General features: G+C 39.6%; 12 protein-coding genes and 1 long non-coding RNA gene across 21 annotated transcripts; 7 read left to right on the top strand and 6 right to left on the bottom strand.

Moving 5' to 3' along the window:
• Positions 1-2,521: 2,521 nt before the first annotated feature.
• LOC110856963 (flocculation protein FLO11) lies at positions 2,522-14,841 on the bottom strand. 3 transcript variants are annotated; one of them, XM_035857440.1, is made up of 14 exons: positions 14,545-14,841; positions 13,791-14,410; positions 13,242-13,718; positions 11,945-12,144; positions 11,379-11,591; positions 11,245-11,313; positions 10,576-10,748; positions 10,016-10,285; positions 9,074-9,471; positions 8,860-8,996; positions 6,029-7,183; positions 3,533-4,984; positions 2,787-2,886; positions 2,522-2,725 (listed from the first exon to the last, which is right to left on the bottom strand). In XM_035857440.1, exons 5-12 carry the CDS (start codon positions 11,406-11,408, stop codon positions 4,691-4,693), a joined length of 2,526 nt encoding a protein of 841 aa, XP_035713333.1. In that variant the 5' UTR covers positions 11,409-11,591; positions 11,945-12,144; positions 13,242-13,718; positions 13,791-14,410; positions 14,545-14,841; the 3' UTR covers positions 2,522-2,725; positions 2,787-2,886; positions 3,533-4,690. The 3 variants fall into 3 exon arrangements, with proteins under 3 accessions (XP_035713333.1, XP_035713332.1, XP_021961246.2); XM_035857439.1 differs by having other exon boundaries at positions 13,242-13,715; positions 13,791-14,841; XM_022105554.2 differs by having other exon boundaries at positions 13,791-14,841.
• A 7,877-nt stretch (positions 14,842-22,718) lies between these two features.
• On the bottom strand, positions 22,719-23,279 carry LOC118437876. The gene is made up of 3 exons (XR_004836442.1): positions 23,175-23,279; positions 23,012-23,081; positions 22,719-22,929 (listed from the first exon to the last, which is right to left on the bottom strand). It is a non-coding gene; the product is annotated as an uncharacterized LOC118437876 (long non-coding RNA).
• On the top strand, positions 22,855-32,741 carry LOC110856788 (uncharacterized protein DDB_G0271670). Of its 3 annotated transcripts, none has more exons than XM_022105338.2 (3): positions 22,855-23,639; positions 30,264-30,499; positions 30,573-32,741. In XM_022105338.2, exons 1-3 carry the CDS (start codon positions 23,588-23,590, stop codon positions 31,416-31,418), a joined length of 1,134 nt encoding a protein of 377 aa, XP_021961030.1. In that variant the 5' UTR covers positions 22,855-23,587; the 3' UTR covers positions 31,419-32,741. The 3 variants fall into 3 exon arrangements, with proteins under 3 accessions (XP_021961030.1, XP_021961031.1, XP_035713186.1); XM_022105339.2 differs by lacking the exon at positions 22,855-23,639 and adding an exon at positions 29,147-29,330; XM_035857293.1 differs by lacking the exon at positions 22,855-23,639 and adding an exon at positions 29,347-30,114.
• Positions 32,742-32,965: 224 nt separating this feature from the next.
• LOC110856824 (scaffold attachment factor B1) lies at positions 32,966-39,289 on the top strand. 2 transcript variants are annotated; one of them, XM_022105383.2, is made up of 17 exons: positions 32,966-33,161; positions 33,393-33,519; positions 33,832-33,934; positions 34,002-34,630; positions 34,700-34,762; positions 34,842-34,978; positions 35,648-35,715; positions 35,839-35,954; positions 36,100-36,249; positions 36,472-37,194; positions 37,447-37,568; positions 37,645-37,872; positions 37,960-38,137; positions 38,206-38,326; positions 38,401-38,533; positions 38,603-38,726; positions 38,799-39,289. In XM_022105383.2, the coding sequence occupies exons 2-17, from the start codon at positions 33,403-33,405 to the stop codon at positions 38,892-38,894; spliced, it is 3,108 nt and encodes a 1,035-aa protein (XP_021961075.1). In that variant the 5' UTR covers positions 32,966-33,161; positions 33,393-33,402; the 3' UTR covers positions 38,895-39,289. The 2 variants fall into 2 exon arrangements, with proteins under 2 accessions (XP_021961075.1, XP_021961076.1); XM_022105384.2 differs by lacking the exons at positions 32,966-33,161; positions 33,393-33,519 and adding an exon at positions 33,644-33,765.
• A 2,192-nt stretch (positions 39,290-41,481) lies between these two features.
• LOC110856857 (homeodomain-only protein) lies at positions 41,482-48,922 on the top strand. Of its 3 annotated transcripts, none has more exons than XM_022105436.2 (3): positions 41,482-41,763; positions 44,836-45,077; positions 48,534-48,922. In XM_022105436.2, the coding sequence occupies exons 2-3, from the start codon at positions 44,847-44,849 to the stop codon at positions 48,606-48,608; spliced, it is 306 nt and encodes a 101-aa protein (XP_021961128.1). In that variant the 5' UTR covers positions 41,482-41,763; positions 44,836-44,846; the 3' UTR covers positions 48,609-48,922. The 3 variants fall into 3 exon arrangements, with proteins under 3 accessions (XP_021961128.1, XP_021961130.1, XP_021961129.1); XM_022105438.2 differs by lacking the exon at positions 41,482-41,763 and adding an exon at positions 41,902-42,033; XM_022105437.2 differs by lacking the exon at positions 41,482-41,763 and adding an exon at positions 41,919-42,046.
• Positions 48,923-50,079: 1,157 nt separating this feature from the next.
• Positions 50,080-58,355, top strand: LOC110856766 (dual serine/threonine and tyrosine protein kinase). 2 transcript variants are annotated; one of them, XM_022105309.2, is made up of 15 exons: positions 50,080-50,577; positions 53,422-53,687; positions 53,897-54,108; positions 54,192-54,311; positions 54,375-54,560; positions 54,625-54,844; positions 54,906-55,180; positions 55,555-56,025; positions 56,113-56,503; positions 56,583-56,739; positions 56,822-56,984; positions 57,077-57,226; positions 57,293-57,476; positions 57,538-57,735; positions 57,817-58,355. In XM_022105309.2, the coding sequence occupies exons 2-15, from the start codon at positions 53,537-53,539 to the stop codon at positions 58,137-58,139; spliced, it is 3,201 nt and encodes a 1,066-aa protein (XP_021961001.1). In that variant the 5' UTR covers positions 50,080-50,577; positions 53,422-53,536; the 3' UTR covers positions 58,140-58,355. The 2 variants fall into 2 exon arrangements, with proteins under 2 accessions (XP_021961001.1, XP_035713181.1); XM_035857288.1 differs by lacking the exon at positions 50,080-50,577 and adding an exon at positions 53,283-53,303.
• Positions 58,356-58,480: 125 nt separating this feature from the next.
• On the bottom strand, positions 58,481-59,635 carry LOC110856767 (BET1 homolog). The gene is made up of 3 exons (XM_022105310.2): positions 59,354-59,635; positions 59,239-59,295; positions 58,481-58,780 (listed from the first exon to the last, which is right to left on the bottom strand). Exons 1-3 carry the CDS (start codon positions 59,486-59,488, stop codon positions 58,622-58,624), a joined length of 351 nt encoding a protein of 116 aa, XP_021961002.1. The 5' UTR covers positions 59,489-59,635; the 3' UTR covers positions 58,481-58,621.
• Positions 59,636-60,096: 461 nt separating this feature from the next.
• On the bottom strand, positions 60,097-66,244 carry LOC110856741 (programmed cell death protein 4). Its single transcript, XM_022105274.2, has 10 exons — positions 66,091-66,244; positions 63,567-64,145; positions 63,318-63,478; positions 63,134-63,235; positions 62,916-63,039; positions 62,672-62,831; positions 62,369-62,591; positions 62,183-62,293; positions 61,964-62,103; positions 60,097-61,877 (listed from the first exon to the last, which is right to left on the bottom strand). The coding sequence occupies exons 2-10, from the start codon at positions 63,889-63,891 to the stop codon at positions 61,817-61,819; spliced, it is 1,407 nt and encodes a 468-aa protein (XP_021960966.1). The 5' UTR covers positions 63,892-64,145; positions 66,091-66,244; the 3' UTR covers positions 60,097-61,816.
• A 4,009-nt stretch (positions 66,245-70,253) lies between these two features.
• LOC110857065 (TATA-box-binding protein) lies at positions 70,254-72,326 on the top strand. Its single transcript, XM_022105672.2, has 5 exons — positions 70,254-70,407; positions 70,611-71,222; positions 71,338-71,691; positions 71,779-71,873; positions 71,967-72,326. The coding sequence occupies exons 2-5, from the start codon at positions 70,627-70,629 to the stop codon at positions 72,038-72,040; spliced, it is 1,119 nt and encodes a 372-aa protein (XP_021961364.2). The 5' UTR covers positions 70,254-70,407; positions 70,611-70,626; the 3' UTR covers positions 72,041-72,326.
• Positions 72,327-75,714: 3,388 nt separating this feature from the next.
• LOC110857066 (TATA-box-binding protein) lies at positions 75,715-77,789 on the bottom strand. Its single transcript, XM_022105673.2, has 5 exons — positions 77,628-77,789; positions 76,813-77,424; positions 76,344-76,697; positions 76,162-76,256; positions 75,715-76,068 (listed from the first exon to the last, which is right to left on the bottom strand). Exons 2-5 carry the CDS (start codon positions 77,406-77,408, stop codon positions 75,995-75,997), a joined length of 1,119 nt encoding a protein of 372 aa, XP_021961365.2. The 5' UTR covers positions 77,409-77,424; positions 77,628-77,789; the 3' UTR covers positions 75,715-75,994.
• Positions 77,790-80,780: 2,991 nt separating this feature from the next.
• Positions 80,781-83,599, top strand: LOC110856722 (trehalase). The gene is made up of 5 exons (XM_022105248.2): positions 80,781-81,059; positions 81,114-81,917; positions 81,988-82,127; positions 82,369-82,925; positions 82,987-83,599. The coding sequence occupies exons 1-5, from the start codon at positions 80,947-80,949 to the stop codon at positions 83,239-83,241; spliced, it is 1,869 nt and encodes a 622-aa protein (XP_021960940.1). The 5' UTR covers positions 80,781-80,946; the 3' UTR covers positions 83,242-83,599.
• A 1,358-nt stretch (positions 83,600-84,957) lies between these two features.
• On the top strand, positions 84,958-97,214 carry LOC110856657 (collagen alpha-1(I) chain). The gene is made up of 53 exons (XM_022105151.2): positions 84,958-85,706; positions 86,143-86,364; positions 86,431-86,642; positions 86,997-87,018; positions 87,176-87,207; positions 87,295-87,415; positions 87,716-87,769; positions 87,954-88,024; positions 88,087-88,141; positions 88,264-88,344; positions 88,469-88,539; positions 88,726-88,824; positions 88,948-89,046; positions 89,125-89,193; positions 89,282-89,348; positions 89,564-89,625; positions 89,686-89,712; positions 89,860-89,903; positions 89,958-90,004; positions 90,125-90,196; positions 90,332-90,374; positions 90,538-90,638; positions 90,806-90,904; positions 91,012-91,208; positions 91,285-91,387; positions 91,478-91,572; positions 91,672-91,771; positions 91,846-91,922; positions 91,990-92,056; positions 92,240-92,311; positions 92,396-92,503; positions 92,571-92,629; positions 92,709-92,765; positions 92,852-92,897; positions 93,023-93,076; positions 93,225-93,266; positions 93,334-93,372; positions 93,481-93,587; positions 93,671-93,743; positions 93,817-93,852; positions 93,929-93,973; positions 94,073-94,116; positions 94,180-94,223; positions 94,318-94,363; positions 94,487-94,587; positions 94,661-94,758; positions 94,830-94,908; positions 94,982-95,028; positions 95,260-95,330; positions 95,413-95,614; positions 95,708-95,883; positions 95,953-96,174; positions 96,621-97,214. Exons 1-53 carry the CDS (start codon positions 85,472-85,474, stop codon positions 96,765-96,767), a joined length of 4,659 nt encoding a protein of 1,552 aa, XP_021960843.1. The 5' UTR covers positions 84,958-85,471; the 3' UTR covers positions 96,768-97,214.
• On the bottom strand, positions 97,032-109,579 carry LOC110856658 (protein Wnt-16). Its single transcript, XM_022105152.2, has 7 exons — positions 108,696-109,579; positions 107,559-107,881; positions 99,577-99,733; positions 99,194-99,323; positions 98,989-99,129; positions 98,709-98,924; positions 97,032-98,053 (listed from the first exon to the last, which is right to left on the bottom strand). Exons 1-7 carry the CDS (start codon positions 108,782-108,784, stop codon positions 97,952-97,954), a joined length of 1,158 nt encoding a protein of 385 aa, XP_021960844.1. The 5' UTR covers positions 108,785-109,579; the 3' UTR covers positions 97,032-97,951.
• Positions 109,580-114,602: the final 5,023 nt, after the last annotated feature.

A 114,602-nucleotide genomic window follows, 5' to 3' on the forward strand; every position in this document is an offset into this window, starting at 1 on the left:
AAAGTGACCATCACAATATCACTACAACCCTGTTCATACAACGCCATACTTTCCCTCCTCGCTTTCTCTCCGAAGACAAAAGCCACCTAAATAACATTTTCCCTCGAAAACGTCATCACATCCTCCACTCCACTCCACCCGAGAGAAAGCAGACATTTCATTCCGCCGAGTTGCACAGGGCCTAAAAATTTATATGAATGAATGATGACGACGTTGTATGAATATATTCGCACTTTCCCTGCATAGGTGCGTCTTCCAGCAAAGTTCACGAAAGGGGAAGGAGGAAATTTACAGCGAGAATTGTAAAGGTTCGTGTAACACTTCCGCTTATTTTTATCATTTTTCCTCATGGATTCATTCTCTCCTCCAAACTCAAGCACCACTTCATCCATTTAAATTCAAATTTATTTCATGGAATGACTTTCCAGTCACATAAACTAAAAGTATATACGACCCAAAGAGTCAAGTGTGTAGCTCATTAGTTGATGCCTTAAAGAATGGAAGCGAAGAGTAATAATGAACAAGAGAGAGAGACTTTTCTAGGACAAAGAACTCGTCGCTGCTTGAGAAATATTTATCAGGGAACCAAAAAGGATAACGTTTTGGCAGGAAGAGTACATAGTTCGAGATCAGATATAAAAATAGTTTTAGGGCAAATTAAGTCGGAACAAGGGGGAGAAAAAAATAAAGTATTGGCTAATCTGGGAGGAGAGAAAGTTGCGACAACAGGGAAAAGCAAATGTACACGGAAAGAAAATGAGTACTCCGATACTAAATCATGTTCAGAATCAGGGTGAAATTGGTCACCCCACTTTGCTTTCTCCGAGAAGAGATGTAACCATTGATGAGGGAGAATATTACTTTGCGGTGGCACCAGATCGTAATCTCGGTGGTCTCGTGTACATAGTACGCTTTCTTCCCGAAGTGGCCGCGGAAGAAGCCGTGGGGACATCAACATTGTAGGAGGACGGGGATGTACGGATTTATATAAGATGGGCAGACATCGAATACCCGTGGGGACATTGGGTCACATGCATAAAAATAAGCAAATGCTTTTACTTCAAAATTTCCGGCGTAAAAAAATAATTTACCAAGGAAATTTTGGAGTAAAAGCATTTACTTATTTTTATGCATATAACCCATTGTGCCTCTTTCCGCGGCCACTGCTTTCCCTCCCTTTCATTGCCATCCTCCAAGCGGCACGTCAACGGAAGTAGCAGCCATATTTACAAGAAGAGGAAGAAGACCGAATAAGGTCGACCCGTCCATGATATGATACGATATGTACTTTCTCCATCGCATTCCTTGCACTAATAACCACGCGAAAACAGTACTGTCAATGCTGTCGCAGATACGTACATATTTCCACACGAAAGGCATAATGTCCTCCCGTCCCTAAAAGCTCACTGGGAACACAGAACCATTTTATGTGTTGGCTTGGCGTGCAGAGGTGTAATGCACATACGTGTCGCGAGTGTGACGGAGCTGTCAATTCACGCCGTCATTCTATACAAAGTGGTGGTGGATCCATGTGTGTGTGAGTGTAGTCATTGACGAAAGACCCACCGCATCGACATAGAGAGAAAGTTGGAAGAAAATGTGCATGGTGTGGTGGGGTTTTGTGGTGAGTGAAAGTACACACATCCACCTAAAAACTTTCCTCGTCATGTTTCGACGTTTTCTTTACAAATTTATTTATCAACATGTTCTGGCATCATGATCATCATCGTCGTGCCGGTGGTGGTCAGTGGCCGCGGAAGCCATTGGTGGGGACATTAACATTGTAGGATAGGGGAGGGCCGGGTTTATATAAGATGATGCGGACATTGTCCCTCTGTCCCAACCCCCACTTCCGCGGCCACTGTTGCTGGTCATGCTCTCGTCTGCGGCCATGATCTTTTTTGAAAAATAAAAAAAGGAACGGTTTGATGTCCGCATTCAACTTTCTCCACCACGAGAGAGTGATGCTTTCATTCTTCTATACACTCACTCACTCACCCACTCAACTAATCCTAAGCTAAACTACTGCCAAACCTATGTATGTTTGGATCCGTCTTGTTTGCCATTTTGTTGGCAAGCTCTACAAAATTGTGATGATGATGAGGTACAATTACTCTCTCAGAGGAAGAAGGAGCCACTCCTGAAATAATCCCGTAAAAAAAGAGCAGCCCCGAAATTGGGAAACTGAACAAGTTTCTTTATTCATGATGATACGATTCCACACCAACTTTCACTTTTTTTAAATCTAGACAACAAAGTATGCAGTGGTGGTGGTGGTGGTATTACGTAACGTATGTAAATATGCATGCATAATATCTACATGTACGAAATCACCTTCACATTAAGTGCTAAGTGGAGAGAAAGCAAGGGAAAAAAGACGAGACGATTACTCTGAGAGGAAAATACAAAGTCGAAATTATTCTCATGAGTGAAATGAAAGCGAAAAAGACGATGAAACGAAACGGTTGGTTTGCTATTTATCAATTGCCGTTCTGCCGCCCATTAAAGTTCGTGTTGTTGGTTGGTTGTGGTGTGGTTTCAAAATTCAGGAACATTGCCAACAGGAGAATCCAAGTCGGGATTAGATGGTGCGGGAGAGTGTAGAATGAAGGGAGAAAGTTGCTGGGGTTGAAGTAACGGTTGGTCTTTGTCGCGAAAATTTGTGAGGAAAATGTTGGCGGAGGAGGAGGATCTCTTATAGTGCAAGCCATCACCTGCACGAACGCTGCGATAAAAATGAATGGTTTGCATTACTGCAATTTTTACACAGTGAAAGTGAAACTGACCAGTCGTCATATCGACGGAGGAGGATTTGCATCTCGGACCAAGTGCCGGGATCTCGTCGCACCTCGCGGATCAGATCGTTGAGGGAGGATGCGGACGTGGCTGGTGGAAAGAATGAGGCGGTTAGAAATTGACCGGATGATTTAATAGGGCTGCGAGTGAAAGTGAAAGTAAAAGTGAAAGCGGGGTTTGTTATGCTGGTTTTGCAACAACAGTACAAAATGTGCAGGGGTACGTATAATGTAGTTTTTGGTAGTATACATCGCCGCGTGTACTGGATTCCTTCCCTTCTTCTTGATTTATTTATTTCAAAGGACCATCAAAAATCCAGAGTTATACGACCACGGAAGCAATACTCGTAGCAGAAACGTTCACAGACCGTGAAATGAGCATTGCATGCCAAATGATGGGATAGCGGGGAGAAGAGAGAGAGTGACCTTCCACTAGTTACGATGATACGGCGACCAGTGGCCGCGGACAATGTCCCCACGGTTGTTCGATCATCTGCCCATCTTATACAAACCCGGGCCTCCCCTATCCCACAATGTTACTGTCCCCACGGCTTCCGCGGCCACTGGACCACTACCACCATGGAGAGAAAGCGAGAGGGTAAAAGTCCGTCGTGGTGGAAAGTACACGTAAGAAGACGACTTCTTCGTAAAAGCAGCCGAGAAAGTCAATGAGGTAAAGACACGATGAGGCAAAGCACCACGAAAAGCAAGAGACTCGAAGGAAATGATGATATTACCGAATGGACGTGAGGCCGCGGCCAATAGAGCAATTAATGGATGAGGTCCACAAGACTCGACGGATCTCTGCCGCACTCCGAGAGACCCGGCAGCCACGCTCAGGCAGCCGAACACCGTGCCCCACAAAAGTAACAATGACGACCACTGACCCATTACGCGGGATGACAATTCCCAAAAGCTACTTTTTTATGGGGAGGAGAAAGCAGATCTCGTTCGTTGGTCCGAGCAACCAACAGTTTGCAGAGAAAGAATGAAGTGAATGAAACACGGGGATTCTCACTTTTATACCTTGGACAGGAAACGATTAATAAAAATAATAATCAACTCAATGCCGCCGAGGAGGAGGTTCAACAATCAATCTGCCTCCTTAAATAAATTTACTCGGGAAGGATTCATTTATTTCTGAGACAACCTCTCCACAGGGGGAAAGTCGAGTTTCTTTTTTTTATTTTCTTTGTACTCAATATTATTGAAAGTAGAGAGAGAGAGAGAAAAAAAACATGACATAAAAAAAAGTAAATTTGCACTCATGAAATCAGTCCAACTTTCTCTTTCTCTTTCTCTTCAAGTGTATCAATCAGTCGCAATTTTCCTAAGAGAGCGGCACACTTAAGAAGATTTATTTGGCGACAAATTTTGGAACGTTCCCGTCCACGGCGGTAGCAGCGGTGAGGAGGATAATCGTCCCGAATTGGCAGAGAGAAAGCCCTCGTTGCCCATTAGAAAGTTGGTAGGAGGTCTACCTCCTCGTCTCTCGGATTTTTTTTATCTGCACGTAAAACCCTGAGCAATAAGTGGGAAAGGTTATTCATGTTCGTTCTTTTTTCCTGGGCCGTGGTGAAAGCGGGGGGAGAAGAAGAAGGGGAAGAAGGTGTCCAAGATTTGTACATGGTACATGGCACAGTCAGATTTTTATGCCGGCCATATCCACACCACCACTTCTTGTTCCGTCGCCTCGTTAAGACCACTTCTTCTTCGTCTTCGTGTCCTCTTTGTTACGAGATGACGAGAAAGTGAAAGTGTGCCTCGTAAAGAAATTGCTGCGAGATCCGACAGCTCATCAAAATTTACATATTCTTTTTAGGTAGCCATCACTACTCTTCAAAGGAGAAAGAGAAAGCATACGGAGAAAGTGAGAATCTCCGTGATCTTTGAATTCACACAATGTCTGCACAATTTAGCTCGGAGGCCGTGGTCGTGGTCGTGGTATCACATTCATGACGCTGCTCGTTATTATTAGAGTTACTAGGGCTGCCATGGTTTGAAACTGACAAGTGAGTCTGACTTGGGGAAGTGGTGGTGGTATTATTGGGTTGTTGCTGGATGGTGGACTGTGGGCCTGGTGATGGTCTTGGCTGCTGTCGAAGGAATGAATTTTCATCTCCCTCTTCGTCCGAGGCTTCAATCTCGTACCAAGCTTTCCTCTGCTGCTGGGGCTGCCGACGCCCATTCTGCAAGAGAGGAAGAGGAAGAAGAAGAAGTGAATACATGCTTCATACAGACATCATCATCCATCAGACGGGTGAGTTTTTGCGGTTGATTGACACATAATAATAATGCTTTTTCACCAAACCAGACCAACTACTGACACATGGGGAAGGATTCGTTCGACGGAATGGTGGTGGTCGTGGTGTGGTCGTGGCTTCTCAATAATTCGGACGATTGCAAAAATAAAATTGGTTCTATTCAATCTCACTGGATACTTCGGGGAGTTTATGACTTTTGATATTTTGGTGAGTTGAAGAGAGAAAAAATCGCTAACTTTTTGAGGTCATTGGAGGATCCTGCTATTTAGAGGAGAGATCAGTGGCTGCGGAGGCTGAGGGGATGTGGGGAAGTAATCATTGTAGGATAGGGGGAGGGAGGGGTTTGTATAAGATGGGGAGATGATGGGGACATTGTCCCCGACCTTTTCGGCTTTTCCAATTTTTGTTTAAGAATTTTGGAAAGTTAAATACAGTAAAAATTTCGAAAATATGATTTTGACTTTTTATATAAATTTTCGAATTGAAAAAAGTATTTAATTTCTTGCAGGTTTGCTGCATTTCATGCACTGGAAACTAAGAACAAGAAACTGCATGTGGTTACTTGCCCCTCCGTCCCCACCCATCCTCCGCCGCCACTAAGCGAGCGAGAGATGATATATCACAGCGTTCCCAGGAAGGGAGAACATTGATTAAAAAAGATCCATAAAACTTATTGAAGCTAATCTATGCAGCCGTGGGCATTTCTCAGTTTTCCCATCGCCTTCCTTTCTCCTTTCTCCTCCTGCTTGCTTTCTCTCTCACTCTCTCTCGTGTAGCAGATCACACCACGCCGTCAGTTTCTTTCTACTATCTATCCCTACACTTTTTTCTTCAGAAACCAAGCGGTCTCTCTCTCACTCTCTCTGTGTGTCATAAATCTCTGCAAATTGCAGCCGGGTTTTGAAGAATGACATTAATTGAAAAAAGCACATCAATTGTGAATGCAAAAGATTTATGATGTTGCTTTACTTTTGTGACGTAGTGAATGGAGGCTTTATAGATTCTCGATGATGATGATGACGGAGAAACAAGCGGTGGTCGTCCTGGTGGCTGAGGGGCATTATTTTCCTCTTGGTCGTCACGTGGTGGTGGTGGTGTTGGTAAGATTTTTCCTCTTTGGAGCTGATTATTCTCTCCAAACAGATGGGTTTCTTGTCCCGTTTCGAGATGAAGTAGTTCATGATTAGATTTCGTCGTCTCAGTTACAGCCACATGTTCCTCTTCTCTGGCCGACTCGGTGTGAGAGCCGGCATCCCCGGAGGCGTGGGATGGTGGCGGAGCGAGGGCCGACTCGGTGTGGGATGCTTCGGATGATGGTGTTGGGGATGGGGAGGGGTGGGTGGTGGGGTCGTGGAGAAGACTTCTTGACTCGAGACTCATTAGCGGGCAGCTGCCTTGGGTGGTGGTGGTGGTACTTGGGAGGAGGACGGTGCTTGACGAGTGGGAAAAAGATGAGAAAGAACGCCGCAACACAGGTGTGTTTGATGTGGAAATGCTTTCTGGGAGGAGGACGACGAGGTGATCTTGTGGGGCCGAGCTGGTGTAGGAGGAGATATCTTCGTCATAGGGATGATGGAAGTTATGCTGAGTGGTGGTGGATAAGTCAATCGGGTCATGGTCACGAAGTGTGACGACGTCTAAAGTGGTGGTGGTATCGGGTAACCTGGTCGTGGTCACGGTGGTAGAATTCAGTCTGAGTCGCCCTGGTTTCGGTTTATCCTCGGTAATAATAGTGTCAACGTTAACGTCAACGTCAAAGTCAACCTTTGACACTGTGTTCCCCTTGGTGCGGGGTGATGATGATTCCTCTTCCTCGAGACACATTACTTGCCCATGACTGCGGCGTGATGATGGATGAGGTGGCGGTGGCGGTGTGGCGAGCAACACATCTGTATCACGGCACGACGATTGATGATTTTGGCACTTGTTAGAAGGAGCAGCGGAATTGGAAATAATTGGCACACGAGGTTCCCCACCACCACCACCACCGACGAGGTTGCTGTTCTTATTCAGATGCTGTTTCAAAGAGGACGCAGAACTCCCCCTGATTTCGGTATAATTCTTTTTCGGGGAGTCTATCGTCACGTCGCCACGTGTACTTTCCCGGATGAGGTCTGGAGGTCCCTGTGCAAATAAAAGAATTGGGTTACGTTACTTACTTAAGTACTCACGGGGTAGTGAAATGGGCAGTGAAAAGGAGTAGTCGATCTACTACACAGGCAGTGGCCGCGGAAGGTGTAGGGACATATGGGGACGCTAACATTGTAGGAGAGATAGGGGGAAGGGACGGGTTTATATAAGGATGCGGACATTGAATCACTGTGGGGACATTGTCCCCCTGCTTCCGCGGCCACTGATCACCACTTCGTTTTTTAAGAGATTGACTGCACATAAAGTATGACAAGATTCTTCTCCGGAGCAACCGTTACCGTTTATACAAAGCGTTCCAAACCACCGTACACGACATGACATGAGTTGATTAGGTCTGTAAGTCAGTTTATTTCTAAAGAGAGAGAGAAACTGTATACGCATGGAAACGTCCCTTTGGGGGACATATTGCATTCCACCAGCGCCACTGCCTACACTGCTCGGGTGGTGGCAGGAACCATCCGACATTTGGATGAATGGCTTCACTTCTCCTCAAGTGGCAGTAAGTAGGAGTAGCTCTTATGCGAAGAATAAGAAGACCATCTTTTCACCCTTCTTCTCTTGGTTTGGTGATAAACCGGGGAAAACAAAGATAAAAAGGGGTGTAGGAGGACATTACATGAAGATTATGTAGTTTTGACCTTTGACCGCAACCTGACGGGCATGGATTGTTTGCAGGTAAAAAATATTTACGGGGTTGATTTCAGGGCGAAATTTCCTTTAAAATGATACCCCACATGAAAATTAAGACTAAATTTAATTCTGGACCACACCTCCTCGTCTCATGGGGATGGTCCGATTATCGAACTCGATAGATAACTAAGAATGATAAGAACAATGGCGAAAACGGCGTTGAATTATGTTAAAGCGTTCTCAAAATACGGACCGACGGACAAGCAGGCAGACAGACAAAACCATCACAAAAAGCAGTTTACCCCACGTAATAACATTGCATTCCTCCATCACTACCACCACCACCATTGTAAATTGTAACCTCTGACCCTTACATTCCGCTATGACAATAGCACTCAAGAAACTCTCCACTAATTTTCTCCTTTCTCCTCTTCTTCTTCTTCCTGTGCATCAAAACTCCTCTTGACGGTTTCATTCACGTCTTATGACCACCACCACCACCGTCTTATCTGCTTTCTCCTCATCCTTACATTACAAGTGGTGGTGGTGGTGGTGGTGGTGCAGTGCAGAAGGGAGAGAAGATCCACTTTACCAAACTGTCGCTCTGAGTGCAGCCCAGAGAGAAAGAAAAGAAAACGACGACCGCCTCGTCTTTTAATGAAAGTTAGACACAGATCATACCCACCCACCCGCATTTCCTTCCTTCCTCGCCAGCTATCAAACAACGTGCGAAAGGAGGCATTCAAAAGAGAGAGAAATTGGATGAATACATAGCAGTGGCCGCGGAAGGAGGCGTGGGGACATTAACAGGGGAGGGCCAGGTTTATATAAAATGGGGAGATGATGCCGATATCGAACAACCCTGGGGACATTGTCCCTCTGTCCTTCCGCGGCCACTGGTAAAGCGAAAGAAAAGCTAACTTTGCCCCTTTCTTCATCTTCATCTTCGTCTCAAGTGCATGTAAATGTTGGTGCTCTGCTCATTCAACGAATCATCATCAACATTTAATATTTTCTACCTTAATGGACACCAAATTTGGCTCGATGACTTCCAAAATGGTGGCTGACACGACTTTCTCCGCATTGTTGTAAAATGCCGGCGAACTGAGATCGTAACCTGCTCCACCTCCACCTCCACCTGTTTCGTAATTTCCTCCTGTTTCAACCCAAAAAAATGGTATAAAATAAAATGAAATTCATCCTCAGGTGGAATTATTGTCATGTTTCTCTCACGTGACATCTTGGTCGAGGAATACGTCGACGAGGACGACGAGGACATTCGCACCGCTTGCGGAGGAGTCTCAACCACCAAATCGAGTTGATTTAGTGGCGAAGGGGAAAGAGAAAGCACGTCGTTTTCTCCCAGTCTCGACTTGTTATTCGGCAATAGCCACGGGGCAATGGAGGACTTCTGATCAGGTTGTCCCCATTTTTGCACCTCCACCTGGTTGGAATCAAAGTAGGGGAAAATAGGCACCGGGGTGCGGAACGTGGTGGTGTCGTCCTCCTCGTCGTCGCTGCTGGAGGCGGCAGAACTTTTCCTGGCGCGGTGGTGGTGGTGGTGGGAGAGGTCACCGAGACCACGACCACGTGGGTCGTCGTACCTTGGTTGAGCAGCCGCCAGGATGTGTCTGCATTGCATGAAATGAATCACATATTGGGTGAATGAAGGGGTGAGATTGTGCATAAATGAATAGGAAATGGGACGAGTGATTTGTTACGAGTAGTGGTGCGAACATGGTATGGACAAGCAATTAGTTGACGTGGTGGTGGTGGTGGAGAAAGTAAGTGAAAGCAGGGGAATTGGGGTAGGTTACCAGTGGCCGCGGAAGATTGAGGGGACATGTGGGGACATTAACATTGCGGGATAGGGGAGGGACGGGTTTGTATAAGATGATGGGGACATTGTCCGAATTACTGTGAGGACATTGTCCCTACATCTGTCCCCTCAAGCTTCCGCGGCCACTGTTACCTTACGACTGGCACTCATAGGAATTGGTGTAGGGTATGAGTGGCCGCGGAATCCGTGGGGACATCTGGGGACGTTAACATTTTAGGATAGGGGGAAGGGACGGGTTTATACAAGATGGGGAGATGATGCGGACATCGAATAACTGTGAGGACATTGTCCCCTCAACCTTCCGCAGTCATTGTTACCGTACGACTGGCACTCACTGGAGATTAAATGCATCGCCGTTAGCAATAAGAGACTCCGTGGCGATGGTGCTAATGTTGCCGGTGGTGTTCTTGTTCCTGAGAAGAAGATGCTTCGAAGCCTGTTCCGCTTGTCCCAATTTATGCTCCATGTCGGAAAATCGTGTCCCAGCGAGGTTTTCACCACCCAGAAGGGAAGAGGAACTAGCAGACTTGAGTCCGATGGAGGAGAAATTCTTTATCAGATCCGTCCTCTCCTTCGCCAACCATTTTCCGACGCGGAGCAGTTCCCTGAAATTTTATTGAATCGTATAACTTTCATCTAGATGTATGTTATGTGTGTGCAGTGGCCGCGGAAGGGTGAGGGGGGACAGAGGGGCAAAGTCCAAAGGGTTGTTTGATGTAGGCATGATCTCCCCATCTTATATAAACTTGGCCCTCCCCTATCCTACAATGGCAATGTCCCCCTATGTCCCCACGGTTTCCGCGGCCACTGATGACAGCCCGACTTAAAAGTAGCGGAGGCATGCTGCTCCACCACAAAAGTGATCGTTTTCTCACTTTAAAATAAAATTTCATACCGAAAATGACCCCGGAGTGAGTCGTGGTCTTCTTGCAGGGCTTGAAATTCTTGGAGACGGGCGTGTAACATGGTTCCGAGGGAGGCCGCGGTTTCCGCCATGGTTAAATAATTGGCGCATTCGATTTGATTGTGACGGATCGCGTAGTCCATGGGTCGCCAGCCAAGCTCTGTCTGGATAAATAAGGGAGAAACTTGTTGTTCAGGTGATAAGTCCGTAAAAAAGGTGATAAAACAGAGGCGGTATTATGGTGGTGTCATGAGTGTCGATGGTAGTACATGACATTTCACTTACTTACAATGTGATGTTTTTAAGTGCAACACTCGGATTTTGTTGAAATTTTGGAATTATGAAGTTCAATTCAATATAACCAACGTTTCTTGACGCAATTTGTCCAATGGTTAGAAATTGTCTAAATATTTTAGGCCAAAGTTGAAAAATGTGCGATTTTAACCAAGCTTAAGAAAAAAACTCGAGTTCCCTTGGTAAAAATCCCCCCGTTTTTCAACTTTGACCTGAAATATTTTGATAAATTCTGACCACTGCGTCAAGAAACATTGGTTGTATTGACTTGAACTTCATAATTTCAAAATTTCAACTAAATCCGAGTGTTGCACTTCACACCATCACATTGTTGGTTATGCATATGACGTAGCACTATGTTCTCACCTGTTGTAAAGGGTTCGCCCCACGTGAGATGAGTTCATGACATACGAGCACTTTTCCGGCCGAGGCAGCCTGAAAAAAATTGGCATGTGTCACTTATCATATTTTTAAAAAATTTAAGAAAAAATGTGCCAAACCTCGCACAACGGTGTCATCCCGGTTGACATGTCTTTCAAGTCGAGGGAAACTCCCCTCTCGGCAAGAACTTGGGTCAACCATTGGACAGCGACCAGGTTTCCGTCGCAGGCCGCGTGATGCAGGAGGGAGCGTTCCCTCTCCACCGGGACGAGCGCCTTGCCCCCAGCCAACGTTTCTAGCACCAACCATTGGAAACAGGGGAGTCTCTTTTTCTAAGGAGGAAAAAATATGCTTGATTTTTTTGACGTGCAATTAACCTCATTTAGACCAAACACGTCATATCGCGTATTTTTAAAAATTTCAGATTTCTCAAAATTTCTCATAATACGAGTGGTTTGTTGGTATTTTGTGGAAAACTCTTTGATTTTTTATAGTTTTCTTCATAAGTTTTGGAATTTTCCCTATACCGAACAATGCCAAAAAGGGGATTTTTCGTGATTTTAGGCAAAAAACTTAGAAACTGGTTGAACTAAATATTGGTTTTTTTATTGGAAATCATGAAAGATTAATTGGTTAATTCAATATTTTACTCAAGGGAGATTTCTTCTAGAATTTGCATACGTACTTTGAGCGCTTTCAAAATGGGGGTCCGTCCACTCTGGTCACGGTCGTTCAGCGCCGTGTCCGCCAAACGTCCCAGGATGGAAACTAACCACTGCAAGGTGCCAAGCTGCCCCCACCGGCCGCACAATGGAGCAAGTTTCCTCCCTTGGCGTTGACCAAGTGGCGAATCACAGTGGCGTCGAGGCCGGTAAGGTACATTTTCTAGAAAAGGACAAGAAGTATACAAATGAGAACAAAGTTTTGTCTCAAGTAGGAGACAATTGCTGCTCGGATCAGTGGCCGCGGAAGCTATGGGGACATTTGGGGATATTAATATTGTATATAGGATAGCATAACATGGGTTAAATAGCATGGCGAGATGATGCCGACATCGAACAACCGTGGGGACATTGTCCCTCTGTCCTTCCGCGTCCACTGGCTTGGAGGACATGACGCGCAAATTGATTCAATTTACATAAGATTGTTGTCTCAAGTTATGCGAAAAGTTGGCATGATTTCGACCGACGCGTCTTTCTTTCTCCTTAAACTTGTAAAACACATTATGAAAATTGTCATCAAGCTTGTTTAGCATTTCTTTTTTCGAGAGTCAACAGCTTGTCGGTCTCGTTGAAACGGGATCTTCATCACCGTCTGACGCGTGTCCTCCTAGGAAAGAGCTTTGCAAACCCAAGCAAAGTTTTCCCTAATTTGCAATACATCTCTGCCAAGACGGGTAATCGGGGAAATTTATCATATCCTCTCCGTCTCCGAGATTCCTATGCGGGAGGAGGGAGTGCAACACGTGAAAGTGAGTGGCGTGGCATACAACAGCCAGCTCAGTCTAATTAGGCACGTGCACTGGTAGAAATCTGGTGTAGTCATTGATTTCTCGGTGTTAAACTTGCTACCGGTTGGTATTAAAATTATACCAAAATTTTGCTACCGATATGGTCAAATTTCAATACCAAGTTATTAGAAGGTATCACTACCACTTTTGTATAGAGTCATTCATGAATACCGCTTGGTATTAGTTTAATACTGGATTTCTACACTGTTCGAAATCTGTTATAGTCAGGCTTCAGGCAGCAATTGATTTCTCGGTGTTAAACTTACTACCGCTTGGTATTAAAATTATGTATATACCGGTCCATAAAAATTTGCTACCAAACTAGTAAAATTTTACTACCGAGCCATTAATTACAACACGATATCGCTTATCAATACCATTTTGGAATATAGACTCATACATACATGAATAAATACCGCTTTTAACACCGGATTTCTAAGAGTGTCTCCCTGCCTGAAAAGCATGCACCTACCAATTCATCCAGCCTTCCAGATTTGATAAGCAGGAATATCTTCTGGATCCAGTCTGGTGGTTTTGGCGTGTTGAATTCGACACCATGCAATCCTCCTCCCACGTGATCACTTGATCTGCTTGAGGAGGATTGTGGTCTGCGAGGAGGTGGGTGGTGGTGGTGGTCCTCGTGGTGGTGGGTGAAAGCAGCCCCGGAAAAAAACCCAGTCTCATGCGGAACAGTGATACGGTGCGCCTTTCTCTGCTTGGTTGCCCCTTCACTGGTGGTTATCTGGTGGTCTTCCGCTGCCACACGTCCCGGGAGAGAAAGCTCTTCTACCCCATTGTTTCGCTCGAGATAGGACACTTTGTCAAATATGGACAGCTCATTCAACGCACTTAATATTGAAAATGTCCGAGGGCCTGGACCCAAAGGTGGTGGTGGTGTGGTCGTATTGTTACTCGAAAGTCTTCCCATTTTTGAGGTGGTTTTGTACTGCTGCGAAGAAGATAACATTGATTATTTGTGTTAACGATATAAAAAAGGACAGATTTTTGTTATCTCACAGACCTTATTCTTTTTTTTCTCCATGTTAATTGCACCACCATTCTGACCCTGGAATTATTTCAGGGGTGGTGTAAGTACGTAACCACGTGGTGAAGAAATTCGCGTACCTCCCAAAGGGGCAAGATTTGTGATAATGCTCTTATCGAGTAGATTGTACCACGACGACGCTTTAAAAACTCCTTTTCATCAGAACTTTAACGTATAATATTTCACTTATCTGGGGAAATGTGAGAGAGAAACGATAAGCTTCTGAAATGCATACGTATAAAATGACCCCACAACTCCATCAAACATCACACTTTGCATCGCATTACTTATTTCACTCGACAAAGTCACCACTCGTCGTCCTGATTTAATTTCCAGACGAATTTCAAATCGTTATACTTCACGTTGAACAGGACACACTCGGCTCGTCGGATGGATGGATGGATGGATGGATGTGGAGAGAGTATAATGGCAATTGTCAGAACAAAAGTTATTTACTTTCTCCTCGTTCTGAGAGAGAGAGAAAGCTCAGAGAGTTGGTTGCCGTCCAGGAGGACGTTCATAATATAGCCAACAAGTGAAGGATGATGTTGGTTGCCTGGCTGGATTTGTTCTCCAAACTGTTCCAGCTCCTTTTCCTGGAAAGTTTTGCAATTAATTCACTCCCTACAAAACTATTGTATTGACAGCGCTCTGCTTTACTCTGCTCCTTGTTGTTTGTTGAATCCGAATCTACATGATTTCATCAAGGGGAGGGAGTAATGTTACTTACTTACTTTCGGATTCTTGAATCTTGTACGTACACTTTGTCGGTTTATTTAGTAGATTACATTCCTGATTTATTATTGGTTTACCGAAATTTGTAATTGAATAATGCCCATTAAACCGCTACTACAGCCACGCTAACTGGAACGGTTTCCCTCGTTAGCGGAAACTTGTCAATCTTCTTGTTGTTAAAGGAAAATTAATTCTTGGTGTGGTGTTTGCAGATTTAAGGCGTAGGATTGGATTGGATTTATTTACGTTGTTATTACGTGGTGTTGTGTTTGGTTAGAGGTTGTGAGTGAAGGCAGGTGTGCATGCAGGTAGTAGGTAGTAAGTTGGTGGAATGGTATGCATATAGATAGACTCCTCCTTAATTTGTAGATACGGCATCTTAAGAAGAAGAAGAACGTGCCCTGGAGACAGGTAGTAAGTAGGTAGATGTGTATGGAAGGTATGTAGTAGAGGTGAGCGGGGTGCGGGTTAAACCGGGCTAAAATCGACCCGACCCCCCGTTATCTGGTCGGATTCGGGCGGATTAGGTTCAGAAATAATCGGGTCGGGTTATATCAAAATGTGTGACCTACTCAACTATAAGAGGTGGGTCGGGTTACGGGTTTACGGGTTAAAAAAACGACCCGCCCGTAATCCTGATCGAGTTCGGGTTCAGAAATTTATCTGGTCAGGTTTAGAAATTTATTGGGTCGGGCGGGTCGGTTTTTCAAAATATGTGACTCGACTAACCTCTAAGAGATGAGTCGGGTTTCAGGTCACCCCGATTAAACCCTACCCACCCGTAACCCGATCGGATTCAGAGATTTATCTGGTCGCGTTCAGAAATTTATCTGGCCGGGTTTACAATATGTCTGACCCGACTCACCTCTAGTACGTAGACAGGTATTAGCATGCTTGGTGGAGTGGATCAGGTGTACATTTGGGCGAAGGGATTATGTATTTGCTGTAAATAGTTATGTGATGTGATATCTGCATCGGATTCATTCCTCAGCCCGGAGTTTTATTTAGTTTCATGGTCTCGACTCCCTTGTTACGGGGAATTTATCAATGAAGCGAGATATTTTGGTGCCTCTGGCAAATTGTGGGACTCACAATGTGTGTCTGTATGCATGCCTACTTTGTACTTACACAATGGAAAGAAAATGAGGGAGGAATTCTGAAAATTTAAGTAATTATAGGACATTTTGAGGCTTCTTTTGTTAACTTTTCTACTACTCAAACAGACCGAAAATTGTGTGAATAGATGGCTATTAAAAGACACACAATCATGCACAACAGACTTTCTCTTCAGCTTTCTCCAAGTTGGTTGTCTTGTTCAAAGAAAGTTTTTGAGGAGAAGGTATTTATTTTAGCATGTTATGTAGCAGCAGACTGACTTCTTTACTGGATGGATGGATGATGAAAATGCCAATACTTTCAGAATTTGGGGCTTACCTAGATAGTTCTAAAATAGAATAATATATTTACTAAAAAGTGTATGAAATTTGGGATACAAGTTTCTACAAAAAGCTGGATTCCCGACTTTTACTTATGTAATAAAAGTTATTAAATTAAGATTATGATGATTTTTCTTTTCTTATCTTGGATCCATGTAAAAATTGTGTTACTCAGCAGCTTAACGGATCGGCTGATGTGGGTTTTGGTGTCCGTTTGATGAATTTATTGCCAATTAATTCGCAAATTTTGAGTATCTCGTACACGGCGAGAAAAGAAATTAAGTGGCCGCGGAAGCTTGAGGACAATGTCCCCACGGTTGTTCAATGCCCGCATCATCTCCCCATCTTATACAAACATGTGCCTCCCCTATCCTACAATGTTAACGTCCCCGATGTCCCCACGGTTTCCGCGGCCATTGAAGAAATTTGGTGTGTATGCGGTTGCTTGTATATATTTTATGGCACGCTCTGTTGATCGTGTCCAATCAATATTGTGTAATTATTCCATGAAATGAGACGAAACCACTGTTTCTTTTCGAGAGTCAAGTGAGAAAAGGAACACAATGCGGAATCAATTAATGTCCTGTCAGCATTGTGAAAATTTATGGGACTTGTCACTCCAACGTCATTTTAAGCGTGGCCCTTATTACACGACTTTCTCTCCAGGATGAAAAATTCCGTCATTCATCATCACCTATGTACGGACGCACTAACTGGCTGCGTGTGTGTGGTTTATGTGTGTAGCTCCTGACTTGACTTGACCAAAAGATTTTTGGTCAAGTCAAGGAATGAGAGAAGAGTTAAGGAGGTATTGTATACGGGTTTTGAATTTAAATTTTGGTGTCTCAACTTTCCCTTCTTCTATGTATTTAAATGGCGATTTGGGTTTTTTAAATGAAGATTTTATAAAGTTCGGAGGTTAGAATTTCGATTTTTTTCTTCCATGAGAAAATTTAAAAAAAACACAAAAAGTAATACGTAGAAATTGAATACTTTCTCATAGAAGAAATAAAATCAAAATTTTAGCCTCCTAATTTTGATAAAATCCTCAATTTTTAAAAAACGCGATGAATTGGTTTCAAAATCGCCATTTGAATACATACAAGAAGGGAAAGTTGAGACAAAAAAAACGCACTCAAAACCCGCATACAATAGCACCTTAATGCAATGTGCGAATTATTCTACGTGGGAAAAAAGTAGACTAGTAAAACATCGCATTTTTTATGACACGTTGCTTTCTCTTCTGGTTAGAAGAGCAATCTTTTTTTACACAAACTTTTTTTTTTCGAGAAAATAAGCGTAAGCAGTGCGAAGCGAAACGAAGTGAATGCGATATGATAAAAGTTGTTTGCATTTTGTGACAAGTTAAACAAATACGTAAACAAGGGGAAAGGTGTCACTTTTGCTAAGCTGTAATTGTGTACGTAGTCACTTAAGGATGCAGTGAAGCTGTCAAGAGACTCGAGGACACCCTTTTAACATGTCCTCATTTCAGGGGGGGACGACACCAAATTTTATTTTGTTTGACGTGCAAATTTATTTTATTTATTTTAAAACTTATTTATCTTACACGGGATCAGGTTAAAGGTCAAATATTGACGTTTTTAGGGCATGAATTGGAATATAAGACATGATTCTTCACATATCTTGTCGACAATTTAAATTAAAACTTATTCTCCAGTTTTCTATATCAAGATTTTATTTTATTTATTTTAGATATATTTAGCTTGTTGTATCACGGGATCAGAGATCAAAGGTCAAAATATTGACGTTTTTAGGTCATCAATGTTATCTCTGCTAGAATTTAATACATGATTTTCCCCACATTTAGACGATAATTTAAATTTGACCCGTTTTCTATATAAGGATTTCATTTTACTTATTTTAAACATATTTAGCTTGTTGTATCACGGGAGCAGAGGTCAAAGTTCAAATATTGACATTTTTAGGATATGAATATAACTCTACGTTAGAATTTTATCCGTGATTTTGTCAATTTAAATTAAAACGTGTCCAGCCTTCTACACCAAGAACACACCAATTTTTAAATATGTACATATCCCTCAGTAAACACATGTATCTCCTCATCTCGGAACTTTCACAAGGCGAAATTTTTGATCTGTTTAGCAACTTCCACCCGACACATTTCTTCCTCGTTTCCTCCTTCCTACTTTACATTTCAAACCACCAGAGAACGAGAACCAGGACAAAGCGAAGCGAGGAGCACCAGTTGGTTGGAAGAAGAATTTTGGAATTTGGAAATCCCATTTTTAAAACTTGACTCAGGAAAAAAATGTCGTTTCAAGTGTTTTTTCATGTATGTGCAATTCCGAGAACAAAAGTCACACGAGGAGGAAAAGGAATAGAGTTAAACGTCACGGGATGCGAATCCCATCGCGTCCCGGGAGTCGAAGTGCTCCTACTTTTTTGTTACCTAAAAGAAGAAGAAGAAGAAGAAGCAGGTCAGAAAATGTTTGGCAAGGTAATTGCTCTCTCTCTCTGAATACATACACGAAATGCGATACAATTGCAACTATTGCCTCGTTTTCTTCTTTCTTCTTCTTCTTCTTTCGCAACAAAACAAAAGTTTGACAGCATTGTACATCAAACAGTGTGCGAAGTGGTGGTGGTTTGGTTTGGTAAAGTTTTAGTAGGTTTTCTTCTTCCTCTTCTTCTTCTAATTCTGTTACCTGTTTATTCTTCCCCCCATTTTTGGGTGGATGTCTGTTTTTGTGTAGGTATCCTCAGTGGCCGCGAAGCTGTGGGGGACGTTAAGATTGTAGGATAAGTGGGAGGGGACGGGTTTATATAAGATGGGGGGATGATGCCGACATCGAACAACCCTGGGGGCATTGCCCCTCTGTCCCCTCAAGCTTCCGCGGCCACTGGACATCCTTCTGTCTGGAGAGAGAAGCAGTAAGACACAGAAGAAGAAGAATAAAATACCAACGAAATTTTATGTTTTACTTTTGTTTTGTTAAAAAGAACAATTTCAAATGGATGTGTGTGTGTGTGCATGAATTCGCTTCTTTTTCATGTCTGTTTTTGTCATAAAATACATGTCATTACTGACACAGCATGAAGGATGTCATATGTACAATGACGTCAGAAAGAATGCATTACAATGTTATTGTTGTGTGTACACGGAGAGAGTGAAATTCCCAGATTTGTGTAGGTACACAGTGGCCGCGGACAAAGGGACAATGTCCCCACGGTTGTTCTATGTCCGCATCTTATATAAACCCGGCCCTCCAATGTTAATGTCCCCACAGCTTCCGCGGCCACTGGGTGTACCTAAATTGAAAATGTGGCCAATAAGTGAATACAAATTTAGTTTAGTGGGGGGGAATAAGAAGGAGAAGGATTACGGGGAGAGAGAAGAGAGCCTTTTAGCCCCATTTTTCGTCTTCCACATGGTCTCAATTTTCTCCGTAAAAGTTAAGTTAAGAAACGCTGACAAACGATGAAAGAATAAAATCGTAATTTTTTTTTGTCAAGACAGCTTTATTAGAATTCATATAACGATCAGTTTAACTCTGGTGGATGTGTATTTGTATATATCTGCATAACAATGGAGAGCACCTCATTGTATGTGAGCTACTAACAGGGGAGGTTTCCCAGGGGATGCTGTCTGGTTTTGGGCAAAATCGAGAGCAAATTTAATTAATATGAAATTTGCGAAAGACACGATCTCCCAATGGGCACGTTTGGCCGAGATATTTGCATCCGAAGAGGAGAAAACCCACCCAAAAAGTCGACAATTTTACACCTTCCAAATTTCCCGCGCGTTTTCTCCTCTTCGGATGCAAATATCTCGGCCAAACGTGCCCATTGGGAGATCGTATCTTTGTCCAAATTAAATACTAATTAAATTTCCCCTCGATTGACACTAGTTTGCCCAAAATCCGAGAGCATTCGCTGGTTCACCACCCTTCTAACTATGTAGGCTTGTACCATGTATGAGAATATAGTATAATTTAAAACTGGCAATCCTCATCTTCATTCAGTGAAAGGAAGTGGAGAAAGAAAGAAAGAAATCAAATCTGTTGGATTTAGTGAACCAAATCTTTAAAAGTATTGAGAATAGAGGAAAAAAATGAAAAGAATACTAAAAAAATCAGATATAGACACGAGCAGAAATCCATTTACGACTTGAACATTTCCAGATTTAAGATTTTTGTTTGAATGAATTTTACTCAAGATGCAGGATGGTTTGGTCATGCCTCCCCCGCGACGACGACGACAACTCCCACTGCCGGCCTGTGCATACGTGGTTTGCATGTACAAACATTGGGTCCTGATTTGCATGCAATTTCTCTCGTGGAAAAGAGAGAGAGTTGCTAAAGTAGACAGTGGCCGCGGAAGGAAGCCGTGGGGACATTAACAGGGGAGGGCCGGGTTTATATAAGATGGGGAGATGATGCCGACATTGAACAACTGTGGGGACATTGTCCCCTCTGTCCTTCCGCGGCCACTGTTTGTACAAGTCAAGCATCCCCCAAATAAAAAAATCGGCTTTTATATCAATGCCCAACAATTTCACTAGTGTAATGTCAACTATGTCGATTTCCTTGCGTACTTTTCTTACCAAATTCATTCAATGAGTGTGCTGTGAAATCGTGTCCCAACTCCCAAGGTGGGAATAACCAGTGGCCGCGGGACAATATCCCCATGCTTGTTCGATGTCCGCATCATCTCCCCATTTTATATAAACCCGGCCCTCCCCTATCTCTCCTACAATTTTAATGTCCCCACACGGCTTCCTTCCGCGGCCACTGGGAATAACAAGGGAAGAAAAATGTACTATACACAAGGTAAATTCGGGGTCGTGGCAAGATTTGGAATTTAAATCAGCGAGTAGTCTTCTCCTTAATGGATGGAGGGGGGTGATTTCCGCTGGGAGTAGATTGATTTTAAGTGGGTGCATACCCATTTAAGTGGATAATTCGATATGGAGCAAGGTGACACGTGATGGTTGGGTTGCTTACTTTTAGTTGTAGATAGGCGAACAAAAGAGAAATGGGTTGATGAGGGTGAATAATTTAGTTTGCATATGTTACGAAATGGAATAATAATATGTGATGTTGACTTGATTTGAATGGCTATTTGTCAGGGAAGGGATGAATTATAGATGAATTAGATGTGTTATTCGTGGTGGTGGGGGTTGTGTGGATAAGGATAAAGTATGGATGGATATTTTTCATGGAAAAATTCAGGGTGTCCATTTGTCCTTTACATTAGTCATTAGTGATAATTATGCAGGGGTCATTTTGGTATGAAAAATATAATTTTGTAAATTTGGTAAATATTTTGATCCACGTGGAGTGAAACCATATCGATTTCATAAATAAATAAATTTCTTTATCAAGTAGCAGAATCTTGTGATCAATTTGTCCGTCCGTCTTTGTCTGTCTGTCAGCATACATCAATTTTTTTAGTTTCATTTTTTGATAGAGACATAATTGTGTATCCAAGGTGGAGTTCGTTGACAGGTCAAAAGGTCATGGCACCAGGTCATAATAAGCATTTTGCTTCCGCTACTTCCTTGTATCTGCTTCTAGCTGGAGTTTATGTACATATTTCGTTTCACAGACATCCCATCTCATCACGAATGAATGGTATATAGCATTGAAAATTTCAAATTCAGAGATTTATATTCCCCACTTTTGTAGGATTTCACTTTTTGAACCACTTCCCAGAACAATTTGTATTGAAATGTGCCCACAAAAAGAGAAGGATTGGAGTCTCAAAGTGGCATTGTGTTAGATAATATGAAGCCCAAGGAAATTATCTCTCCCTCATCAGCATAATATTCAAATAATGTGGTTCTCTGGTCTCAAGTCCCGTTAAATGCGCTATTTTGTGGCCATCGTAGTAGATTTGTTTGTGGTAAGTACAACTTTACGAAATACTCTCTCTCTCCCTGCCAAAATGCCAATTGTGATGGATAAACCATTTTCCGGCCGTACTTTAACTTTCATTTTGCTCCTTCCGGTTGCTTCAAAACGACGCTATTTTATTTATACGGCACACACAAAATCCTAGTTTTGTGCGTAATGTTGCTGAAAATGAAAATGAGGTAGAAAAAATCGCTACAATTTATTTAACACTTTCCACTAGAGCAGATCTACATTGCCACTTGTTAGTTGCATACATAGCACGAGGAAAAAAATAAATTGGCAATGAAAAAATTCATGCAAAAATATTAAAAAATCGCAATAACAAAAAAGAATCCCAGACATTAAAGCATCGCAAATTCTCAATGGAAAACTAAAAATTTACAATTATCGCAACAATTGGCAATAACAAAAAAGAATCCAGACATTTTTTTCAATAACAAAGCACATTTTCAATAACAATGAATAAATACATACATACATAAATTCAAATCCTTCCCATTGTAAATGCAGTGAAATGCGACACCCTGACCATCGTTGATTTGATCGTATCGCTTAGAAAACAAGGGAGCGAATGTCAGTCAGGTTGGGTGGGTGTTAATTCGATGAGAACACCGTGGTGATAATTCAATTAGTCGAGTTAGTCAAATGTCCGGATAAATAAATCGTTAAGTGAGTAGGCGAGCTGCTGCTGCTGGTTCTCGTACACTGTTCAAACACCAGTCCGCCGGGTAAGGCCAAGGTCAAAAAATCAGGGCAGCACCACCACCAACCACACAAAGACAACGAGAAATAGGTACATATTTACTGTCCAAAAGTGCTACTGCTGCTGCTGAACAAGGAAACGCAAACAAAATTCAAGTAGTAGCATTACATTATTATTATTGTGTGAGTGTTATGTTATGTTGAGCTGGGTTCACATTTGCATAATAATGCGTGACATATGGATGCTGCTACTGCTCCTCGACTTTGGTTTGGTTGGTTATTAAATATTTACCAAATGGGAGACCAGACGACCAAGAAGACGACGACGACGACAGTGACTTCCTACGTACAGCAGATGCTTAAGGCTACGTAGATAGTTGAGCTTTATTAAAATTTAAATTTATCTACCAAGAAGAAAACTTACCTCAACGACTTATATATAAATGGAGAGAGAGCATATGTTCTTATCCACCACAAGTTTAAGCCCGAGATTTCTTGGTCCATCCAAAAGAGAAAAAAAAGTACAAGAAAAATCTCATCATCCATCCCGATTCAATTCATACTTGATGACACAGTTACTTACTTACTTTTACGAACAAAAGTAGCAGAAGGAACAGCAGGCAGGAAAATTGTCCTCCGAAAGTCGGACGAGTTGAACTCTCCACAAAAGTTTTGAGTGTTTCAAAATTAATAACACAGATTCGTTGGAGTGACTAATTTCAAAGAAGAGATTTAATCTCTCTTTACACAACTTGCTCTCTAGAGCTTGGTGACAAATTGTGTTTCACGTGGTGGTGGTATAGATAGTTGTGCCTGTAATAAAATGCATACTTGCTCCTTCTTGCTGTAACAGCAGCCTTGAAGCCGTGCAATCTGTGAAATCTTCTTAAACGAAGACGTTCCTCCTCCACCCTAATTTCCTCGAGAGGAAACATTTCGAAGGGGAAAATCACCACCACCGCCACCCGTTCGTTATTGACATTTCTTCATCCTGGGCGAAATGTTTCTCAACAAGCAGGACGTCCTCCAGTTGCAGAATGGACATCATCCAAGTAAGAATTTTCATTACGAGATGATACCCATGATAATGCAGTGGCCGCGGAAGCAGGGGGACATTTTCACCCAGAATTCTATGTTACTTAGCCCCCCCCTCTTCCCATCACGGAATGCGAATGTCCCCAGTAAATGGCTTCCTCGGCCACTGCATGATAATGCAAAGTGTATAGAAATATCGTTATCCTGTGCTGTATCTCGGGAGAGAGATGATAATAATAACGGGGTAATGGGTGCTAGCATAATAATAATGAAGGAAGGCGAGTGTATTATTCGGTGGTATGGTTAATGAGGAGTCGTCGTCGACTGGTGGTGGCGACGGGGTAATGAATTTTATAAAAGATTGGAACTCCAGCTAATCGAAATTTATTTGGGAAATGTTATAAATTCTAATTGCGTGATGTGCCCTTGCGAGAGAGACATAGTTTTTTTCCCACAGAAGAAAAGAAGTTTTAGTGTGTGTGGCGAAATTGCGGAGGGGAGAGAGATTAGAAACACTCACTGACTGGGTGGTGTGGTGCATTATCAGTGGCCGCGGAAGGTGTGTGGGGACATTAACATTGTAGGGCCGGGTTTATATAAGATGGGGAGATGATGCCGACATCGAACTACCGTGGGGACATTGTCCGCGGCCCCTGCTTCGTTGTGGTAACGTAATAATGGCGAACAATGGAGAAAGGATGAAATTGATGAAGGCGTTGATTCATCTTTACGCCAATTTAAAAGTCCCTTAATGACCTTTCACGCCAAACTTAATTAGCAATTATACCTCGAATGTCTTCCGCTGCAGGGGAGAAAGAGAGAGAGAGAGACTGAAATTTGGAAGAAGAAGATGGTCCATTTATACATAAGTAATATTCTCAAAAAGTTTGTTAACACTGCGGGATTAAAAGATTATAGGGCGAAAGGGGAGAGATGTGTCGGTGAAGTATTTATGCCAAGATAATACGAATATCTGGTCCCCACCAACGCCAACAAGCAGGCAGGCATTGTACGTGGTGTAAGACCACTCATTTCATTAGCACATTAAATGGCGTTCCAAAAAGCTCGTCGACCTCGGAAGAAGAAGAGAACCAAGGATGAACTGAATTATTTTTCCGTCCTATTAGTTTACTTACTTATTCGGACTATGCTAAACTACCAAAACGGAGGTTTTAGCAGAGTGAAAGCTTTGTAGGACCGGGTGAAGGTGGTGAAGGTAGGAAGTAGTGGTCCTTGTTGGAGCTTTCTCTCTCTGGCATACGATCATGCAACGTATTTTTGCACAGTGGCCGCGTAAGCTGTGGGGACATTATTAACATTGTAGGATAGGGGAGGGACTGGTTTATATAAGATGGGGGATGATACGGACATCGAACAACCGTGGGGACATTGTCACTCACGCTTCCGCGGCCACTGTATTTAACAGCAACAGTGATGTGCTGCGTATTTATACGAGAGGAAGCATCAGGAATGAGAATATAGCGACCCGTGCAAATTAAATGTTTGCCTGAGCTGACATAATAATAAGAAATTTAAACTTTCTCTTTGTTGTTGTAGTTCCTCATTCATTTTGAAATCCCAGTATGCCAAGAATTCCGAACTTTGCTTAACATTCAACGAATTCAACCCTCACTAAATTAGGGATAGATGTGGCTGAATAATTAAACTGGGCACCGGTCCTCCACGTCCGTCTTACTGCCTCTTTTACACAATCTGGCTGGCTGGCAAGCACCCCACCCGAGTTATTTTCCGCACCCGCAGTACCACCACTTTCACCAGCATCGTTAAATTCTATGGGCCGTGTGCATATGCATGTCTACCTCTTTCGTGGCGTGGCTTGTGATCTGTACATGGTTCATCTCATGAGAGATGATGATGATTAAAGGCACTCTGGGAAAACAGGGGAGACAAAACTCGGAAGGAAATTAAGTACATCAAACAAAGGTTTCGACATTGGGAAGGAAGGAAACATGCAATCGTCGTATCCAATTCGCAGAATTCAGTGGCCGCGGAGGGGACAGAGGGACAATGTCCGCATCATCTCCCCATCTTATATAAACCCGGGCCTCCCCTATCCCGCAATGTTAATGTGCCCACAGGTTCCGCGGCCACTGGGGGTGGTGGTATGTGCAGGAGAAAGTACACATATTGAGTACAGTGGCCGCGGAAGGGTGAGGGACAATGTTCCCACGGTTGTTCGATGTCGGCATCATCTCCCTATCTTATATAAACCCGTCCCTCCCCTATCCCCCAATGTTAACGTCCCCACCCCTTCCTCCGCGGCCACTGCATTCCCATTAGACGTAGTTTGGCAGTGAGGAGAACATAATAAAAAACGAAGCATCAATGAGACATCACATCCTGTATAAATTAACATGTATAAATTAACACGGAAATAATTTATCTACTTTTTGCTGACATTGGACACCATGTTTACGTACGTACGTAAGTAGTCTGGCGGCGTCAAATTTCCATCTGCCAAACAGGCAAATAAATATGTACTTGCTTTTTCGGGGGAAGAAAGAAGAAAGGTGGTTGGAGGAAATTCGAAATGTTGCGCTGCATCAATCACTCACTGTAATTAAATTAGCGGACTAAGAGCATCCCAAAATACGTCGAGGAGAAAAGAAGGCTGGTCTTTCTCTCTGTAAAATAATTAAATTTTGCAACTAAGCCAATCTTCCAAGTGCACTTTACATCATTGATGTATGGAATTTGGTGGTGGTGGTGAAAATGGAAATTGTTTGTGATTCGAGAAGAAGAGTGAAATGTTGGTGGGTTGGTGAGGATATGCTTTATCAGGTGGAAAGGTATTTCATATATGGATGGAAAGTTCCAATTTTTCTATGTGGGGTGGTGGTGCATGCATATTATTATTATTATTGGTTCAAAGTGAATGGAGGGGAAAGTGGTTTTGATCAAATATTTTATAAAAATGTGGGAACAGACTTGTAAAAGAGGGTTAAACTCGTGGCTAAACTAGATTTATGGAGAGGTGCTTGAAATGAAAACGTGGGATACGATGTGAGATATGCAGGCATGCTTTTCATTGTGATGTATGAATAACGAGGTGGATACAATGTATCCCAAATATGTATGCGTAATTTCAGATGGATACAGATAGACTTACTGTAATAACAATGGAGGTCTTCCAGCGTATGCTATCCGATTTTGAACAAACTAGTGTTAATCGAGAATAAATTTAATTAGGGTGAAATTTGCGTAAGACACGATCTCCCAATGGGCACGTTTGGTCGAGATATTTGTATCGAAAGAGGAGAAAGCGCGCTCTAAAGTTAATAAATTTTACACTTTCCAAATTTACGATGTGCTTTCTCCTCTTCGGATGCAAATATCTTGGATAAACGTGCCCATTGGGAAATCGTGTCGTTTGCAAATTTCATGCTACTCAAATTTGCCATCGATTGACACTAGTTTGCTCAAAATCGGACAGCATACGCTGGGAGATCTCCATTGCAATAGCTTTTTAGATACAGATTTGCATATTCTGATATAGATATATAAAGATTTAAGGTAATTCTAAGGTATTCATGTAAATAACACCCAGAATTACAAATAACCATAGCCATTTAGCCATTTCAAAGTGAAAGTTGGCGAGGACTCGTGGTCAGCACACTTCCGCCATCTCCTTCCACAAAATCCCACTTTCACCACGGATACAATTTCATAAGCCTCTTCACCACGGTTTATCACATGGTCAACTCCACCTGCTTTTTTCATATGAAATCAAGCCAGCCTTTATGCATTTCCGTGTTAAAAGTTATGCCAAGAAGTACAAATTTCATTTAGCGCTAATCAACCAAAGCATGCCGAAACAGTTATTATTTTGACAGTATTTAAGTACACAGTATTACCAAAGAGCGGATATTTATTTATTTTGTTAATAGTTGTGATTCCGACCGATGATTAAACTTTGTGGGTGTGTTCCCTAACTTGCCTAGATCACAAAAATTTCAAAATATTTTTTACATATTGTTACATATTTCTAGGTTTTCAGACATATTTTATAAAGATTTCCGCTATTATTTCAAATGTATTTTTTCAAAAATACATACATTTTTAAGCATTTATTTCGACGATATGAAACGAATTTTTTTCCAATGAAGAAACAGGATCACAAAAAAATCCAAATTCAAAAACACAGATTTTAGCAAAAATGTGTATCCTCATGTTTTTTAGGGGCATATTTCGTAAACATTTTGGCGTTTTTGTCCTGCATATTAAATACATATTTCAGCGATTTTTCGTCAATACATATCCTCCCTCTGATTATTAATGGCTGCGTTATGTAGTCAACTACCTAGTTACATAAGTCTGGATGACTTGATCATTTAGCAGACACAATTGTGTTAATATGTCACTTACTTAATAAGCCCATGTTACATATGAATTTTCCATGTGCATTGTACACACACACGTATGTAACCAAGTAGGGAAGTTAGTTCTTATATATGCATATTCAATCATTGTTCTATTGTTTGTATGACGAAATTACAATAACAATTGTATATGCTCCATTTTTCTCATTTCAATATCAAAGTCATGCACGTGACATTCCATACACATTGGGCAATTGGCAGTTCGAAAAAAATTCATTTTGAGAAGACGGATATTAATTCCATAAATTTCTCAACTCCTGTCCTTCAATTTCAAATTCAAGGTTGCGCAATACTGCAGCTTTTAACATGATTTTTAAACGGTTAGTTTTGCATTTAGTTAGTTAGGCGGAAATGTTTATAAATGCGGGGTTCCAATTAGGCGAGAGAGTGCAAAATTCATGTAATAATTATTATGTTACGACTTGCAGCAGTCATTTTTATTAGTGTTTGGCTGAAAGTGCAGTATCACGGTTTTATGGGAATTATGTATTGGTATATTAATGTACCTGTAATTGCGTGTGGCCTGTTGACGTATGTCTGCATATAGTTAAAACGAATAAAATAGCGAATTTTTACTGTTTCCAACCATATAATCATGTCAATTAATGACGCAATTAACGAGATGCATTGTCAAAATATTTCTGGGTAGGTTTGACCCACGTAATGGCGACGTGACGTGAAGAAGGGGATCGATTTCTGAACTATTATTAGTAGTGACATGAAAAATAAATTGAGACTGAAAAAATTCGTATATAGAGCATACAACAAAATATGGTTTTGAACATTGTACTAAATCATAATACATAGTTATACATTCCTCTGCGACTTGTTTGGTGTCTCATTTCACATTTATTTTGTGTGACTGCCTGGGATAAAAGTATCTACAAAACACAAAGCAGTCATTACCAGTCACAAGCTATGCATCGAGCAGGCGTATGGATGGATGGAATATGAGATTATTATTATTATTCAGAATGGAATCACTTATACTTAAAACTTTACCAGCCAGCTACTGATATTCACGTATGCATGTGCAGGCTGGAAGAATAATACAAGCAGGATGGAAGACCTAAATTATCATCATTTACATAACAATTAAATGCGTTTAAATACCATGTCGTCGTCGGGATTATCATATAACGATTAAATAAAAGACATAGGAGAGAAAGAAATGTGCAGCCATGTCAAAATTCAGCCCAGAAATTTGTAACTTATAATTAGAGCAGGAAATTATTACGGTGCTTGATTTTGATTTTTTGCCACAATATTTCGTACGGGATTTCGCACTTACTTTACTTACATGTAAAAGTAAGTATGATGATTAATAGCAGTGTGGTTTGGCTTGGATTCGCGTTACATTTTTTTTCGTGACGTAGAGTAAAATACAGCTGGCTGAACTGAAATCTCAACCCTTCTAAAAGTTGTTTGCCGTATGCCGTATGCCGAATTTATTAGACATATTCCTGTTCGTGTGTCACATTGCATTGATTCCTGAGCTGGATGGACCAGACTCATCATTCATTAATAATCAGGATTATTAGTCAATAAAATCTGGGAGAAAGGTGGTGGCGGATTATTATCGAGAAGTGTAGGAGGAGACGACGGTGACGACGGTGATAATAAAACAATTTCCGTCAGACGAGACAATCCACGTCGTAAAAATTGAATGATAAGTATTTAGGCTAGTTTTTCTGGTTTTCAAGAATCTCTAAAAGTCGTTAAAATAAAAGTAGCGAGAAAGTTGGTTGGACGATAAAAGAAATAAAATTCACTTTCTCTCACAATAATTGTTTGTCAGTGTTCTGTTAATTTATGTGGGTCAGATTGGAAAACATCTAAAAGAAAGTCGTTAAAAGTATTGAAAGTTGGTGGTGGATTGGATGATAAATAAAAGAAATAAAATTCACTTTCTCTGTGTTAATTTAACTGGGTCAGATTGGAAAACAGGTCTCAAAGTTGAAAACAATACCTCTGGCTGGAACTGGTTCTTCTTTTCGTAAATAGAAAGTTAACGTGGTGGTGAAAGTGTGCGAATAATTTGATAAAATACTTACACACGGATGCCATAAAATTTTGGATAAGTAACGTGAAAGTAAAGTAACTAACCGAGATTGACGAGATTATTAAATAAAATTACGCCATGAGAATTATTATCGTTGAACTTTCTCCACGCCAAAAAAACTGTTGACGTTGACGAAGCCGTAATAAATTAAGACTTAAAAACTACTTTTGTTTCCACAGTGGTGAGTCTATCCGGCAAGATTGCTCGGTACAAGATATTCGTCAATGTGGGTGGAGCAGATATGGCCTTCAACAACGGAGGTGATGAGCGGATCGCGTTCGGACCGATGGCGAAAGGACAGAAAAAATATGGGTCGACGACATCCTCCCGAAGCAAAAAGAATGAACAAGTCGTGGTCTACAATGTCCAAAAGGGCGACACCCTGGCCGGGATTGCGATCAAGTTTGGGGTCAATGTGGGTCACAATATTATTAATAATTAAATTTAAGACAATGTTAATTAAAGTATTGTTCTTATTTTTTATACAGACGGAAGCAATCCGACGTGTAAACCAATTGTGGGCGAACGACAGTCTATTCCTTCGTGATAAGTTATTAATTCCCGTCGAGCAGAGCGAAACGAATGGAGAATTGGACAGTAGAAATAGTAGCAATCTCTGCTCCCCACTCGATGATTCTGGCGGATTTAAAATGCAACCCCATTGGACCCACCCACTCTGTGATTCCTTCGAAGAGGACTGTATCGTTAGTCCAGAATCGGTTAAGTTAGGCTCAAGAAGTTCCAACATGGATTTGAACAGTTCTGCAGACACGTGGTGCTCGAGTAAAGATAGTTTATTTGCTAATAATGTGGATGGTTTGTCGAATGGGACGCATTCTTCGTCCCATTCACCGCTTGCCTCCACCAAGTCGAAACATTCTTCGATGGATAATGGAACGTCGTCGTCATCCTCGTACCAACACTACTATTCGGTGAATGATAATAGTCAACAGCAGAACAATAGTCATCATCACCACCACAACAATCATACCGCATCTTCGTCAACAACAACAGCGCCAGAAACGCCAACCTCACCCTCGTCCGCGTCCGCGTCTTCATCGAGAAACTGCAGTATAGTGGATCATTCGGAGAAATCCGCGCAAGAATTTCTTTCCAGGATAGATTCGGCTATTGCATCGAGTAAAAAACAGGCAAAGAACAAGGCTGACGAACAAGATAAAACTGCCCCTTGGGTTACGTTTGACTCGGACAGTGAGTCCAGTGATCATCGCCACTCTTCCGCGTCTGGGACATCGATCACGAGGCAGGGGCGACATTTGCGGTATTCATTGAGAAAGTTGGAGAAAGCGCAGGAAGAACTGTTTCAACTATAGCGATAAATTTAGTAGAGTCGAAATGGTTTTAGATGAAAAATAATTAGGCATGATGGCAGCTATTACATCGCTCATCCGCCAAAACAACAACTGAGTCACCGTTTAGGAAAATTGTAATTAATGTTAAACAATAACTAACATTCAAAATTCACCACCTACAAATAATGTGTACCTATTTACAAACATGCATCTTCTTTTGGCAATGTCAAGTTGAAGTTCTAAGTCAAAATGTAACTATATCATGATATACCTAACTAAATACAGAAGCACCGTTTATGCCCTATATAAATGTTATTATATTCTTGTTGCAAGCATTATTTATTTGCTAGCAATTAAGTATGTAAGTGAATTATTTATGTCCGTAGATAAGTATCTTGAAAACGACACACGCATGAATTTTATGTATTATTATTTAAGTTACAATTTGACACGTTTCTTCATTTAACAAAAGTAACTAAACGTGTATCTCAATCTTTGTATCAATACTGTTTGACAAAATGTGTTAATTAATATCTCAAAAAAATTCTATTGCTCAGTTTCATTCAAAAAGTCAAGACCCAAACGGAAATTGGGTGAATATCGCTAAAATATTTATTGTATATTAGATTATATCAGTGTTATCCAAGATAACTTATCTTTGACAAGATTGTATATAGTGAGATGGACGGATACCGACCGACCGGCAGCAATGATCATCATGATGGCGACAGATTTCCTGAATTAATTAGATATGCACTGCACTCATTCATATTTAGAAAAACGGATACTGACTGATTCTCATGATAACTGATTAATTAATAGAAAAAAGGCAATCACGACTCTAATCAAAGTAATGTTTATTGTTAATTAATTATCCATCTTTATAACTAACTTTAGTAGTTTCTTCGTTGTTCATTGTTCCTATACTTGTAAAAAAAGAGAGACATATTTCCAAGCCAATTATTAACCCCTTAAATATATTCTTTACTAATTAGACTAATAAATAATTAGATCACACAGAATTATATTAAATATTAAGTATCTATTGCATGATAATAATAAATAATGATGTTATAACTATTCCGAAATGAAATACCTCTAAAACTAAAATCATCACCTAGTCTACTTAACTTTTACGACATATCTATTTACCAAGAAATCTATTTACCAACAACGTATCTGTCTCGATTATCATCTTATCTTATCTTATCCATCTATATATGTATTTATAGATATAAATATTATGTTGTTGTTTTCTCTGCTGATCTGGTCATTTCCTATTTAACCCACCAGTCTCCAGCAGAGTTGACTTAATAAATAAATAAAAATATATACGGAAAAACATTTACCAATTTTTATTACGTCATATTTATTGATTTGTAATAAATAAGTAAGTAATTTGCATAAATGCGAACCTCCAGCAGATGCGTCGTCATTTGCATATCCATCATGTATAAGTACTTATCGAAACATTGGTTAAGCTTGTCTCATGATGTAAAATTGAGACAATTTTTTGTCCGGATTGGTAAGAAAAGTCGCAAAATGCCCGTCTGGCCGCTGCTCAACCCACTCCTCACTCCATTCCATCCACCATATTATTTACGACTCTTCTCATTTATAAAGATCTCCATTCACTAATAACTTGATGACATTTTGTGATTTTCTTGTTGATAAATGACAAAGGAAAAGATAACGTTAATTGACCATTGATTGATAAGTTTAACGACTATTGTATTTCTTCCAGAATAATTAATTAATTAAAAGGTGAGAAATAAATTAGATGAGTGATGTGTTGATTAAAATAGGGATATAATATTGTGTAATGAATTAGATTTTATGTTGTACTTTATTATTTTCAACTATTGACGACAAAATTGAAAATTTCGATTTGAAATAAATTAGATGACTAAAAATAGGCATAAAATGAATTAGATTTTTATGTTGTGTTTATTAATTGTGTTCAACTATTGACTATAAGGAATTGATTTTGTGCAGGATTTTCGCCATGGGAGGAGGGAGGAAGATTTCTGACCTTCGTGTCGTCGACTTGCGCAGCCATTTGGAGAAGAGGGGCCTCGACACGAAGGGCAATAAGGCTGCTTTGGTGGAAAGATTGACACAGGTGGGTGGAGGTATTTGGTAAAGGATGAGAGATAAGTAGGGGGACATAAGTGGTTGAGATAATGAGTGATGTTTAACCATTATATTATTGCGAGTTTGAGTAAGATAAGCGAGATTAGGAGACGATGTGCTGGTGGGTTGATGATAAATGAACGATGCATGTTGTTTTTAAACGTAATTCAGTCTGGTGTTGGATTTGTAGTGGAAAAAATCTGGTTAATTTGGCTATTTACGAATTAATTTTTGCGTAAGATTGAAGGTTAAAGTAGAAGTATTTTTTAGGAGGTATAATTTTTTGTTTTTATAATTCCAGGCTCTGGCCGCAGAGGGGATAAATCCTGAAGAATATTTGATGGGTGACGTAGAAACGGCTGGCAAAGATAAGCCTACGCAGTCTTCCGGAGGCGAAACCACCGGTAAGAATTAATAAAAACGAACATATAGGTTTTATGCTTGTTTACTTTATAATTATGAAATTTTCAGAAGCTGATGCTAGTGAAGAACTTCCCCCAGAATCGGAAGAAGGCCCAGAGGCGTTAACAGTCATGGAGGTTGTAAAGATCACGGAGAGTGAAAAACAAGAAAATGAAGGACAAGAAGAAACTGTTGATAAACCAACGACAGAGCAAGAAAGTGTAGTTCAGGACCTAAATAAAGAAGAAGAAAGTGTAGCTCAAGCCCAAAATAAAGAAGAAAGTGTAGTTCCATCACAAAATAAAGAAGAAGAAAGTGTAATTCCATCACAAAATAAAGAAGACGAAAGTGTAGTTCCATCACAAAATAAAGAAGACGAAAGTATAGTTCCACTACAAAAGGAAGAAGAAGAAAATGTAGTTCCATCACAAAATAAAGAAGAAAGTGTAATTCCATCACAAAAGGAAGAACAGGAAAGTATAATTCAACAACAAACTGAAGAACACGAAAATTCAGATCACGAAAACAAAAAGGACAAAAGTCCAGACCAAGAAAGAGAAATTGATAATTCAAATAAAAAAGACGAAGAACAAGAAAAAAAAGATGACTCCAAAGCATTGCCAGAAAAGAAAGATCCTGTAGAAACTGATAAAATAGAATCTAAAAATGATACCTCGACCGATGCTGGGGTTGACGATGTAAGATAAATAATTAACTATGAAATACTGCGCAACAAAATGGATATTAATTTTTTATCTATAATTCAGGACAATTACGCACTAAACCTAACGATTGGGGATGAAGAGGATAAATTTATAATGGATGGAGAGGTATTAAATATATTGCAATTAAAGGTTTAGTAACGCCACTATAATAAAACATGCATAAAAATGTCCTTGTTTTGTGTAGGATGGAGCTGAAAGTGAAACAAATCCTGATACAACTCTTGACAACTCTTTCCATTTGAAACTAGCAGTTGTGCCATTATCATCAATCACATGTGAAAACGCCGACGAGTCCAAGTCGGCATCACCTGGGCCTATCAAGTAAGTGACTTTTAGATTTGTCTGTTTCGTTTATATAATTTTCAGGTCAGGTCAACGTGGCATATTCTAAGAGTAAACTGGGGAAAATATGACTAACTGCCTATAAGTCGGTTAATCAATCATTGGACCAAGAAATATATCAAATAAATTGTGGAAGATTCGGAAGATCTAATCAAACAAGCAGTGTTTCAACAACTGATAACTTGAAAAATAATTATCCTGCTCAACGTTCGACGATATGTTTCAAATGGTGCTGTTTTGAAACAAAAATGTGACAACATCAAGTCAAATTGGATTCAGGATTTCTTAAATATTTAATATTTCACTCCATGCTGACTGGGCCGTGACTCATAAAACTCTAAATCATTAATAATATTAAACCAAACTTGTTAAAAAACTAAATAACATCATCATCATTACCAAGTTGGATCAAGTTAATTAGAATTCAGCCCTATCTGAGCAACAAGATGAGAATTCATTAACAATTCAAGACTTTGTTAACTTGAGAAAATCTGAATAAACGCTACATTGACTGACGACTGACTGGAATTTCCATGCAGAAACATTTTGGAACCTTTGTCAAGTTTATTTCGTTCGTCAGAACATCGACGGAGATTTAAAAATTATCATCTTCTTCCAATATTTATTAAACGATGGATATGTTTTTAGTGCTACACAAGCGGAACCTTCATCCGAAGAAAAACAACATACTGAAAAATCATCCGAGGAAGGAGGAGGTATTTCAAAATATCATTTTTCACTACTCGTGCTGCAAGCAATTGAGACGACCGAGTTAAAATAAATATATATAATTTAAAAAAAAATGTTTGATACATAATCCTACATCATGCTGACCGCAGGAAACAAGCCGCCACGAAAATCTAAAGATGAAGACCGAAATACCCTTCTGGTCACGGGCTTGTCGTCACAGACTGCAGCGACGGAAATCAAAGCGGTGTTTAAGAAACATGGAAAGGTAGCGTCTGGTTGTTGGCTCTTGGCTCTTCATTTTTAAATCGACGGACTCTTACCTATAGAGTCTTGGCTTTTTTACATTATCAATCATCGTGATATTTTGATCCCGATAATCGAGCGTTTATTGGTCGATATCTCTTATGTAGATTGGCGGCGTTAAGATAATGTCCAATGCGAAGGATCCCGAGGGTAGTCGATTTGCATTGGTGTCAGTAATGTCGTCGGAGGATGCCACGATCTGCATTAAGAATCTTGATGGTTTCGCACTTAATGGACACATCATGCATGTTGAGAAAGTATTACACGGTTTATTTCAATCTCTTTTCTCTCTCACTCCCTCCACTTAATTATTTTGTAGGTGTAAAAAATACGCCTGTATAGATTTCCATATTTCCCCATTTTTAATTAATTGTCTGATTTGATCATGCACTTAATTTCCGTCTCTTTCAACTCTTTATCTCGCCCGCTCTATTTCCCCAAGAAAAACGGGAAACCTATTGATTATGTGGTTATGGTAGGCTCGGGACGAAATGTTGACTGCAGATTGGGTGAACAGTCATTCCTCCAAGAACAAAAATAAGGACGGGAAAAAATCGGGGAACGGAATCCCACCTGGATTAACACCACCTCCTACGCCCAAAGAAGACTCGGCCAACATTTCTATTGATCCCGCAACCGAAAAATCAGATAGTTCGAAAGACATTGTTGAAGTTAAATCAGTCGATCAAAAACCCGACGTAGAAATGCCTGCTACTAAATCAAGTCCCACCGGACCAGCCGTGTCGTCATCATCCGACGCCGCCACCAAAGCAAAAGTGGAATCAAAGTCGAAACGACGATCGTCCAAAGATTCAGGATCCGGATCCCACAAACACCGGCTTTCGAGGAGCCCTGAGGAGAGAAAGGGACGAAGTAGGGAGGTAGTTTTCTTCAAGAGACGAGAATTCCACCCGTCACCATTCCGAGGCGGGATGAATTCACGCCTGATAAGAAGTCGTCATCCCAGATATCGCTACCACGACGAGGACGAGGAGGAACGAAGGGAAGAATATCGTCGGCGACTGATGGAACGCAGGGAAATGCAGCACCGTCGTCGCCACGGTTCTCCACATCGTCACCACCGCCACTCCCTCGTGCGTAGAAGTCGAAGTCCATTGCAGCGAATTCCTTTCCACAGGGGAGGATCGTCACCAGAAGGTCGGCGGAGCAGGCAACCTGAACTTACATTTGAAGAAATCTATGTAATTTTTATTCATATTTTGCTCATAGTTTATATAAAAGTACAAATACTTATCTCTCTATCTCTCAGTGCTCTGAATTTGTTAGAATGCTGCCACGATTCAATAAAATAGTAGTAGTCGTCATACATACATGTTAAGATCGTCAAGACGAGTGCTTGATCGGGAAAAAGTGTTCATTTTTTTTATTTCTAAGGGTAAAAATGCTATAATTTTTGAAATATGCTAACTAATTTTACCCATCATGTGGTACAGGACACTCATCAGCGTGAAAAGGATCGCGAGATGGAGAGGGAACGACGAGAGATAGAGCGACGAAGGATGGAGGAAGCACAAAAACAGCACATGTTGGATGAAGAATTTCGCCTCTTGGCCAAGTAAGTGAAGAATATGAATAATAAGTTTGGGAACTTTGATTTATGAATAACTGTTTTTGTTAATTTTGTAATGCAGGGAGCGTGGAAGGATTGAGGCGGAGAAGGCGGAATTGAAACGTCAAAAGGAGAGAATGATTATGGAGGAGAGAGAAAAGCAGAGAATTGAGCAGGCCGAAATTGAGAGAGAAAAGGCAATATTGGCACGAAAGGTCAAGGTCAAACGGTTAAATTTGGAAGAGCAGTATAGAAATTTGGAGGATAGTGAAGAATCAAAGAAGGCTGGACGACATAGCTTTGTGGACCCGTAATACATGAACTTTGTTATGTTTGATCATCGTTGGAGTATGAATAAAAGTTTAACGGTGTTTTTCATATTTATAAAATTATTTAGACGATCCGACAAGGATAAGATGCGACCGCATCCATATCGTAAAGAGGACCCTGCTCGATTTTTGGACCGTACTTCAGGAATTCGAGGTGCACCGATTAGAAGTGCTCCGGTACGCGAAGTACGTGATCACGTGTCACCAAGTTGGGAACCTAATGAAAGGAGGGACACTAAAACAAGAGTTAGTATATAAATAACATGGTTATGCATTAAGTGAAGGAAGTATTAAAATAAAATAAAAATTTATAGGGGCACGTTAAAGGTCGTGACGATACGGCAATTCCATCAGGTTCCGGGGGGACCAGATACTCCGCTCCATTTGATACTTCTGGAGCTGCACCTCAACGCATTGTGACCACTCTCCCAAGAAGTAAGTAAAAACATTACATTTGAAGTAAGTAATTAATGAAGAAAAGATAACAATCGTTTACTCTATTTTTTTAGCTTTAGACTATTTATCTCGGGACCCCTCCTGGCGACCGGGTGGAACTTCGTTCACCGGAGATTCATCAATGTCCATATTACGCACAGAAAATTGGTTATCTAACCGAGAATCGACCTGGGGTGCTTCAGAAAGGTGTGTATCGCAATGATTAATCACAAATGAATAATGAATTGTAACCAACCACGTATTTTTATATTATAGAATTGCCAGTCGTACTGGGACCGAAATCCCTGAGCGTTGGGGGGGCGGTACTTCCAATCTGGGAACTAGTGCCGGGGCACGCCTTTCAATTCCAGTGGCCCCACCTCCGCCTATTTTCTCTACTGTAATTTAACATATTATTCGACATATGTTGCAGTAATAAGAATAATTATTTTATTTTTGTTTCATTTTACAGACTAGCGACAACTTGAACTTGAATTTCAACACGGGAATGTACAACAGCAACTACAACTATAAACTTCCTTCATCAATGTCATCACATCGTCGTTAAAAAATTGTATTCGTGTCTAATTTTATTTTCATAAATTGTTCCTGATGACGCTAAAATGTGTATTTACGTTTGACTCTAGTGGTATTAACGCTATACTATCTTGACTTGATTCCCGAATCTATATTTATTTTAGGTAGTAGCGACTTTGATCTGGTTCTTGTATACATAGTTAGCAAAATGGAATAAAGTTCTACTAGTTAGTTACCTAAATTTGTTAGTGCATGAAAAAACATCATATTTTAATGTTATGTCTTCATTTTTTTATTACAACTTCCTAATCAATTGTATCGTAGTTTTCATATAGTTATTTACTAGAAAAAGTGAGAATGTTTGTAAGTCAAACACTAAACAAATAAATAAAATGTTTACCTTATTTCTGCATAAAAAATAATAAAACAATTTGCGGTCGGTAGCTTACTTATTATTGCGTCAGTCATTCAAATACTTAATTGTAAAAGTATGGATTCAGCGTCCTTCACTTGGCTTAATGACTCATCCGAAAGGTAAAACTTGATAAACATGACATCATAAATATTTAGATAAACGACGTCCCATTCCTCAGAATTACGTACGTATGTAGCTAGTTATTGACAGGAAAGGTAAATCGAGTCATGATAAATAAGTAGTCAATCCATTGCATCACTTCCACTTTTGTGGTGATCACATCCGATCTTCGTTTCTATTTTAGTGTCGGTTAAGTGTTAATAAGAGCAACGGATGGAATGGAAATCCCAAAATCAGAAGCAATTTTATGCCTGAAATGAATACCTATGTATCCTTCAACTTGTGGAGATTTGCTGTGTCCAGTAGTTCAACGGTCATTTATCCTCTTACTTAATTCGGCATAATTAATAAGCACTCATCCATTTACAGAGGTGGGCAAAATACTACGTCAAAATATTGTATTTTGAGCTCTAGGGTTTCGATTTCCGGGGCTGTTACACCCACAAAAAGGTGAAAATCTACTAGAGGTGAGCGCGGGTCCAAATTTTAAAAACCCGACCCGAACCGTACCCGAAAATTTCCAAAACAAAAACCCGAACCAACCCGAACCCGCGGGTAACAAAACCCGAACCGAACCGAACCCGAAAATCATAAAAATGTAAAACCCGACCCGAACCCGAACCCGAACCCGACCCGAACCCGAAATTTTGTAATGACAGTGCAAATATTATAACATGTCAAAATGTTAATATGACGTTAACATTTGTGATAAAAATCAACGATGAATTTCCCATTAAGAAATCCTGTTCGAGTTTTACTGCTAAATTTAAAACCGTGTAATAATTAATACCGACTCAAATCTTTTGTCAAATATGAAAAGTTAATAATTGCCATCAAAAAACTGTTAAAAAGTTAATAAGCTTATAATAAAGTAAGTCTTAAACAAATAAATTAAATAATCAAATGCAGTTAAATAATGTGCAAATATATTTCTGTACATACATTATTTGCAATATATGTACATATAAGTACAGAATATCAGCACGACATAAGGACACAAGTACAAACAATAATATGCGGCGAAATTAAACAAATTTAGGGTTTTCGGGTTTTTCGGGCCCAAACCCGAAAACTCTTTTTAAAACCCGAACCGACCCGAAACCGTTATCGTTGAAACCCGCCCGACCCGAACCCGTTCGGGTTCGGGTTCGGGTCGGGTTTGCAGGGTTGGACCCGAACCCGCGCTCACCTCTAAAATCTACATGCAGAAGACGAAAGAGTACAGCTATTGTACAGAAATTAACTTTTTACCGCTCTCAAAATATATTGTTTTCATACGATTTTTTAAGAATCAAGATTTATTTTGACCCCGATAAAAAGTTAATTTCTTCAGAAAACCTGTATAATTTTCGACTGAATGTAACACTCTCGATGCAGATTTTCGTCTTGTTGTGGGTGTAACAGACCTAGAAATTCAAAAATCTAAACCCTGAGCTCAAAATACTGTATTTTGCCCACCTCTGCCATTACAATTATTCCGTTTACTTCATCTCAGGCACATCTGCCATCACTTATTTAATTTCTGCCGTCTTTTGTTCCTCCATGCACGAAATGTGAACCAGTTCTCTGGCCATTGTCCCTCCTTCTCCTCCTCAATTTTATTACCACTCGTTAAATTGATGTTTCTCGTTTGATTGTCAATTCCACTTATATTTAGTGTCTCGATTTGGTTGGTGGTAGTTTCTAAGTAGTTAATTAATCGTGAAACAAGACAAGACAGGCCATGCCACCAACCAACCATACATTTCTGCGCCCTGGAAAGTTAAATGACGATAAGCAGACAGGCAACCAGCAAATGTGTTCTGCTAAATGCTGCATCGCAATTAAGAACAAAATAATGGCACCCATTAATACAATTTGAGCACAATTACTAAATATGCATACATAATAAAGATAGCAACATTAGCGTTGTTGTCATTATTAAATACGAGCTCATAGTCAGTGATGTAATATCGAAAAGAAGAATGAGTTTGCAAACTCACCCACAAATTTAAGAAGCACGTTTACGTTTGGTTTGACGCAGGGTGGCTAAAATCCAAGTGAAATTATGTTCGTGTGCATGTAAAGGATTTTGCGAATGTTGGTTGAGTCTCAGTCTCATTTTGCACTCGGATCCTCCAACTTGCTTACGATTGGAACTGTGCATAGCTCTCTATTCCTTTATATATTTGCACAATTGGCGTCTCACCACCACTCTTGCAAAATATTTGGTCCAGTGGATTAGTTAAATTAAAAGTTGTGACCACAAATTAATCACTTTTGAGTGAAAATAAAGCCACTTAACGTACTTTATTTGGCATTTTTTTGTTGGTGCTGGTGCAATTCAGGACACAAATTTATCTACAACTCATCCAGGACTTTGCAGGTATTTATTTATATCTAATCTCAATTCAGTAGCAGTAGCAGCTACTTGCATGAATGATTCAATGCAAATATTTATCGTGAATGATTTAAAAGAATGAATTAAATCAATGGAACGTCAGAATCAGCGGAATATTTCATTTATCATCCTCGTTTAATGTGATTATTAAGATAACTACTTCCCTTCCATTTTCATTGAATTTAAGCAAACCCTTCGAATAAAGAGGGCAGTTTAGTTTAATATTTATACCGTTTTGATATTACCTGGAGGACTGTAAGTATTTTTGGTAAAAAAAGATATATAATTATTTAAAAGGACATTAATTTTTATCTGCATGAATAGTTTTCTGACCATCTTTATTTATTATTATTCCTGCAACAAATGTATCGTGTTCAGTAAATTATTAATTTACTGAACACGGTTTATCTTGTCTATCTTTGAGTAATGGAATTGTTCGTGGTCAGGGTTAAGAAATACACGACTCATCAATTTTGGTTGTCTTATTAAATCTCTCTCTCTCCCCACCTGCAGAATAGCTGGGGTGACATTGTTTTTTTTGTGTTCCACGGACGGAAAGGGAAGTTGGTAAAATTGTCAGAGGGAGATGTTTGCATATGTAAATCGTGCAAATAATATCGCAAATATTTTTTGGAGCCATATTTCTGCCGACAGCAGTTGCTACATGTCCAGTGAATTCTCGACCTTTGGTTTTTCCTAGTCTCAAGTTTCACGATTTGTTGTTGAGTTCCCCTCAAAATGAGAGAAGAGATTATGTATTATCCTTTTCCCATTGTTGCACGAATATTGCGTTACGTTGCGTTGCAAAAATTTGACGGTCAGATTGTTTAACAATTTGTTACGTACGTACGTATTTACAAAGTGGCGTCCTTGAATTTATGTATTCAGCGTTATTAGCATAACTCGGCTGTCTTTATCTGTTTGAAACTTGATCTATCTTTTGTTTGGAGAAATTCCTACGCAGGAGGAGAGGAATGAAAAAAATGGGAGGTTAACAGACCAGTGGCTGCGGAAGGACAGAAGAGGGACAATGTCCCCAAGGTTGTTGGATGTCGGCATCATCTCCCCATCATGTATAAACCCGGCCCTTCCCTATGTTAATGTCCCCACGGCTTCCGCGGCCACTGGTCCAGAAAGAGAGGACAAATTGCCAGATTGTTTGGTTAAAGTGTGAAATTGTGATGTTCAGTCAGTTCTGTCTGCTGCAGATTGAAATCGTGTACATAATCTATCTTTAGAGAGAAAAGGTGCGTATTCAGCAGCAGCAGAAGAAGGAAGTCGAAGAAGTGTGTAGATTTTTGAAGAGAAAAAAAATCCTAACCAGAAAAAAAGATTAAGACGACGACTTCTGCGTAGACTTTAGAGTTTTGTGGGAGACGAGTTTTTTAAGAATTTTGGGCGAAGAAATAGCCTTCTCCAGCAGTGGCCGCGGAAGCCGTGGGGACATTAACAGAGGGCCGGGTTTATATAAGATGGGGAGATGATGCCGACATCGAACAACCGTGAGGACATTATCCCCCTGTCCCCTCAAGCTTCCGCGGCCACTGTTTTCCAGCCTTCCTTCCTGAGGAGGGGAGCTTGCGAGGTTGATAATAACAGATATTGGTGCCCTTTGGATATGTGGTAGGGACCCATGAGTGTACTATAACCCTGAAGTAGTTTGACTCCATGGCCACATTTGCGCCCGCCACACCCACTCAAAAATGTCCAAAAAACGCTTTCACCCCAGTTTTCACTCACTCAAATCCACGCCAAAAATCCAATTTTACTCGGATTTTGAAATTTCTTTCACCATTATACTCCCAGATAGTTGCTTTCTTCAATCCAATATCAAACTCAATTTTTTCGAAATTTTTAGTATTTTTAAAATTTAAAATTCTGAATGAGCATTGTTGTAGTCATCAACAAAACAAAGTATGTTTGCGAAATAATCATCAATAAAATTGAGTTTGATATTGGATTGAAGAAAGCAACTATCTGGGAGTATAATGGTGAAAGAAATTTCAAAATCCGAGTAAAATTGGATTTTTGGCGTGGATTTAAGTGAGTGAAAACTGGGGTGAAAGCGTTTTTTGGACATTTTTGAGTGGGTGTGGCGGGCGCAAATGTGGCCATGGAGTCAAACTACTTCAGGGTTATAGTACACTCATGGGTCCCTACCACATATCCAAAGGGCACCAATATCTGTTATTATCAACCTCGCAAGCTCCCCTCCTGAGTGAGTGATGGCAGTGATTTTGCAGCAATTCGAATGGTTCAACGGCAAAAAAAAAGTGTTGGGATTTAAGTTTGTGCATGATTTCCTGTAGCTTAAAAACTTTGTGCCAACATTTGTCTGTTGGTGGATATTTGACTTTCGGGTGTGATTTCATTGCAAATTTAGTTTTTGTCGAATTTCTCTTTTCTTTTTTTTGTGGGTTAGATAAATCCGTCGTGTCATTCATTTCATTTCGAGGGATGAGAGAGACAAGGAGATGCGTACATATAAATAAGTGATTTTTTCGTCGGAATATAATGGGCTCCTTCTTCTTCTCAGGTTTTACATGGTGGTGTTTTATTGGAAAACATTATTAATGCCGGGTCATGAGCAAGCTGCTGAACTCACAATAAAGAATTATGCGATCATTTGCATATTGCTTCCTTCTTGCAAAAGAAGTGCAAAATTTCCAGCCGCAATTCGCTCCTTGGTATGAAATTCATGAGGATAATCCCATTCCAAATTGGCATCAACCACTGGCCGCGGAAGCTGTGGGGACATTAACATTGTGGGATGAGGGGAGGGCCGGGTTTATATAAGATGGGGAGATGATGCGGACATCGAACAACCGTGGGGATATTGTCCCCTCAAGCTTCCGCGGCCACTGGTACTGGATAGCATCACCGGTCGCATTATAGGTCATGAGTCATCACAATTTAGATAATATGCATATAAATTTTTGTTTACTACACCAAAATTGTGGTCGAGAAAAAATATTATGCACATTTTAAAGGAAAAGAGTATTATTTTTATTGTTTTTTTTTTGTGTCAAAATTTATAAATAGTTTAATATTTTGCAGACTAACCTAAAATGGCGACCGGAGCAATGCGCGTCGTACCAGAGTTGCAACAGCAACAAAAACAGCAACAACAGAGGCGGGAGGAGCAGGAGGGTCGCGGCGGCAAGATGAACCTTGACCTCCGTCTGACCGAAGAGCAGGAAGAGTATTTGGAGCTGCAGTTTAAAAAGTCGAAGAATCCACACCCCTCAGAGCTCATGCTCACCGCCGCGGAAACCGGCCTCCTCGAGGAAGAAGTTCAAGTAAGTGGGGGTCACACCACGCTTTTTCATAAGAGAAATGCACAAGCGACCAGAAATTATTGTGAAGAAATAAACCGCATGTAACGAAGGGGCGAAACCCGAGGGGTGTGCCCATCTTCGAATTAGAAACACGTTGCAAAAAACCGCATGTCTAAATTCGCATCCGTTCAAGCGTTATCGGACCAACAGACGGATAGACGGACGGACATGACGATCTTATAAAGTGGTTTCACCCCTTAATCAATAGGCAACTATACATAAATCTAGGACTTCTTACATACAACAAAGTTCTACATACGTACGCAGACCATGACAATGATATTCAATGTTAAGTGCACAGAATTACCAAGGATTTCGTTCATGATCCATCCATCTCTTTTACTTAGCTTACCTTTCATTGATATTAAGTATGATTAGTGAATTTTATCCCATAAAAGAACACACACATACACCTTTGTTATTGTCAACAATGATCTTTGTCTACGTTTGGCGTGTAGCATTATAGAGTTTATCCCATATTTATCTCATGTATTTACTACTTACTATTATTTACTTAGGGGCGAATTAGCTGGTTTCTTACTAAGAAGTCAGGTTGAAAAATAGTATACTTATTTTTGCATAGAGTGACAAAGTTTAACAAGCGAATGATTAGATTATGTAGTAAGTAGAGAAGTACGTGTACAGTGGCCGCGGACAGAGGGACAATGTCCCCACGGTTATTCGATGTCGGCATCATCTCCCCATCTTATATAAACCCGTCCCTCCCCCCATCCTACAATGGCAATGTCCCCAGATGTCCCCACGGCTTCCGCGGCCACGGCGTACGTACATGTGTTGGGTTAGGACGCCGATCATGATCATGACTTCAAGCAGAAAAGGAGAACCAAAACCAAAATCAAGCCACAACGAGAATGCGAAGCCTTGGATGGAAATCTCGGCTAAGGAGGGGAGCTTGCGAGGTTGATAATAACAGATCTTGGTGCCCTTTGGATATGTGGTAGGGACCCATGAGTGTACTAAAACCCTGAAGTAGTTTGACTCCATGGCCACACCCACTCAAAAATGCCCAAAAAACCCTTTCACCCCAGTTTTCACTCACTTAAATCCACGCCAAAAATCCAATTTTACTCGGATTTTGAAATTTCTTTCACCATTATACTCCCAGATAGTTGCTTTCTTCAATCCAATATCAAACTCAATTTTATTGATGATTATTTCGCAAACATAATTTGTTTTGTTGATGACTACAACAATGCTCATTCAGAATTTTAAATTTTAAAAATACTAAAAATTTCGAAAAAATTGAGTTTGATATTGGATTGAAGAAAGCAACTATCTGGGAGTATAATGGTGAAAGAAATTTCAAAATCCGAGTAAAATTGGATTTTTGGCGTGGATTTAAGTGAGTGAAAACTGGGGTGAAAGCGTTTTTTGGACATTTTTGAGTGGGTGTGGCGGGCGCAAATGTGGCCATGGAGTCAAACTACTTCAGGGTTTTAATACACTCATAGGACCCTACCACATATCCAAAGGGCACCAATATCTGTTATTATCAACCTCGCAAGCTCCCCTCCTAAGAAATTGTCTTGGTATTATTTGCATAAGGAATATAAGAATGCCAGTTACTTATTATTCCTTGATGGGTGTACAGATCACGATGACGATTTTATTCGCATATTATTGTTGTGCAGAAAGTTGACCCTGTAACAAGGCCACCGCCACATTTTGCGAATATGTATGACTCAAGTCTTTTATTAAATGACACAACAACGAAAACTCCTGTGCTACTTATGCCGTCGTTACTTGAGTGACAGTTAACAAGGCACAATTAATAATATTCTGATGTGGTTGTCATTTTATTAGATAATAATTCGCGAATTTTTTTTGCAAAGATTTTTTTTTGTAAGGTTACGCACCACCAAGTTTACATACGTCATACAGATATTTACAAGTAACGACTTTTGTCTTTGCCTTATCGTATAGGCGACCCTTAACTCTTTCTTATCGTAAAATTCCACCATTAGTGAACGGTAAATATGCTGGCTGGCTGGCTGGTCACAAGTATTTTTACGATAAAATCGTCGTCACAGGGTAGATAGATTTCAGACGAGAAATTTAATAGCTTTTTATTGAATTATCGTGTTCAAGGGGAAAATCGTCATTGTTGTTAAGAATGGAATGCACACATATCGACCAACTTTTCGAAGGAGGAGGGAGTTTTTGAGTGCTTTAATTAATGGTGTCAGTTATCTATATCGGTAATGAAATTTAAGCTGCTTCGTCTGGTTTAAAGCGATAAGAAATTCTCAAGTTTCTGCCATTTTATTTCTTGATGCACTTTAAAAACATGTTTTGCAGGAAAATATTAACGTATTCAGTATGAAATTGAGAGCAGAAGTAAACCATGCAAATTTACATGACCATTTTACATACGTATGTACATTTCTTCCTGCAGTTGCAACGAGTCAGTACGAATTATGCATGTTTTTTTATCTTTTTTTTTAAAAAAAAATATCATGTATTTCGAAACTTATGACTATATTTGCAAATTTGCAAATTAGGAAAAAAATTCAAACTAGTCAAGAAACACATTACATTTTTGCAAGACTTGCTTACACAAAGTCACTTATTTAATATCCCCATTTTCAAACAGGTTGGATAGCAGCATGACGTGAATATATTGTAGAATTAATTGGTGAGCGGATAGAGTTAGTCCAAAAATAAGTATTACAACTTCTCATCAAAATCTGTTTGAGGGTTTATGTAAAAGAATTATACAACTTTAACTTGTGGGTCATGATCTAGTAATTTGTTGGTGATAAGTACGACATTTGTATGTATTTACATATCTATGCACGTAACATTTTATTATTATTGCGTTCCATGACATTCTTATTATTCTCTGTCCGTCAATCTTATCCACATTACGTAATTGGCATAACAGTTAGAATTTTATCCAGTAAAAAATTACGACTGATTAATGTAACTAGTTTTAAATCGAGTGAAACTGCTTTATTTCTCAGTTTTGAAGGTTAACTCTTCACTTTGAGACAACAATATGTGTTCATAAAAGAGTGGATCAAATGGCACCCAAGTCTGGACTTTGTGATAAAACGGAGCACATATCTGTATTAGTGCAAATATTTTTGCTTTGTAGAAAGTTTCGGATAGGCAAAAAGAATCAGTCAAGGTCTGAAATTGAATCCTATTCAGCAGTTATTGTTTTTTAAGAGAAACTTGGGCACATTAATAATCTGCTCTGTTTTCTCATATTCTTTGTAAGGGTGGCATTAAAAACTTAATCTGTTTATGTCAACATTTGAAATTTTAAACGGTTTCTAAATCATTTCGGGCAGTACTAAATAATATATGTGGCTAAAAAGTGTTGTAAAATGGATTTTTAAATGTAGTAAAAGTAGTAAGTTTAACATAATGTTCTTGTTTTTTTCTTTGTAGGCTTGGTTCAAGCAAAGAATGGCCATGTGGAGGAGAGATCAAGGCCTGAATCCTGTCAGTAGTCGAATTTGCTAAAGAGGAAATTTAGCACATGGATGGATGGAATTTGGACACCAACTTCTGTTTTATATTATTGCAAAGATGTCAATTATCACGAACGAGAGAAGAAAAAACCGGACAGAATTATATACACACACAAAAATCCTTCAATTTGCGAATATTTAGTGATTGATTATTATACCATAAATACAAACATTAAAATTAATGAGCTTCGTTTAAGTATTAAGTTAATACCTTTGAAATGCATATTATTGAAATGTTCCCATGAACAAATTAATTAATGCAAATTATAAATATTCATGTAATTAATTCCTGGACATAATTGAATTGATGGATTATTGCTAAATAAATTATTCCATGAAAAAAAATCTGCAAGTATTTTATGGGGAGAAATATGTACCATGCCAAAATGGGAATTGGAGCGTTGTCCTGTTTAGAATGGAACGTGTTTATTCGAAACCTGGAAACCTGATAAAAGAAGGAATTTTGGGAAGGAAAGTAATCTAAATATTTAACTGGGCCATGCCATTTCATGAATAAGTACGAGTTCATTCCCTTACATATCCAGTTTCAAAATCCACATCTGGTTTTCGTTTTTGTACTTAACGTCTCCAATTTCGGAGTTGAAATGAAAGAGTTGAAACGATTCATTCATTAATTTCATGGATTTCGATGAATGCAATTTTTATTCTATTTACTTTCACTGCTCATCCAACAAAATATGCAATTGATGCTGCACAAAAGTGCAAAAAACACGAGTCAAAGGGATGCAATCTCCGAAAAAAATGGGACACGAATAAAGAATTACGCCATAATTCGCTAATGACCATCTCAACGTTTATTTATTTACAGAAGATTAAGTAGCAATTAAGTACTTACCTAAAAACACTAGCTTTGAAGAAAAATACAGTTTCGACACTATTAAAAACACACCATGAATTGAAAGTGAATGATGTTATTCTGGATGAAAAATATGAGATTTTTTTTACCCTAATTAATCACCCATATCCAAAAATAAGTGATCATTCCTCTCATGTAAAATTTTCCTAATCGATCAGAAAGCATGAGACTCTCCACTCCACCACGTGCGTCAAGTAACCAACGTTTGTATTATCTCTCTGCCAGTTAACCCAATACATAAATATCTACTTACACAAGTTTGTCCCATGTTTTTGTCCTGTTTTGTCCTTTTCTGTATTAACAGACCACGACAACATCAGCAAAGCATATGTACATACATACATACACATTACATAGCGTTGTTTGGTACCGAGCCAGATAGAACGGCGTATCATCCTCAAAAACAACATATGCATAAAATAACAGCGATTGGATTGGATGGATGGACGTGGTTTTGCTATTTTATACATGTGAGAGTATATTATGTACATTTTATATGTTGGAGATAGCATCAAATCATCACTATTTTATAATACATTGCATTACCATGTGATGTGATGATACTGTATTTTGTCCAAGCAGTTGTACTTCTTCTGTTGTTTTGCACGTATGTATGGGTCGTGTAGTGTTTTGAACGTAAAAGTTAAAAAGCAAGTTCAATATGTATTATTATTAGCATTTTTATGTACTTTTTGTTGTGCGAGGTTTCAGTAGTAGCTTGTACAACGGTATATCTGCGGGAGAAAGGACGTGCAAAAATAATTCGCAAGTGCAATAATAAAAATAGCAATAATTAATCAGTAAGCTTTTCACAGTTATTTAGTTCCTGGCGAACAAATCAATAACTTATTAATTGTTGTGATGATAAGATTGGACATTTTTTAAATTTATGATCAAAATAAGTGTTTCCAGTGATGGGGAGAAGAAGAAAGGGGTTGGAAGGTCATATTATTAACTAGTTGGTTTAGGGAATAAAAATTGAAAATTGTTGGAAAAGTGGGATAAAAATTGTATAATTACCGGTCGAGGACTATTTTCTTGTCAACTTTAAAATCTACACGAGCAGTTCGTGCCTACATAACAAGTAAGTCAACATTATTCTGTCATACTTTACTTAATTCGTAGGTATCATTTTTATTCGTCGACAGTTGTTGGCGACATGCCGTATTATAGAATAATCATGAAAAGCACACATGTACGGGTGGCATATGTATGTTTTGAAGGGTAAAGTGGATTAATTAATGAAATATGTGTTACATTGTAATTTTCAATTTGCTGAATTAATTTCGTAATGGAGACGAGTTACTAGAATTTTTGGGAAAATGAGAAACTCTAGGTGGAATAATGTAGCTGAGATTTGAGATTTTGGATTGAGATTGATCGATTGATTTCCCATCTTCTCTTAGGAGGGGAGCTTGCGAGGTTGATAATAACAGATCTTGATGCCCTTTGGATATGTGGTAGGGTCCCATGAGTGAACTAAAACCCTGAAGTGGTTTGACTCCATGGCCCCATTTGCGCCCGCCACACCCACTCAAAAATGTCCAAAAAACGCTTTCACTCCAGTTTTCACTCATTCAAATCCACGCCAAAAATCCAATTTTACTCGGATTTTGAAATTTCTTTCACCATTACACTCCCAGATAGTTGCTTTCTGCAATCCAATATCAAACTCAATTTTTTCGAAATTTTTAGTATTTTTAAAAATTGCAATTCGGAATGAGGATTGTTGTAGTAATCAACAACGCAAATTATGCCTGCGAAATAGTCATCAGCAAAATTGAGTTTGATATTGGATTGCAGAAAGCAACTATCTGGGAGTGTAATGGTGAAAGAAATTTCAAAATCCGAGTAAAATTGGATTTTTGGCGTGGATTTGAGTGAGTGAAAACTGGAGTGAAAGCGTTTTTTGGACATTTTTGAGTGGGTGTGGCGGGCGCAGATGGGGCCATGGAGTCAAACCACTTCAGGGTTATAGTACACTCATGGGTCCCTACCACATATCCAAAGGGCATCAAGATCTGTTATTATCAACCTCGCAAGCTCCCCTCCTTAGTTTTTAATCAAGCAAATGGATGGTCTTTAGAGGTTGGATGTATGGAAGGAAGCACGGTCATTCATGTCCGTTGCATTTGAACAAGGTATGGAAAGATAAGTAGGAACTTGGCTTTTATGTACATATTTACGACCACTGCAATCCAAGGTCAGCGACATGGGCATTTCTTAACCCTGACCCCGACGAGTCGTTTCCATCGATTGAATTTAAATAAAAAAACAACAATACTGAAATAGAATTGGGCAGAATTTTCCATGAACTTAAATCTCTCGTTAAGAACACTGTTGGTTTAATACCTTGACTTAATGTGACTCCTCCTTCTTTTTAAATATGTAAATCTCCCAGATTACACAGATGACCTTATCGATCACAGAGTGAGTTTAATAAAATGCCACTTTGTTTACTTTACACGATTCCATAGCTCTTTCCTCCTCCTGTCCGGGTGCACTTGCATAAATAAATACGACTTTTTGATCCTATACGAATGTTTTTGGTAAAATATTTAAGACTTAGGTTTCTTTCTGATGATCCAAATTACCCTTTTTTCTGAAAATGTGCATGGAAATGTACCCGTCTACTAGCTGTTTTATCATGAGATAGAAAATTCTCACTTTTTCATACCAAGTTGGTTGAGGTCTTGTTTGCATAGGAAAAGGGTGCATGAAAAAGGTCTACATTTTTATTGATTTAAGAAGATATGTAAATATATGGGTTAAAAATGCATATTTTTCATATATCAACAAGTACAAAGTTTAAGTTCATATCAATTTTCCCAGGTATTACGTTTTGGGGACAAGAACAACTTGATACTGTTTCGGGGACAATTGTACTATTGTACTTCGTACAATTCAATTACACAATCCATCCGTATATGTAGCAATTACATGAATTAGTGTTATTATTTTTCACTGTTGACTGTCTGTGTTTATTATCATTTCACGAGTAAAGTATTATATCCAGAGTTCAATTAATCAAAAATTGCAAGCTTATTACTCTTTAATAAATAATTACGACAACAACAAAAACAAAAAAAATGTTATCTGGCGAGACACGGGGGATAAAAATGCTGATTGTCCGATGTTTATTATACATTATACATAACCATTTGCAATAAATATTCCCATTCATGAAAATATGGCTCGAGTGGATTAATATCAATACTAAATGTTGATACACATATTTACATACTGCACGGGGGTCGGGTACATGCGTCTTATTTTTATGGACACACATTTTTTTATGGTGTGGTGCCTCATTTTTGATGATGGATAGATAAGCCGCGTATACCTACATATTTATACCGAATTGTATTTAAATAAGTATACAAACACTTGAGTGTATGTATTGCGGTGTAAAAAAATCTGTGGGATCGGCTTTGCAATAACAGAAGTAGTCGCAATTTACACGGCGGACGTCAAATGTATCGATTCAAAATTGTAGGTCAAGAAGAAGAAGGAATAATAAATATCTCAGATTTACTTAGAGGACAGAACAAAAGAGAGGGTTTGGTTTAGAAGAACAGACTTCTCACTTATGGTTTTGGTGCCTTATTAGCATAACATATGTACTTACGTGAAAGATACATATGTATTTGTGTATGTACCACCATCATGAATTTTTACTTAGCTTATCACCACTTTATGTAAGTATAGCTGAGAGTAAAAATGAGGAACTTAACGTCGCTCGTAAAGTAATAAAAGTTGCACTCTGGATTGGAATATGTAAGACGTAGTCAAATCACAGGCTGGACTTTTGTACGAAATAAAATCTGAGAATATTTATTCATCATCAAATCTCTGTGAAGAATGTTTTGCAAGAATTGGTGAGTGAGTAAGTGAGTGAACTAATAAATAAATATTTCCTGTATTGCAGAACTTGGTGAAAAATATCGGAAATTGGAGAACAACTTTATTGCCTGCATGAAGAAGCGGCGGACAAAGAATTAGAAATACTTAAACTGGACAAAAAGTGCAATTGTTCGGCAAGAATGGTGGCCTTAACGGAATGCTCGCAAGGAGCGGTGCTACTTCATAATGAATTTCGACGTTTCACCAACAATAGTACAAAATTGAGGAAGATTTATTCCGAAACGTTACGCTCGCTTGATGATATTTCTTCCAGTGGGGTTGTTCCCAAGGGTAAGTGGAACAGAGGATAGTGGGTTCGATTTCTATTTTTTGGAAAACGGGGAGAAGAAACTTCGCACGATCTCGCCCCCGCTTTTCCGGTGTCTTTCAGCGTCTTTTAACGTTTTTGCACTACAAATCGAACCCACGCTAGGAAAGATTAAAACTTGATCAGACCAGTATTTGCAATAATTTGCATATGTACACTTATCTGTTTACAGAGGCGCTTAAAATGCTGGAAACGAAGATTAAGGATGTCCAGCTTCAACGACCTTTGGTGGGGAGGCCGCCATGTATCATCGTGCTGGGTCAAAGTGTCAAAGTTAAAGCTATTTTAGTCAACGAGTTGTTTAGTCAGACACATTTGCCCCTCATGGAACCTGACCAGAGTGCTTGGAGGATGGTCAAGTTCAGATATGGGAAGAAACCGCAGGTATTTACACACTGCAAAAATTTATAGATTGCAAAAATATAAGGTCACGTAATTTAAATTTTTACCTGTTCTTCAATCTTCAGGTCCTGTTGACACTTGGGTCAAGCTACGAGTTGGTGGAAAATGTGCAGGACACGCACTGGCGAGCACCGAGACAAAGGATACGGAAAGTGGACTTGGCTGTTCCGGATGTCGAGGCAAAAGTGAGAATTAATTCAATTACTTCTTATGAAAGATTGACTAATTTAGTTAATTCGTGAATACAGGGAAATGTTGACGAATGTGCCGTCGTGGAAATGCAGTTGGAGCATCCAATCCTTTGCGACAATGCGCAAGTTGTCGTCCCTCCGACTGGAAATCTTGAGAATTTTCAACAAATCCTGAAAACAACGCTGGATTCGGTGACTCCCATTGTCATGTATGGCATTTCAGAGGATAAACTGTCCCCTGAGGTAAATACTTAATTATACAAGACTTTATTTTATTTTATTTTTACTTTTCGCCTATAATTTTTAGGACGAGCTTCAACTACTAATTCTGCGCTGTCAGGCCCCCACCATTCCAATTTTCTTTGTACAAACCCCATCTTCCGAAGAAACCTCCGGCCTCACGGAGGCCGATTGCAACGAAATGATGAAACATGGACAGCTAAACTTCACCTCGGAAAACGATAGCGTATCGAAGAATCCAAACGCGCAAAATTGTGCCTCTATCGTCGACCAACTTGTACCTCTTGGTAATATAAAAAATCACATTACATAATTTTGAAAAATTTCAAAATTGAAATTTTTCTTCAGGATTTCTACACGAGACGAAAACCTTACTGCTTCGACCCTCCAACCGACATCATCACCATCATCATGCTCATGCTGCCAATTGTGGGGAAAATTCCACCCCTTCGATTCCTCATGACAAAGAAGGATTTTGGTTGCAAACGACAGAAACTTATAAACCTGCCTGCGTTACCAGTGAGTACATTAGCTGCCTGGATGATCTCCCTGTAAAATTGGTGGAATTTGTGCGACACTACTTGGAGTCGCATTTGATCTCATTGTCAAATCATTTGCATGGGGTAAATAAATTCGAGTAGATTCAGTTTAAGTAAACCGTTACAACGCATGTAACCAAGGGGTGAAAGACGTCAAAATGAGTATCAGCTTTTCGAAAAGCTGTTAAACGTGTCTGACGTGTTTTCGGCATTTGTGACATATGTATGCAATTTAACATTTAGTAACCTTTTTGCGATCTTTAGTCACCCTTAAGGTCAAAATAGAGGTCACCATTAAATTCGTTAAATTTCCGTTCAAATTGATATGCATGTGCAGCTTAACTTTTTTAAACCGTTTTTGACCGGACAGACATAATGATCTTATAAAACACTTTCACCCCTTAAAAATACTTTAGATGACGGTTTTACTAATTATTCCGCTCTTTTTGTATCCGCAGGTGCACAACAGTTGTTTACAAATGTTTATCCTGGCTGCATTTGAGATGGCTCGAGAAATGCAAATTACACCTAAACGCCTGGAATATGCTCGTATGAAGGAGTCCGAACTGTTTGAGAGTCTGATGCAAATTGCGGAGAAAAAGCAGGACGAAATGTGCACCTTGATTGCCGACACTATTGCAGAAAGGCGAGAGGATATTTTACAAAAAGCAGAAGGGCATCAATTCAAAGGGCCAATTCTTCGTGAGTGGGAGGGCCCACTGTCTGGAAAATTAGTATCTCAATGTATGCAAGAAATCAGAGAATTGGTAGTTTTGGATCTAAACAACATTGTGGCACAGAAACTCATCAAATCCGTGTACTGTTTACATGACACTTTTCTCGGAACGTTAGAAAGGTGTGTTAACAGTTTGGAGAAGAATTTAGAATCTGAAGATGACGGAGGATTAGCGAGTGTGGCGTTAAAACAGGTTCGTTCCAAAAATTTGCGGATTTATTATCGATGTGACCCCAAATTTCCTATTACAAAACTAGCAAATTTTGCACACTTTTTGCAGATCTTAACCTCCGCATATCAAGTTGAGGTGCCTAACCATCAATCCTCCTCAATTCTTCGAGGTCTGTATGAAAAGATGAGACAGCTCCTCAGCTCTTTACCTTGGTCTTCCGTACCAGCCATTGATGCCGCGTGGCGTCGAAGCGTAGCCACCGACATGTTGAATTCTCTCTGCCAGAAACGTCTCGCCAAAGCGGTTTGTTCTCAACTGAGGGACAAGTTGAAAACTTCTCATGAAACGTTTGCCGCTGCGCTTAAAAATCTCGAAATGCATCACAACGAAAGATTGGAAAGAACGGGAGAGAAAGGATTTCGACTCCGCAAAGTGCATGCTCCAAGGTTGGCAAGACTGGCGTTGGAAACGAGCTCAATTGTTGATTTTTTGAAATTTGGTAAATCAATTATATAACGTTTTTAGTCGGTTTTACATTGTCGATATAATGATCTAATTGTATTTCTTAACTTGGTCAGGAATGCCTCACTGTGGAAAAGAGGTGGGAAGGGGTCAGTATGGCGTGGTTTATGCGTGTGAAAAATGGGCCACCTTTTCTCCTTGTGCCATAAAATCGGTGGTTCCAATGGACGACAAGCATTGGAATGACTTGGCCATGGAATTTTACTACATGAGGTTTGTAATTCATTTATTTGTCCAAATTTGACCTTTCCTGTGAAATATTTTGACAAATACTTTTAAATTTCATGGTTTATAGAAGTATCCCTGAACACGATCGGATCGTTCGCGTCCGTGGGTCTGTGATTGACCACTCGTACGCTGGTGGTTCAATACCTGCAGTTCTCATCGTAATGGACCGACTGTCTCGAGATCTTTATTGCGCCTTAAAAGTTGGTCTTCCTTGGTTGAGTAGATTACAGGTACATATACAACAAGCTAAATTATTATACCTGTAAAAATGGTATGAATTACGAATCTATTACCAAAATCTAACCAATATTCTGACATTTAGGTCGCTCTCGACGTTGTGGAAGGAATACGATTCCTCCACTCGCAGGGTCTCGTACATCGGGACATTAAGCTTAAAAATATTTTATTAGATTCTAACAATCGTGCAAAATTGACTGATCTTGGGTTCTGTAAACCGGAAGCGATGATGTCGGTATGTCATTATTCATATTTGATTGACCAATAATGTGTCAATTCTTAAATTTCATACTTGACACAGGGATCCATCGTTGGCACTCCGATCCACATGGCACCAGAGCTCTTTTCTGGCCAGTACGACAATAGCGTTGACGTCTACGCATTCGGGATCCTGTTTTGGTACCTCTGCTCCGGAAAAGTAAGACTACCCCATGCGTTTGAACAGTGCCAAAATAAAGAACATTTGTGGACAAGTGTTCGAAAAGGTGGGTCATTTACTCTATAAATATACTAATACAGTGTAAAAATATCAAGTTTTATGTGCAGGTGCAAGACCCGAGCGATTGCCCTACTTTGATGACGAATGTTGGCGACTTATGGAGTCATGTTGGGCAGGAGAGTCAGCACAACGACCCCTCCTTGGCGTCGTTGAACCAAAATTAAAGGGGATTAAGAAACGATTCTCGAAACTCTGGCTTGACAGCCAATACCAGTCCGCCGTCCATGACCCATCAACCACGGACGGTAAGTAATGAAATGACACCCTAAAATTCAACCCTGTTCCCATTTCCACTCTAATAATTTCTGTTTATCTATTCCTCACAGAATCTGTCGGAGTAGATTCCGAGCAGGAATTGGAAGAGAGCAGCGATTATCTAAATATTGAGATCCCCTCACAGTTCAAAACTGATATCGAAACATTAAGAAAACAAGTTCCTTCTTCTTCTTCCGGGAATGCTGCTCAAGCTGTAACACGGAGCAAAGGCTTAGTTGAAGAGGAGGTCCGAACGGGTGAAGACGACGACGACGACACCAACGGTAACAATACTGGGACACGGGAAAGATATCAAAGGTTGACGAACCCACCAATTAAAGAAGGACGGAGATTCAGTAAGGAGAGAGAGAGACTGTATTATAATTCCAATTAGTATGTATGTATAATTTAGTAAATATATATATATATATTCATAATAATGATCATTATTAATTCATTCAATTTGTGATACAAGAAAAAAAGTGATCTAATATGTTATTATTTGGCAATTGGCATGAATGACACATTTTTAGAACATGACATTTTTGCTTAAAAAATGAGACAATATCGCAACTTTCTAAATTATACAAAAATAAAGTAGTGTTCTTCTCTCGTGTGTTTTTTGTTAGTAAATAATCACATATAAATAATTAACCTTATACTCAATACTTCTACATAATTTCTAATAAAAAATGGAAATGTTTTTTTTTGAAAAAAATATTGAAGATCTTGTAGTAAGTAATATAGTGCGAATAGTATTGCGATTTATTCATTCATTCATTCATATCCTATCATGCATTTGTATATGTCAAATTTGTCACATGATAACAACCAAAGAGTAGTTATCTTAAAAAATCTATTTGGAATTAGTGGACTCTAGCTCGTAAATTTTACGAGCAGCCATATAATGAAGAATACGGTAAATGAGAAGAGGGCGAGGTACACGACAATGTAGGACTGATGACCGCTCGCCAATTTCTTTACGCGACCCATCGCCTTGCCCAGGAATCCGCCAGCAGAGTCAAACTCGTTATCCTGAAAACATAAGATAAAGGATGTCATTTTAGACATGTGGACAAATTAAGAATTAAAAATGGAATCTAAATTGCAGGGATGGTCAAAATACTTTGTCAAAATACAGTATTTTATTTGAGCTCCGTTCTTTCAAGACTTTGGATTTCTAGGATCGTAACACCCACAAAAAGATGGTAATCGACATGGGGAAGATGGCAGTCATAGGAAAATACAGGTTTTGTTAATTAATTAACTATTTACCGCTGTCATTTTCACTATTTTATAAAAATTATTTATTTGACAGCGATAAAAAGTTATTTTCTTCACAAAACTTGTATTTTCGTATGACTCTTGCTTTCTCCACGTAGATTGTCGTCTTTTTGTGGGTGTAACAGCCCTGAAAATCTAAACCGACTCAAAATACGGTATTTTTGACAAAACATTTTAACCATCCCTGTTAAATTGTTTAGTTATTTTACCATATCGCCAAGATATCTGTTTTGGTCTCGAACTTCCGACCCTATTTCTATCGATAACTGCGAATCGAAAAAATATATCAGTAAATAAGGCTTATCAATTTCCACGTGAACTTACGGATTTGAGAGAATTAATTTTTCCTTTGAGTTCGTCCGTCATCCTATCATTTTCCGGTTCCAGGACAGAATCTCCCCCATGTGTTGACCCATTCCCGTAATGCGGGTAGTTTCCTCCTCCAGCGGCACGACGCATTTTTAATTAATAATTTGTTAAATAAATCTCACAGTTAATTTTAATTTGTCACGACTAATATTAATTTCAGCAGTCTGTTAATCATCATGCTTTTACAAAAAAGTGGTTGCAATTTATATAAGCTGACGTGTAATATAAACATTCCTTTAATCAAGAGAAAGTAGTCATTGAGCAAGCTCGCGGTTGAAGGGGCAGTTTTGAGAAGAAAAAATTATGAAATTTTGAAAATAAATTTCATCAAAATTTTTTTTGTATACCTTTTTTGGATTTAATTTAGAGTGGGTCAGGCCAGAAATGTGCATTTACAAATTTAATTTAGATACATCCACGGCTAAAAAGACAAGTTTCATCGCGGTTGAATGGACAATTTTGAGAAAAAAATAATGAAATTTTGGAAAAATCTTATCAAAAATTTCTTATGCCTTTTTTGAATTTAATTTCTAGTGGGCCAGAAACGTGCATTTCGAAATTTAGATGAATCCACAGTTAAAAAAAACAAGTTCCTCCTCTCGATCTGAAAACCTTTGCGGCCATTGAGGCCGCAAAGTCCCTTATTTTTTCCTTAAAAAATGCCAACATTTACCAAATAAAAAAACCACCCCGTCACATTTTTAACTTTTAAACAATGGTGTTTTGTTATTAACCAAAGGCAATGTGTTAACATCACTGCATACAATTTTTTTCCTGGTATTATATATTATTACATGGTAATTTTGACATTTTGCTCTTGTTTATTTGTGTCATCATCCTGTCATCGCCGCACGTACTAATTCGTTCGAAAGCCAGAGTGAGGTCACTCGCTCGCTCAGAATTAGTACACACTCAATAAAAATTACTTGGTTGGTTGGTCCTAGTTTTTTTAACAACAAGTAAAAACGAAATAATCGAAGTACAAAAATTTAATGCTTGGTGACAGAAAAATTGCTTCTTTTCTTATCCATCCTGTAGGTGTGTCGGTCCGTTCGGGGTGTGTCTGTCGGGTATTTAGTGGTGGTTGGTGGTTATATAGGAAGGGAATTTTTTAATTAAACAAGTATCGTTTTGTTCAGCAGTAGCAAGGGGAAATTTCACTATAAATTTAGCTAGGCGTTATATATTTATATATATTTTTTATAGAGAACATAAAAATATGTGGTGTCCTTTTTTCATATTTTGGTTGCGATGAAGAAGAAGGAGACCAGTACAAGATTGCGACTTGTGTGTGTTTTATCATTATATAATTATTTTGGGTAGTATAATAATTTTCTAAGTATGATGATTATATTCACTATAAAGTTTCTTTCAGTTCTCTTTTCTTAACCCAATTTTTTCATATATTTTAATACTTTAATTTGAAAAAAAAAATTAAATCGATGAGTTATATAGGGCATCATCATTTCAACTAGAGAAATTACTTTGATAAAAATTAACTGAAAAATGGCGGAATATGGCTCTTTTTTGGGAAAAGAGTTTTTCTTTGCCATTAGTAGATTGCAACAATTTCAATAACCACCGTAGTTAACGTTTCATATAATATTTTTGCACAATTCACTTGAAAAAAGGGATTTTTAAAGTATTAGGAAAAGAAAAAAAAAAGATTCTGTTATATACGTGTCCATATTCGTTTTGAAAAATACTGACTGGAACACCACTAGTCATTCATTTAAATATTATATACTATGTCTTATCGTTAATGTTGAGTCGTTATTAAACCAATAATAATTATAATAATATAAATCTCGCATCCACCACAACGAGCAAGGCAGACCTAGTAAAATAAATATTTCAAATCTACTAGAATTTAAATTTTTTTTTAGAGTAAGGTACATCATTTTGCATTCGATTCTAGTCTATAAACTTGCCCCCCATTGTGTGAATGGAGTAGTATGTAGTTGTAGTTCATGGTGAAGACGGTTGTCTTCTAGTTGACTAATTACTTAATTTCAATTAAATATATGTATACGTTATATATATACTTAATGCTTGGAATAAAATAATGCGGTAGTAGGGCTAAGATCTAATCTACCAATAACAATTATAACAATAATAACAACAGAGATGACCGGATGCGTTTTGTGGGTAAGGGTTGGATTTCAATATTTTCACTGGTTCATTACATTACAGACATGAAGAATTTGGCAACATATATCAATATCAATTATACTATTTAACTAAAAAACAAACAAATTTGGTTGTAACACGTAAAGTGTTTTAAAACAATATTGCCAATTCAAAAAAATGTCGTAGTGGTGATTTCCGGACAGATATTCAAAACGGGTGTGTGTGTAGATGGTGGTGTTAATTCCGTAATATGGTGGTAGCTTTTTGAATGAATGGGTGCGTGTCCAGTTACAAAGTTTCCTCTTTAATTTTTCCACCGTCACCTTCGGAGACGAAACGCTTTCGGCCACTGGAAATTAAAAATATGAGTATACTAGTTAGAAATATGTTCACTACAGAAATACAACTAAGGAAGTATGATGTTGCAAACAATACCGAATTGGAACTTCGAGCACGAGTTCCTTCGTAATGATCTCTGCAGCCAATGCCTTGTTAGCGAAACGCTCAATAAGAGAATACACCAATGGGACATCAATGCAGATATCCGGAAGATCGTCGAAAACACGCTGAAATCCCTGTAACACAAGCAAATAATTTAAGTTAGTTAAGTTCAATTAATTATTATAGCAATGATGATGACTTATTTTCACTTACTTGTTTCATCTGATCGGGAGTCACTAGGCATGACGTGTACAGCGACTTTAGCAATCGACAAATACTGTCCTCATTAGTTTCCAACATTGACTCGAGGGCCATCACAATCGCCTATTATCAATCAAAATTGTTTAGTATTTATGTATTTATGTTATTTAAAAAATACTGTAAAAATTGTATGCGCACTTCGTAAACAAGTTCATGATGGTAATGCGGTACTTCGAGCTCGCTGAGACAACGAGCCGCTTCCGTGGCATCATTTGAAGAGAGAAACTCTTTAAGAAGCATATGAATCCGCTTGGACAACGCTTTGACCGGCTGAGCCCCACCACCAACTCCCCAGACATTGTGCAGACGAAGCATGGCAATCTTATCCAAAAGTAAGACTTCAGCGTGAGTCACGGCGGCCCTGGTAATTAAAAAATAATAATTAAATCTTACAATGATGAGGATGGTTAAAAGTGAGGTGATAATGAATTAATGTCTTACTTTGCGTGCTCATTCTCCATTACATCTTTCCTGGAATGAACAAAACCGGCAGAGATGCAGTCATCAGCAACAGCCCGAGCGATAAAATTCCCAAGAATTGTTGCAGCATCTGGGGCATCCAAAACCAAGTCGGGCAGGTTTTGCAAAAGCACATCAAATGCTACAAAAAAATAACAAAATTATTATTTTAAATATTCATGTGCAATAATTTAAAAGTAATCAAGGCAAATCAGTTTTAACAAACCTTTGGCAACGTCCTCTTGCCCAATGCCAAGTTCATCATCAGCCAATTCAGAGATCAGTACCGAGGTCAGTTCGCGGTGCGAAGGCTTATGATCCATGGCTGCCTCGACAGCAATTACAACAATCTAAGGAACAAAACAATCTTGTTTAGCAATGTATTTAAAATTGGGTGAAAACAAACTATTCTAAAGTAGTATTTTATTTATTATGTTCTAGTACCTGATACTTTTTCTGACCAAAGTTCAGATCGGAAAGAGCCGAAAATACTTCACCGGTATCTCCCACCTCAAAATACTCCAGAATCGTAGATTCAACGTTTTTCTATAACACAATGTCAGGAAAGTTAGTTGAAAAAGAGTACAAAACAAGCACAATTTCTGAGATATATTTTTAAAATGTATACTTGAATTTCATCATCAGACATCTCCGGAATGATAGCCTCCAAATGAATATCTCCGTTATCCAACGATTCCGAGTCGTAGTTGGGATCCTTATAATCAAGAGCCGCACCGTCAGACCCTTCTGAGCCATATGCACCCCACGTGTGCTTGCCACCAGCACCGCCTGCAATTAAAGTAACAGATATTAAGTGTATGAGTAAAATTTGTAAACAAGAAATAATGAACTAACTAATCAGTTAATTTATATCTACCTTTTTTGGGAAGTCCACGTCCAAACCCGTTGCGCGGCTTGCGTGAATTTTTCAAGTATCGAGACACAGGAAGGGGAGCAGTCCCATTCAAAACTTCCTTCGACAAGCCTTTTGTCAATCGCCTGGCCTTACGTTTGATACGATCCGCAGGTGAGTCCTGCATGACGGCGGCCGCCCCACCAACGCCACTGGGGCTCTTGGATCCTTCATCACCTTCTCCATCGATCTCCTCTCCCTCGCCATTTACTAGCACCGGCACAGTGGGCTCCTCGTCCAAGGAGTTCTTCCTTAAATCCCCATTCATGAACTTTGCTCCGTTTTCCATTGTATCAGCGATTCTTGATTATTCTTCTTGTACTACAACTAATTTTGCAATGATGATGATAATGACCTGCGTTTTATTGCTGATGATTCTGTCTGACTTGATCTTGTTCCCTACGACGATGATAACACACCACTCCCAACTTACAAATATACTACTGTCTACACACACACACCTTTTGTACTTTCCTCCGAGCAGCCCCTGGTGACGGACGCCCAAATAATTAAATTTCAGTCAATGGTACATCAATTAGTCACCTAAAACCAGGAAGTGAAAATTTTTAGGATACAATGCATAATTAACAATTCGTTTATTATGTAATTCCACATAATGTACAATCGGACCATTAATTAATTAAGAATTGAACGAAAGTGAGTACGAAATAAGACAAAGTTTCGTTATTTAATCCAATACTTTCATTTATAATTCTATAACAATAGAACCAGTAAACTATATTATTCAGCCGGTGAATAATAATTTGTGACCAAAATACCTTTATTATTTTCATATTTGCTCTATTTTATATCAAAAACTAAATCAATCCATCCACTTACCCACACACACGCTACCTCAAAAAAGCTACTCCTATAACCAACCCGGTATTCAGTCAGATAGCAACAAACTACTTTAAGTTGCCTACTAACACAAAGAAATAAAACCAGAAAAAACTACCCACTCACGACACGACAAAAATATACAAACACTCAACAAGTCCATGACGCCTTTTCTCATCCATCGTTATGTTACTTATCATGCATAAGGCATTCAAAATCTCAATTTTTCTCCGTATGAAACCATATATATTCTCCTACAAATCTAATATGATGCTTGCACCTGGAGAAAAATGTGGAAGAATGTCATCATCATGCATGTATTCTCTAGAATTTAATCAAATCGCTACACTACCCGAATATCGGATAGAGTTTGAAACCAGATATGATAATAATAATAATAAGCCAGCATATTGCATACTTTTGTCCCAATGTCCCAGAAACACAGAGACGAACGGATTATTATTATTATGCTGCTACGGGAAGAAGAAGAAGGCAAAAGGGTAAAAGAGAAGAAGAACATACGAGAACATGAGACTAGCTTTGGATTTGTTGTTGCTATGCATTGGAGCTCGGAGAAGAGTGAGTTGGTTAGTGTGGAACAACAGATGATAAGTATGTTTTCCAAAACAGTGCAGCTTTCCTCCCCTCAGTTTCCAAAGTGAGAAGGTGTTTAGTTCGTCCTATTGGTTTTGTCCCCATCTCGGATGATGAAACTCTGCCCATTTCACCATCATTGTTGCCAAGTCGCAAAACTTCTACGCATTTCCAACCAATGCTGCTGCTGCTGCCCAGGCTCACATCACGTCTCCCTGTCTGCTACCTTTTCTGCATGAAATGAAAACCCAACCAATGCAGCAGGCTGCTGGCCAACCAACGAAGAACGCAAATGATTGATACGTATGCATGAAATGAAAATCAACAAAGAATTTGATAACATTGGTGGTGTAGTGATTACATATGGTAAAGTTGTTGTCAAAGGGAAGAGAGATGCGGAATTTGGAGGATGGATGGATGGAAATGTAACCGATTTCAGGAAACCTTAGCAACAAGCCGAGACAGCCAGCCACCCTCACCAGATTTTTCTCTCTGAGAACTTTCCAGACTGTCGGGGTCATTCGAAATTTTATGCTTCACCCCGAAAATAAATATGTTTTCGATATGAGTGAGACTGATTCTGAGGGAATAATGTGGTGAGACATGACATATGACATAGGGAATCTCATCAATCTTTTTTTCTCTCTCTCTTCTCCTCGTACAAGAACCTTGGCCTGGTTAAGTGCCAGTGACCCATGAGTACAATCCTACCAAAAATGACCTCTGACTAGCACAATATTTCCAAAAACTTGCCGGAATCTAAACCCAACTCTCAATGACGTTAACCTAGTGAGAAAACTGTCCCCGGAAGAGTTGACCTTGACGTGAAAAATTCGGAAAAAAAGTTTTTCCCCCAAATAATTCCTACTCCCCCGACTAAAAAATGAATCAAAATATGCCCCCTGACCAAGAAAAACTTTTCATTTCGGCCAGAAGCTGGCCTTGAACGTGAAAACTGGAAATGCGTCTCGCCAAGAAATGCCGGTTGGGTGAGAAAAGGGTGAAATTGGGGATTTTTGCAATTGTGATGCCAATAGGGGGGGGAAGGACTTACCCGAGTTTAGAAGAGGGCTTCACTGCCACGGGGGACGAAAAGAGGGGATTGCAAAAAAGGACGAGATGGACACACCAGACAAGAGTTGCTTTTCACCGGACGACGCAGAATAGACTGAAGAGAAGAAGAGTGGCTGCTGGCGAGAAAAAAGAGGAGAGCTGCTGCTGCTGCTTGTTTACGAAACATGGCAACCTCACCATCGCTCGCCACCACCGGCACCACGACCATTGGCCGCGGAAGCGTGGGGACATAGGGGCTATGTCACGGAAATTGAAATTTTGACGTGGGGACACGCAACGCATTTGTCTAATGAGACTGAAATACAAAAATATCGATAAAAACTCAAAAAATAATTAAAAAATTATATAGCACTGCTAAATCCAATTCTAAAATATTTAATTAAATTTATATGTAGTGCCATTCAAGTGCATAATTCATTTTGTAAGAATCTGTCATACTTCGGTTATACTCAAAGTGAGTTAGTTAGTCTCTGTGCGGGGGGAGCAAAATAAGCGAGAAACCCTGGCCTCTTGACAAGATAGTTAAGGAGGCCGTTGGTTCTCGCTTATTTTGCTCTACCCGCACAGCGACTAACTAACTTTGAGTATATTTGAGAACATATGGGGCGGGTTGTGCGGCTGGGGCCGAGTAGCGAGAAAGCAGCAGCTTTGCCTCAGTTTTTCAGTAAAGCTGAGGCGAAGGTATTGGTTCCTCGCTATTAGATTAGCCCCCCCCCCGAACAGTCCTTACCTCTTTCAACCAAAGTATATTTTTATTTTTCTAACTTTATTTTAAAATTTTTATGAAAATTATTCGTTTTTTTACTTTCGAATTGCTGTTTTATCATTATTACCAAATATTAAATTTTTTTGCAAATACTGATTTTTTTTAGTAAAAACATTTTTCTTGAAAGAAGGCAACCGGAAGGAAAATTTTCGCAAGCTTTATAAGCACGAGCGGCTTATAAATATAATATATCCCCACTGTCCAAACTACTTCCGCGGCCCCTGACAACCACCACCACCAGCAAAGCTGCAGCCCTGCTGAACTACGTAGTTGTAAACAAGGGGACATCCATCCCCCACTGATCAAGCCTTATCAAAATAGTCGCCCTGTTCTTTTCCGGATCATTTAACGAGCAAGGACAAAATTTGACCCCGGAGAGATTCGACCCAGTCACCCTTATGTCGACAACGCCACGCATGGAGGTATCCTGGGTCAATCGCTACTGGTGTTTTTTTTTCTCATCTCATCGTCTGCTTCATTTAGCGTGTCGTCCTTTGTCTCCGGTAGCAAAATGATGATGAAGATGCGTGTCGCATATCGTCAGGTCAGCATGGTCACAATGTATGCAACAATGTATAATAATAATGATAACCGTACATAATAAATACGAAGGGTTGTACGAAGGGTAGGTGCACTTGAAGGGGTCGATCTAGTAAAAAGCGACCTGATCCTGAAGAGACTTCTAGTTACGTGATCTCTTTGTTCAGTTCTCAGGAGGAATGGCCATATGCCAACAAACTACTACCTGTATTGTATAAATTGCACCGGACAAAGTGTACTTACTTGTATGTATAGTAGTATTATATAGTACACTTTGTTGTATTATTGTTATTGTACGTACGTTTTTTATGTGTGTTGTGTTGATTTGATGATGTGTATTTACACACGTATGTACATACATATATCTAAGTAAAGATAGATAGAGAGAGAGGGTTGTATTTATATTTAAGGCCCTGTGTGTCTCGTCCTCGTCTTCCAAGTTGTTTACGACGAGATGTACATTTACAACAAAAAGTGAACGAACGAACGCACTTTTAGTTTAGTTTATGTTGATCTTCTCATCTTCTTTATCTTGTACTTTTTTTATTGTTATTGCGTGTACAGTGAGTATTTTAGTGAACGGAGGAAGGAACGGTCTATTTATATATTTTTAGGATTGGATTGGATATGTATGATATTTGAAGTGGTCTGCTGCTACTGGGCTTAAAATTGAGTCTGCTTATATAGTTTTACTTACATTTTAGTAGTCGAATTGTTTTATTATTATGATACATACAATGACTATCGTAAATCCAATCCACGCGTCATATCGTCAGACAGTTAAGGATGAGTCAATTTTATCAGGCATGAGTTAAATTGTTACGGAATAATTGTCCATTATTATTTACATGACATGTAAATTCCAAAATCGGAATCTTCCTAAATTTTGGAAGACGGATATTATCCGTCTTCCAAAATTTTCTCAACACTAGACATTCCTAGACAATTTGCCTACAAATTCGAAATGACACATCAAACCAAAACTTGATTTTTTCCACTGGTTCCACCGGGGTGCAAATTTTCAGCAAGATTGACGGCGGGATGACCACGTAGCATGAAAATCCTCTCCTAGACACGGTCTGAGCGTGGAACGCTACGACCGGCATTTTCCAGACTTCGATCTGTGGCATGACAAAATATTTAACAATTAAAGTTATTCCTTCTTTCAGTTACGATTTTTTAAATCACCTGGTCTTGCCCGTCGTCCATCTTTTTGAACAATTTCAACTCGAATATGTACTCCGCGGCGATTTCCAGACCGCCTAACACGGTCATCCAAAAGTAGACTGTGTCATCGCCACGAATTTCATTATGCAGCAGAAATATTTTTTCCTCCTTCTCCAAGATTTCTACCGGCCAAGACCCCTCAGCTGAGGAAAATTAGAATACAAATATTGAGGCAATTCATGCAGGGCGTGATAACATTGTAAAATTAGTAATTTTTACAAAATTTGATATTTGTGTGGAAAAGTAGCTCACAAATTTTTGAAAACTTGTACAGATCAAGGTGGTCGGATTATTTGGTAAAAGTTTGTAGCATTGCATTACATACTTCACAAAACGCACGGATTTTACAAATAACCAATGATTGACAATCATTGGTTGCGTGAATTGCCGTATTATAATTCGCATCCGTTTTTGTCTAAATTACTGCGAAATTTAAATACGTACCTAATAACTTGTCATCTTCCAAAATTGACAGCCAACGTCGCGCTGATGATCGCAAGTAGTATTTGTGGCGTTGAGTTAAATGCTTGACGCAATCCGACATGACCTATCACGCATACTCAAATAGTGCACAATTCCATGAAATGTGCGTGTATTTAAGTTGTTCATGACCAGAAATTGGGTCGAGTCCAATTTGAAAATTCCAAGGGGTTTGTATTTCACTGTGGACGGAATATATAGAACTCTTTATTATAAGAACAGGATTATATTAATTTGGAAATTAATACAACAAAAAAATTGATCCGTAACTCGAATGCATTTTCATCGTTGAAATATGTCGGGCCTGTCTTTTGCACAAAAACTGTGGCTTTTCGTTCCTCAAACATGGGAACCTTACGGACCGTCGCCAAGTGGAGAAGATATTCGCACATGGGAACATCTTCCACTCCACATTCGACATGACAATCGAGTTTGATCCTGCACAACGATTGCTATTTACCATTTGTACTTACCACCTTAACATTATCCAATTTATGACTCTTTGAAACTTACCGATAACCGCAAGTCTGTTTGTGAACCTTCAACTCGGAATCTATCTGTATAACAGGACAGCCATCGTAAAGACAATTCTCAATGACTTCGTTTGATGATACTTGCATATTATTACAAGTTTTAAAATTGTAGTTATTAGGGCGGAACAATCAATAACTCTTAGAAATCTCAGAAATCTTGGAAACTTATTAACTTTTAAGTAACTTGTTAACAGTCGAGTAAAAGGAGACAAGCACAACCTTATCGCAGCATATCGGCGTGGCGTTCATAGCGCCCAGATGTTTCCTTTGTTCAAATTAACTACGGAATTTGTATATGTTTCGCTCAAATAGAATCCAGACCTTATTTGTGTTCTTATCCAACCCCTTTGTGAATTCAATTCGTACATATTATTATTTAAAGTTTAGAATGTATGCTTTATAATTTACTCAAATAAAATTTAGACCTTCTTCCACCCAGTTAAAAAGTGGGGAGCGCCGATTGAAAATAACTTATCAATCTAAAAGTTATCAAATAATTTGATTAATAATTTGCATGCATGTTAAACAATATTATGCAAACAAAGACAACAAATCTGTGTCGCCTCGGTGTCTGGCACAATCTCAAATCCATCTTCTCCTGCGCCTCCTTCCGTCTTACTAAGGTGTGAGAAAGACCGTTGATCTCCTTCCACGTCATCCATCCATCCATCTTCATAGTCGAGCAGCTCACTGTCGAAGGGACGGACGGATTTTGAGACTTCCTCAAATTTTGTGAAATTTAACAGTTAAGGTAAACCTCCTTTTAGTAATTAGTGTATTAAGACAAATTGGGGGGAGGTGCTAGATAGTGCCGAGCAATAAAATTCGTCCCCCCACCTATTAATAGTAATAAATAGTGATGCCGCATTTAATATAGGAGTAGTAGTAGTCCTTTTCTATTCAGGGTCTTCCCTCTCTCTCTGATAAATTAATCACACCTGTATTTATTTGCAGGTCCTAATTAACCATTATGGCAACACAAGGGAACTTCGCCGTGGCCGTGAAGGATGAGCCCAAAAGTTCTAACGCACCCATCATCTTCTCATTGGATGAATTTGAAGATGGGTGGTTACCCTACGAACTTGTCCGCGTTGACTCTGGAAACTACCCAATTTTGAGGGGTCAAGACAAGAGGAAGCGACTACGAAAAGAGTGCTTGGAAGCTGTCAAAGCAGAAAATCAGTTTTTCGACGACTGCCAGAAGGATGAATTGGCTGAAGGAAACCTCAAGGGCAAACGAAAGTCGGCAAGAAAACCAAGTTTGGTGGCGACTGAGACAGCTCGGAAATTGCCACTTCGGGCGACTCGACGAATTGGAACTGCAGGAGAAGGAGATCCACCAAGTTTCGTGCCATGCAATCTGCCACGACAACGGCCTGCATTTGAAGTCAGTCCTGCCAACTTTGAAGCCAACGGGATTCTCGGAAATGGGAAGGGCACTGTGTTTCCCAAGTATGAACTTGATTCGCAGTACAACTTCATCATTCCCGAGCCGCACAAGTTGAAGAATGCTCCGTGGAAGCAGAGTCCAATTGAGCCGCCGAAAGGGTTGGAACCAACCGTTTTGTAAGCTCTTGCAATTCCAGTTAACATTATTCTTAGTATTATAATTATTATGTGAATGGCAATAAAAAGTTAACTGATGGTGTTTTAATTCTGCTCTTATTACTGTTGCTTGCAGATCTGTGGCGGCGTCGGTGAACTTGGGTGCAGATTTGGACCTGAAAGCCATTGCTGATGCATGTTTGGATTTGAGCTATAATCCCGAGTCATTCGCACCCTTGGTCATGCGTCTCAAAGATCCAATCGCCACGGCGATGGTCCACCGAGGTGGCCGAATGACCGTGGCTGGAGCCAAATCGGTGGAGGATTGCAAGATTGCAGTGAGAAAGTTCACAGCGATGGTTCGGTCGGTGGGATTCAATGTGAGACCATTTGGAATGTTGATTAAAAACATCTCTGCCACCTTCAGTGTTGGCTTCAAGATTAGGTTGAGGCACCTCTCCAAGAATCGAATGCTCACCCCACAAATAACGTGAGAAACCCATTCGACCAAATCCATATTCAGTAATAATCCATCTACTTAATTAATAAGTACGTTTATCATTTGATTGGCTGACAGATATGAACCTGACTCGTTTACCGGAGTTTCGATGGCTTTGCCATTTCCGAAAGCTAATGTGATGGTGTTCCGGACTGGAAGCGGGATGATACAAGGTAATTATCATATTTACCTACATTTATTTTGGAGGGAGTGATTTGAGATCTTTTTCAGTTGGCACTACAATTATTCAATATCTTTATTTACAGGAGTTACCACTTTCAAGGATCTCGATAAGGTCTTGAAGATTATTTACCCCCACCTCAAAATGTATGCAATGTAGGAAGGTCAGGATCGCAAGAAACTATTTGGCACTCGAATTCAGGATAATCTTCAACTTTGGAAATTTTTTTTGGAAAACTCGTAAACGAGGATCAAATTCACATCAAATTAAAATAACTTTAATTTCATCTTATTTTATTTAAATATATTGTTACTATTTGATAGAAATTTGCATACCAATTCTAACCAATGGTAAGAATTAAATATGCACTTATCTTATGTATTATAATTGTTCCATATAAAGTATATGCAATAAATAAAGCGAATCTCCGATAATAAAATTGAGATAATTATATCTTAAGAAGTATTTAATTTGTAATATCTAAAACACGGAATTACAAAGGTGATGATGATTTGAATCCGAATTGTGACAACTTTCACTACCGTCTTTGTTAAAATATCTCGTTAGAAGGTTCCGTTTTTGGATTTTTAGAAGAATAAGTGTGGATGCTGCATGTACTTCTTGGAGCTGATGATTGGAACAATTATTTTCTTGTCGTTTCATTTTTTGTAACAAAAATTAACGGGAAATATTGCAGAGTTGAGGAAATTTAGACCAGGTATTCCCCACGGGCACAACCCCATTTAGACAACATTTGTAGGCCTGCATAGCAAACAATTTTATCAATTTATTACCAATATAAAAAGACATTCATGACATTCATTACAATTTGTATCCATTTTATCACCCACCAGAGCAGGATAGTAGCTCGTATATAACGGAAGGGAGCAAATTTCATCCGCCCGGAGCGTCAAAACTTGATCAGCATCAATCAGTTGAACTTTATGGCATGGAATTTCACGCTCAGAAACATTAGTAACGTTCGATTCTAAGATGACACCTCGGAGCCAAGTTCGCACGCCCTTTTCCATATGCCTCACAGCGACCAGTTCCGTCAAGGCGTAATGGGCTGACTGGCGTTGACGCCATGTCATGTTGGGTTCCAAAAGTTCGTTCAGTTTGGCTTTAATCTTGTCAAACGCCTCGACTCCAGTGCCTAAGAATGAACACGAGCAAGAAATTCATGAAATTGACCACCACATCCTCATTGTAGATTTTAAGAGATCATATCAAATCTATATTGATTACCAAACTCTTCCGTCACCGTGTCTGGAACATGCTTCATCGACCCATTATGCATTGTCATTGGATTCATGGGTGGTGTACTCTTTGAGGTTGCAGATGGAAATGCGGCTCGACAAGTGCATTCTGCCGTTTTTCTAGGAATTACGTAAAACTCTGAGGGCAAAGCTATGTGCATAACTTTAACATCTATCCACGTTCCATGTTGCAAAGGGGGCTTGTTGTCCAAAGTGTAAGAACTGGTAACCCTTTCCTTTCCCAGATCAGCGACTGCGAAAAAGACAAGGAACAATCATTATCTATCAGTTGATCATTTATGCCACCAACTAAATTTGCATAACTGACAAACTTACCGTCCACCACTTTATGCAACATTCGACACCTCATCCCCTTCCAGCAGTACTTGCCCTCCCCTTTGTAAAACGGACATGACGTCTCAGTCCATGACTTCTCCTTGTGCTTGACTCCCATGAAAAATGCCCCCGCACTCTTGTCGATATCGGCAGAGATCACATTTTGTGCCGTGTCGCAGTCAGTCTTCTCTTCATTGGGTTCCATTCTCTGCGAGTAAGATCTCCTCTGAATCCGGTGATGCAGAAATGGACACATTTTCTTTTTCAGAAGTACCAGAAGATGTTCTGGTTATTTTTGTCGTGTGATATAGTTTTTGAATGTGCTGGCTGGGGCACACACTCATCGGAAGATGTGTAGTAGGAAGACAAGTCGTCGTCGTCGTTGTCACGACCGTTGGTCAGAGCATTATTATCACTGTCGACATTAGCATGATGACTCTCCGGTGGATCATCTCCTTCTCCTTTTTCATCCTGAATGTTATCCATCCTCCTGTGTAAGTAAATAACAGTTAATATAATGTAATTAAATGTAATAAATAAATATGTCTATATTCAATAATTACATTATATTAACTGTTATTTACTTACACAGGAGGATGGATAACATTCAGGATGAAAAAGGAGAAGGAGATGATCCACCGGAGAGTCATCATGCTAATGTCGACAGTGATAATAATGCTCTGACCAACGGTCGTGACAACGACGACGACGACTTGTCTTCCTACTACACATCTTCCGATGAGTGTGTGCCCCAGCCAGCACATTCAAAAACTATATCACACGACAAAAATAACCAGAACATCTTCTGGTACTTCTGAAAAAGAAAATGTGTCCATTTCTGCATCACCGGATTCAGAGGAGATCTTACTCGCAGAGAATGGAACCCAATGAAGAGAAGACTGACTGCGACACGGCACAAAATGTGATCTCTGCCGATATCGACAAGAGTGCGGGGGCATTTTTCATGGGAGTCAAGCACAAGGAGAAGTCATGGACTGAGACGTCATGTCCGTTTTACAAAGGGGAGGGCAAGTACTGCTGGAAGGGGATGAGGTGTCGAATGTTGCATAAAGTGGTGGACGGTAAGTTTGTCAGTTATGCAAATTTAGTTGGTGGCATAAATGATCAACTGATAGATAATGATTGTTCCTTGTCTTTTTCGCAGTCGCTGATCTGGGAAAGGAAAGGGTTACCAGTTCTTACACTTTGGACAACAAGCCCCCTTTGCAACATGGAACGTGGATAGATGTTAAAGTTATGCACATAGCTTTGCCCTCAGAGTTTTACGTAATTCCTAGAAAAACGGCAGAATGCACTTGTCGAGCCGCATTTCCATCTGCAACCTCAAAGAGTACACCACCCATGAATCCAATGACAATGCATAATGGGTCGATGAAGCATGTTCCAGACACGGTGACGGAAGAGTTTGGTAATCAATATAGATTTGATATGATCTCTTAAAATCTACAATGAGGATGTGGTGGTCAATTTCATGAATTTCTTGCTCGTGTTCATTCTTAGGCACTGGAGTCGAGGCGTTTGACAAGATTAAAGCCAAACTGAACGAACTTTTGGAACCCAACATGACATGGCGTCAACGCCAGTCAGCCCATTACGCCTTGACGGAACTGGTCGCTGTGAGGCATATGGAAAAGGGCGTGCGAACTTGGCTCCGAGGTGTCATCTTAGAATCGAACGTTACTAATGTTTCTGAGCGTGAAATTCCATGCCATAAAGTTCAACTGATTGATGCTGATCAAGTTTTGACGCTCCGGGCGGATGAAATTTGCTCCCTTCCGTTATATACGAGCTACTATCCTGCTCTGGTGGGTGATAAAATGGATACAAATTGTAATGAATGTCATGAATGTCTTTTTATATTGGTAATAAATTGATAAAATTGTTTGCTATGCAGGCCTACAAATGTTGTCTAAATGGGGTTGTGCCCGTGGGGAATACCTGGTCTAAATTTCCTCAACTCTGCAATATTTCCCGTTAATTTTTGTTACAAAAAATGAAACGACAAGAAAATAATTGTTCCAATCATCAGCTCCAAGAAGTACATGCAGCATCCACACTTATTCTTCTAAAAATCCAAAAACGGAACCTTCTAACGAGATATTTTAACAAAGACGGTAGTGAAAGTTGTCACAATTCGGATTCAAATCATCATCACCTTTGTAATTCCGTGTTTTAGATATTACAAATTAAATACTTCTTAAGATATAATTATCTCAATTTTATTATCGGAGATTCGCTTTATTTATTGCATATACTTTATATGGAACAATTATAATACATAAGATAAGTGCATATTTAATTCTTACCATTGGTTAGAATTGGTATGCAAATTTCTATCAAATAGTAACAATATATTTAAATAAAATAAGATGAAATTAAAGTTATTTTAATTTGATGTGAATTTGATCCTCGTTTACGAGTTTTCCAAAAAAAATTTCCAAAGTTGAAGATTATCCTGAATTCGAGTGCCAAATAGTTTCTTGCGATCCTGACCTTCCTACATTGCATACATTTTGAGGTGGGGGTAAATAATCTTCAAGACCTTATCGAGATCCTTGAAAGTGGTAACTCCTGTAAATAAAGATATTGAATAATTGTAGTGCCAACTGAAAAAGATCTCAAATCACTCCCTCCAAAATAAATGTAGGTAAATATGATAATTACCTTGTATCATCCCGCTTCCAGTCCGGAACACCATCACATTAGCTTTCGGAAATGGCAAAGCCATCGAAACTCCGGTAAACGAGTCAGGTTCATATCTGTCAGCCAATCAAATGATAAACGTACTTATTAATTAAGTAGATGGATTATTACTGAATATGGATTTGGTCGAATGGGTTTCTCACGTTATTTGTGGGGTGAGCATTCGATTCTTGGAGAGGTGCCTCAACCTAATCTTGAAGCCAACACTGAAGGTGGCAGAGATGTTTTTAATCAACATTCCAAATGGTCTCACATTGAATCCCACCGACCGAACCATCGCTGTGAACTTTCTCACTGCAATCTTGCAATCCTCCACCGATTTGGCTCCAGCCACGGTCATTCGGCCACCTCGGTGGACCATCGCCGTGGCGATTGGATCTTTGAGACGCATGACCAAGGGTGCGAATGACTCGGGATTATAGCTCAAATCCAAACATGCATCAGCAATGGCTTTCAGGTCCAAATCTGCACCCAAGTTCACCGACGCCGCCACAGATCTGCAAGCAACAGTAATAAGAGCAGAATTAAAACACCATCAGTTAACTTTTTATTGCCATTCACATAATAATTATAATACTAAGAATAATGTTAACTGGAATTGCAAGAGCTTACAAAACGGTTGGTTCCAACCCTTTCGGCGGCTCAATTGGACTCTGCTTCCACGGAGCATTCTTCAACTTGTGCGGCTCGGGAATGATGAAGTTGTACTGCGAATCAAGTTCATACTTGGGAAACACAGTGCCCTTCCCATTTCCGAGAATCCCGTTGGCTTCAAAGTTGGCAGGACTGACTTCAAATGCAGGCCGTTGTCGTGGCAGATTGCATGGCACGAAACTTGGTGGATCTCCTTCTCCTGCAGTTCCAATTCGTCGAGTCGCCCGAAGTGGCAATTTCCGAGCTGTCTCAGTCGCCACCAAACTTGGTTTTCTTGCCGACTTTCGTTTGCCCTTGAGGTTTCCTTCAGCCAATTCATCCTTCTGGCAGTCGTCGAAAAACTGATTTTCTGCTTTGACAGCTTCCAAGCACTCTTTTCGTAGTCGCTTCCTCTTGTCTTGACCCCTCAAAATTGGGTAGTTTCCAGAGTCAACGCGGACAAGTTCGTAGGGTAACCACCCATCTTCAAATTCATCCAATGAGAAGATGATGGGTGCGTTAGAACTTTTGGGCTCATCCTTCACGGCCACGGCGAAGTTCCCTTGTGTTGCCATAATGGTTAATTAGGACCTGCAAATAAATACAGGTGTGATTAATTTATCAGAGAGAGAGGGAAGACCCTGAATAGAAAAGGACTACTACTACTCCTATATTAAATGCGGCATCACTATTTATTACTATTAATAGGTGGGGGGACGAATTTTATTGCTCGGCACTATCTAGCACCTCCCCCCAATTTGTCTTAATACACTAATTACTAAAAGGAGGTTTACCTTAACTGTTAAATTTCACAAAATTTGAGGAAGTCTCAAAATCCGTCCGTCCCTTCGACAGTGAGCTGCTCGACTATGAAGATGGATGGATGGATGACGTGGAAGGAGATCAACGGTCTTTCTCACACCTTAGTAAGACGGAAGGAGGCGCAGGAGAAGATGGATTTGAGATTGTGCCAGACACCGAGGCGACACAGATTTGTTGTCTTTGTTTGCATAATATTGTTTAACATGCATGCAAATTATTAATCAAATTATTTGATAACTTTTAGATTGATAAGTTATTTTCAATCGGCGCTCCCCACTTTTTAACTGGGTGGAAGAAGGTCTAAATTTTATTTGAGTAAATTATAAAGCATACATTCTAAACTTTAAATAATAATATGTACGAATTGAATTCACAAAGGGGTTGGATAAGAACACAAATAAGGTCTGGATTCTATTTGAGCGAAACATATACAAATTCCGTAGTTAATTTGAACAAAGGAAACATCTGGGCGCTATGAACGCCACGCCGATATGCTGCGATAAGGTTGTGCTTGTCTCCTTTTACTCGACTGTTAACAAGTTACTTAAAAGTTAATAAGTTTCCAAGATTTCTGAGATTTCTAAGAGTTATTGATTGTTCCGCCCTAATAACTACAATTTTAAAACTTGTAATAATATGCAAGTATCATCAAACGAAGTCATTGAGAATTGTCTTTACGATGGCTGTCCTGTTATACAGATAGATTCCGAGTTGAAGGTTCACAAACAGACTTGCGGTTATCGGTAAGTTTCAAAGAGTCATAAATTGGATAATGTTAAGGTGGTAAGTACAAATGGTAAATAGCAATCGTTGTGCAGGATCAAACTCGATTGTCATGTCGAATGTGGAGTGGAAGATGTTCCCATGTGCGAATATCTTCTCCACTTGGCGACGGTCCGTAAGGTTCCCATGTTTGAGGAACGAAAAGCCACAGTTTTTGTGCAAAAGACAGGCCCGACATATTTCAACGATGAAAATGCATTCGAGTTACGGATCAATTTTTTTGTTGTATTAATTTCCAAATTAATATAATCCTGTTCTTATAATAAAGAGTTCTATATATTCCGTCCACAGTGAAATACAAACCCCTTGGAATTTTCAAATTGGACTCGACCCAATTTCTGGTCATGAACAACTTAAATACACGCACATTTCATGGAATTGTGCACTATTTGAGTATGCGTGATAGGTCATGTCGGATTGCGTCAAGCATTTAACTCAACGCCACAAATACTACTTGCGATCATCAGCGCGACGTTGGCTGTCAATTTTGGAAGATGACAAGTTATTAGGTACGTATTTAAATTTCGCAGTAATTTAGACAAAAACGGATGCGAATTATAATACGGCAATTCACGCAACCAATGATTGTCAATCATTGGTTATTTGTAAAATCCGTGCGTTTTGTGAAGTATGTAATGCAATGCTACAAACTTTTACCAAATAATCCGACCACCTTGATCTGTACAAGTTTTCAAAAATTTGTGAGCTACTTTTCCACACAAATATCAAATTTTGTAAAAATTACTAATTTTACAATGTTATCACGCCTTGCATGAATTGCCTCAATATTTGTATTCTAATTTTCCTCAGCTGAGGGGTCTTGGCCGGTAGAAATCTTGGAGAAGGAGGAAAAAATATTTCTGCTGCATAATGAAATTCGTGGCGATGACACAGTCTACTTTTGGATGACCGTGTTAGGCGGTCTGGAAATCGCCGCGGAGTACATATTCGAGTTGAAATTGTTCAAAAAGATGGACGACGGGCAAGACCAGGTGATTTAAAAAATCGTAACTGAAAGAAGGAATAACTTTAATTGTTAAATATTTTGTCATGCCACAGATCGAAGTCTGGAAAATGCCGGTCGTAGCGTTCCACGCTCAGACCGTGTCTAGGAGAGGATTTTCATGCTACGTGGTCATCCCGCCGTCAATCTTGCTGAAAATTTGCACCCCGGTGGAACCAGTGGAAAAAATCAAGTTTTGGTTTGATGTGTCATTTCGAATTTGTAGGCAAATTGTCTAGGAATGTCTAGTGTTGAGAAAATTTTGGAAGACGGATATGTATTAATTAATGTTTCAAAAGGCAAAAATGATTATGTAAAGTCTCTGTGATGTTGAAATACGCTTTTTTTGAACTATTTCGAGTGTACCGCATGTACATTTCATTTTAGCCAAAGTTTGTGTACTTACTCTTTAGAAACACTTGATTTAATTTAATCGACATTAAAATAAACAGCTTGTTCGAATTACATTTTACTAGGTATGTTTTTATTGAAACGGAAATTGTGTATATTTTAACCTAAGAAAATGTCGTTATTAAAATAGTTGAAGGCGACCGACTAACAGTTAATCATGGGTTTATTGAGAAGGATTTATTTTTGCTTTGTTCGCCATGTTCATTAAAAATTTGTAGAAGTTAACCCACAAATCCGTCATTGCGAAGTGGAGAAGTAGTGATAAAGCGTTGTGAGTGTTTTTTAAAAGAAATACTTTCATTAATGAAATAAACATGCGGATGTCTTCGATAATTAAAATGCAGGTCAAAGTACTTTTTTGCTAAGCTCGGGTAAACTAACGAAGATTTTTAATTTTTTTAATGGCCAAAATGCCCTACAAAATAAATGCCGGGTAAATAAGGCAAATACCTGATGCCATAAATGCCTAAATGCCGAAGGCGCTGGCATTCCTCCAACCCTACCCATCAATCTTTAACATTTCATTATGATAAAATTTTAGTAAATTCGTTGATTATTACCAAAAGTTTAAAGTTGCCAATATTTTGGTTCTTCTTCCATATCATAATTTTAAGATATCGCATCACCAACCACAGAAAAACGCACCTTTGACCTCTCTAAATAAATTCGTCGTCACATGTTTAACGCGTATTGACGAACGTGTTTTGTTTGTGGCATGCGAATCTGGATTGAGCGTCACTATTTTCATTCCAGGTTAATAAGTGTGTTGAACACTAAAAATAACACTTCTCAGTAATGTTTTTGATCAGTCCTTTTGAGATAATTCAGCAGCTGTGTTTATGATTAATCAAGTAAATTTGCAGATATTAAAGTCATGTTCCTGCTCGTGTAGTAAAATTCCAACCGGTTTGTAGCACAATTAATTAGTTGTTCTTATCATTTAGATAAAATTGCCGATAACTTGCATAAAATGGGTTGTTCAACCACTTGTGTTTTCTGTATATAAAAAGTATATATAATATACATAACATATATAAAAAGTTCACATCCTCGTCATTTCTGAAGGATCGCCAATAATTTTGCTCAGAAACGTAATGTTTTCTAAAACCTTTGTCACATTTTGGGCGTCAGTGCTTCTACTGCAAGCTCTCTGTGTTACAAAAGTTGATTCCCAATCTGCCGATGATTATCCACTACCATGTAGCAGGTAAAAAAGTCATAAAATCCCATTTCTCCCTACTAAAAGTCAACGTTTTTACAGTGAAATCTACTGTCACGGTCCCCTCCTCGAAACTGTTCAGCTCAGTCGTCGCAACATGACCGACGCTAGCAAAAGTTTTGTCGACATGTCGCTTCGACACTCTCCCGAAGACATTCTCGCCTCCTTCGCCAGGCTCAACTTCACCGGCGACGTGTCAGGAAACGCTACCCAACTTGACCAGCTTAATGTCTTCCTGGCCGAAAACTTTGCCGGACCAGGGACGGAATTCGAAAATATTACTTTTCCCGATTGGACCGATTCGAATTCGATCCCATTTTTCGATACTATTGTGGACCCCGATCTGAAAGATTGGGCTGTGCGGCTGCACTCCATTTGGAATGAGCTGGGTCGTCAAATAATTCCGAGCATGAACAACTCTGATCGCACTTCGATTATTTATTCCCCCAATCCTGTCGTTGTTCCGGGGGAACGGTTTCGTGAATTTTATTACTGGGATTCCTACTGGATTCAGAGGGGGTTGCTTGTTTCTGACATGGCAAACACGGTGAAGGGGATGATTGAGAATTTCCTCGACTTTGTGGACCGTCCCGACCTGGGTTATGTGCCGAATGGTGGTCGCATCTATTACGAGAGGAGTCAACCTCCCCTACTGATTCCGATGATTGAAGCGTATTACAACCACTCGGGGGACGATGTCTTCATTCGTGAGAACTTTGCCGTGATGCAGAAAGAGTTCCAGTTCTGGATGCAGAATAGAACGGTCACTTTTGAGAAGGATGGGGCTAATTTTACCATGGCGAGGTATGCCGTGGATAGAAAGGGGCCAAGGCCGGAAGCGTTCCAGTGAGTGGTTGAGTCGAATTTATATTTACGTGGGGATATATTTATTGTTTACTTTTGTAAATATATTCAGGAAAGAATTTGACCAAATCGACCCCCTCGATATTAGCAATACGACCAAAAACGAGATTTATTCACATTTAAAATCTGCATGTGAATCTGGCTGGGACTTTTCAACGCGGTGGTTTGTTGTGGAGGGTTCGGAAATTGAAGGTGGTGTTCTGAATGCTGTGTTTCTCACAGTGGCGGCGGAACCAGGAAGACATTGTCCCCCTCAGAAATTCAGCAAAATCGTGTTAATAAGTCCCTCCTCCCCCAATCTTCCTAACGTCTATTTCTAACGTTTCTAACGTTTAATTTCTAACGTCCCCACATGTTCCCCCAACTTCCGCCGTTACTGATTTCTCATGAACTATAAAGTATATATAAATCTTGACCTATATTCTTATCTTAGGTAATTTCTCCTCAACCCGAACCCGTGACATTATCCCGGTCGACCTCAACGCATTCTTGTACTGGAATGCCGTACTTCTCCAAAGGTTCTGCCTCCAGGTCAACATCCCTGTCGAACAATGCGCCTACTACGGGAACAAGGCGGACGAGTTGAAGACCGCGATTCACCAAGTCCTCTGGGATGAAGGGACTGGATCTTGGTACGATTACGATTATGTTAGAGGAACCACCCGAAAGGACTTTTACACCTCAAACCTTACCCCTCTCTGGGCGAAGGCGCATCACGACGCAGCTAACGTTTTGCCAAAGGTCATCAACTATTTGGAGACCAGTGGGGCGCTCGATTATCCGGCCGGAATTCCAACCTCGCTCAGAAACGAGTCTTTTCAACAGTGGGATTTCCCCAATGCTTGGCCACCCCTGGTTCACATGGTTGTCGAAGCCTTGGAAAATTCTGGGAATGAAAATGCGAGTCGGATTGCGTTCAAAATTGCGCAAGATTGGACGGACGCGAACTATATCGGATTTAAAGTTTCTGATGAAGCCATGTTTGAAAAGGTGGGCTGAATTTGAGTTAATTTTATCATGCATTTTTAATAAATACGATTTTTCCGAAAAGTATGACGTGCGAATACCCGGCTGTCGTGGGAGTGGAGGTTATTATGAAACCGTGCTTGGTTTTGGATGGACGAACGGCGTGATTTTAGACTTTTTTCAAAAGTACGGGGATCGATTAGTGGCTCCAGTTGTGCCTGAAAATCTACAATGTGGAGATGTTACGAATGCTCAATCCCAATTAATCCCTGTGAATGGCGTTTATCTAATTGCACAATTTTTTCATATCGTAACTTATTTTATCTACAGGCTAATTTAACTTAACTTTAATCTTTTAGTAAGGTTACTTACAATTAAAAACTTACAATTAGATACTTACAATACTGAAATATTAAGTCTTATCTAAGGTTATCAATGACAATACATGATCCCACCCCCAAGAGTATAAATAATTCTAGAATTTATAACTAAATAGTGAGCAATTAGTATAATATAAAGTTATGATGAAGATACAAATTGAATAAAACAATGTGGTACTCTTCGATTTCAAAGGTTATCATTCGAATAAACATATATAAATTTGCACAATACTTGACTTACAATAGTTGAATCTGATAAAAATATATGACCAAAAATAGCACGTTTTACCAGAAATAAAAACAGACCTAGCAAATTAATCATGTCATTATTTATTTCTTTTTTTTACTACTTAACGAAAGTATAAAGCAAATGTATGCATCAATCTCAATGCGTATTGAGAGTCTCAAATTGGGGAAGAGGAGAGGAGAGGAGGCAAGTCGAGAAATAGTCTCAACTTGCCTCCCATACCAGCTTCAGTGCGTCATGTTGAGGCCATAGCACCACAAAAATACAGTCCAACTGCTCATTACAGAGAGGGATCTGAGAGGTTTCTCTCTTATCGGGACGTATTACGTACGACACGTACAAATTGTCATATGCAGAAAAATGAAGGAAATTTGTGTCAAATTTCACAAAATTTCTAAAAATGAAAATTTCACAAAACTCCCAAATTTATATACTTTTATTAGTATTCGTACAAATGCAAATTTTTTATCATACTTAGAAATCAGGAAATTTTAAAAATGATGTAATTTCTAGACTAATATTTTTTACTGTACAATTCTACATTCTTCTACAAGACTATTTTATGGTTGATATCATAATGATTTTGCAATCAAGTAAAGCTTAAAATTAGCAAAGGTTTTATATACATGCAAATTAATTACAATTAATAATTATCCGCATCCAAATTACAAGTAAGAAGCATCTCTCTCGCCTCACTGGAATAAATAATACGCATCCATAATTTTATACCCAGTGCAGTTTTTAATTTACATCCAGGCAATTTAAAAAAGTGACAAGCCAATTAATTATTTTGGGACACTGGAGATTTTGAGTGAAATGTGGACGGTACAAAAAAATGTGTTCATTTACTGCTTAAAAAATACAGAAATGTGTCTGTTAAATTTATTAAATGTTTCTTTCCAGATAAAATTTGACAAGATTGTCAGTCAGCCACCGTCGTCGTCGTGCTGGACTGAATGAAATTGACAAAATCCTCATATGCGCAAACATGTCTAATTTACATTCCAGTAAGTGTCTAAGTAAGTCACTAATCCAATCCTATACAAATTTCAACCAAAACATATCAATCCAAATCCATCAATGCATCCAAGCCATTCGCTGCAAATGTGTGGCAAACGAATAAAAATGGCTTGGAATAATAATAAATATACGGAAATGAGTATAAGTCAAAGAATTGCATCTCTGATGGATGGATGGACCTCGACGACGACTTCGACCAAGAAGACTGATGAGATATCAAACTGTCTACTGTCAATATATATGCCCGTCTGCATGCATATATTTACATATATATAGGTACCGACCGTTCCTGCATATTGGGGCTTTTTTTAACTGGAGGATAAATAATAATAATAATGAGAATAACGAGAGTATAATGTCATCATGATGAAATTATGGAATGAAATATTTTGAGGACAGTTACAACCTATCGCCATCACAGATCAGACTCGGACAAGAAAAGAAACGACGACTTTTTCGACGATCTTAGTTTCCATTTGGTCACTGGATTCTTGCTGGAGAAATGAAGAGTTGAGACCATAATTAGTGGTGATTTCAACCGGGTGTACGTAAATCAGTCCAACTAGTTACTGCATGGTTTCGAAAAGTGCTGTTCCAAAGGAAGAAGAAAAACTAGTACAAGTATTTCTGGAGTCGTCAGTCGTAAAAAAAGAGTGTGCCAAGAAGAAGAAGAAGGGTGAGCAAAAATAAATACTACTGGATTGGATCTTCTTCATCCTTCTTCCAGTTGTTGTTCTTCCTGGCCAGTAGTGCATTTCATATTTGTGAATAGTACAGTTTTGTGGATAAAATTGGGGGAAAATTGGCCCCAAATTACGTCGTGTTCGTAAATAAATTATGGAAATCCTCCTCAGTTAAGGAAGGGACGCCAACTGAAGGGGTCCATACATAAAAATATATCTCTCGTTCCTAAAACCCACACGATGGGGAGACTGAAATCTAAAGGATGGTGCTACGTGTGTCTAATCGTGTTCATTTTGTGCAACTGGATCTCAACTGCAAGTGCTCAGGCCGAGGGGGGCGGAGTTCATCACGGGGGACGGGGTAGAAACGGGAACGGTGGGGGAGGTGGTGGAGGTGGTCCTGGTGCTGGAAGTGATTACAACGGTGGAGAATATAACGGATATGAAGATTACGACTATGGCGAATATGACGAGAGTAAGTTAACCACCAGCATTTGGTTTACATATAGGGTTTAAACAGGTCAAAGTTTTTGGGTTCTTTGACCCATCATACATACATACCGACCAAGAAATATTCAGCATCATAAGTAAATGATTCTACTGCACCCACCACTTACTGACCACCCAACTAAAAGAACCACTTCCCTATTGATCATCAATCCAATCAGACATGTAAAAGAGGAGCTGACTGGAAGGGCAACAGGGTCAGAGCAAGTACATTCATAAATGGTGTCAGTAATCCACATTTTAATCTTGAATGAAAATTGATAGATTCAGACTGCATTCTTTAACTATAAATAATACTTAATTCTCATTTACAACACATGCACCAAATTTAAAGCAATTATTCTCATGAAATGTATTTATGTAAATAATTTAGTGTGACCATGTCCTAATTTTTTTGTATGTAGCGAGAGGAGTGACTGGCGGTCGACCAGCGACGACAACAACGTCGAGACCTGCAGTCGCACCGGAAACGGGGACACGGAGAGAGGAACCGAGTGCCGTCACGTTGAGAACGTGTCAATTTGAGGGACGGACTTATCAAGACGGGGAAGATTGGAAACCGGACAGTTGCGCGATTTGTAGGTGTATCCGTGGGAAGGTGGAATGTAGTCGGGAAGGTTGTCCAGGTATGGAGATCACTAATGATCATCAATAATGTGGTGGTAACAAAATATGTAAATGGGTACGAATAGGTGCTAATTGTGACGATGTGGAATGTCCCGATATTCAATGTGCTACGCAACAGTACATCCCGTTAGGACAATGCTGTCCCATTTGTGCGGATGATGAAGATCAAAATGGTAATTCGTCGTCCGCCACGCCATCCGTGCCTGCAGGACCGCGTGGAGGAGTCGGATCAAATGGACCAATTGGAATGAAAGGAGACCCTGGAATTCCCGGATCGGTATTTTGTTGTTACTAAAGAATTGGTGTTATGCAATGTCGAAATTTATTTTAAAGTCTACTAAGGAAAAATATATTTGTCAACGTGAGCGTCTAAGGTCACCCAAAATGAAAAATTGATAAAAAATGTAATTCATGTGACCTACAATTTCTAATACATAATACTCGAGAAACATTTTTAGGTAATATTTTTAAACGGATATATCCTCAAAATTTTAATTAAAAAAATAGACGGACAAAGCGTTAGCATAAAGTAGTTCGGCTACTTGCTAATTTGTTCATTACACATTTTCTAATAAGTCTCGACATTGCATTATCAGGAATCAGTTTTTTTACTGGTCATTTCAATTTATAGGTTGGAATTCCCGGAGAACCTGGTATTTAAATTAATTGAAAACTTGTTCTACCCTCCATAAAAATTCCTTAATTCCCACCCACGTTAAAATCTACTTTATATAACGTCAATTATTACGCTCTGAACTTAATTGTTGTTTTGACTCCTCTGTTAAACTGCTTATCCATTTATTAAATTAGGAAATCCTGGACCGCCCGGACCAACGCCGGATGTAAGCATCACACAATTGTCATCCTGCATTTTTGTTGAACTCGGAAGTATATGTATATTTTTATTTTGTGTGTTTCAATTAAAATAGATAACCCCGTTTTTTAACCAACTGTCAGCGTCTCAAGGCGGTGGGGAAAAAGGCCCAGCTCCGGACCCGTTTCAATTTTTACAGGCACAAGTTGGACCCGTAGGTCCTCGTGGTCAGCCAGGTAATTCCGCTATATTTACAAATTTGAGTATCTTCCTACTAAAATTTTCGCACCCATTTTTTAATTTTTCATGACTGGTCTCGATGTTGTTCCCAAATCATAAATTTTTGTTTTCTATGTATACAATTTGTCGGCTTGGTCTTAATTGCTATACATATTTTTGCGCTTGTATTTAAAGAGAAAAAGATTAGTATTTTTGCACGTCAACATTTCTCGAAATTCCCTTGAGAATTATTCGATTTTATTGAATTATTGAATTTTATGTGCACTTTATTACTCTTTTTATAACAATTATTTTAGGTCCGCCAGGTCCAAGTGGTCCTCAAGGATTTCAAGGAGTCCGAGGAGAGCCAGGTATAGCATAATAATGTATTTACATATGGGCTAATAAATGCAAATGATATTGCAAAATCTTTAATTTTTGACAAATGCGTCGTCCGAGAGAATTTTCTGACTTGTTTGACCAAGATTTATCATCGACTGCAACCAATTTCAAATTGCTACCTCCTGCTTAACCACTTATCGTCTTTTTTCATAGGTGATCACGGACCTGCTGGTGCAACAGGTGCAATTGGACCAAGAGGATTAATTGGAGCACCAGGAAAAGACGTTAGCCTGCTAATTCTAAGTATTTCAATCTGGATTGGCGTAATGATGATTTATTTATTTAGGGAGAACCTGGTGACGACGGCCAAGCTGGACCTCCTGGATCAAGCGGACCTCCGGGTTAGTTTAGTGATTAATATGTTTGTGTTTGTAACCTGCAGATATCTCTCGTGAGACATGGATGTTCATTTCATAAATACAAAACTTGCCTGACAAATAAGTGTTTGTTTGTCTTTAAAAAGGTGCAAGGGGTCTGCCAGGGATGCCTGGGCTACCAGGAGTCAAAGGTCATCGAGGTTTTCCTGGTTTGGACGGTTCCAAAGGTAAAATAAACATAATACAAAAAAATGTCGAAAAATTACGAGTACTACGGCAAGCTTACGAAATTTTGCATGGACTTGGCTTATTTGACTTTCCTCCTAATTTTTCTAATCTGGTTTCTAACAGGTGAACAGGGCAGCGGTGGAGAAAAGGGAAGCTTAGGACTACCTGGAGTTCCTGGACCTCAAGGACCCATGGTAGGAAAAATAGAATAACAATATGACGTTATTGTGCCATAATGATTCCAAGTATAGTCTCAACTTGCCTCATTTTGTACGTGGTCGAGTAATGTTACGCCAGGATGATCCTAAAGCGGAAAGTGTCGCCAAGAAATGAATAGTTATGAAGAATCGTGAACACTACAGAATAATTTATCGTTACAGGGGCCTGGTGGACCGAGGGGGGAACGTGGTAGAGAAGGACCCCCTGGAAATCCTGGATTGAGAGGAATTGATGGTGTCGCCGGCCCACCCGGTTTACCGGTAAGCCGGACGATAGCTTACAACAAATTTTTTGCATTCTTAATGCTTGCATTCTCTCACAAAATTGATCGTTTTCATATTTCGAAGAACTTCACAATCCCATTTTATTCCTATTTTTGATAGGGTGCAATCGGAAAACCTGGTCCCCCCGGATTTCCTGGTTCCGCTGGAGGAAAAGGAGACCAAGGAAGCGCAGGCCCAAAAGGATCTCAAGGGTTACAGGTAAGGGAATTCATCCAAAAGTGTCAATTTTGCTAATTATAATTCCCACAATTTTGCTAATTGTTTCAACAATTACAGGGCCCCCGAGGAGAAGGGGGAAGACCCGGAAATCCCGGAGATGGTGGTCCACCTGGACCCCCTGGAAAAGTAATTTAAAGTAGTTCCATTTAATTTGTCAGTTTCAAACGCTTGTGCAATTTCTAAATCAGGTATTTTGTTTTGAATGGCGTTATAGGATGGTCAACCTGGAGAAAAGGGTTCGCCTGGCTCAATCGGATCTCCTGGAGGGCAAGGATTCCCAGGTGGGCATGCATGATGGGTTCCCCAAGTAAAATGGCCCCAGTAGTTAACCATACTAACTAAATTTCTGATATGAAATTCTAAACTTGACCTTTGACCTTAACCCTTAGTTCTCGTTGCGATCCATAATGTCCCACTGTACTAGCTTCCGTGTCTATTTTCAATATCACTCACAAGATGAGCAACAACTTGGTACAATCAATAATGCTCTTTCTAGGTGCACGGGGTCCACAAGGTTTATCTGGAAGTCAAGGCCCAGCGGGAGCAAAAGGAAATCCTGTAATTACTTTGCAATGACGTAATTAATTCCAGTACTCGATATTTTTTGTGATTATTTAGGGCGGAACTGGTGAACCGGGAATGAAAGTAAGGAAGATATTTCATACCACGTACATATATAACCTTAAAAAGCCTGAATTCTCTCACAGTAAATAAATATGTGAATCCTAATTGGAATCCAATTCGAAACTACAATCCTTAAGACTATGTACTATATTATGCAATATTTTATAGGGTGACTCAGGACCGATGGGAGAAAACGGAGCCCCAGGAGCCAGGTAAAACTAAAGCTTTAGCACCTCAAGTCATTATCCTTACGCTTGGTTTTTTAGGGGTCTTCCTGGCGTTGCTGGAGCCCCAGGAAAACGAGGAAAAACGGGTTCGTGCTATTTATGATAGATACATATTTGCATATTTACCTTTGTAACTTGTGGTGGTACGAAAGATCACCAGTCGGAAAATGGGTGTGACATTTCAATTAGTGTTTTATGTCTCTCAGGTGGAAGAGGGATTTCTGGACCGGCTGGACCCCCTGGGGAAAGAGGGTCACCTGGAGGAAGAGGTTTACCAGGTGGGTAGCAACAAAATCTTGTACAAATAAAGCCACCTTACTTTCACCGGAGCTCACCAAACAAAAAATATATTCATTTCTTGTAAATACAAAAGCTTGATGCATTTATTTTAATCGTAATTAATTAATTATTAGGTCAAGATGGAGCTCCTGGACCAAAGGGACAAGCAGGAGAAAGGTAAGTACGTATGACTGTATGAGGCGCTGATTAGGACGCGTATGGATATGAAAATGAAAATATTTATTAGAAAATTGGGACAAAATCTTTGATGCTTGTTCATCCTCAGCACTTATTTGATACAATATTTTGTTTTTTTGCTATCTTTGACAATTAATTACAGGGGTCCGAATGGTGTTCCGGGTTTAAAGGGAGCTGGGGGCGAACCAGGTCGAATTGGACCCACTGGTCTTCAGGGTTTAAGGGGTCCCGCGGGACGAGCAGGTTAGTAGAGTGACGATGGCCTACTTATTTATTAGTTATCCACCCTTAAAAAACGGTGATAATTTTCATACGGATTATACATGAATGATATGCACATGTATTTGGCAGCTTAACTATCTTCAAGTTAAAAATTACACAACGTTTAAAATATTTTAATGCTTTAATAGGGCTACAAGGGAAAAATGGAGCACCAGGAGAAAGAGGGTTACCTGGACAAGATGGCAAAAACGGTGATCAAGGTCAAAGCGGAGCTCCCGGCTTACCAGGTGAGTAATTAAATCGTCAATTAAAGTGTTCACAAATAATTTACCGCGTTTTCACGTCTTAAATTGTGTCCGGAAGTTACTTAATCGCTTTACTACTCTGATTAAAGGTCCCATTGGTCCACCTGGTGACAAGGGTTTAGTTGGCGACCCTGGAAAAGATGGAGAAATGGGTGGTATTGGTCAACCAGGTCCACGGGGTGACCCTGGAAAAGATGGCAGTATGGGAATGCAAGGACCGCCTGGTTTAGCCGGCCCAGATGGGGCGAGAGGACCCCCAGGTCCAAATGGTCCCAGGGGCTTTCAAGTAAACCACATATCATAGTGTTTCTGACGCTACGTACTATATTTATATCCTCCCGCTAATGCCAATTTGTTCACAGGGTCTGCCCGGAAGTCCAGGAAATGCAGGCAGTCCAGGAAAGGATGGCGAAAATGGTTTACAAGGCCCGATTGGAGCTCCAGGTTCAACTGGAGGAAGAGGAGGTACGCCTATTTTTTAGTCTTTACTATGTTACGAAGACGACTTTCCATTCATCACTTTGAATAACTGTTCCTTAATTTTTCCCATTTTAGAACGAGGCTTCCCAGGCGAAAGGGGTGGAGCAGGTCCTCCAGGCCCCCCAGGAAATCGGGGCGAGCCTGGAATGATGGGTCAAGATGGACCACCTGTAAGAACACAAACATAACGCGTCGGTTCTGATTTCAATCGTGTGTGCACGTATGCACAGAAACATTACACAAAAATAATTTTGATGTCACTTTTGTAGGGTCCCAATGGCCCCAAAGGAGATAAGGGTCACGCCGGTTCTCCCGGACTTTTAGGTCTTCCAGGAGGAAGAGGACTTCCAGGCTTGCCGGGAGAAAAAGGTGGGTGGCAATTAAATAGCATATTATATACGGAACAAAATTTGTTAAATTAATTTTTGACCTATCCAAAAAAGGTGAAAGGGGTTCGAATGGAATGATGGGACCGGCAGGACCTCCTGGCCGCGGAGGAGATCAGGGAGCAGTGGGTCCAGTAAGTACAAGCTTATTCAATAGACCTACGTCTATCGACATGACGAATTTATGTCATCATTTTATAGGTTGGACCGGTAGGACCACCCGGCGAACCTGCAGATCGAGGAGATCCTGGCCCTCCAGGACCTCCAGGTGATGATAATTAGACTCATTTAGGCATAAGTAGTCATATTATGAAGTCATGTATAGTCATTAAACTACATGAATTAACAATTTTCATGAATATATATGTGCAGGGATGAATTTACATATAAAAGAAACATTAAAGAGGCAACATGCTTCACAAGATTCGTACTAATTATGTTGGTATAATAGGTGAGGCTGGTGGAGCTGGAATGCCTGGTGAACGTGGACTCGGAGGACCGCCAGGTCTGCAAGGTTTCCCTGGTAAGCAGTCACAAGATGACAATAATGGCACGATTATGCACCAAGTGTGTTCCCTTCGTACATCATTTCGTTTGTGATTTTCAGGTCCTCAGGGTGTTGGAGGTGCCCCCGGAGGTAAGGGCGAAAGGGGTTTGCCCGGATTGAAGGGAGAACAAGGTGGAATCGGAAATACGGGAAAACCTGGAGAACAAGGTAAGCCACAGAACTAATTTCTATTTATGTGCACATATTTCTAAGTATGTGTTCTTAATGGTTTCAGGACTCCCTGGACTTGTCGGTTTGAATGGTGCAAAGGGAGGTCGTGGTGAACCAGGACAGGTAAGGTCACTGTTTATGAATAAAACTTCAATAATTTTTCGATTTGAGTAATTTATGAATTATTATTTTTTATCCTTAGAGAGGTGAACATGGCCCTCAAGGCTTGCCTGGCCGTGATGGAAGTCCTGGACCCCCTGTAAGTTGAATGCATGTGAAAGCAAAAATTTCTCTGAAAAACTTGATAGAAAGGACAAAAACTCATTAAATTGATTGGGTTTTCAGGGAATGCAAGGCTCAACTGGCCCAATCGGACATCCTGGACCTCCAGGTTTGTTACTAACCTCAGAAGGACACAACGTGTCACATGCGCATATCTTTGGGCATATATACAGATCTGTAAACGTTTGAGTAAAGGTCAGTTTATTGAATTTTTTGTATTATTAATTAAAACAGGTTTGAAGGGAGTGCCTGGAGATAATGGACGTATCGGAGCTCCTGGCCCGTTAGGTATGTATGTACTTGCGATAATTTTATGAGGCTGGGGGACAAATTGTTTCTAAAAATTAAAATTTCGAATGACAGTTTGAAAAATATAAAATATCAAAATCCCTGAAAAATTAAATTACGAGGAGATTTAAATCGTCGTCTTTTTCAGGACCTCCTGGCCCACCTGGAATGGAAGGACCAAAGGGTGAAGGTAAGTTCGTCTCACAGATTTACGATCTCAAAAAATTTTACGTAATTTTTTCATAATTTTTTTAAAGGCGGTTCTGAGGGTGCACAAGGAGGCGTGGGAAAGCCAGGTATGTCAAAATCGCGGAGTACAAATTTCGATAAATTATTTTAGGCAAATATACTCCTACGAATTTGAAAGATTTAGCAACAATGGTGCGTATATGTTTATGTGTTAGGTGCCAATGGGCCACCCGGTGATAGAGGAGTTCCTGGCTTGCCTGGCCCCACCGGAGCGACAGGGGGACGTGGACCAAGAGGGGCGCAAGGAGAACAGGGCATTCAGGTAAATCAAAAAATAAATCTCACTTTACCTTTTTATGTATTCCTCTCAATAATTGTTCTAGTAAAAGTTTGTTACTCTTCTAGGGAAAACCAGGAGTCGAGGGTGGAAGAGGTGAACCAGGAATGATGGGTGCCCCTGGAGCACCAGGTCCCATTGGTATGTCCCCTTTACTAACAGTGATTAATGTGTCGCTATGTCCGACTCACGTGCTTTACTCACTTCCTCTCAGGTGAATCCGGACCAGAGGGTAGTCCAGGCAAAATAGGTGATTCTTAAGATAATAAACTCACTGATAACGATCATGATTGGAACTAAAATTGACTAATTGATGTAAAAAATAGGTCCTCCGGGGATTGGAGGTCGTCCAGGAGACAAAGGCCCTCCAGGTACGCATATGTAAATATGTTAATACAAATATAAAAATAGACTGTACACGTGCGTGATCGTTCAGAATTTGCATTAATTAATCTGATCCATAAATTTAGGCCCACCTGGAATGATGGGATTATCTGGGGGACAAGGATTACCGGTAATTTAAAACAAGTGAAAACTTTTCATGGCTTCATACTCATATATGTATGACTCTTTGCAGGGACCTCCTGGAAATTCTGGACCTGCAGGAGTAACAGGAGAAAGGTATGTAGCATAAGACAGCGCGTCACTCTGGGGAAATAATGCTACGGTGTGAACGGGAGAGACGTTAAAACACCAACTTTAACTTTCACTTTAGGGGACCGAGAGGAGAAAGTGGTCCGCAAGGAGTTGAAGGACAAGCGGTAAGTATGGGTACATTTCTTGGAAATAATTTATGTAAATTGATCTCCACGTCGGTTTACATGCTTATCTATGTCAATATATTTATATATGATATGTGCTTATATATTATTGTCGGTATAAAGGGACCACGTGGAAAAGCTGGACCTCCTGGACCACAGGGCGAAAAGGGTGAAAAGGGCGGTGGTGGCGCAAAGGGTGGCAAAGGACATCGAGGTTTAATTGGGTATGTGATCCACACTAATTTTTGTCTCTGTTCCTACGACCTGAGGTAAAATTGTATTTTTATTGCCTTACAGGTTGCAAGGTTTACCTGGTCAACAGGGTGAAAGTGGTGAGCGTGGAATTGTGGGGTCCCCAGGACCCCCGGGAAAACCAGGAGATTCAGGACCAAAGGGTGCGCCAATTTTTCATTAGTCTGGCATTCTCGCATCTTCATTACAACTAATAATATAATACCTTTAATAGGACCCGCTGGTAGAGATGGCATAATGGGACCACCAGGACCGTTGGGACCGGTTGGACCAAGAGGACCGCCAGGAGAAAGGCAATGCTCAACATTTACTCTCATTTTTTGGCATTCACACAAAAGGCACATTATTTATTTATTTGGTTTATAGTGGAAAATCTGGAACGCCTGGAACTAGCGGGCCGCCGGGTCCCCCAGGTGAGTGAAATATTATCTTATCGGATCCGCTTGGTTAAGTTTATTGTCTCTTACAATTAGATGCAGTTTAATAATATCATAAAATGGTTTTTCGCTTAAGCCCGATTTATAATATTTAATATGTGCATTTTGATACGATGGTCATTTTCTCTGAGCGTTAAAAAAGTGATAAAACACATCCGTTTATGCATTTCAAGAATTTTAGTTAATTAACACCAAATACTAATTTAGGTCCACCTGGAGAATCCCTTGGTTATGATGCTGCTGCTCTTGCTGCCTTGTTAAATCAAGGAACCGCTAAGGTGCTTAATTTTTGCTACATTATTTACATAATTAACCAAATTCATACATAATAAATATATGCATAATTTAATACGTTTTCAGGGCCCTGATCCTCTGGCTGGCGACGAACCTTACAAAATTCTTGGAAAAGAAATCACACAAGAAGATCGTCGTAAATTAGTTTTAACCGCATATGAACAGCTCATAACAACATTTGAAAAATTCCAGAAACCAGCCGGAGACAAAAAATCTCCTGCTAAAACTTGTAAAGATTTATCTGTAGCGTATCCCGACTTGAAATCTGGTACTCAACTTGTGCACACATATTTATGCATTTCTATTCCTTTAAATTTATTTATGCCTCCAAAAAAATCAAGCATTTTCTCTGAATGTACAGGAGAATACTGGGTAGATCCGAATGCGGGTGACCCCAAAGATGCCATTTTGGTCTACTGCCGCATGGAAGACAAAGCCACGTGCATTCATCCCAAACCGGAAAAGTCTCCAGTCATGAATCCCATCATAAAGACTCCAGGAGAGTATTGGATATCTGACTTGGAGGGAGGATCACAAGTATGCTGGGCTTTGTCCCATTTAAAAAATCCGTTGAAATTATATTTTATTTTCTCTCTTTATTTGCAGTTTACTTACAAATCGGATGGAACTCAAATGGCATTCTTGCAATTGCTGTCGTCAACTGCGGAACAAAATATCACATATCACTGCTTTAACTCAGCTGCTCATTATGACTCTCAAAAGAAGAATTACCGAAGCGCATTGAAACTCATGGGATGGAACGACTTGGAACTGACTGCCAGGGGGACGAGGAGAACACGCTACAACGTGGTCGAAGATGAATGTCGGGTGGGTTTAACTACTAATTAATTATATATTTAGGAAAATATCTTGTCCAACTGAGAATGGAGGTCTCCCAGCGTATTCTTTCAGATTTTGATTAAACTAGTGCGAATCTATGGCAAATTTAATTAGTGTGAAATTTGCAAACGACATTATCTGCAAATGCTCAGGTTTTGCAGAGATATTTGCATCCAAAGAGGAGAAAACGGGCCTAAAAAGTCGACAAATTTTACAGTTTCCAAATTTACTGTGCGTTTTCTCCTCTTCGGATGCAAATATCTCTGCAAAACCTGAGATTTTGCATATAATCCCGTTTGCAAATTTCATACTAATTAAATCTGTGTTCAATTGACACTAATTTGCTCAAAATCGGATTATGCGGCATACGCTGGTCGACCTCCATTCTCAGTTTACTATAATTTCTCATATTTTCTATATTTCCATCTTTGCAGTGGAAGAAATCCGAATGGGCCAAGACGTTAATACAATACCACACCGATAAGGCCGCCCGCCTCCCCATCGTGGACATATCAGTGAAAGACATGGGAGAAAAGAGTCAGCAATTTTGGGTTGAAATAGGTCGCGTATGTTTTATCTAGGAAAAAAATCCCTTAAAATAATGTATACTATTACGACTTCATATCCATTTTTATATCCATTTTGAAATCACTTTTTATACCGTTAAAATATTTACTCGGATTTTTTTTGTTTAATTGGAACACGAGGTATTATTATTTCACGTATATACGAATTAAGATTCTCAACAAAATAATGCTAATTAGGTCATCAGGGGGATGGGAAGAGGGGGACGATAAATATTAAAAGGTTGTAAGCATGTGCAATATTTATTGAATGTATGAATGTTTATATCACTGCCATTTTTTTTACATTCTTATCTTTTTGTTTAATAATAATAATAGTAATTAATTCCCATATTTTTAGTATTAATTAATTGCCTCAGGAGTTGTAACTTTCACTGCCAGCCGATTTTTACACGCGCAAAACAAACCTACACTGCCAATAAAATATTTTGATTGCAAACTTCATGACATGAATTATAAACGTACAATTTATTATTCACAAATATTGAATCATTGAATTGGTAGTACATATACGACGACGATGACGATGAATATAACATGCAACGACTTTTACATTAATTATGTAAATATTTAGAATTACGTACAGTGAGTATAGTGATGAGACATTTTATTAATATTTTACGCAATTGCTTGCTAGCCGATACCTACTTATCTAGCTACAAAGATGAGATTATTATTAAAACTAGCAATAGATAATTAAAAATTAATCATAAAATGGTTTCTCTTCTAGCGCCCATGTATATACGTACACAAGTATTTTTGTAGTTGAAAACAGTGGCCGCGGAAGGGGGCAGAGGGACAATGTCCCCACGGTTGTTCGATGTCCTCATCTGACCTGCCGATCTTATATAACCCTCTCCCTCTCCCATCCTACAATGTTAATGTCCCCAGATGTCCCCACGACTTCCGCGGCCACTGGTTAAAAAAGCAAATTAACATGATTCATGGTGGTAGATATAGTTATAGCATCATAACATAACGCTTGTTGACTAAATGCCTGACAGTATCTGTATAAATTTAAATCAAACTGTGCATGAAATAGTAAAGAGGATTTATTTTTTGAAGTAGGATTTTCTTCAAAGCATTTCTTGTCCGTGTTCCGTGTTCTTTTAGAATCCGCGTTCTTCTTGCGGGTGGAGAAGCTCCCCAGAAAAGGACATATTCTTTTTACTCGTCCCTTATTATTTACATGTATGAATGTCAGTCCTCGTAATGCAAGGTTTGCATTTGACATAACAGCACCAAATAAATTTACATTGGCAGCGCTCCACCTTTTTCACAACCTTTAAAAAAAAGAGAGAAAAAATATGTATGAGGATTTTATTTTCCAGCCATGTTGTGATGCCACTCAATCAGTTCACTGTTCGCTCAAGTGGGACAAATATTCTTTTTAGTACGGACGTGCTCAAGTTGGTAAAAATAAGAAAGTCACAATGTCACAAAAGAGAGAAATGGGGGTGTTTTACGTTTCAGAAACATATTTTTTGTGAAACTTTGCAATATTTGGTGGTTATCAGGGGACGAAACAAGTATTAATTTGCATATGTATTTACATCCATCTGAGGTTCACTGTTCTTACGTAGCTACATGTGCTACAGATACCTTAGAGTCAGTGTTTCACGGTGGTTTTAAATGTCTGTCCGAAAAAGTCGTCGAAACCGGTTTTAATCACCGAATTTTGGACGTCCAAAATTGAAAATGGAGAAAAATGTTACAAGTTGTTCATTATTGAATCTTTCGATAATCCGTTGGTGTATGTCTCCCATTAATTTTGAGCATTTTGCATAGGTACACACACTTGCGAAAAAGTCGTTAATAAAGAGCTTGTAGCATTTTGCCCCCTTTTCCGGTGTTAGACGCTTTTGGACATTTTGGACAGTTTTAGACGTCAAAAACGAAACACTGATTATGTAGATTAGACTATTATTTATCAACTACCTTTGTATTAAAGCCTCTCCCACAACACAAAACATTGCATCTGTCCGGACCATCGGATGTTTTGTTGCAAACTCTGCCCGTCGTTCCAGTAATTCCTTTGTCCAAGTCGAGCTCACAATAATCCGGCGACTTTCTCAAGTGAACCAATTCTCCCTTGCTCACGGGGAACTTTCGCCCACTTTTTCTCCTCAACCGTTTCTGAGACTTGAGTGGAACCTGAGAAACAGATTATTTTTCGGTGCTTATCATCCTTATTTTTATCAAATCTCCTCCTCCTCACCTGAGTTGACTTTTGATATTTCTTCTTCAAGTAATCACCCACTTGAGTAAAACTAGGGATATTTTTCCAACAAGTTTTCAACTCACAGGAACCCGACACTCCGTGACACCGACATTGCATTCGCATCAGATGGGCGACAGCCTAGGCAAAAAAAGAACATGTAAAATTTGGCAATTTGTAGAAATATGCATGCTTATGTACACACCTGACGTCCGGCTTCATTGTTATGCAAATTCATCAAATTTTGAACATTTTTTGGTGCATATTCAAGCTTCGTTTTGTCCGGAGCGTCAACAAATTTTCGGGAGAATTGGATTCCAAACTTCATGTTGTCACTAAAAAACGGGGGTCAAAGAAGGCATAAAATTTGTCAAAAAATCCTATGAGGCAATTCACGTCACCCTTCGTAACTCCGTAAACTTAAGAAATTTACGAACTTTTGACGAAACTTAGGAACATTTCCAAGGTAATTTTTGCTTAAGAAGTTACAAACCCTTACGAAGATAACAGGCATGATTTTCGTTCTTTGTAACTTTACGTGGTTACCGACTTTTACGAAATATCTGTACATTTTCTGCAAAAACGCACCTGCACCCGCCCCACTTCCATCCTTCCGGGGTCGTTCTGCCCTGCTTGCTGAGGTCACAAGAACACTCGTTTAGCGCTCCGGAACTGCAAGATTGTGTGATGGCGTGGACAACTCCGGCACTCGTGACGGCATAGATGAAAGCCGTCTCCTTGCTCCCTGTACAAAATTTTAAGAAAATCGTTAAAAAACACGGTCATTTAGCTCGAGATTTCGGTTAAAATGCAAACATGCAAATGTTCCTACTCGATACGATTATTAGTGCATCATCTTCCCAGAAACTAATAGAAAAGCAATTTCCCCCCTGTATTTACATATCCAAATCGGCTCCGGAATAATAAAGGAGGCAAACTATTTGAATTATGCAGATTCCAGTGAACGGATGGCCTGTCACAAATTCGAGATTTTTCATAAATCCAATCCACACACACAAAGTGTATGATATAATAGTAATAATAATAATATCGAGTTAGACTAATGTGCTGACACAAAATCCATTGAAAAGTGGTAACATCTGCTGCTTGCTAGCCAACTAAAGTGACTCGAAGACGGAGAAAGTGGTTTCCTTCTTCTTTCTCTCTTCCGTTCCACTGCTCGGAAAATGGAAATGATGCAAGCAAAGTGTGTACGATGTATAAAAGTAAAAAGCATCCAACACCTCGCTCTCCCCAAAAACGGGCTTCGTCTTCTTCTTCTTTGGAGCAGAAACTTTTTGCAAATCCAATAAAAGCAAAATCTGCTTTTTCTTATCCGTTCGGAAGCAGGATTATTTTAAAAGTATAAGAAAAACCTTCTCTCCAACTAAACGAATCATGTTCAGCTGACGCTCTGTTCTCATCGAAATTTAAATGATTTCAACATTTTCGACATCCCTTCGCCTCTATGGAAACAGGGGCCGCGGAAGGGTGGGTGGGGACAGGGGGACAATGTCCCCAGGGTTGTTGGATGTCCGCAAAATCTCCCCATCTTATACAAACCCGTCCCTTCCCTATCCTCCAATATTAACGTCCCCAGATGTCCCCACACCTTCTGCGGCCACTGTCTACAGCGGCTTGTGCCTGCTGACTTGATTTTCGAGGACAATTCTGCTCCACGAATAATTTCGAATATATCAAAATTTACTGTGTCAAAGTTTTTGTTTTATCTAACCAAACAATATGATACATGTCCCCGCATGCATGGGAACAACTTTCCTCCCATGCGACTTGATTCTTTTTGCAAATATATCCTTTCTCAGAAATGAAATGAAATGGAATCAGTAGCCAAGAAAATATTGTTATTGCTATTTCGTCCAATATTTTATGTTTTTTTGGATACGAAATAAAATAATTTGTCCCCATTTGGCTATGTACCATGTACATGGAGAAAGTACGTACAATAATAAATTAGAATTATCTGTACACAGTTATCGGTCCAAGTTGACAGTCCAATTCGCTTATTGCAAAAAATCGCATACATAAATGTGCGACTCATAAAATAAAATGTACAAAACCACACCACCCAACATCAAATTCGTCATTGACTTCTTCTTGACGCCAGAAAATGACGACACGTCGTCGTAAAAATTTTAATCGTTCCGACGTAAAAAGAACTTAATTTTCTATTGAAACAGAAGAAGCCGCAGTACGCAACCTACCATTATGTTTCCGTACAGGGTGAAATTATAGCCGTGGGGTGAAAAGAGGAGGAGGGATGGACGTCGACAAGAAAAATACCATTTTCCTTTCAAGATTCGACTTTTTGGTATGTTTTGGTGGAGAAAAAAAGTCAAATAAAATCCCATTCATTAGAGTTCACGACCACAATAATGAAAGTGATACTAAATACGACTCGGTCTGGTTTATATATAATCTTGTGGCGACTTAACAAAAAGAAAGTATTCTTCACCAGTGGCCGCGGAAGCTATGGGGACATTAACATTGTAGGATACGAGGGTTTATATAAGATGGGGAGATGATGCGAACCGTGGGGACATTGTCCCCCTGTCCTGTCCGCGGCCACTGCTTCCCACTCGAGAAAATTGTGCCCATCGCGAAATACATGAGGGAGGGGTCCCAGTTGAGAGTATGAGACACTTTATTAATGGCATGGAACCAACATCTTCGACCCGATCGGTAATGTATCACTTTGACGGATATAATATTCCAATGCTTGCCGTTACCCTGTATCGCGGCACGTTCGCCTCGAGTTAATCCAAGCAAGAATTACTTTGCTCGGAATTATAGTCACGATTTCAAGCACGAACAGCAGTAGTAGCCCGGTCAAGTTGGTGGAATCGTAATGATGCCAAAATAATAATAAAAAAATCAATCACATATATACATCAGCACTTGGATAAAATAAAAAAATATAATGTAAAAAAATCTGGGGGATTTTATTTCATTTCCGAAAAATATTTGCTCTTGATGTGAATAGAATATTTGATATGTACAACTGACAAATCTGAAATTTATACTAGTGCGTAAAATTGACAGGAGAAGACCGTGAAAAAAAGGGGACGTGTCAATCATTAAATGTGTACAGAAGAGATACAGTTTTCTCAGAATTCCATTGAATTGTGGCAAAAAAGTAGTAGCCAATAAACCAAACTATGTACACACATCCGCACAATATTTATCTATGAGACGATAACAATGGAATTTTTTTTTGGAGAAGAAGACAAGCGATGATAAGAAGAACAAAAAAATACGAGGAGAAAGTCCAGTCCATCGATATTTAGTATTATTATTGAGTTCGAGTGTCTGTATTGTCGTCTCATCCTTATCCATTCGTCAGATAACCAGAAAAATAGGGAGCCGAAAGAAAACAAGTGATTTCGATTGCCAAGAAAAATGCTCACTTAATTGTCAAACAACTCCGGAAAAAAAACTTGACACGGGATCCCTTCCTACTACAATTACAACTCTTTTATTCTGCTTCTGTGGGCAATAATGCGAGCAGCAAAGTGACAATCGCGTCGTAATTATATCGCACCCTCCGCTACCTTTTTTACAATTCAAATTCCCCGTCCCCCCACACACACGGGGACAAAAAGCTATTAATCACTCTGGGTAATGTTCTTTTAATGAGATTCCTGTTACCCTCTGCTGCAGTTGACAAATTCTAACCTCCGGGTTTCAAGTTTTCCGAATATAAATAAAGTTTGGGTATGAATCTGGGCGTCCAAAGTTGTATTCCCAACGAACCCACCACCACCCCGTTATTGCTTCCGTGCTTTATGCATATTAATAATAATGGGAATGTCAAGTGAGAATTTCGGGAAGGGTGTCCATCCGTCCCGGAGTTAATTTGTGCTTCCATTTTATTGTCGCATTCATTGTATAATGAAATGAAATGGGAATACAAAAGTCAGTCGGGTCTGAATTATTGGTATGTTTATGTCCCACTATACGTGCAATAAAACCGCTTCTAATAATGGAGGTCTCCCAATGTATGCGCACAGATTTTGGGCAAACTAGTCTTAATCGATCATAAATATAATTAATTGCAAATTTGCGAAAGACACGATCTCCCAATGGGCACGTTTGGCCGAGATATTTGCATCCGAAGAGGAGAAAACGCGCAGTAAATTTAGAAAGTGTAAAATTTATCGACTTTAAGACGCATTTTCTCCCCTTCGGATGCAAATATCTCTGCCAAACGTGCCCATTGGGAGATCGTGTCTTTCGCAAATTTGCAATTAATGATATTTATGATCGATTAAGACTAGTTTGCCCAAAATCTGTGAGCATACGTTGAGAAACCTCCATTGTTAGTAATAAATAAGTAGGAAGAAATCACAGCATGCAAGATCAAGTAATTATCTATCTATGATACAACTTTTGTTCTTGGGACGTCTAAAATTAACACGATTTTAGACGTCCTCACACACCTCCTCCGTTAAGTAGTTGAACTTGAATTAGTCTCCTGCTTGATGGATAATTAGTGTTCCATCCGTTTCGCCGTGTATATGACTTAATAGCACCACGAGCCGGATATTTATTACGCATTGTGTCAAACATTCCGTCACTGATTCGGGACAGGAATGTTGTTGCCGTCAAGTGACAATTACGCGCAAGGGTGAATCTCATCTCATTCGTACATGAGCCATTAGACCCAAAGTAGGAATTCATTAAGGTCAATTCTACTCAAACTGAGGTACGAAAGGTGGACAAATGAGTGGATATTTATTTGTGAGACATGCGAATATGTGTAAACGCACACGCACGCTCCATATGTAAGGCAGAATGTACAATGTAGTTAGTCAAGGCGGGGGAGATGATGACTATAATTCTCGATTTGTTGTTGTTGCTCGAGTCAAAAGAAAAGGCCGCATATCTAAAAACTTGACAGACCTTTTTTTTCATTCTCGTATAGTTTTTTTGTTACTTTTAAAATGAAACAACTTTTCACCACATATCGGAAGAAGAGATAGAGCTCCTCGCATCGTACCACTCACTCACTCAGTCAGGAGGAGAGCTTGGGACTGAGAGACTCACAGATTTTGATGCCTTTTGAATGTATGAAAAGTAAAGGAGGGGTTTATTCCATTTGTGCTAGCCACACCCCTTAAAATGGCGAAAAATACCTTGTTTTGGGGAATTAAAACCTCCAAAAATCTGATTTTGATCGGATTTTCATAATTTTAGAATTTTCTTGATTGATATTGTTTTACCATATCAAATATTAAACTCGAGTTTTTTGAAAGTTTGACTTCTTCGAAGGGATACATGATCAGAATATTTTCGAAAATACTGAATTTTTTAAATTAAGCTTGATGTCGTGTAGGATAAAATTACTATCTGGGATCACGAAACTTTGAGAATTCTGAAAATCTGATGAAAACAAAATTTTTTGTGAATTTCCTTCACGTTTTCTAGACTCATCTCGTATGCACTACAACAACTCGTATCCAAATGACCCCAAACTCCGTCATTCCATCATTGCCAAGCTCTCCTCCTTCCTCCTCACTCTCTCTCAGAATGGAATAAGTGGCTTTGATAATTGCAAATGTTGCATATCGCACACGCATTAAAACGACAACTAAAAACCTTTTTGGTTCGTTCATTTGCAACCTTTTGTGTTGCACGCATGACATTTTTCATTACTCCACGTATTAATTTGCATACGTAGGACCACATCGCATCCCGTTTGTAGGAGTAAGTATCTATATAAAGTAAAGCTTCATATGTACATCCACATTATTAACTATGTAGATGTGTAGGGTGGCGAACTGTGAACTGAGTGGCACTCATCCTTCGCAAGGAAAAAGAAGGAGATGAAGGCTTATGGTGTGGATATGAAAATTGAAATTTTGATGTGAAAAAGATTACTAAGAGAACCATCATCTCATCTCTTGGCTGGCACATTCCTTGGGATTGGTTTTACTTACAAGGCTTTCTTGGACAATCTATCATTCATCCTTCCTCGCTTTATCGAGTCTCTCGAGGAGTCAACCAAGCGAACAAACTGACTGGGAAACATTCCCTCAAATCATACCCATTCCTTATTTTCTTAAATTTCCGAGTAAAATCCATCCTACTTGACGGATGAATAGTAACAGTATTAAAATGTGGATGAAATCCGATCATTATTTTCTCTCTACGACACAACACAACCAGCAACAGCTTCATTTCATATCAGAGCAAATAATATAACACCACTTCATATTATAAGTTACGTACTCTGTTTCAGACACTTTTCCAAGCCAACAGTTGCTGCTGCTGCTGGATGGATGGATCAAATGAAGTATCGAGTCATCATGTCTGAGGGAACTTTGTTTTTTGGGACCCTTTTCAGATTTAGGATTTAGTCGAAAGAAAGCGTTGAGTTGTGAGAGAAAGTTGTTTGGAGAAATTCGTTCCCAGCATTGGTTTTGGTTATGAGAAGGATGAGATGAGCGAGAGAGGGGCGGAAATCAGTGGAAGGAAAGCTTTCCCTCTGGATACTTACTTATGGATGGCTATATGGTCTGGTGATGCATGTAATTTCATTAAAAATTCAATCTTGTGTAAGCTTATCCGCCATGTGATGCAAGTACCGATGTTTACTCATTCATAATAATACCCATTACAAAGCAACTCTCTCAGTGCGACTGGATGGCTGGGTTTGCTATTTCGTTGCGGGGACGACGACGATCCGTGTCATCATAATCCCACAAAACGGTCCTTTGCCGTTGTCGCATCGCATCGGATCGGATCGCATCTACTACATCGTATTTTACTTAGGCCACAAATTCTAAATTCGGATTGGGAGGATATATTGAAAGCAGACAGAGTTTGCCAGACCACCACCACCACCACCGCTACCTCCAACCACTTGTAATTATAAATTGGAAATTCTCTCGAACCCAGAGCAAAGATGAAATCGTGTAGGAAATATTTCTGATGAGTTTCATCCTTTTTTTGGTACTGTCGCAAGTTAACCTCATCGCTATGGTCTGCGCATTAAAATTAGACCCTTTTTGTACGTGTTTCTTAAGGGTCAAATTATAAAATACTACTATAGTCCTGCTGCTCTTACATTCTATATAAATAAATTCCCACAGGTCTAGATCCTTGCGACACCAAATCAAACCAGAACGCCCATGGACGAAGCTCTCTCTCTCAGAATAATCTGATACTGGAGGTAAATGAAAAGAAGGGTATTATTAATTAAGGTCGAGAAAGACGACTTTATACTCACTCATCCCCCTCCAGGAAATATTATCTCATTGATCTGCCAAATAATCACCACCACGAGAACCGGGTACAAAGTCTCCTCTCATTATATTTATTATTATCGTACATACGCACAATCGTTCGCATTGTACGGATGAATGTAACACGTGCCCTCCGTTTCAAATAAGCCCGTCGTCGTATACAGAATAGGAAAGTTGTTAAATGTCATTATTATTCCTGGGAATGAGGGAGATATCAGTCAACACGTTTTTGTTTGCACTCTCCATCTGTTCCTCCATCATCCACTTCCCTTCTTCATCTTCTTCCGTCATCGTGAATTCGAAGCCTCACCACCTGAACTTCATTATTAACTTATCCTACGATTTTGTGTGTCTAAATGCTTATCTCGAGAGGAGCAGCCGGGTGCAATGCAACCAAACTCTAAAACAACGCCATGGTCACTTCACTTGTATGATTTTCCATTGTCATCAATTTCTTGCCATAAACAAGGTAACGTAACGTAATGTAACGTTTGATAAGGTTTTTCATTTAATTGGGAAGTAGAAGTACTATCGTCACCACCACCACCACGATTTTTTCCAGGATGAGCCCATGGAATTGTCACTTTCTTATTGTCCCCTGCTCTACATGGACACGAGGCATTGTTGCTGCTGCTGCTGGCGCATAATGACCAAGATAATCATGACGATGACGATACTTGGACATTTACATGTATGTGGCTACGATACGCATCTTATTCTCGTGTCAGAGTATCTCAAGTGTTATCAAACCAACGAATTGATGACTTTTGGCTGCTTTACCTCACTGTCCAACGGTGAAGAGGAGATGACTTTTTTTTATTCGCGATGACTAAAAAAGATAGCCTTCCGTCACAAAATCTCATAAACACACAGTCAAATCGTTGTCAATACGATTTCCATATTTGGACATGTCCAATATTCATCTAGTCCAATGTTCAACCCTTAAAACCCGACATGATTCCAGGGTTCTGCTATCATTGCAAGGTTGTCAATGGATTAAAAATAAGGACAAAAATATATTCTAAAGGAGCAGTGGCCGCGGAAGCGTGGGTGGGGACAGAGGGACAATGTCCCCACGGTTATTTAATGTCCCCATCATCTCCCCAATGTTATATAGACCCCTCCCTCCCCTCCCCTACAATATTAATGTCCCCCGATGTCCCCACAACTTCCGCAGCCCCTGTTCTACCGTACAATTGAATAAAATTCCGTACTTCATGATATCACAGGTGCTACATCCACCATCAAAAATTTGGACAACATGTCACCCATTTATTAAATAAAACTCCTCTTTCTTTCACCAACCTCTGGACAGTTCATGTCCAAAAACGGAGTAGTCGTCGTCCTCCTTGGTGGAACAGTTCCAGCGCTCATGTCGAAACTGGAACTGGCATTCACGGATTCCTCTCCGAGCCCCGTCAGACACGGCTTGAATGGTGTCAGGGTAATTTTGGCAGACGTCAATCTGCTGGGCTACGAGGCCTGGGAGAGAACTGCACACCAGGCCGGCCGAGTAGCGGAACGCTTCCTCCGGATTTTCAGGCGCGTCCCCGGCCAACTGCATGTTCACGTCGCCCACGGGCTGGTCCGCCGGCACTGTCAGGGATTTCGTCGATATTCCCAAATACCTGTCAAATCAAGGCAAGAAGATGACGCTTGTTTTTTTACGACACTAATAATAAACAGGTCAAAATCTCGTCCATTTAGTTGGACGGATTAGTCGTCCAGAGCCATCAACAACCTTCTCTTCTCTTAGCTCCAGTTTAAAAGAGGAATCATCACGGTGAGTGAGAATTGGGCATAAAAATATGTAATCGGCTCCTCTTTTCGAAGGAGGAGGAGGACGAGCCAGTGAGCCGACAAACAACACAATGGGAGAAGAAGAAGTGTATTGTTGTAAAGGACGCATTGTGTTGAATGTTGCTCAGAAAGAAAATGGTCCGACTTGCTTTTAACCGTTGTGTAATAATAATAACTGAGGAGAAGCTGTAATGCTGCACCCAACCCACCTTCTTTCCTTTTAGTTAAGACCAGTCGCCGCGGAAGGGTGAGGGACAATGTCCCCACGGGGTTGTGCGATGTCGGCATCATCTCCCCATCTTGTATAAACCCCGCCCTCAGTGACAATGTCCCTACACCTTCCGCGGCCACTGGTTAATACCCTTCTCTCTGTGTCGTCTCTTTCCAATAATGCTTGCCTACCTGGAGGCCGAATCGTTCCGCCTAATTAGTATCACGTTACAAAATCCAGACTCTCATTTTATACCCTGCCTCCGGTCCCATTTTACAAATGACATGTCGCATAATGTACGAGAAGTATTCTTTTTTTGTGTGTTCTCGTTTTTTGACAGAGAGGAAAAATCTCGCTCTAATTATCCATCCACCATTTCTCCAAGAATATTATGCAAATTATGAAAATTTACGAGTACTGTAAATACTTACATCCATGATGCGTGAACGGTGGAGGCAACAAAAAGTATGGAAAACAGATGAATTAACCAGTTGCACAAACAACAATCTCTTCTCCACATTATTCTGCAGACAACAATGCAACACTTTACGGCACAGTCAGTCAACTTCTTTTTTCGAAAGGGGACGACGATCGTATTTTAGAAAAACTTGTATTTCTCTATTGTTACTGGGCATACTTTTTCTGGTCATTATGCCTTTATTGGAATCTCTACTTCTTTTTTTCAAAGGTTATATATTTCCTCACACAAATCTTTCTGCGGTTCAGGACGACGCAAGTTTTCCAAACAAATTACCACCACAATTCGGAGAGAATCCATTCATTGTGCAAAACAAAATTTTCACATTTTCGAAAAGTCCCTCAATTTTTCAAATTTCTTTTATTTTTTCGGAAATCTCACCCCCACACGCACCACTTCAGTCCATGCTAAACACACAAATTGACACGTCACTTAACACGTTTCGCGTCGTATGAAAAACCGAATCTCATCCCAGGACTGGAGCGTCTTTGGGCGAGATGGTGTTCAGCGTAGGTCAACTGCGGGACTAATATCTCGCAATCACTGCCGCACTGCTCGGGGTTTCGTTTCCAGAGACGAAACGAAACTCACTCAAGGTAAAAGGAAGGACCCACTCTGCTCACTTCTTCTTCTCTGAGGAATTCAATGCTGCTCAATTTGGGAATAAATGCCGAATAATGTTATGTATCTGCCTCTTCTGCTATTCGATTTGAGAATGAAATGTCGTCCTTTAATAAGTAAAATAAAACTATGTATGCATATACACCATCAATCCCTCATTGTTGCTGGCTCTCCTCTTGGGAAGAGCTCGGCAGGCAAACTGAGGAGCCAGCAGATCACTAAACAACAAACCAGCAGCAGGAGTATCACTGCAATCTCCAACTAAGCTTTTCCACAGCACGAGGGCAACCAAACCAAACCACAACCTCTAAAACATCATCAGTCAGTACCACTCTCGAGATGTGAAAGCAATTCAATGTTATTGAGAATCCTGCTATTACGACGAGGACTCTTTGGTTGGGTGGGTTTTGGTTGGTGGGTGTCTCACGCGGTGAGGGTGCATCTCGGTTGGGAACTTGTTTGGAAATTAATTTACGAAAAACATTCATTTATTTACCAATCTCAAGTTTGGAGAGGTAGGTAGTAGGAAATATTAAATTAATCGGATTGGTTTTCTGGAAAATTTTGGGACACACTTTCTCTCTCCATTTTACACTTCATCAATCTACACAGTTTTCCTAATTAATTTGCCCTGTCGCATTATTCATTGTTTAGTCAGGGATGAAGACACACACCACGCACAACAACTTTGCTTTCTTAATTCATCGAATCACACACACGGCCACGGCCACTGCCGGAAGAAGAAAACGGGGGAAAGTGAGGAGGAAATTGTAGCAGAAGCAGATCCCGAAAACGGAGATGAAACCACATCCCATCCACCAAAATTTATTTATTTCCTTCTAGAATCTCTCCTCCTAAAGCAAAGCATCCATTGCACAGAAATAGTTCCAGAAGAAGAAGAAGAACGGCATGCAGAACACAACTTGGACAGGACACCGACGACGAGGACGACGGTGCTTCTCATCCTCCTCCTTCCACCTCTGTATCCATCTATCTACGAGATCTCGATTGGATATGACAAGGAAAATTTATCTCGTCTTCTTCTTCTCATGGGTGACTTATCTTTCCTAAGATTAGGCCCAAAGTAGTCGCCCAACTATTTCCTATAAAGTTTATTCGCCAATTTCTAAAAGAAGTGGTGGTGGAAGCAGTTAAGGAAAAGTCTCTTTTTTCTGTATCAAGCAAGGAAAGACTAAAGATCCGACGACCCAAGGAGAACATGGGAAAAGTGGGCATGATGAGGAAACCCTTGCCTTTTTGTATCGAAAAGATCCTTCTGACAATAGGGGTGCAAACCAGGTTCAACCCGGATTATTTTGGGACCAGGTTAGTTCGAAAGGGGAACTCTTTAGAAATAACATTTAGTGCAGAAATTGAGCAAATGCGAAAAATTGAGCAAGTTCTGGGCGCCGCAAGCTCGCGAAAGGTCCGAGGTGCTGCCTCAAGGCACAGATTCCGAGCGTTTTCGCGAACTTGCAGCGCCCAAACCTTCCTGAATTTTTGTCATCTGCTCAATTTCCGCATTAAATATTGTTCCTAAAGAGTTTCTCTTTCGAACTAACATGGTCCCAAAATAATCTGGGTTGAACACGGTTTGCGTCCCCACTCTCAGTGAGAAAGATCCGTTTGAAACCCTTCAGTCGCCTCAGAAGAAGATCGTTCCCATTTACTCCGACACAGAGGCGGTCGTTGGAATTCTCTCTCTTTAAAAAAACGAAGCTCCTTCGATTCAAACCACATTTTTGATAAGGATACCGAACCAGAGAGAGAGAGGAACTTTCAAGAAGGAAGAAACTTCTTTTGATAAGAAGAAGAAGAAGGGATTGATAGACGAGGAGGAAGAGTTGTGTGCGTTCAAAAAGGTAAATCTTCACTCCTAAATGGTATAGTTTCTCCTCTTTACGAGATGATATGGAGAAGAGATGTTCATACGTAAAAGACGACGACGATGATGACGACGATGCCGGAGGTTTTGGTTAGTAAAAAGTCTGAGCAGAAGCCTTTAGGGGTCAGTTTCTCTTCTTCTTCTTCTTCTTCTAAATACTTCTTACGCGTATGAATCTCATCTCTTTTCGTCTAATCTCATCTTCATCGAGTCACAAAATTTAATCAAACTTCACTCCAAGAGATACATCCCAACTTTCCACATGTTGTGTGTGTTAAAACATATTATAATAATTTTGAAATCTTGCATCACATCTTTACTCGTCTCACCTACATGAGAACATAAATATGCGCGTATTAAAATAATGTATGGCAGGATATCGTAAAGTATATGAAATGATGATGATTGCTGTTTTTTCTAGCTCCGTAATCTTTCAAGTATGCGACTCGGGTGAAAAAATTGATGAAAAAGATACACGTTTTTTATGTAAGTTTTGTAATTTTCATAGATAAGGGCATAACGTTGTCGTCCGGATAAGTGTACAAATATGCAGTAGTATTAAATATGAAAGACTCCGTTTAGTAGGTTTGCCGTTTTTCTTCTTTGACTGCTGGCTATTAGACGACTTTTACATATGTAGGAATCAATGGCCGCGGAAGGGTGAGGGGACAGAGGGGCAATGTCCCCACCGTTATTCGATGTCCGCATCATCTCCCATCTTATATAAACCCCACCCTCCCCTATCCTACAATGTTAATGTCCCCACGGCTTCCGCGGCCACTGGTTCGGCATCCTTCCTCTGTATGAAAAAGAACGGTTTTTAGTGTTCCAACCGTCTTTCTCGAGAGGAAAAATATCCGAAAGAAGCAACAATCCAGCCAAGCATGGAGAGAGTCAAGACGAAGATCGTTTCAAAACAACAAGAACACTTACTGTTCTGTTCCGTACACGACCATCCATCCATCCTCCTCCAGGAATGAATTGAATCCGGCATTGAACTGACTGAGAAGAGAACTGGGAATGTTTCAGAAAATTCCTGATATTCAGACAACAAGAAAAATTGCAGAGAAAATGGGAAACGAGAGAAGAAGAAGAATGAATCAGAAGAGAATGTCATGTCATTCGAATGCATACACAGATCTACAATGTTCTCGTCTTTGTGTTCTTCTTATTGTCCTTGTATTTGGTCCAGTTTAGCAAATGGGACGATTATTCATTCACATGAGAAAGAAAGGAGAGAAAATAATAAAATGTGAGATTTCTCTGGAAAAAATGATGGTCTGGAATGGAACCTCTAACCCAACAACACATTTACATTGCGGGCGCACTGTGTATGTATTTATATCCCAGTAAACACAGGGGATGCCGGCCCCAGTACGGAATTCCAGGGTCGAAAGGGTGCCAATTTTCCAATATGCACAGAATTACATACGTATTTGAACCTTAAGGACATTTTCTCGTCCAAATTTTTTATTAAAGTAGTGTTTTTTTAATTGTAACGGACTTGACTAACCTCGTCGAGATAAGTTCTTACGTGTATAATTCGATAACACGAAGGTTTAATGAAAAGCAATGTGTAGTTTGACTTTATTATGGATTTTCGAGCCTTTTGTTAATCTACATTAATTCATTTTCAAGATTAAGAGAAGATTCAATATTTTTTGAAAAATTTTCTACCTGTTTAATCAGTGTTTATTTTCGAAATTCACAAACGTATATCATACACACAAACGGGGCAAATTGCCGTTAATCCCGTAATTCTGTGCTGTTTACTGGGATATGGCTTATTTTCTTTTACGATAACTACATATATACCTCTACCACACATGACAAGTTTGGGAATATGAAATTATTTCAGATCCAATGGACAATACTACCATTTTCCATAATCATTCATCATGACCAGAAAGAGACACGTTACTATTATGGATGCATTCGGATTATTGCAGATATTATTCCCCACAACATTATCAAATTACTTATTGGACAATTAACTTTAATTAAATTGGTGCAAATAACAATGAGACTGACTCAGATTTTGTGTCCTAATAATGCGTATTAAGCCGTAACAAATTTCATTTCGAGTAATAAGCCCCCAATAAATTTTCGTTATTTGACCCTCTCACTTTTCTCGAAAACTTGTCAAACTTTGTCCATATTTCGAGTGTCTCACTTCTCCTCCAACCTCACATCCACCCAGCAATATGTGAAGCACTACTAGTGATTTTTAATTGTCCCCTGATTACATCAAGAGTCAGGATGATACGCACGTTTTACAATGTCATCATCATCCCCGTAATGAATAGCCTTCACCCCTCCGACTCTATCCACACATACGCACAAGTTCAAAGAAGAACAAGAACACGGCTTTCATTTTACTCATTTATGCATGAAAAGTTAAGCATCACAAGAGCTGCATTAATTTGCATTCAGTTAAGTCTCCTATCCCTAAAAACGAAGTAGTTATCAGCATGAGTATCTTGTTCCCAAAGTATGATCAGAAATAGGTTGCTCTGCACAGTGGCCGCGGAAGCCGTTGTGGGGACATTAACAGGGGAGGGACGGGTTTATATTTAAGATACCGACATCGAACAACCGTGGGGACATTGCCCCCCTCCCCCTTCCGCGGCCCCTGGCTCCGCAGATTCATCCCGAGAAGAAGAGGAGGGTTTTACGTGGTATGAACAGTGGCCGCGGAAGACGGAGGAACAATGTCCCCACGATTATTCGATGTCCCCATCATCTCCCCATGTTATATAAACCCTTCCTTCCCCTCTTCTACAATGCTAATGTCCCCACATGTCCCCCCACCTTCCGCGGCCACTTCGTATGAATGAAGCTCATTTCACGAAGCGGTCGGTCCATGTTCACAGGAAAGTAAGCCTTTTATGAGCGATTTTCATGCTGCCGTATGCCATCTTCCTCGCAAAGAGACACGTGAAGGCCCAACGAGAAGGAAAATATCCGACTCGCAGTCTCATAGTCACATCCGTTGCACCAGCTCATCAAAGTATTCACAGACATCGTGTGTCCGTCCAATTTCGCCGCTCTCGTACTTTCATAAGCCTGCCCTGCTGAATAGTTAAGCTGGCTGGGTGGGCAACGGGTTGGGGAAATCGGACGGGATTCTCTCGTCCTCCTCCTCTTTTATTTATGCCCCGTTCATAATTCGGTTATTACATTGTAATAATAGGAATGAAATCAAGAGGACTCAAGTGCTGTGGGCTTTCTAGGCTCAGATTCGCTCCTTCTATGCAACAATGTTGCACCAGATGCTCACTTGTACACAAAATTCGCAGCAGTAAACTTGTTCCCCTGCACATTCTGGCTGATTCGAGACGGATAAATTTCCAG

The sequence above is a fragment of the Folsomia candida genome, unplaced genomic scaffold (assembly GCF_002217175.1).
Source record: "Folsomia candida strain VU population unplaced genomic scaffold, ASM221717v1 Fcan01_Sc017, whole genome shotgun sequence".
Taxonomy (NCBI): Eukaryota; Metazoa; Arthropoda; class Collembola; order Entomobryomorpha; family Isotomidae; genus Folsomia; species Folsomia candida.

Bases quoted from the DNA above. Each gene is read 5' to 3' on its own strand.
- LOC110856767 (XM_022105310.2), bottom strand. From the start codon at position 59,488: ATGCGTCGTGCCGCTGGAGGAGGAAACTACCCGCATTACGGGAATGGG. The intron at 59,296-59,353 runs GTAAGTTCACGT...TTCGATTCGCAG, and splicing joins AAATTAATTCTCTCAAATCC to TTATCGATAGAAATAGGGTC. The intron at 58,781-59,238 runs GTAAAATAACTA...TTATGTTTTCAG, and splicing joins ACAGATATCTTGGCGATATG to GATAACGAGTTTGACTCTGC.
- LOC110856766 (XM_022105309.2), top strand. From the start codon at position 53,537: ATGGTGGCCTTAACGGAATGCTCGCAAGGAGCGGTGCTACTTCATAAT. The intron at 54,312-54,374 runs GTGAGAATTAAT...TCGTGAATACAG, and splicing joins TTCCGGATGTCGAGGCAAAA to GGAAATGTTGACGAATGTGC. The intron at 54,845-54,905 runs GTAATATAAAAA...ATTTTTCTTCAG, and splicing joins CGACCAACTTGTACCTCTTG to GATTTCTACACGAGACGAAA.
- LOC110856658 (XM_022105152.2), bottom strand. From the start codon at position 108,784: ATGTGGAGAAGAGATTGTTGTTTGTGCAACTGGTTAATTCATCTGTTT. The intron at 99,324-99,576 runs GTGCGTTTTTGC...CCCGTTTTTTAG, and splicing joins TGGAAGTGGGGCGGGTGCAG to TGACAACATGAAGTTTGGAA. The intron at 98,054-98,708 runs GTAGTTGATAAA...TTTTTTTTAAAG, and splicing joins GGAGAGGCTTTAATACAAAG to GTTGTGAAAAAGGTGGAGCG.
- LOC110856722 (XM_022105248.2), top strand. From the start codon at position 80,947: ATGTTTTCTAAAACCTTTGTCACATTTTGGGCGTCAGTGCTTCTACTG. The intron at 81,918-81,987 runs GTGAGTGGTTGA...AAATATATTCAG, and splicing joins CCAAGGCCGGAAGCGTTCCA to GAAAGAATTTGACCAAATCG. The intron at 82,128-82,368 runs GTGGTGTTCTGA...TTCTTATCTTAG, and splicing joins GGAGGGTTCGGAAATTGAAG to GTAATTTCTCCTCAACCCGA.
- LOC110856788 (XM_022105338.2), top strand. From the start codon at position 23,588: ATGTTTCTCAACAAGCAGGACGTCCTCCAGTTGCAGAATGGACATCAT. The intron at 23,640-30,263 runs GTAAGAATTTTC...TTGTTTCCACAG, and splicing joins GCAGAATGGACATCATCCAA to TGGTGAGTCTATCCGGCAAG. The intron at 30,500-30,572 runs GTGGGTCACAAT...TTTTTTATACAG, and splicing joins CGATCAAGTTTGGGGTCAAT to ACGGAAGCAATCCGACGTGT.
- LOC110856657 (XM_022105151.2), top strand. From the start codon at position 85,472: ATGGGGAGACTGAAATCTAAAGGATGGTGCTACGTGTGTCTAATCGTG. The intron at 89,626-89,685 runs GTAATTACTTTG...GTGATTATTTAG, and splicing joins CGGGAGCAAAAGGAAATCCT to GGCGGAACTGGTGAACCGGG. The intron at 93,853-93,928 runs GTGATTCTTAAG...TGTAAAAAATAG, and splicing joins GGGTAGTCCAGGCAAAATAG to GTCCTCCGGGGATTGGAGGT.
- LOC110856741 (XM_022105274.2), bottom strand. From the start codon at position 63,891: ATGGAAAACGGAGCAAAGTTCATGAATGGGGATTTAAGGAAGAACTCC. The intron at 62,832-62,915 runs GTTTGTTAAAAC...ATTTTTTTGTAG, and splicing joins GCAAGAGGACGTTGCCAAAG to CATTTGATGTGCTTTTGCAA. The intron at 61,878-61,963 runs GTATTGTTTGCA...TTTAATTTCCAG, and splicing joins GTGCTCGAAGTTCCAATTCG to TGGCCGAAAGCGTTTCGTCT.
- LOC110856824 (XM_022105383.2), top strand. From the start codon at position 33,403: ATGGGAGGAGGGAGGAAGATTTCTGACCTTCGTGTCGTCGACTTGCGC. The intron at 36,250-36,471 runs GTATTACACGGT...TGGTTATGGTAG, and splicing joins ACATCATGCATGTTGAGAAA to GCTCGGGACGAAATGTTGAC. The intron at 38,727-38,798 runs GTAATTTAACAT...TTCATTTTACAG, and splicing joins CTCCGCCTATTTTCTCTACT to ACTAGCGACAACTTGAACTT.
- LOC110856857 (XM_022105436.2), top strand. From the start codon at position 44,847: ATGGCGACCGGAGCAATGCGCGTCGTACCAGAGTTGCAACAGCAACAA. The intron at 45,078-48,533 runs GTAAGTGGGGGT...TTTTCTTTGTAG, and splicing joins TCCTCGAGGAAGAAGTTCAA to GCTTGGTTCAAGCAAAGAAT.
- LOC110857065 (XM_022105672.2), top strand. From the start codon at position 70,627: ATGGCAACACAAGGGAACTTCGCCGTGGCCGTGAAGGATGAGCCCAAA. The intron at 71,692-71,778 runs GTGAGAAACCCA...ATTGGCTGACAG, and splicing joins ATGCTCACCCCACAAATAAC to ATATGAACCTGACTCGTTTA. The intron at 71,874-71,966 runs GTAATTATCATA...CTTTATTTACAG, and splicing joins TGGAAGCGGGATGATACAAG to GAGTTACCACTTTCAAGGAT.
- LOC110856963 (XM_035857440.1), bottom strand. From the start codon at position 11,408: ATGTCAACCGGGATGACACCGTTGTGCGAG. The intron at 10,749-11,244 runs GTGAGAACATAG...TTATTTATCCAG, and splicing joins GGGCGAACCCTTTACAACAG to ACAGAGCTTGGCTGGCGACC. The intron at 4,985-6,028 runs GTAAAGCAACAT...CCTCTCTTGCAG, and splicing joins CCATTCACTACGTCACAAAA to AATGGGCGTCGGCAGCCCCA.
- LOC110857066 (XM_022105673.2), bottom strand. From the start codon at position 77,408: ATGGCAACACAAGGGAACTTCGCCGTGGCCGTGAAGGATGAGCCCAAA. The intron at 76,257-76,343 runs GTGAGAAACCCA...ATTGGCTGACAG, and splicing joins ATGCTCACCCCACAAATAAC to ATATGAACCTGACTCGTTTA. The intron at 76,069-76,161 runs GTAATTATCATA...CTTTATTTACAG, and splicing joins TGGAAGCGGGATGATACAAG to GAGTTACCACTTTCAAGGAT.